Here is a 144,179-nt window from a genome sequence, read left to right as displayed (position 1 = left end):
AGAGAATTCCATCCTTCGGAGGTGAGCCCTAAGTCCAGTGTACAGAGAAGTCGCACCTGTACATGTATAGTTTAAAGCCAAGAATTTTCTGCTTTACAAATGCTAAATTCCGCTTTTCTCCGCTTTGTAATTTTAGCACATTTCTGACATAATAAAATTTCACAAGAATCTTGTGACGATCATTGCGATTTGCAAAGTTGGGATGGGTAATTGGGTATCATGGCTGCAATGGGGCGTTGTACGGTAAATTTATGACGGATTTTACTTTATTTTGATGAATTTTGAAGACCCATTTCATTTAGTATTTTATTTATTTCTTTTCAATTGTATTTTTTTCCTTTTTCTAGGTCATTTTTGATTATTTTTTTTATTTTTTTCTCAGAAATGCGTTTTCCGCTTTACCTCCGAATTCCGCGATTTTCGCGGAATTTCCGCAACGCGGAAAATTCTTGGCTTTAGTATAGTTGACAGCTAGTTGCGATCGAGAAGAGTAAGGTGTTAACCCCTGACTGTTCCAACCCGTCCTGGTGTTCAAATGGACCCCAATAAAAAAGCTTTCTTCTGGTTTATCAAGGGTCGTCAAACCCAAACATACAGGTAGCATATCAAATAAAATTGTTTTTCCCTAGGTTGGTTTCAACCAAGGAGATGGCGTGAGATATTTTTACCTACCGGGATCACGTGTGTCGAACGAAGTTATTAACTTAGATACATTAAGTAATATCGAGTACCAAAGACTTTTTGCGTATCGGATAGATACAGACCAAATCGTAGGTGGGTTTTAATTTTAAAATATATAAGAACTTATCAAATTTGCAATGTGTACGTTAAAAATAGATGGGTTTTTGTAAATCTGCATCTTTAATACTATGCATGGTAGCCATAGGCAACATAAAAGTCCAAGTTTTGAGATATTTTCTCAAAATATCAAGAACTATCCTAAGAACCACTGAACCAATACTAGGCTTGTTTGTACTCATTGTAATGCATTTGTCATGCTGGTCATGAAAATTTCTGACATTCAAAAAAGTTTAAAACTTTTTCTTATTTAAAATAGCTTTATTCTACACAATTCTTATTGTGTATGTGGCGCCTAGAAGCCGCTTTGTGTGCATTAGTGCGCTTTTAATATATTTCTTCTTCTCTTATTCTCTAAAATAAAATACCACCTTCTCCAAATTTGGTTTGCAGAGCCGGACACACATAAGCTAAGCGACAGCTACGGCAATCCTGTTGCTGAAGGTCAATTGTGTTTTGATGATAGCACAACCGCTCGAGTCATCTGCGAGGTCCAAGGATGCTTTTCAACCCTTCCCATTACCTGGAAAATGAACGGCGTGGATGCTCCTGCAATGGCAACGGACGTGATAGACTCTTCGTCTCTCTCCACCACAAGTACACTTGAGTTCATGTTTGATATCACATATGATGGTCACACATTGACTTGTTATGCCGACGAAGCCTCTATGTGTGAAAAAGACCAAATCTGTAACTGTTCAAGGTGAGAAAAAAAGTTCCTCGTGCTACTCACTGGAGCTTTTGAAAGATTTTTGATATGCGTGGCCGGTCATTTCTATCCATCAAGAATGATCTACATAAACATGCCGCTCCCTTGATCAATAAACAGCTATATTTATCATTTTTATGGTATAATATGTATATAACGATGGCTCTGATTTGAGCTGTTGAATATACACCAGGCACAAAGAAACTCGTCAGTTATATTCATCCTTGCTGTTCAATAACTTGATAATTTTGGATTATTCTGAAATATACATTTTGTTAATTGGACTTTTCTTTCTCATTTGACACCCTGTTCGTGAACATTGAGCAAGAATTGACCAAGATATGCGCCTCAAACTCTCAAACCCCAAAATGAAAAGTTGCAATTTTAACGATTCAATTGGGCCTGTTACACTGTGTGCTTTATTGATTGGCACGTGGTGCTTGTGTGCAATACAACGATGCGTTCCCATTGAAAATCGTTGAAATGCAACTTTTGATTTTGGGGTTTGAGGCTTTGGAGGCGCATATCTTGAGTCAATTTTGTTCGTTTTTCACGAACAAGGTGTCAAATGAGAAAGCAAAGTCCAATTAACAAAATTTATATTTCAGAATAATCCAAAAATTATCAAGTTATTGAACAAAGGAAGAATATAACTGACGAGTTTCTTTTTGTGCCTGGTGTAGTTTCATATCATTATAAAACAGATATTACCTGCCTATCTTTAGTATATCACTCTGTCAAATTTAGACTTTTCAATTTCATTCGGCTTCACTCGTGAAATGGTAAAGTCAAAATTTGACATCGTGCTATATTTTTATCATTGCACCCTCAGGCAATATTTATGTATCATTTTATAGCTATGGGTCTGCAAAATAAGTATTGTAAACATACCCCACGTAGTTTCGCTATGACATCATAAAATGAGCGCACCCTCGCCAAAATTTTGAATTTTTAACGTACAAAATTCGATGTACAAATTCTAAGCGGATTTTCTGCTACATGTTAAAGGAAATGTGTATTTTAAAGACCCATTCAGTGATCCCAGCGCAAGTGTAAAAAATTAAAATTGTTTATAAGTTGCCTAAAAGTGATGGATAAGTCATTCAAATTGTCATTTTGGTATTTTTGAAATGAAACATTTAGCTAAAAACGAAGAAAACAGCAGTATTGATGAAGTTGAAGCCCCTTTCAAATAGCTCATTTATATACTGACAGTATATAAATTACAGATCACATGTAAATGCCTTATTTTGTCTTAAATACATGGCTTTCGGCTGAACCACTAGCGTGCTATGTTAGCACATCTATGACAATGACTTGGGTACCAAAATCTAAATTGTGATGATTTTTTACGATCTTACGGATAAGCAAATCACCGAATGGGCCCAATTTAAAGTTCACACCCTTAGAATAATTTTGACAAGAGCAAACACAAAGCATGGTTTTAATGTATAGAAACCTATGGTAGGATACTCCACCCCAATGGTCAGCATTGATGGACTTAAGGGATCTAGAATGAGCGTTTATGGCGTTTCGACAGTATTTTTGTGGGACATGAGAGCACCTCAGACGTATCGAATTGCATTCTGAATACGAAGCAAGATTTATATAGCGCCTTTCCCAGCTAGATCTTGAAGAATTCGAAGCGCTGTAATTTCGCTGCCACGGTGAATCATCACGGTGAATCAATAGTGCAACACCAGCCGATGTAATTAAGGTGATGACCACCTTTAGCGGTAAGAGTTTAAAAATAATGAGCAAAGCGTCATAAGAAACTATTCGATTTTTTGCCGACAGATAGCTCTACTGCATTTGTAATGGTTGATACCAGTGGTACTCCTGTAACAAATACCAGGATTGATATTCCACAAGTCGATGTCACAGCAGGGCACACCATACAATTCATGTGTGTATTCAATACTATGGACTGTGGGTCGTATCAAAATGTGACTTGGGACGTAGCTGGGGCACCTCTAACAGATACCGAATATTCCGGCGCACTAGCTGGTGTATCAGGAGTCATCAGTACAATGCAGACTCTTGAGATAAGCGTGACAATGAATGGAGATCTAATTACTTGCCAATTTCCAGATGGATCAGTGAAAAGATCAGTCCAATTAAATTTTATAGGTGAGTAGTACCTCCAGATTTAAGTTCCTCTAATATGTCACAAGACCCTATCCGTAGCAGCATTCTGGATCAATTGCCTAGCCACCTTAATCATGTGACCGACTATGGCGGGATTTCTCAAGTAGTTTGTATGCAACACTTTTTAATAAAAAATTTATAATGAAACTCCACTATCCATGCGAGCGGTTCACGACAGGGGGTCCAGGACCAGGGCGAAGCCCGTCAGGGTGCAGAGGGCAGAGTCCTTGACAGTCCCGGAAGCTGCTGGATTTTTAAATGGCAGGAAAACCCTTTGATGTAATTCCGAAAGTCGAATGCAAAAGTGGGCCCACTTACATCAACCGCAACAATTTTGTCATTTTGCATGAGACGTAAAAGTCAGGAAATTAAGAAAAGGCGTGTCGGAACATTTCCTTCAAGTTGATATACACAAAAAAATATTAAGAATTAGAGATAGCGAACCTTAATTAAAATTAGTGATAGCGAATCTTATTTGAAATTAGTGATATCGAACCTTTGAACTAGCGATCCTTATTCTGATATCGAACTTTAGAAGTAGCGGACCTTTTTTAGGTATAGAAAAGCCCTTACTCTGTATAAGAGATAGCGGGATTTTATTCCAATGGCTTACACGTTAGGGATAGCGAACCTTAAGAGAGAGCCAACCTTAGGTATAGCGGTCCTTGGGGATAGCGAACCGGCGCCGCCGTCAACAGTTGACATCGTACAATGTGAGATTTATTACAACATTAAATTCGTACATTAAATTCGTTTGATATACTTTTTTTAGGGTTGGGCGATATGGGCGAGCCGGTGAAATCTCTCGAGTGCTTTATCTATATCATACAAGTTCATGCACTGAATATTATCATGTAAAATATGTTTATGCAATATTTAAAGACTTCCCGCGTTTTTTATTTTTTTGGATATGGTCTGGATATTTCTGGGGCATCTTTACTTTAATTTTGGATGTCTGTACATTCCTGGGCACCACATCCTCTGAGATAATCCCATGTCAAGGCTTAACAAAGTCTGGGCAGAAACATCTCTGGACATTGGCTGTTCTTAGTGATCGAAAATGATACAGTATGGTGCCAAGCAAAGCCAATTTAATAAAGTGTTTTATTAGTTTTAATTGTGTCGTGTTTTAGAGCACAAAAATACATAATTACATTTCATATAGAATACCTCAAAATCTATGTTTTATATAAAAGTTTCTGACTTATTTCATACATTTTTGTACAGATATTGATGATTGTATATTGAATACTGATAACTGTAATGCAAATGCTGCTTGCACCAATACCGTTGGTTCCTTCACATGTACATGTAATGCCGGTTACAGTGGAGATGGAGAAACATGCATAGGTTAGTCTATTTTGTACCATATCACCACTTATTCTAATAATTGTCACACCGTGGGGTCAGTGACACAAAGACGTAACTCCATTTTTTTGCGAAAATGAGATTTTGATATCAAAATTTTCAGAAACATGAGCACTTTCCAATAAACACATAGAAGTGAATCCATTAAGCACCAAATTGAAAGCAATGACCAGTGAAACATAGACTTAACTACAAGAGTCAATGTGGACTTTAAACTCTTTTTTCTCAGAATGATCAAAATGGAGTTACGTCTTTGTGTCACTGACCCCTCGACACATACACGAGTCAAACTACTTTTAGGAAATTATGCATTCCTATCGAAATATTCTACCATGATTGTTTTTGGCAAGTAAAAGTTTTCAAAACAAATTTGTTTCACTACCAATATCAACCGTTATAATACCTCAAAATCTGTGGAACCCGTTGGTTCCTTTACATGTGCATGCAATGCCGGTTACAATACAAAATACAGGAATCAAACTACTTTTAGGAAATTATTTTCAAGGCCTAAGGGTTCTTAAGTTTTATTAGTTGTGTCATATTTCAGAGTATATGAAACATGTTAATTTTTCTTTTAACAATACCTCAAAATCTGTGTTTTAACCCAATAATTTCTGACTTATTTTGTAAATTTTGTACAGATAATGATGAATGTGCTTCGATTACTGATAACTGTAATGCAAATGCTGCTTGCACCAATACCGTTGGTTCCTTCACATGTGCATGTAATGCCGGTTACAGTGGAGATGGAGTAAATTGCTCAGGTCAATTTATTTATAATAATTATCACATTATACGCGAGTCAAACTACCTTTTGGAAATGATAAATAAATGAGAAATATTATACTCTGATTGGTTTAGGTAATTTGAGTTTTCAAAACAAATTCGTTTCACTATGAATGAAAATGATACATCATGTTGCCAATAAAAGCCAATTTATTTAAGCGTTGTTTGGATTTAATTGTGTCATGTTGGATAGCACAGGACACAAAATTAACTTTTCTTTTGATTATACCTCAAAAGCTGTATTTTACTTTATAATATCTGACTTATTTCATACATTTTTGTACAGATATTGATGAATGTACTTTGAATACCAATAACTGTGACGCAAATGCTGTTTGCAACAATACCGTTGGTTCCTTCACATGTGCATGTAATGCCAGTTACAGTGGAGATGGTGTAACATGCACAGGTTAGTCTATTATATCACCATTCTAGTTATTTCCAATAATTGTCACATAGGCCTAAACGAAAGTCAACCTACTTTTTGGAAATGACCCATTCCTTTACAAATATTCGGCTATGAATGTAATTTGAGTACTGATTGGTTGGTAAAACAGAGCAACTGCAGTTGTCTGAGTTTGAAGTGTATGAATCAGAACCAGTTGAAGGTATTAGCCTTTATGTAGGGTAGGCGCCACCGGGGTCGATGCTCTCCGTATAGTTTTAAGAAAGGGAACAAAAGTTGCGGGCCCATAAAAAACAAAGAAAAGAGACGTGCATTTACAATACAAGATAGACTTTGACCCACACTTTCTAATAAATATTTCACTTGAATTATGTTACTGTCTGCTTTTGCAACAATGACTATCCTCGATAAAATGAAAACTTTGAGAAATCAGGGGAGTGCAGCTTAATCATGGGAACACAAATTGCAATTTTTTTCGCGCATTGTGCCCTTCATTATTTGATCATTTAGCTCAAACGTGGCAATTTTTCCCTGCTTTGCGCGCAGTGTGTCAATAAGTTAAATCTGGGAGCAATTTGTTCACTTTAACGGTTCATATGCATACTTGATCATTTTAGCTTCAAATTGGCATTGAAATTGGCCAATTGTCTGTGCTTCACGTGGAAGTTGTTCAAAGAAACTTAATTTGGGAGCAAAATGCCACTTTCAAATTGCAAATTGTGCGCGAGTCGCACGCATTCGTCTCCTTTAATGTTCAAACTTGATCATTGGCAGCTTCACTTCAACATGTGTTTAAGGATTTTACACCAACCTCCCTCCCAGTCACAAAGAAATTTACGCCACTAATGTTGCCCCCTCCCCACACACACACCCACACTATGAAGTCCTGCACCGTCATCGCTGATCAGAGGACCCTTTGCGTTCATTTTGTCCCCGGGCCCGTAATGGATCTCGGTGGCAATGACGGCACCACCTAAATGGGTGACTCCATTTGAAATCTGCACTCCCTGTTTGGGAGATTAAGGTCATGTCCTCCATAAGGGGGTGCATGGATTTCAGCTGGTCTGGTATAGTCCATTGTGATGTTGATTGAATGTATCATTAAACCATTATTATAACATAGTTTTGCAAATTATTGTAAAAAACCATTGCTGTTCCAGACATTCTTCAGAAAGTGTCGGGTAGCTTGTCTTCAGGAGCAATTGTCGGCATAGTGTGATTGCATGCATCTGCACCATCCTAGTCATCATCATTATTGTGTATTTGATGAAGCAGCAAGCTATATATGACCCAGATGAGGAGGACAAGAAGCAAGGACTTGAACTAGTGACCAGTGGGAATGGCGGAGGGAAAGATGGAGGAAGTGGAGGAGGGATAGTGAATATATCAAATGTACTGTGAAAATTTGTACATGGAAATTTTATTTGAATATTCTTTCAAGGTTGTTTCTAATTCTAAGCGTTTAGTGTGGTATAAAGTTAAAAGATAAATCATAAACAAAAAACTGAGGTTTTTTGTGTCTCCCTTATAAGCAGGATCTCTCGGAAAAGTCCAAGAGAGTATTAAAGAAGCACAGTTATCAAGCAAACTTTTAACCACATAAATCACATGTAAATTTTGCTTTTGCTTATAACTCAACAATGGTATATCGCAGGTAGGTCAAACTATATTTTTTTTGAATCCTTGCAATGAGAGGAAATGATTTGGTGTGCTTGTTAACCAGATTTGAGCAACTTTGAAATTTGACCACTGTGTTGACCATTAACTGTGATTATAACCGGAGTGCCGGGAATTATTTTTTGTTAACATCTTTAATGTGTTATAGGACCATAAAAGGAAGCTAAAAAGTTGGGTTGGTAGAGTCTTGTTGGGGTCATCATTAACTTTCCGTAGATACAGGACTAATAGAGAGATTGCGATTTCCAAACGTACGTATCGAACGTACATGGAATCTATTCAAAATCACTCTCCTCTGAAGGAATTTTGAATAGATTCCACGTACGTTCGATGCTACGTTTAGAAATCGCAATCTCCCTAATAGGTCTAAAAAGTCATGCACGAGCGGAGATACACCATAGTTGCAGGAACCTATTGACCGTCCTCGTACTTTGTACACAAATCTTCAATTTACACACCCATTTTTGAATTTACACAACTAAACCTTCAAATCCTACCTAAGATCTTGATATATCTGCAGTCTATCCTGAATGTAATTAATTAAAAACCGAAGCAGATTTACCAAGTTGCACATCTGTAGCTATCTGTAACAATATTCTTTGTATTTGGGCAATTCCAAGCGCATCATTCCGCAACACGAATTTTGCACATGAATTTCTTTTTGATGCAGTAGCTAAACATGTAGATGAATAGCACGATGGAAATTATTTTTGGTAAGTGAATGATTAAGGTACAAGAATCGTTTCCAAACCACCCTAATTTCCTGTAATTTGCATAAATTATGCAAGCTTTGCGGAATGATGCTTGAAATAATTGCCCATTTACTGTTTTGATTTACGCCAAAAGAGGAATACCGAGACCAAACATAAACTAACAAAATGAATCCAATAAATTAATGTCTTTGCAATATAATTTAATTCTTATTTCCAAATACTACAACTCAATTGATAATGTTTGAAATATACCAACAAATTAAAGAGGTGTTGACGACCAGCCATTGTGTACTTAGCTGACTCCTAGACTAAATCCGTCAGTCTCCTAACTTATACGCACGGATGCTACACTGCGGCCGAACAGGATTATGGGTAAAAACGAACATGATTGGGTAAAGTAGAAGGACGCCGCGATAAGGCCTGACGGAGTTAGGCTAGGGCAATCCTTGCAACGCTGGTTTAGTCAGTTGTCAATGCGCCGACTCATAGCTAATACATAATACACAAGGGTTAGGCTAATGATGTCATCGCCATAGCTCCATAATATTACTCACAATTGTATATTATTATTTAGAAAATTTCTGACAATTATATCAAAATAAAAATGACATTTTTATGGAAAATGGGTCATGGGAAATAAGCCATATTTTCATATACACGCTTTTGAAAAGTTTAGCACAGCCATTATGTTCAAGGTTTTATTGGCATTGTTGAAATATAGTTGACCCAATTAAAGCTTTTTTATCTTTTTACTAAAATAAAGGTCATACTCTTAAGATAGATTTAGCACTTTTAGAATATATATTGTAGAAAAATAGAGTTATAAAAACATTTATACGTAGGCTATAAAAGGCTATGTACACCATTGTACACTATCAATCAAGGAATTCTTTATTTCACTCACAGCTCTGTTATTTCTTGCGGTTCTTAAAGGATAACTTTCAGTGATTTGGACGATCGTAAAAATCAAAATTCAGATTTGGGTATCTTTGTCATTGTCATAAATGTGCCAACATAGCCTGCTAAGTGTTTCAGCCGAAAGCCGTGTATTTAAGACATTGACAAAATAAGCCATTTTACACGAATCTGTACTTTATACTGACAGTATATAAATTATATAAATTATAAGCTATATGTATTTGAATGGTGCTTCAACTTCTTCAATACTGCTGCTTTCTTCGTGTTTCATTTCAAAAATACTAAATAACAATTTGACTTATCCTTCACTTTTAAGCAATTTATAAACAATTAAAATTTTTTACACTTTCGCTGGGATCACTGAATGGGACTTTATCAATGATTTGTCGGATTATCAGTGATTTGGCAAACCAGAACGCTGTTGAAATTCATGAAAATTCAGATTTTTGCATATTTGGAACAAGTTGGTGATGTGTGAGCACCCGAATGCAAGTCAATGGAAGCGCGTATACCCGTTACGCATTAGCGCGTAAATTTGCCATGCCTAAAAACTTGTGTGTGCTACATGTTGTTTTCATTATTTTGGAAGAAGCAGCTAAACATTGCCATTTTATTGCTGATGATATCAACAGAAAAATCATTGATCTTCTTGTAATGTTGAGTGGCAATGACTAAACTGAACATTCCTCATGAATCATCCTTTGAATTATACGATGTTTAGGATCAAGGTAAGGCCGTATAAAATTAATGTTTTGGTTCTCGTCCAGAAGATTTTCATGAATTGATGAGGGAGTGAGGTTTTTTCCCCAATGTAAAATGACCACTGTCAGTACATGTAGTTTTTGGTCTTTTTCAACAGTGCCCAAGGAAAGGATGAGGCCTTTTTTTTCCAAATGCCCGGGGAGTCACTCCCATTGTGGCCTGTACACCATCCGCGATAATCAACTTTTGAAAAGCACCCTAAACACGAATTTAACCCTCGGCTAAAACGATATCCTAATGCTAAAACGATATCCTAAACAGGTAACACGCGCCTGTTTTCACACCCTAAACAGGAATTTTATTCCTTGCATACCCTACATTTCATTTCCGCGTATTAGCAATTGCAATTTTGTACCCTTTTTTTCCAATTTTTCATGTTTTTGACACCCTAAACATGATACGCGCGTATCGTGCCTACCCACGAAAAACTACCCTTTTTACGCGTTTTCATTATCGCGGATGGTGTACAGGCCACAATGGGAGTGACCGCCCCCCCCCGGGTTCAAATGTAAGATTCTGAGGGATACATCCGCTAGAGTACCTTATTCTCTAATAAACTTATTTATATGTATGAAGTTTTCATAAATCATTCCAATTTCCAAAGTCTAAACAAAATTGAAATAAGTTAGACTATCTTTTGAATAAAGTGCTCAATCCCAAAAGGGAGAGCGTATAAAAATTCACACCATGGAATGTATATTCTTTCACATTCCCAAGTGATGGTAGTCCACCCAAAGCATTTCATCGTGTCGTCTGACGATTGCCTTTTAGGCATGAAACTCAGAGTAACGACTACCTATTCTGGAAGGTCTGTTCTTTGAATTTTTATACGCTCTCCCTTTTGGGATTGAGCAAAACGTTGTTAATACGCTCCTGTTTTGCAGTTGAACACTTTCTGACTATCTCCGATAGACAGACTGACTCTGAATAGACTTTGGCTGTGTTGACACCATGGAATGTATATTCTTTCACATTCCCAATTGATGGTAGTCCACCCAAAGCATTTCATCGTGTCGTCTGACGATTGCCTTTTAGTAGGGATGACCAATGAACCATCAACTTGATTAGAACACTCCCATAGACATGCAGGGAGCTCAACTGTGCACTGCTTGCACAGACATTTCTAAATTGAGCTCATTCTTTTATTTTTCATAATTGTTCTGTAAAAATTGGAGATGTTAATGCCAATTATGTTTTGTAACTATCCTGCAAATTACAGCATCATAACTTATTTGGTTTTTCTGTAAGTGTGAGTCAAAATGGGTCCATCGCCACAGTGCGCTTAATTGCCAGTGGCCCAGTGCAGCACTGCTCAGAATGGCACAAAATATTCAGATGAAAAAGATCAGGTGAACACCTTGACCTACTGAGCTGTAATTTGGCAGAGTTGTTGTTATTACCTCTATCATACCCTCTGTAAAAAGGAAAAAAAACGGACAAGTAGATCTTTAGTTAAAAATTAAATCACCAGCTTCCCTTTGGAATTTCCAAACACCTTTCGAATCATGTTAAATAGACACCTTTCTGAATATAAATGTGAAGTTTCATGCTCATTTCGTCGGCCGTATCACATACTGACGTATTCGACATTTTTTACATTTTTGAGAAAATTGGTATATTAGTTTGTTATGTTCAACTCTATATATTCACCAAAAACCATGGCTCAAAGTGGCTTAATTATTAAGATATTAATTAATTTAATTTTGACGTATTTACAAAACCTTGAAATGTCTGTATCACATAACGACGTATTTGCCGATCACCTATACTGCGCAAGCCCAGTATGTCGTATCTGCAATTTGAAGGATTTGCCGTTTCACATACTGACGTATTTGCGCGACGTATTTGCGCGACTTTGTCATTACACGATAAAATCGCTGTTTTGTCCTTTTCACATACTGACGTATTTGCGCAACTGCTTCACATACTGACGTATTTGCGCGACGTATTTGTCATTTGAACAGCGAAATTGTCATTAGTCCTTTTCACATAGTGACGTATTTTATTTAATATTGTTTTTTTTGCAGAATAAGTTATGCTCTGATAGTAATAAGTGAATTATATTGAAAATATAGTATATTCGCGTTACTGCTAACCTGGTTTTAATCGACAATAATGTTTTAATCAAGATTATGAAGCAAATGAAAATCTCTAAATTTTCAACTTCGATTTTCTCGAAATGCGTATTTTGCAAATACGTCAGTATGTGATGCGGCCGACGATTTGTTGTATTATTCACCTGATCTCAACCCTAAACATTTTATTATATTTATACCATCTGCACTGACTTGCTGCTATACACGCACAGGAGCTGTACTTTTAAAATACGCGCCTAATCAATAATGAGTCTTTCACTCCATTGTTAAAGTACTGTGCTCCCTGCAGCATATGGAGTGACCAGGCCCTGGAGTGTGATGGTTTTGTAGCACATGACAGTATTCATTCAAGCCTATCAAGGTCTGTTATTAGCCACTTGCTGAATGGCTGGGCATTATCAGCTATCAAAGAGATACCTTATGCTGCTGCCAATCACAATAGAGGTTAAACATTTTGTTAAAACCCCAGAAGTGATATCAGGACAAAGCTGTGCATGTTGGTACTTGATTGTTTGGATTCCTATGTTGATAGTCCCTTGTAGTACATTAGTATTTTTCTTATGTGTAGTGTATATTGTTGTGGACAAAAAGTTCACCTGGATTTTTGATTTTGTGCCACTTTGGCCATTATGGATGATTTTTGGCAAATGTTTTCTAAAAGCATGATTTCAGTGCCTCGGTTTGAAGAAATACTTAATGCCATTGACTAGTAAAGTGCCATTTCATAAGAAACCCCTTTGATACTTTCACAATATGCTTGTTTCATGTTTGCATATATGTTAAAATAAAGAAATATATAAAGGTAAATATATGATTATGCCAATTTTGCTCCCAATTGCTATTTTTGGACCTTGTCATTTCATTTCGTTCCAATGACCGGTCAGAATGGGAAACTTTGAAAATTCATAATTCGAAAAGTTTTTGACCGATTTTGACCATTTAACCACCAAAATACTTCTATTGATGAGTTCTATCCAGAAAACGATATTTTGTAGCAATAGGGGCAACATGAAATTTTGATGGTTATCCCTACTTTTAGGCATGAAACTCAGAGTAACGACTACCTATTCTGGAAGGTCTGTTCGTTGAATTTTTATATCATGTATATATACATATACAAAAAAAAAAGAAAATCTGACAAATCCCAGAAATTGAAGCTAATTGAGGAGGGGACAAGAACCTATGCTATTGTGCTATGTCGAAGCTTTACCTTTTACAGAAATGTTTAGTCAGCAGAACACGGATGGTTAGGATAAGCAGTATACCAATTACTGCAATGGATATAGCTAGCCAAGGCATATTATCACCTAAAACAAAGATGACAAAACACATTAGAAGTGGAACTAGTGGCAAATGGTGGTCATAGACCACAAACCTAGCTGGGGCATGTTGGTGTTGTGGAGGTATCTGACCCCTACAAAATGTTCCAAAAATGCTCCCCTGGTCATGGGGTTTGTTTTCACCGAGTTTGAGTCCCGTACTCCTAACAGATGTCCAAAAAATTCAATTCTAAGATTTGACCCCAGATGACCTTTGACCTGACCTATGCATGATGTTCCATAATGTTCCCCTGGTCTTGAGGTTTGTTGTCACCATGTTTGAGCCCCGTACCTCTTACAGATATCCAGAAAATGAAATTCTACGATTTGACCCCAGATGACCTTTGACATGACCCTTGCACAGTGTTCCAAAATGTTCCCCAGGTCAGTAAGTTTGTTGTTGTGGAGTTTGAGCCCTGTACCCCTAACAGATGTCCAGAAAATGCATTTAGAAAGTTTGACCTCTACATGACCTTTGACCTGACCCCTGCAAAATGTTCCCCTGGTCATGAGATTTGTTGTCACTGAGTTTGAGCCCCATACCCCTTGCAGATATCCAGAAAATGAAGTTATAAAGATTTGACCCCAGATAACCTTTGACCTGACCCCTGCAAAGTGTTCCAACATGTTCCCCTGATCATTAAGTTTGTTGTCACCAAGTTTGAGCCCCGTACCCCTTACAGATGTCCAGGAAATGCGTTTCTAAAATTTGACCTCTGCATGACCTTTGACCTGACCCCCGCAAAAATGTCCCCTGGTCATGAGATTTATTGTATCGAGTTTGAGCCCCATACTCCTTACAGATGTCCAGATAATGCAATTGTGAGATTTTTCCCCCTTACTGGCCTTTGACCCCAATTCTGTGTGCAAGGTATGGGCACTGGGTAAAGCCGATGCACATGTGTAAGTGACGTCATTGTGCTATGTAATATGTGGCAGAAGAAGCATTTTGAAGATATTTGGTTATATACCGAATATGCCCCTTTAATGACCTTTGATCCCAATTCTGTTTGCACCATATAGGCACTGGATATAGGCGATACATATGTGCAAGTTACGTAATTGTAGGGTGTGACATGTAGGAGGAGAAGCATTTTGAAGTTTGTTGCCAGAAGAAGAAAGAAGAATCGGAGAGCATTACAGTACCTAGCTGGGGGTGTAAACCCCCCAGCTAGGTAATGAATATGAATCAATATGAACCATATAGGTTCATATATCAGTCAGGTAGTACCTAAGCCTCAGACACAACAAATTCCATTCTGAATATGATGAATGCCCTTCCGATATCAAATAATTTAGATTCCCCCCCCCCCCAAAAAAACACCTTAAAAAAAAAAAAAATTTAGGTCTTTTGGGGGAAAATGTATATCAGCAATACAAAAGGTCAAAATTTTCAATTAATGGATGGCTTTTCATTTCAGCTACATAAGCCTTAAGTACATATCATAAGATGTATACAATGTACTTTGAGGACTGAATTTTTATATCATGTATATATACATATAAAAAAAAAAAGAAAATCTGACAAATCCCAGAAATTGAAGCTAATTGAGGAGGGGACAAGAACCAAAACATTAATTTTATACGGCCTTAACTTGATCCTATACATGTACAAAGGAATACAATATCGCCCAACTTAGCTGAAGACAAGGTATACGTAACGGAACAAATGCATTTAGCCTAGTATTATTATCTAAAGATTGCTATCTTCTGAAAATAACTAGTACAGTATTATACTATTCTTATAAAATGCAGACATAATGGTATTTACTTCATTATTTGTTTTTATCTAGGTGATTATTCGCCATAGAAGTGACGTAATAATCGGATTAATTACCACAGCAATAGATGAATACAATTTTTGAATAAATCGCCCTGCACTACAAGTAGATTGTACTCTAACAGGTGCGAGTGATCAGCATATTCCTATTCTTTGACATCTATGGTTCAATGCATAGGTGAACGTTGTAGTGCAGGGCAATATATTCAAAATTGTATTCATCTATTGCTATGGTAATTAATCCGTCTTTTTCAACAGAGCTTTTTTGTTATTCTTGAATTGCAGCATAAAGAGCCTGGTAGGGTGGCAACTTGGTAGTACATAGTAGTATTAGGGATTTCATAGTCTCCATTGCTGCTCTGATGTACTGGGTTTGCATGAAGTTATTGGTGCTCAAATTCGACATTCCAATGTGTGTTGTATAATAATGGCTTCTGTCTTCTGAATGTGCATAGGTCTAAGAATTTGGGCTTGGTTGTCTATCATGCCTATTGAAAGGAAAATAGTGATATAATAATAATAATAATAATAATAATAATAATAATAATAATAATAATAATAATAATAATAATAGATTTATTGTTAGGGGTAAATTGAATTAATGAAATATGCTAATTAATGATATGCAAATTTATTCAGATTTTGAAGATAGGTTGCCTCTGTTATGCAAATTTATTCAAATTTTGATGATGGGTTGTCTCCTGTGTGCAAATTTACTCACACTTTTTAAATCAGCCTATTTATTAATTTTATTAAGCTAATAAGGCCTATATATGTTTTGCTATGACATCTGACCCTATCATCTACAGGATGTAATGACAACCAAACTATTTTTTTTTTTTTGCCTTGTTGTAATTGAAATTTACAAAAATGTAAAATATCCACATGGCATACCAAAAACTGCTTCCCCCACTCTTGGCATGCCAAAATTGCTTGCCTTCTACCTCGTGATCTCCCAAAAATTGCTTTCCCCAAGTTTCAGCTTGCCAAAAAATACTCCCCCCCCCTCCAAGTTTGTCCTCCACCCATGGCTCATAATTATTGCACAGTCCCTACTTGCCAAAACCATCACTTAAGCATACATTTATTTTCATAATTAAAATTCCAGCAACATTTCTGCTCTTCAAAGAATATCATGCTATTGTGCTATGTCGAAGCTTTACCTTTTACAGAAATGTTTAGTCAGCAGAACACGGATGGTTAGGATAAGCAGTATACCAATTACTGCAATGGATATAGCTAGCCAAGGCATATTATCACCTAAAACAAAGATGACAAAACACATTAGAAGTGGAATGAATATGAATCAATATGAACCATATAGGTTCATATATCAGTCAGGTAGTACCTAAGCCTCAGACACAACAAATTCCATTCTGAATATGATGAATGCCCTTCCGATATCAAATAATTTAGATTCCCCCCCCCCCCAAAAAACACCTTTAAAAAAAATTTAGGTCTTTTGGGGGAAAATGTATATCAGCAATACAAAAGGTCAAAATTTTCAATTAATGGATGGCTTTTCATTTCAGCTACATAAGCCTTAAGTACATATCATAAGATGTATACAATGTACTTTGAGGACTGGACTGTTAAATATCAAAAATAGCCATTTGTAATAATTTGCTATGTAAACGTCCATATTCGATTCCGTATCTGCATAGGAGTAAGTAGGAACGGCATAACAGCTCTTAACAGTGAAAGATAAGCAATAAATTGTCATTAGATGTTTTTACATACAAAAATATTGACAGAAAGGAAGAAAATAGCAGTGTCGAAGCTCAATTCAATTCCATACGGACAGACTCATCCAACATTGACTAAACTTTGGTATGTGTGACCCATAAGGTTGTGTTCAAGTTAATTTTGTATTACTTCGAAGACGGATTTACGCCCCTGACTTCCGTGGTCAGGGACGCGCTGGTAATCGGCGCGGCGATAGCGTAGAAGTGTCGAGGTCTCCTCCCGATATACACACCTATTGACCAATGGGTCAACCGTCTTGTTGTCAAGACTGTAGATCAGCCAATCAGTGTGAAATTATCACTTGTCTTATCACTTGCAGGTAGGTTAGCATACCTATGTATATAAAAATGCAAAAAGATTATTTGTTGATGATTTTTTCTAGATTTTCTGATTTAATAAATCATTAATAAACCTTGACCCACTTGTTTCATATCTTAGTCCAGTAAATCCAACTGGACACTGACAAGTAAATGTGTTGACTCCATCAACGCAGAATCCATCACTGACAGAGGGACTAGGTGAGCAGTATCTATAGCCTATAGCGAGGGGTCTCGGGTTCGAATCCCACCCACAGCAAACAACTTCTTTCCTTCTTTTCTCTCTTTATTCTTTCATTCTTTCCCTTCCCGTCGCCAAAAAGCCCTTCGGGGGTTAGGGTTAAGAGGTTACTTCCGGTGTAAAACCAAATACCTTCAAAATTGTATTGGAGAGTGACGGTATGTTCATACATAAATTGTGTTTACCACATAGAGGAAAGAGATAAACAGAGAAAGTACCACCTGTCAAAGTCCCCGCGTATTTGTATGCTACCAGTTCTCGCATATTCATGAGAGCCGATTATTCGATCGTGCCGTGTCAAACAATCACGCCAGCGCTGTGTGCCTTTGCGTATACGCGATGAGCGTTGCGTGTTTTCGCGATTACGCGATAGACCATAAAAATACGCGGTAATTGCGTAGCAGTCTCGCCTCTCGCATTTCATGGAACAATCGGCCCTCACTATCGGATGAGGCGGAGACATTGACTGGTGGTACGCGCTCTGTAGTCCTCTGTGGTTTACCACCAAAGTCAATTTAACATCGATGTTTACCCAATGTATATGTGTTAGTTTTATTTGGGCCAAAGGTCATTAAGGGGTCACTTCCGGTATAAAACGAAATACCTTCAAAATGCTACTTTTCCCAAAAATTACGATGTTGACGGCACATGCACAGAAGTTGCTATTACCCGGTGTCTATGAATTATACACATAATCTGATAGACAGATATTATACCGTTAGCAACGCATCACATACAGATCTATTCAGCGCTTATTTACGTTCATAACCAGCACACGCATCATATACAGCGTGTTTATAGTGAATATACCGCATTTTGAGTATACCGTATAGGATAATCCTTGCATAGGTCTATGTACCGATACTCTTGCTGTTTATAGTGAGAGACAGTTACCGCAACAAATTATATACCAACTAACATTATCGTACATTTGCAATGACCCTGACACGGGGATGTGTAAATATTGTGGCGCGAGCTATAAACAGCCCATTCAACATGATCATGGCGGCAAACATGTAGCTTCTGTTTTGATGGCTCTTGGGTGAGAATCGTTCCGAATGTCCTGTGCGCATTCTACGCATCATGAAGAAGCTCTTACTTCCGGTAATACCGCACCGCACACAATTTATAGTGCAAATATCTCGCGACAATATCCTTCAGTTTAGAAGGATATCGTTGTACCGTACACTACATAAACTGCTAGTGTTTATATTAGGCAAGTATCCGGATAATTTCTGACCGGATGGAAATTTATACCGCAATGTACCGCGCATCTGCTCCCACTATAAACACGCATATACAGAGCTACATATAAGTTTAAAACCATATTAAACAACTTTACTTGAAAGATGGATATGTCAATTTCACCCAAATGAAACTTCCAAGCCAAGTCTCTTCTTTACAAAAAAGTAATAAGTAAGTATGAAGCTAAATCCAGCAACAGAATTTCCAATCGAGATTTTCTCGAAAAGCGTGTTGCGTCGAATAGATCTTATTCAGTAGGTGATGCGACCGATGATAAGTTATTTAGATATTATATTTTGTTTCCTCTAGTGTATAATGTGGCTTGGAGTTAATTGCCAGTAATTACAATTTTCCTTACAATACAATACAATAGAAGTATTTTCCTTATAAGTTGGCCGTGTATTAATTCAAACCTTATAATTGTTGCAAGTTTCAAGTGTGAAAGCTTCTAGGGGGTTTTCACAGTCCGCTTGTAATCAATTCATCAGCAATTTGACACTCTCACATAATAAGACATGTAGTGATATCAATTTTTGTTTTCTGATTTCCATGTCCAAATCAAAATTCCAGTTTTTGAGTCAATAATACATTACTTTCATTATGGTTGTACTTACTGTTTTGGCAAAGAGTTCCATCGAATCCAGAGTTGGGGTATGGGAGTGCCGGTTGCCACACCCCAGCGATCCCTAAAAAGAAAAGACAGGGAAAGGAAAAGAGGGAGAGGGAGAGAGAGGGAGGGAAGGAGAGACAGAGGGAGGGAAGGAGAGAGAGGGGAGGGGTTGGAGATGGGGGGGGGAGGGGAGAGTGTGGAAGCCGGTACGGCGGTAGAGAGGTGAGAGTATGAGATGCGTCAGTCTCTCACATCGTGTGAGAGAGAGAGGGATGGAAACTACAATAAACCACAATATAGCATATAAGGCTATATATTCCCACCATGCACCTATTTGACCCTTGAGTTCACACTGCTTAATATTCTTTTTTCATACCGCGGAAACATGGCATGTTGCCTATGGGGTCGACGTTAAGTCAGGTTGCGTTTGCGAACTCAAAAATAGCGCAAGTAGCGTACACAAAAGAAACTTCGCGCATGAGATGAGCGTTGTAGCAAGGTCTGAACGCTGTACCGGCGTCAAGTACGCTTAGAGAGCACCCGAGAGAGCACAGGCATGGAATATTCCAATCTGTGTGTTATTAGCTTTTTGTTATCGTAGTTAAAGCAATGGGGAAGTTTATGACAAGTCTCGAACTCACGCTCTCTCCGCTCTTCTTAAATTGTACCAAAGTCCGGCGCTTTACCAACTGAGCTAATGTGTCCAAACCAAAATATCTTGCAACACACGCATTTGCAGGTTTACTTGTTCATATACCGTAAAACCTCGTCTACAAGCATATATACTATTGATGAAAGCTAGATTAATACGAAATATCCGTAAATATGTCAGTACGATAGATTGGTGTTACAATTACACTTGTTGTATATGTTTGTATCAGTAATTTATTTGCTCAAACTCCATAAACATTATAATTTTGTCGATGGATGGCGCCTGGATCAATTAAACTTTTGCCAGAAGCACTCTATATGCTTGTAGACGAGGTTTTACGGTATAACTGTTATGTGTGTCGATGATTTGCTGAAACGGTAAGTTACCTTTTGTGCATGGCGCTCTTCATGTTTGCATGTTGTCAAAAGCGATCGTTAATAGGTACAGTCATATGCTCATTAACGTATTTTTACGGTAAATATCCCTTCTTGTCTTTTTAAAGAGACTGTATCGTGTTTCTTGTTTCCTGGTGATTTATTTGACTCGCGGTTTTTTGTTTTCTTTTCTTTTCAAAGCTATAAACAATGCATCTCTCTGGAATCAAACATCCGGAATAAAACAACGAGTTTTTAATATTATTGTCAAAAAAAGTGACCCTATTAATTGCCAATGTAGAGTTTGTTGTTTGTCCTATCGACCTACATTTCTTATTATTAGTGTTCATTTTAAAGAACAAAACACAAGGAAATATTGTTTCATTGAATCAATTTGAGGTTTGTCTTAACGACCTTCATTTCTTATTATTAGTGTTCATTTTTAAAGAACAAAACACAGGGAAATATTGTTTCATTGAATCAATTTGAGGTTTGCCGTTTGTCTTATCGACCTACTTTTTTTTATTAATGATTAGGGTTTATTTTTATGGAACAAAACACAAGGAAATATTGTTCTCATATTTAAAGAACAAAACACAAGGAACTAATGTTCCATTAAAATAATTTGTCGTAAGTTTGCCGTTTGTCCGATCTACTTTTCTTGATATTTGTTCGGTTTTATGATTTTTTTATGACACATGATTATGTGTTTGTTGAATGAAGAACATTTGGTGAATAATTGAACAGCGTACCCACGGTGCCCGGTTCATAATTTGTATTGGACGTCGAATATTCGATGCAATACATATGTTCATTATTCAATCTATTTCTAGACATTTTAAGTTCTAAAGAATGTTTGTTGATGTAAAATCGATAATAAGAATAAATTCAGGATCGGTAGAATATCTTATTTCTGGTCCAATAAAATGCACTTACTGTGTGCGTTTCGATAGCAACTGTGTGCCTCTTCTTGCCCCCCCGTCAGTGGAATGCTGACCGCCGTGATATTTTAGATTGTTTTGCCCATTTTTATCAACAAATCTACAAAATCAGGGGTATGCCACTGCAATGCCCCTTACCTGTGCCTGTTAGCAGCGTAGTAAGTCCATTCGTTTCTTATGTGTTAACAAAGGGGGAAAACAAAACGTGGTGAGACAATGCAGGTAACATTACAATTTAATAATAGGCATGAGCCAATTAAGTTCGTAAGTATGAAATGCGGTCAACATGAATAAAACAATTAGGGTGGTGAATTAGTAGCTATTAGTGGTATTGGAATGTTGGAAAGCGTAGTAAGTCCATTCGTTTCTTCTGTGTTAACAAAGGGGGAAAACAAAACGTGGTGAGACAATGCAGGTAACATTACAATTTAATAATAGGCATGAGCCAATTAAGTTCGTAAGTATGAAATGAGGTCAGCATGAATAAAACAATTAGGGTGGTGAATTAGTGGTATTGGGATGTTGGTATTATATTTATTTACAGTAAGCACAAGTTAGCAGTACATCAATCATGACCTTATCATAGTACATCATTTTACCACAGTGGCGAAGCCAATGGGGTGGGGGCAGTTAGATGCCCTGTATACATCTTCCCGAACAACAACAACAACAACAACACTTGAAACTAGCCTCCCCGCTCTTCCCTCCAGAAAATTCCTGGCTATGCTACAGCAATGCCCCTTACCTTTGTTTGTTGGCAGCGTAGTAAGTGTAAGTCCATTCGTTTCTTCTGTGTTAACAAAGGGGGAAAACAAAACATGGTGAGACAATGCAGGTAACATTTATAGGTTAATGAACGCGTATTACTTGTTGGGAGAGAAATTAGACAAAATAATGCACGCGCGCTGATGTTGATGCGTCTAATGCACGAGCCCCGAAGGGGGGAGTGCGTTAGACGCATCAACATCAGAAAATAGTAACAAATATAAATGCATCAACCCGCCCGAAAAATGAATCAATCCAACGCGACGCGAACGCGCGCGAAACACTGCGCGTAGTACGCGGAGTGCACAATATACACAATCAATGCATGTTTCGTATTTTTCTAACCGCTTTTCTGATTGGCTGCTTTGATATAGGAGTGTATGAACACAATATAATAATAGGCATCTGCCAATTCAGTTCGTAAGTATGAAAGGCTGTCGTCAGCATGAATAAAATCTAATAAAACAATTAGTGTGGTGAATTAGTGGTATTGGGATGTTGATATTAATGTTGTTATACAGTCGACACAATAAACATGATAAACATATTGGTACAGTTGGGTAGAGGACGTAGGATTCCCTTTGGACATCTTGCCCCACCCCCATGGGATGCTGACCCACCGATATTTTAGATTGTTTTGTCCATTTTTATCAACAACAAAAACTTGCCCTTACCTGTGCTTGTTGGCAGCGTAGTTAGTTCATTCGTTTCTTCTGTGTTAACAGTACAAAGGGGGAAACAAAACGCGGTGAGACAAAGCAGATAAACATTACAATATAATAGTAAGCATGTTCCAATTAAGGAATGCTGGCCGCCGTGATATTTTTGAGATTGTTTTGCCCATTTTTATCAACAACAACAACAACAACTACTACTACTACTACTACTACTACTACTACTACTACTACTACTACTACTACTACTACTTGAAACTAGCCTCCACGCTTTGCTACTGCAATGTCCCTTACCTGTGCTTGGTGGCAGCGTAGTAAGTCCAGTCGTTTCTTCTGTGTTAACAAAGGGGGAAAACAAAACGCGGGTAAGATAATACAGTTGTTGTTATACAGTAAACATATTGGTACATTACCATACCACAGTGGCGTAGCCAATTGGGTAGGGGAAGTAGGATTCCCTTTGGACATCTTCCCCTACCCCCATGGAATGCTGACCGCCATGATATTTTAGATTGTTTAGTCCATTTTTATCAACAACAAAAATGCTCCTTACCTGTGCTTGTTGGCAGCGTAGTAAGTCCATTCGTTTCCTCTGTGTTAACAAAGGGGGAAAACATATATCATATCGCATATATCATTATTTGTGTCTCGCATTGTCTTACGCCCTGCTAGGGTGTAGCATATAGGCCACCTCCGCCTTCATTATTTGATTTTAGCAAAAAGTAAAAATAAAATTCTCCCAAAACGCAAAACCTGGTCGGTGGGGTCTCTGAAAAACAGGATGTGTTTTTTTCGGGACCGAAGGGATCATTTTAGTCCAGTTTAGAATTTTTCAGATCAGCACTCCTTACAATGCGCAAGTAAACTCAACCAAGATCTGAAATCCCCCGAATTTTTTAATTATTTTTAAGCATAAACGATGCAGCTGTTAGAAATCAAACTTACTTCTAAAATATACGTCAGATGCTGGGTAGACATAAGATGAAGCACATCGACCTCTGCAAATACCATAAACATAGACAAAAAATTGAGCATTCGGATTCGCATGTTCTACATAATGTTCTCCTGTATTGACGCCTTTCCTGATGCAACACATATCGTCAAAATCTGAAGAAAGTTGATCATCCCACACTGTTTCCTGATTGTCCAACAAAAGTCCATCTATGTATATGCACTCCATTACAACATTGATAAAATATTCCAAGAGATCTGAGATTGTTCCATCATGCATAAATACAGAAAATGTTACATTACTGGTGTATGATGTGGCTGGTGGAATAATGATCATTGATTCAAAATGTTGGGATCCTGCTCCAGTAATGTACTGCGATACCATGACAGGTTGGTCTGAGAGAAGTGTGAGAACTTCATTACTTGTTCCTTCGTAAAAATCTTCTGGAAGAATAGTCACCGTATCATTATCAGAGATGGACAGAGTTGTGAGCATAGTTCCTGCATAAACTCTGAAAAAATAGCCCAGATCCGATAAGAGAAACGGTGCTAAAACATAGGTATGTCCCCAGCTGCTTACAGGTGGGAGTTGCTCGAGTGCTCCGTCGCTGTTTCCAACCCAGGCATTTTCTCCTATTGCGGTTTCGCCCCCGGCTATCACAGCAACTGGCTTGTTACTTTCTATTCGTGTTCCAGACAGATCTTCGCCATTACTTCCATCAAACCTGTAACTCTCGTACTGCTTGAGATGAAAAATATTGTTTTCTTGGAGTGTTTTCTTGACTGAAACGACTGTGTCCGGATAAAGTGCGGAAACACAGAAGAATGAAGTCTGTGGCGTGTATGTTGCCACGTAATACACATTTCCTAAACGCGATGATGAGTAAACAGTAAATATATCACTTTCGATAAATCCAGTATCTATAACATGAACAGCCACCATTCCCGATGATCTTATTATACCGGTTACATTTTGCTTTCCATCGCCAAGATTAAGACGAAATTCAAACGGCAACGTGATATCGACGTGATGGTCACGGTCGATGGTATGATAACTCGCATTATTGAGCGAAGGAATACAGAGCGTTACATTAACAGGATCTCTGGAAGGTGTTGTGATAAATACGTGTGGGGAAAAATAAATAATCCCACCGTCTACGTCTCTATTATAAATAATTGTCGGGCCAAGTGTTGGGACAGTAAACACATATTCATTCGTCATTCCACTGTCGTCTATTCCTATACCATAAGAAAAAAAAAAACATAATAAAGATAACATGACAGTAAATTCAGTAACACGATGAACATTGTAAACATTAAAAAATTTAGGCAAAAGTCATTAATTACTGATCCAGCGCGATGATTGTCAGTGCGTATTATATCAACTGGGCTAAAAAATAAATTGTTTGCTTGTCCATAGATCACTTTCAGAAGTTGGGTCGGTCGGTCGGTCGGTCGGGAAAGGTGTTTTTTTGGGGGCGCCCTCTACGGAGGCGGCCCACAATATAGGCATGAGTTTGTGAGAAGCTTCTAATTTCACTCTTACTAGATTTACTCCGCAATTGTTTTGCTAAAATTATGCCCTTGCTCAGAAATAAAACCACAATATGCTTGGATTTTATTTTATTATTGTTTTCTGTTATGCAGAGGATAAAATGGTGTGCGTATATTCTTTGTTTAAAAGACAAAATTAATGGATTTGTAAAAACACCAAATAATTCGAGACCTTTGACCTTTGTAACCACTTTGACCTTTGTAACCAATTTACCGCCTCTTAGAACCCGATAGACGGTGACCAACACTATGGACTACAATAGCCTAATCTGAATGGCATAGTCCAATAACCTCAAATAAACAATCATAGTGCAAAATTTGACCTAACTTGCAGAGTATGAGTTTTTGTACCCAAAGTTTCAAAGCCAGGCATCTTATCAAGATCAAGATAGTGATAGTGAAATAACAATTAACATGCTTATCTTACCAAGGTCTTATCTATCTGCATGGGGTAATTGGAAATTATGGTGTAGCCTATTTGTTTTAAGGATGAAACAACTGGCTCCTTTTGCATGGAAATTAGAACAAATTACTATACAAGCTGTATCAAAAAGTTCGGTACCCAGCAGTTTTGATAGTAATTGAAAAGCCTGGTTCTTCCAAATGCAATATCGGGTCCCCCTTAAAATGATAAAATGATCAGACCATAAATCTTTTGTGACTGTTTATGACATTAATCAACAAATTATGCGGATCCTAGATGTGTCGAGGATGTTATGTTTATGAACAAATCGTTACGTTTGTATTTTCAACATTGTTAATCATTGCTACGTGTATGTTAACAAATGAAAGTTCTGTAATTATTTTAATTCTTCAATGCTAAGTTAGTAAGTATTCTTTTGGATATCATCAAATTGTAAATCTCTAGTCAGATTTTCAGTGTGTTAACAACTATGTATCAAAGATGTTACGTTCATGTACAAAACATTAACGTTCTTATCTTGTAAACATTTGTATACCCATATAGCTACTTTTATGAAGAATGAATGTTCTGTAATTGTCTTTTATCCTTCATCTCTATTAGATTTTCAGTGCATTAGCAAGTAGATGATGTATATGTATCACAGACGTTATGATGTATATGTATCACAGACGTTATACATTCATAAAAACTTTTCTTTTGGTCAACATAGGGGTAGATTCTCTTCTATACTATCCATCATATACCCCACTGCATAACGAAATTCAACAATATTCAATATCCAAAGCAATATCATCACTACAATATGCCCCAAAATTGAACTCCCCACTCCACATAATCGCAAATTGACACGACAGCTTCATTCCAATTCAATTTATTTCATCCAAAACGGTCCTGTGATACACCTTCCCCAATCAAACACATTTCTCTTGCATTTGATCATCTTCTACTCTTCCCTAGAAAAAATCATTATGATACCAAATCCCCGGGACCAAATCTAAACACCATGCCATGGAATTCACCATATCACGTCCAAGCTCACATAATTTGGGCGCCCCATTCCTTTTTTAAAGGAATTTTTATTTATTATTTATTTTATTCCAATAACACTTTCAAACATGTACGTCAAATGATGCGTCTGGCCACACGGATCTCAGAAATTATGTAATGTTTGTGCGTGTACGACCTATAGTTAAGAAGTTGGGGATGGGGGGAGGGAGGTCACATGTCAATTTGCTTGTTGTGTATGGGTCAAGAGTCAAAGTTGCTTCAATTTTCGTCAGAGGATGATTTAAGGAAGCCCCATCATGCACTGTAAAAGTGTTTTCACTAGAGTTTCAACAGCCACTTTACTTTTCAAATCCCATTGAACTCTGTGCAAAAGATGTTGTTTTAGAATTGCCCGTGTGTCATTATTAGTTGGTCGATTTCAGATCTAAAGTGATGTATGCACGAAGGATCATTCACACCTTCTGTACATAACATAAAATGTGAAATCGACCAACCTTTTAAAGGTGTTTTTACTGTAAATATATCTGTCCAAATTCAAATTTAACCATGCACGTGTGTATGCAGTGGGCGGGCAGTGGTGTCATGTTCACTCACACAGCTGTGCTAACCGCAAGACTTGCTGGGAAGTGCTTAAATCATCCTCTGAATTTTCGTCAAGGCAAATTGTTCGCCTAGCTTGGAGGTTTCCGAAATAGAATAGTTTGCACTATTTGCGATGTCCATAGTTAGCGTCTTACACAGCAAAGAGTCAAAAGATATATAGGATTCCATAGGATTCAGTGGAATATGGATTTATTTATCATCTATCTTCTGAACTTGACATCATAGATAATAAAACTATTTCCTAAATCCCTCGAACTTGAAGAACAGTTTAATTGCAGCCATTTTATAACATTAACATGCAATGCAAATTGACCTGTTGAGTCTCATAACGCGGTAACTACGTGCCCTACGCGTATGTTACATAATCATTAGACAAAACACGTTTTTTAGTGAATTTGGAGCATGTTTAATTTTTGCCCTGTATGACCTAGACTATGCCATAGTCTATTTTTGATAAATAAAAGCATGTTAATCATGATGAAAGCATTCAGTTGAACTCGAAATTATACTGATATTTAATACATCAAAATACTAGTATAAAATTGTTATGAAAAAGTTAATATAATTATATTAGTGACAGTAAAAGTAAAGTGGCTTATATTATTGAATGCAACATATCATAATGTCATAATTGTATTGGCACTTCAGTACTGAACAATTCTGATTTTAGAATCTGCCAGTTTATTAATCGCGAAATTCCAGGTTAAAAATACTTGGGAAGCTAACAAACAGAGGGAGTAGGGTGACTGAAAAGATCAGATGTGAAAATCTATCAATTGTGCACACATTAATTAAATCAGAGTTTTAAGCTTAAATACAATATCCAGAGTATGCACAATGGGCAAGTGGACTACGGGGTAGTCTATATATGACCATGTATTTCAATGTGGTTTCAATATAGCTTGGCAGAAGCAGATTCACTTGGCAGATTTTAGTGAAATGGACGTACTATATATTAATTTTCAAACCTTTTGCACAAATATTCAATAAATCTACCTTGCCAGAAAGCTACAAAAACGTGTGTTTCAAGCAACCGTATTAAACTGATATTTTCCATATCGTTAAGATATTATTGTCCAAATTATTTGACGGTTGTAGTGATTCTAATTATCTTTTACACAAATATTTAATAAATCTACTTTGACAGAACGCTTCACAGTAAGCATGACTTTCAACTTTCACCCGGACTTTCACCCAGTTACGAGACATACATTATGTGAACTTTAAACATGAAAATAAGTTGTTTTGACGCAAACAAAATTGATTAACACTTTGATGAGAAACCGATTTGTATTATTTGTGAACTTTAAACATGAAAAGAAGTTGTTTTGACGCAAGCAAAATTGATTAATACTTTGATGAGATACCGATTTGTATTATTTGTGAACTTTTAACATGAAAAGAAGTTGTTTTGACGCAAACAAAATTGATTAACACTTTGATGAGAAACCGATTTGTATTATTTGCTGTATATTCTTTGCCTCCTTTGAATAGATTTTAAGACCATGTGCTTCCTGCCATGGTATTAACGTTGAGACAAATTCAATCAAAATTCAATCAACAGTAACATAATTTAACACTAATATTTTGACGCATACAAAATTGATTAATACTTTGATGAAAAACCGATTTTTATTCTTTGCTGTATATTCTTTGTCTCCTTTGAACAGATTTTAGGACCATGTGCTAAAATTCAATCAGAATTCAATCAACAGTAACAATATAATTTAACACTAATATTTCACTGGGCTGTGTTTGGCAAACAAATTATTCAAGATCATGTTTTGACAGTTACATTAACAGTTTACATTATCAACACATTTCTATACATATATATTTAAAGCTAGTCTTACTAAGTATGGGACCACAAGCTCGTATTTTTCACCGGGTGCACTAAAACAAGTTACAGGTCGATAGCCCAAAAACCCAACAACTTAGCTAAAAATCCTAAGCAGGGCCCTAACCCTAACCCTAAACTTAATCCTATAAACCCTAACATATAGCCTAAGTAATACTCCTAACCCAACTCCAACCCTAAGCTTAATCCTGAGTCTAATCCCATCTCTGATCATGCTGACTCTAACCCTAGCCGAATCTTACCCCTAACCTTATCAAAATGTTACAATCCAAAAAAGTTGGTATACGAGGATCATTCAAAAGGTATACCTCCATCATCACCTCTCTGTTATCTTACGGGCCAGGCAATTGAAATTTAACATGATTATACTCTTAAATCTAAGCTACAAAATAAAATAATGTTATTTGACGAAAAAGTGGTTTTTGGTTGTTAACATGGTTAAGATATGTTGGATGTTGGTTAAAGCGAGTACAGATTTAGTACATCCGAAACGGTTAAATACTGAAGCCAAAAGTTTAGTAAGTATCGTATTGAAGCTTACTCAGGATAAATATATAAGCTCCCTGACATGCCTTGGGACTTCAAAACAAAATGAAATATGTTTTATATGAGGAGAAAATACCAAAGGAACAAACAAATGTTAGTGAAATTTGGCAGATCTGTATTCACTTTAACTCTCTTCACGCGGGTGTCGACTGCAGACGACATGTTTCAAAATGTTTTCAAAAATTCCTGAAATATAAATTTTCATCACCATATTTGGAATCAGCATGAAGAATGCATTAAAATGAGTACAAACAAGCTTAGTATTGGTTCAGTAGTTCTTAAGATAGCTCTTGATATTTTGAGAAAATATTTCAAAACTTCAACTTTTTCCGTTGAAGCGTGGCTAGCACCCAGAGCATTAACCAACACATCTTAACAAACAGAGAAAGAGGCTTACGCATCATACACTGACAACATGGAAACGTTAAGACATTACAAACTAGCGCACGAGATCAAATGCTTAATCGTTGTTCTTAATATCTGATATATCAATATACAGGGGAAAGAAGAATTACGCTAGCACATTTAAACATGAATATACAAATGGAAACATAACATGCATAGGCAGATATACCAGAGTAAAAATGTTTAAATGTGCTAGCGTGCGATGCGTAATTCTTCTTTCCCTTGTAATGATATTGAGCATCATTTATTTGATTGTATTAATGTTTGAATGTTTCCATGTTCCAGTGTATGATGCGTAAGCCTAGTTAACCATGTTAACCGGGACTTTGTAAATACGCTCAAATAATATAATGCCCGACTTGTATAAGGATGACATGATAGAAGAATATGGAAGGAATGGGGGTAAACCTAATAATGGTCAAAGAAAGACATTTCAAAAGTTGAAATTGGACTGGGAAAGCATGGGAAAAAAAGTATGAAAAGTGAAATTGAACGTAATTGATCATGTTGATTAGGTTCATGCCTAAAACTTGCAGTCCGGAAGTCGAACCCGTGTATGAAATCCACAAAAATATGCGGTTGGAAAATAAATAAATAACCAATAAGAGGTGAAAATGGTGCATCATCATTTTGAAAACAATTCCAAGTTCAGTGTAATTCAAGTTCAGTGTAATTTATTTTTCCATCAAGTCATACAAAATAACAATAATAAGCATATATAATGGAGGGATGGACTCTGAGGGCGGCACATCCCCCTCAGACACACCCCTGCGTCGCGCAAACGCGACGGGCCGCGCTGTCATGCCGCTTAACAATCTTTCCAAGTTTTTTTTAATTGCATCGCCCCCTTATCAAAATACACTGGCGACGCCCCTAATTGACCTTCACAATATTTTGTTATGTTTAAGATAAGGTAATAATAATATGTAACAATCATTCGACCGACGTATTTTACATTACATGAAGTACATTCTATGTATACGAGTGACTAAAATTATACGTAAATGAAAGGGTTCGGCGTCCAACAAAAAGTCAGTGTGTATTTAGAGGAGGTGGCAGCGAAACATAATAATAATAATAATAATAATAATAATAATAATAATAATAATAATAATAATAATAATAATAATAATAATAATAATAATAATAATAATAATAATAATAATAATAATAATAATAATAATAATAATAATAATAGTAGTAGTAGTAGTAGTAGTAGTAGTAGTAGTAGTAGTAGTAGTAGTAGTAATGAAATGATATTAATGAAAACGATATAATATCTATAATTGTTGTCCTACCTTCAGCGGTGTTCGTAGCGAAGGCCAAAAGAACCAGAAGATAAAGCAAGTCCATCTCCGTAACACCTCGACGACCTTCCCTGTAAGAACAAAACTTCTAGACTAGAATCACGACCACAAATATACGTTACCTATATACTTAATGGTATGGAAATTTCCACTGCAGTTTACGCCAATGTGAAATTGTTTCTAAAAGTGTTTTAGAATATAAAAAAAAATGTGCTTAATGCTAATTATTGCACAGGCTAAGGAAGCCTGATTACTTTTTTGAAATAGCCGAGTGGGAGGGTTTGCAATGAAATGTTTTTTGTGTAAAATCGGTACATCATAATAACGATTCGTGATACCCAATTGATCTGGTTTAGAATTTCCTTTTTAAAATTTAATAAAAATGAAAACTGAAAAGATGGTGAAACTTCTATGTAATAATTACATAAAATCCCTCTTCTAACCTTGAACAAGTTCATTTGGAATGTTAGATTCAACCGTTAACATGGCAAAAAATGGTTGTTGATTTATACTCACATTTTTTTCATCAGACTGGCAACTTATCACGCCTGACCGTTTCCTTTTATAGGCAACAGGAACCATCGTTGAGGGCGTGATGAGTTGGTCAAAGAAGCCCCCCTCGTCTTTATTCAGAGTGTCTTTTCCTTTTTGGCGTATCCAGATGGCTTCTTGCAGAGGCAATGTGGTCGGTGATAGACTTGTGAAGGTACATAGAACCTCGCTACAGATTACTGTTTCGTACTTATGGTAAACTAATCTTTCATTTTCTTAAATTATTTTAGGGCTATATGTGTGATTTTTGCATGTTAAAGTCAAAAATCCAGAGCGTGTTCACAAAGACACGAGAAAAATGGTATACCTTGCAATCTGGTCGCGGTGACCACGAGGCCAGACCACATGCACCGAAGTCATTGAATCAATATGCAGAAACAAACAATTATCAACAATAGTATAGCGCTATAATAAACACTTAAGTTTTCAAGCAGGTAAAATGCCAAAATATGGTACGTTTTCTGTCTTTTCTTATCATAATCAGTGATAATATTGTTAATTGTATTCCCGATATGTTGAAGTTGTGTATAGTTTCAAACTTCAAGATGGCTACTTATGAATCAGGTGGACGAGTGGTCTAGCGCATTGGTACTGGGCTATAGTTCTTCGATAGTCATGCGGCATTTATGGGTTCGATGCCCTCCTCTGCCAAACTAGATTCCATTTTTTGAAAATTTCAGTAAAATAAATGGGTCTAGTCGAATCTATGGCGTAGGGTGGTGTGGAAAACTGCATAACTATGACAAACATATAAAAATCACAAAGATAAATCGCGTGATTAAAGCGAGAGGCAATGATTTAGAACATTGACCTACATCATGTACATAAATGTTAGTCCAATAGATTGCCGTAACCATTTTGCAAATCATGTTAAATTTGCCAATTTTTGGCAGAGATACAGTACTTATAGAGCTAATCATTGTAGGCTATGGAGTCATTTCAACAGTACCCATATTTTGTGGGAAATGTCACTGAACTTTTACAAGGGGGTCAAGTTCAAAATTGCTCGGACTTGGGTAAAAACAACAATAACTACATTATAACCCTTACATCTACTTTTCCACGTGAATGTGGAGTTAATATTCAATGTTAGCTCACTCGACAAGGTGTTAGACTATGGTACGAGAGGTTGCGAGTTCGAACCCCGGCGGTGGTTAGTACGCTCTCGTGTAAAAATTGAGTTCCCTGGACAAGGAACTTACTGCTAATTGTCTCATTGTAACGCGTACGAAACTCGGGGATCCGATCCTGGCTGCGATGGTCAATTGTGAAAATAATGTCTAGGGTGTGCGCTCTTGAAGCTGCAAAGTCCCTGTGTTGTTGCTTGACGATTTATGGAATAGTATGGGGCCGTAGTGGTCAGCGACAGCCTGTTAAGTGTGCGGAGCCTTGTGGATCAACGTCTAGGCGTTGTGCCTCTGCGTAGCGCACTGTAAATCACTGTTTTTTTTGTGTTTTTTTAAATTTGTATAGGCCTAATTGTTACACACTAGGAAAATCTACTATCGTTGAAACTATTTCAGGAAGTTTTGCAAGAGTATTACAATTAAGGTGATTATGTGTAGGCCTATGTGGTTTGTGTTTATTATTGCCCAAACTTAGTGAAGTAAATTTGCTAAAGATATTTCTAGGAAGAGTGACATTTCCTGCTGAGTGACCTAGAAAATTAATCGGTCTTTTAGACGGGGAATTCCATGAGTCCCACCAATGTTGGAAGAAATCATTTGAAGCCAGTTAGGGGCATGGGAGTTACAAAAAAAAAAAAAAAACTTAGCCCACTAGTGAGACGGAAAAAAACTTTGCCCACTACTGAGACGAAAAAAAACATTGCTTCACTGATGAGTAAAAAAAATTCCCCCACCCAAGTTTGTATAAAAGTATACATTAAAATTGACCCGGCGTCGAAAAAAAATTCTGCCTTCGGAGGCGAAAAAAAAAAAAAAATTCGGCGGCGAAAAAGATTCTGCCTGAGTCAGCCTGACCCCCCCTCCCATGCCCCCCCCCCCCTGAGAATCTAAATGGTGCGTCCCATATTATAGTCGCCTCTTGCACCAACATTCTTGACCTTTCATGGGGCTATAAAGCAGGTGATCGGTTCCCCATCCCCTAAGGAGCACTATCTCTGAGGTTCGCTATCACTGAAGTGTAAAATTCAACAGGGATAAAATCCAGCTAGGCCTACCTCTAATAACAAGGGTTCGCTATACATAAAAAAAAGTCCACTACTATTACATTTATATTTTTAAATTCGCGATATAATACAAACTAATTATGGCAATTAAAATGTGATATTTCTGATATTCAATAGTCCTCGAAGTAAACTTTATACATCTAATGATATGTACTCAAAGTGTATGCAGCTGGGATAAAAATAGGGGAGACCGGGGAGTGTTCGCCCTATTTGTTTCAATCTCGCCTAGAGAGGGCAATTCTCATGTTAGAAGGCTATAGTTTTTGCACTTTAATTTGCTGTAGTAGCTAAATACTACCACATTTGTAAGAATATTGAGCTTTCAGTAACGGCAGGAAAAGGGAAAATAAAAATCACGATGCAAGGGCGGACTTGCCCCGTGCTGGAAAAAAGACCGCTCACATGGTGGGGTAAGTTCGCCCTAATAAAAAGAAAATGTTATAATATCAATCTAATAAAAGTTGTTGATTTGTCAAAACCAGTTTGAAGAAACTTACTTTCTTTACTTTTTCGAAGCTTGATGTTGTTGTGATGATCCAACAGCTGATGACTGGCGGGAAGTTATGTCACTTCCGGTAGCGATGTTAATCTTTCTAGCAGTCTCCAACAGTGGATCAAACACGTGACTTAGATTGTAGACCCCTCGTCTTTGTTCATAACTCCTCGCCCCCTTATCCTGATCTGAATTGATTCTTTGATCCATCTTGCTTTTCTATCACTTTCTCTCTCTAGGATTTTTTGCTTCCCCCAATTGATAATATGATTAGCCCTGACTAAGTGGTCACTAATAGCTGAGTTCTTGCATTTTCTGGACATTTGTAAGGGGTACGGGGCTGAACTCGTTGACAACAAACCTCATGACCAGGGGAACATTTTGCAGGGGCAAAGGACATCTGGGGTCAAATCTTAGAATTTCATTATCTGGACATCTGCAAGGGGTTAGGGCTCAAACTTGGTGACAACAAAACTAATAGCCAGGGGAAAATGTTGGAACATTTTCAGGCGTCAAGCTAAAGGTAGTGGGCTCCCTCTGGGTAGTAATACATCTGGCATTCAAAGGTTGCAAAGAATCCAGACTTGAGCATCCAAACTCATGTGCTGCATAACAAAACAGGATCATGCTACGCCTTGTTTACAAGAATTACATTGGCTTCGGATCAGAGAGATGATCATTTTCAAGATCATGATGATTATTTTCAACAGCCCCCTCTTATATGACTGATCTTCTCTCTCTGTATTGTCCAGCCAGATCTGGCCTCAGATCCGTCTCTGATACAACACGTCTTTCTGAGATCAACAGCGTCAAATTGCTGAAAACTGCTACAAACAGGTCTTTTGTTCATTCAGCACCACATCATGATTTGGAACAATCTGCCCACTACCATCAGGGAATCAAATACATTGTCTGGTTTCAAAAAGGGTCTAAAAACTTACTTATTTGCTGCTTAGGAATAGTTTGTTTCACAGTGGTCATAATTTGTATGTTCTTTGTATTTAATTAATCTGATTTCATCTTTTGCCATGTTATTTTGCCATTTTTGTCATATGCGCTGCGCTCTTTATGTATGTAGCGCTATATAAATGCCTCAAATGTAATGTAATGTAAAGGTCATCTGGGACCAAATCTTCGAATTGCATTATTTGGACATATGTAAGGGAACAAGCCAAAAGATCGATGATGTCCTTTAAATGAAACTAGTTAGGTAGAAATAACAATGACCCAGTTTTGGAAAGAGAAGGAACTTGAGTCCCGGCTGCTGTGGGCCATATCAAATGCACAAACCTTTCTCCCAGGACCTTACCACATGTAGATACCCAGGACCTCAGAGTAGGCCTAATGTAAAGAAAGGCCAACTCGCCAACTCAACTATATTCTCCGTCGTATAATATTTGTCTGTTCAGGGAAAGATGTACAACAAGGCTGTCCACTTTCTGCACTATTGTTCAGAGGCGGCAGAACGATTTTAAAAGTGGGGGACCAGTCAGGGTGATGTAAAATATCAAAATAATGGTCTCGAAGCGGCCATCGCGTCGCGCTTGCACGACGCAGGGGGCGTCTGAGGGGGGATGTGGCCCCCTCAGAAGTGAGAAACTTTTGCAAAATGAAGACCCAATTGAAACCATTTGATGGACTATTTTGGTACCATTATTGTGTACAATTTGACTTTGAACAAGAAGAGTCCTTAAAAAGGACAACGTTCCGCTATGGCCTACTGGTATTGAATAAATCAAAATCTACTCTTTCTTAACATTGATATAATTTAGCTGAACTACTTGCATGGGGGTGTAGAAACACACAATAAAGCAGTTGTTAAATAGCATGTTGTGGGACCGGTGCACTGGCGTAACAAACAAGTGGTAGAATCCATTAGTTGCTATGACAACGTACCTAGCCCAGTTCGGACAACGACCTTATGAACTTGAGGAGGTCTTTTTAGCTGAATGCATATCCAGTATAGAGAACCAGAGGGAGAACTGTCTATGCTGAATGCTGGCTTAGAATTAGTAGAATTAAATTTGATATATTCTGTGGAAGACTTGAAATCGTGTGTGGAACTTTCAAGAATTATCTTATAGTGAACGGTGTTAATGAAACACTTTTGATACATCATGGTTTAAATGATTTACAAACTAAGTATTTTAGAATATTTACTTCAATCTTCATTCATAAAAAATACTGTAGTGCATGTATGCAGTTTACTATGCCTAGATCCTTGAGCTCCCACCAAAGGGCAGTGCACTCACTGTTCATTTAGGGCAAGTTCGTGAAAGTAAATACACATAAATCATCACCAGTTTATAAATTTAGCCTAATCTCTGCAAGGTAAAGTTACAAAATTTAAATGGTAAAAAATATTAGTTGGCTTTGGGTATGAGAGTATTGTATTTCTGTCATTACTTTGCTGTCACATCCCAAGATCCAATAGCGTTAATACAGATTAAGAGTCAATGAACTGAGAACTCGGCCATTGTGATGTAAAACAGCAGAACCAATGAGATGCCTTCTTACATACTAAACTGAGGTGATTGTCTCTGCTACATCTCCTGGCCTCCATGCACTTTCATGACTATTAAACCAAGCAACTATTTGACAACCTAGTGTACGAGAGGCAGCATTTTACCTCTTTACAGTCTCTTTCTCATACATATAATTCACGCTTCAAGCAAGTTTTACAAACAGGATATGATGAGAACTGGTACTGGGTGTTTTGATCAATCTGAGCATATCGCATATCGTTCCTGCGGAACAAAAAGCCGAAAATTGGTGAATATACAAATACTGTCTATGAGTGTGATGGTCGAAATATAATCACTCAGTGAAAGATGGATTGTTCCATTCCACGAGCCGGAACGGCGAGTGGAATGGAACAATCCATCTTTCACTGAGTGATTATATTTCGACCATTACACGAATTTAAGAGAGTTAATATTTGTTTTATATCACTCATACATAAATCATATTACTCAAAAATACTATTTAAGATATGGAATACATTTTTTCATCAACTTAACACTATGTTTTGCCGTGACATAATTCACAATTTTACAGTCCACCCCATAACTAAATTGGCGAGTGTGAAAGTCAGCGCACGGCCTTGCACTATGATGGTAAAAACTATCACACGGAGAGGGTGATGGTAAAAGTGATAAATGGTAATCAACCAACGAACTGTCTAGAATTTATGTATGAGTGATATATGAAGCTATTAAAGCCATTCGTGGATAAGTTCTTACTATTATTAACTGTAGGCCTATAAATTAATACTGTAAACATTAGTGTCGGGTATCCAAAGCAGAAAAAAGGGCGAAAGCAAGGGGGTGTCTGGGGGGATGTAGTGAGAAACTTTTGCAAACTGAAGGCCCAATTGAAGCCATTTGGTGGACCATTCTGGCACTATTATTGTGTACCAATTTTAGTTTGAAAAATCCGAAAATAGGTTAAATGAAGGCCCAAATTGAAGCCATTTGTGGACAAGTTTTCACTATGATTGTATAAATTATTGCTTTTAGTGTTGGGTGTCCTAATACAGGGGAGTTGGAAAATTTTGCAAAATGAAGGTCCAATTGAAGCCATTTCGTGCATCATTTTTACACTTTCTTTAAGCATGTTAAGGGTCTAGAATAGGATTATTTATGTTCACACAGACATGTTACACACAGCACATTATGGGTTAAACGTGGGGGGGGCGGCGGTCCAAAAAGTGAAGGGCCACTGCCCCCCCCCAGGCTCCGCCGCCCTTGCTATTGTTTATAGGCCTATTATCAATTGAAACTTTGGCATGTAACATAAGAGAAGAAATGGTATAAAATTCCAGGCATTCTCTGACAAGAACATTGTTGTTTTGTAACTATTAGTTATTTTACTTATTAGTTATTTTTGACGAAGTAATATTAAATTATACCATGAAGAATTAAAATATATACAATTTTTTACTACGTTTTTAAGAAATGGCGGCCATCTTGAATTTGTATAACAAAACAGGAGAACCCTCGCCGCTCGGTAACGGAACAACACTTATTTCAATTTCAATATCATTTGCACTTGACCTGAATAAAAATATTATCCGGTTTTGCCAAATGAAACCGCTTAATCTGGCAATAATGTCCACTTTAATAGTTTTGAAATTTGATGGGAAATGGGCCCAATTAACTTATATATATGCTGCCCTCAATCTCCAAGCTCATGTATTTAGAATATGACATACAGAGCCAGCATAGGGGCGTTTGTGCGAGTCAGGTATGTGTGCTTTTTCTCATACGTTTAATCTGATTATTTATGGAATAGAATCTGCATATCAATTTGTAAGCACTCTTGAACGCAGTCACAGTTCATTGAATTTACAACCGTATGTCAAAACAGGTGAAACTAGTAGGCCTAACTTTTTGCACAAGATTTGCAATTTAAAGAGAATTTGGCCATTGCTCATTGAAATGAAGCTAGTATATATGGACAATATAAGTGTGCTCTTTCATTTGATGACATAAAATTTGAAAAATATTATAAGGAACACTTGAGGTTTTGACTATTAAAACCTACATCTTGGTTAAAAATTGTGCTTGAATAGGTCGTTTTCAACAGATTTTTCACATTCGCGTTTCTATAAACATCGAATTACGTCATCTGTTGACGGAATGAAAAACGGTGTTTTTAACAGGAAGGGTTAGCTTTCGTTTGATATAAAAACTTTTCTAATTGGATGAAACCAATCACAGATGCCATATTTTCCACTAGTCACCACACTCAACTGTGTAGTATAAACACAGACTGTGTAGAAGCTAGACGGGATGTGCTTGGAAAAATCTTTGTACTCGGGTGTATCGAGGTGGAAACTGTGCGTACATGACAGTAATGCATGTCGGGAGAAAATCTTATGTGGTCGGGGCAAAGTGGAACACCGGAAACAGACCCCACTCAAAACTATGCAATACAAATGTATAGTAGGTAGGCCCTAAATGGTATTGACAATGAAGACACACCTGAAGGGGATGTAGGCCCTATTTCTGTAAATATGCCCTCTCCACGTTTCACTTTATCCCAGCCTAAAAAACCTTGGGCAAAGCAGAACAACTTTGTCAAGTTCGCACCATTTAATAAAACCGCATTTATTAATGCCATTTGTCACTTACAGTAAGGTCAGATTTATATAAGCCTTGTTTTGCCTTCCCTTGTCTTACTTTGTAATCCTGTATGGGCTAATCAAAAATTCTTGGTCCACTTCGACCCGGTCTTCCTTATTATAGGCCTATATACAATATCTATTGGATGTTTTCTAACGATTTAAGTCACAAAATTCAAAGACTTGGCATAAGTTACAGCATTCAAAATTTGGAGTATAGACTGTGAGAAATGAGCTCATAAATTTTAATATTTTATGTTCCGTTTAAAAGATATTAGAAAATAATTCAAAAATTAGAATGCATAACCTAAAATTAGTTTTCATACAAGCATACAAAACATACCATACAAATACATTTTTGGCCCTGAATAATTCTAAAAATTGGCCAAATACTAAAATTTGACTTTAATTAGGATTTAGCTATATTTAATTTGGATATGTTTTTAATTCTAAAATTTAGTGCTGTACTAACTTTTTGTGGAATTGGGACTAGTTGTGATTCCTCCTACTAATAAATCCCAGGGTAATAACATTAGAAACTGCCAGTTTGTATAATAAACTGTCAGTTTGTATAATAAGCGATCAGTTTGTATAATAAACGGTCAGTTTGTATAATAAACTGTCAGTTTGTATAATAAACTGTCAGTGTGTATAACGGCCAGTTTGTATAATAAACGGTCAGTTTGTATAATAAACAGTTAGTTTGTATAATAAACTGTCAGTTTGTATAATAAACTGTCAGTTTGTATGATAAACTGTCAGTTTGTATAAAAAACCGTCAGTTTGTATGATAAGCGGTCAGTTTGTATAATAAACGGTCAGTTTGTAAAATAAACGGTCAGTTTGTATAATAAACTGTCAGTTTGAATAATAAACGGTCAGTTTGTATACGATCAGTTTGTATAATAAACTGTCAGTTTGTATAATAAACGGTCAGTATGTATAATAAACTGTCAGTTTGTATAATAAACTGTCAGTTTGTATAATAAACTGTCAGTTTGTATAATAAACTGTCAGTTTGTATAATAAACTGCCAGTTTGTATGATAAAATGTCAGTTTGTATAAAAAACCGTCAGTTTGTATAAAAAAAACGTCAGTTTGTATGACAAACTGTCAGTTTGTATAATAAACGGTCAGTTTGTAAACTATCAGTTGGTATAATAAACTGTCAATTTGTATAATAAACTGTCAGTTTGTATAATAAACTGTCAGTTTGTATAATAAACTGTCAGTTTGTATAATAAACTGTCAGTTTGTATAATAAACTGTCAGTTTGTATAATAAACTGTCAGTTTGTATGATAAACTGTCAGTTTGTATAAAAAACCGTCAGTTTGTATGATAAACGGTCAGTTTGTATAATAAACTCAGTTTGTATAAGCGGTCAGTTTGTATAATAAACGGTCAGTTTGTATAATAAACGGTCAGTTTGTATAATAAATGGTCAGTTTATATGATAAACTGTCAGTTTGTATAATAAACTCATTTTGTATAATAAACTGTCAGTTTGTATAATAAACTGACAGTTTGTATAATAAACTGTCAGTTTGTACAATAAACTGTCAATTTGTATAATAAACTGTCATTTAGTATAATAAACTGTCAGTTTGTATAATAAATGGTCAGTTTGTATCATAAATGGTCAGTTTGTATGAACAACTGTCAGTTTGTATAATAAACTGTCAGTTTGTACAATAAACTGTCAGTTTGTATAATAAACTGTCAGTTTGTATGAACAACTGTCAGTTTGTATAATAAACTGTCAGTTTGTATGATAAAATGTCAGTTTGTATAATAAGCTGTCAATTTGTATAATAAACTGTAATTTTAATAATAAAACTGTAATATAATAAACGGTCAGTTTGTAAAAAAAATTGTAAGTTTGTATAATTGTCAGTTTGTATAATAAACTGTCAGTTTGTATAATCAACTGTCAGTTTGTAAAATAAACTGTCAGTTTGTATAATAAATTATGATACTGTACGATCCTTTGATGTACCGTCCCACACGCCATGTACATACTGTGTTATGAACATCGCATATGTGTTCGACCAATATTTCCATTATAATAATAAACCGTCTTAATAACATGGTTTATTATAAATCTCGGGTTTTGATTTACTATTAAAAAAATAAAGTACATTAAAATCGTGTAAAAACCAGAATTAAAGAAAAAATATTGAGGCGTCCTCCTCAGCAAATGTTACAATATGACTTTCAATGCAAACAGACATAAAGGTCATGACAGGTGGGGTTCATTCTTTGGGTAGGTGCCTATTTGAAGGTTTACTTGTTTAAAAAAGAGATATGTCTCTAACATAATCAAAAAGTGTTTGGCTCATTCTTTATCAGCAACTTCATTATATTTTTTAGGCTTTTTCTGCAGCTGATGTCATCTCCATCAAGGTAATCATCTTTCACAATTGCACCAAACATGTGATGAACATTGAACCTGTGTTTTTTACATACAGAGGAAGATTATGCATGCACACATATCATTACAATTCACAGAATTAGAGAAGGAAAACCGGGACTCCCTATACCGCCACATACACACACGTTGTCAGCTATGGGATAAAAATTGGGGGTATTCGGGTCCTTGTGGACAGTGTGCGGAGACGAATGAAAACAGTTCTGCATCTCATCTGAAGCGTCTTGGTACTCGCGTGCAGGTCGCACCAAGTGTGTCTCTCAAATGTGTGTCGTGCTTGCATGACAACAAATTCCTCAAGTGCATTCAGAGGGAAACCAAATACCCCTAATTTTTGCTCCATGCCTGTATCAAGATGGAGGTCGAGTCCCGGTTCTCTTTCTCTAATTTTGTGTTACAATTCCATTTGACCAGTTTTAAGGTCAAAACAGGGCATTATCTGTCATCTTCATACATATCTGTCACAAAATTGTGACAGTGTGATGTGTTGTATATTTAAGAAATAAAGGGTAATGCATTATCCTTTATCACGAAAATAATGTGTCCGAGGCAGTACAACCGTAAATCGTGGCTGAGGCGCAGCCGGACCCATTATTTAAACGCTTTTACTGTCGAGGACACATTATTTGCGTGTAAAGGATAATGCTGCACCCTTTATTTCTATTCTATTACCACAAAATAGTGCGATTTAAAGAGAAAATGTCACATTTTTTGCCCAAATATTTCAAGTTGTTTACCTCAAGGTGGAGAGCCTACGCGTAAGTGATAGCTAGTATTGCAGAACGCGTAACCAAGCGTAATGCTTTGCGTGGAATGAGTAACGATGCTAATATACTGCATCGCACTTTAGTGTGCGCTGTGATGCCAGAAGAACATAAAGTTCGTTGCCCTGGCCACTTTATTGCTAATTAATGGGCTTTCACGTGACGTGTTTCAACAAATCACAGTACGCGATTTTGAATAATGGGTCGTGGAGGTAATAGAATATGAAATAAACAAACTTATGACATCAAAGGAGGTTAATAGAAATAAACTTACAACTGTTGTAATTTCGAAAAAAGTAAAATAAATAATACTAAAATTTTAGTGATCTGAAGCGTTTGGAGATGACGATTAAGAAAGGTACCAACCTGTATGAGTGAAGAAATTAATAGTTTTGATGAATTTATGGCACCAACATGAGGGCAAAATGTCCGAATGAATTGACAGCAGATTGGCTTGTTCTCTCCATGTCAAATATATGACTTAACAAATTTGGTCTTCTTCTCAGAGCACTTTCAATATTTGTGACCGTAAATGACACAAATTTCCGGACTAGAAATTTTAGACATGAAGGGTGAAATTAATTTCACTCCTTGCTATGAAAGATGTGTTACAATAACTTTTTACAAATAGACCATAAATAATTTGTGATTCCTGGTGTTTTTACGCTGCTGAAATTATCCACTAAAAGATATCAGCATCAAAGGTTTTGATCCCCAATTGGGACATGAGATTTTGGGGATTGTGACACAATATACAAGCAATTTTTTTCAAAAATAAGAACTTTTTCAAATATTTTAAGATATAAAATTAATGCCAATATTCAACAATTGAAAAAAAAAATGGGGGGTCAGCAGGACAGTGTGGAAATTTTGCCCCCTTTAGCTTGGTGACCTCAGTATGCCCCAGGGTCATGATTTTTTTGTAGCAACAAAATAATTAGGCTGTTCATTATTACTTGCCTCAATATTTGATACCACAATTCACTGATTTTAACCCTGTGGCCAATACCAACTAAATTACCAGCATTTAAAAGCCTATTTTGATTGGTTACAAAGAGGGTTCTATCATGCATTGAGCCAATCAGAGATGTCGTAAGAATATTCAGTGGGGCTAAAAGGGATTAAGTTGAAAAAGAACTCTATTTTGATTGGTTACTCAGAAGATTATATCATGTTATTAACCAATCAGAGGCACTTTAAGAAAGGCAGTAGTGGCTGTGGGGTTAAAGCTGCCAGCAAACTTTCATGACAACCTAGGGCTATGAGCATTAAGAAACTACAGTTTTGTGAAATCCAGGTCCCCACAGGCCTGACGTATCCTGTTGGCAGTTGCTGGAGTTTCCAGTGAGAGCATTTCTGACTTTCCCGCATCAGATCGGGCTGATCGGATGGCATCTTGGACAGCAAGATGCACAGAGGTTGCAAGAATGAAGGGTGGTTCACCAACGCCCTGTAAAAAAGAATATCAAAATATATCTAATAGCTAGGTTTATCAGTTGAAAATATATCAATTTTCATTTTTCATTAGACAGCAGTAAAGGCTATCTTCAGTAGATAGCAGAAAAAGGTATCCTCTGTAGATAGCAATAAATAAATATCTTCAGTAGATAGCAGTACAAAGCTATCTTCAGTAGATAGCATTAAAAAGATAAAGATCTTCAGTAGATAAAGTAAAAGCTATCTTCAGTAGCTAGCAGTAAAAGAATATCTTCAGTAGATATCAGTAAAAAGCTTTTTTCAGTAGATAGCAATCTTCCGTAGATAGCAATAAAAGCTATCTTCAATATATACCTTCAGCAGATAGCATTAAACAGCAATCATCATTAGATAGCAATACAGATATTAGTAGTTAACAGTAAAAATTATTTTCAGAAGATTGCAATAAAAAGATATCTTCAGTGGACAGCAATAAACAGCATTCTTCAGAAGACATCAATAAAAATATCTCTTCAGTAGACAGCAACACAGGCTATTTTAGATAGCAATCAAAAGCTATCTGCAGTAGACTTTCACTGGATAGCAATAAATCTTCAGTAGATAGAGAAAATTATATCTTCAGCAGATAGCAGTAAACAGCTATCTGCAGTACAGCAGCAACAACAACAATAATAAAAATGTATAAAGTGCCAATATTCAAAAAAGTCAATTGTTCAAAGGCACTGAAAGTCAAACACACAAAATTAAGTCTGATAGGCTTATTGGAACAGATGGCATTTTAGCAGCTTCTTGAAAATGCCAACAGTCTGAGATATGGATGGAAAATTTGTTCCATTCTTTTAGACACCAATAAAGACTATTTTCAGTAGATAACAGTGCAAAGTTATAGCTTCAGTAGATAGCAGTAAAGGGCTAGCTACAGTAGATAGCAATTAAAAGCTATCTTCAGTAGATAGTAAAGCTATCTTCAGTAGATAGCATGTAGCAATAAAGAGATCTTCAGTACATAGCCGTAAAAGGCTATATTAAGTAGATAGCAGTAAAACAAACATCTTCAGTAGATAGTGTAAGGCAGCAAAAGCTATCTATTCAGTAAACATTAATAAAAAGCTATCTTCAGTAATAATAATAAAAATAACAACAACAACAACAACAACAACAACAACAACAACAACAACAACAACAACAACAACGATATTAATAATAATAATAATAATAACAACAATAATAAATTGGTTTCCCGACATCAACAGTAAACAAATTCTCTTATCCTTACCTTAGACGAATAAACCCCTCTAACATTTGGACAGTTTCTGAGTAAGGTGATGTTGAACTCAGCAGGTATGTCTCGCACAAATGGAATCCTGTAGTTATGAGGTCCATTGGTGATGTGTCCCATCTTTGTCACACAGGAGTTCCTCAAGCATGAAATACCCATATCCCATCATGAAACCACCTTCAATCTGAAAAAAAAACACACACCAATAATTGACAATAAATAAATCCTGTCCAGACATGGTGTCGACTGCAATGTCAAGTTTCAAATTTACTTATAATTTCATAATGTAAATTTCATGACCATATTCACACCAATAATTGACAATAAATAAACCCTGTCGAAAGTGGTGTCGACTGCAGACATCAAGTTTCAAATTTTCTTATAAATTCAGAATGTAAATTTCATGACCATATTTGGCATCATCAAGATTAGAAGGCTATTAGATGTCAATATCAAAGATTAATTTCACAAAATTAATTCGATTAATTAATTTCACCAAAAATAATTTGACAAAAATAATTATTAGTTAAATTAATCATCACCTGTCCAATATCTAAAGCAGGATTTAGACTCTTGCCCACGTCCATAACAATATCTGTACGTAGCAGCACATGATTGCCTGTGAGACAGTCTATCTGCACCTCACTACATGCTGCTCCAAATGTGGAGTAAGGATACGGTCTGCCGGTTTTAGTACTCCAGTCCCATGTGATACGGGGAGTCCTGTAATTAAAAGGAAAAGTATTACGGTTACGCCAACAAAAACATGTTTGTTTCCTCTAGCAGGTCTAAAAAGCCAAATGCAAATTGCATTTTTTTTAAATCCATGTCTTGAAATTTTACACCCACTACACGCTACTGGAAACAAACTTGTTTTTTTGCTTTTTTGCCTCATCAGCAATAATTATACCAAAGTTTGACATCTGAAGTGCATATTTTTCTTATAGTCCGTCCCAGTAAAAATTCATGCCTGAGATATGTTTCCTTTTGATGGTAAGAACAAACTAGAATTACGCAGTTCATAATTAAGGTGGCCCCCACAACAAAGAGTTGTAAAAAAAACCCAGGGTTTTAAATATAAAATAATATGCAACTAGTCATTAATAGGTACATAAATGTGCAAATAACATGACACAAATTATGCAACACAAGTGATCACACTCAATCACCCTACCAAGTTTGAAGATGATCAGAGTGGATTAATGGAATTTCAGGCAAAATATGCAAATAAGCTTATTAATATTCATAAATTTGCTAGGGAGTTACATACTACTGCCTTTTCTGATGTAAGTGTCACCAGCACTGGACCATTTTGACACTGACCATTAGCAGTGGTTCCCGTCCTGTGGGTCGCCACCCAACTTGGGGTCATAAACTTAAAATGAAGGGTTGTAAATTTACCAAGGTATAAGATGAACCATGCAAAACAATATTCTGACAACAGGTTGCAAATGGTCCCGATTAAAAACAAGAGCACCAATGGCGCTGTGGCTCTGTGCTTTATGGTGACAGTGAAAGTCGAATGTGCAACAGGTGAAATCATTTGAGTATATGTGACATATTACATTCAATGGGTACATCTGGTCGGTTGGTAGCTATCTCATTTGCAGAGCATACAATGATAGGCCTACATCAATCAATTTTGGGAATTACTATTTAGCCACATGGATCGAAACGGGTGGAATTGGATGGAAAAGGGTCCAAATGGGTCTAAACTAATCAAAATGTATCAAAATAGGCCTATGTCAAGAATAGTGTTAGTCTGAATAAGGATTTGGCTCTAATTGGTGACTACCCACCAAGTTTCAGACTAAATACAACAGTCAGAGATGTCATAAGCTGATCGACCCAAAAAAATCCTGAACTTGCTAAGCATAGCGAAGCGGAACTCTTGCCCAGCACGGCCGGGGTTCCTTAAGGGTCCCGGTGGGGTCCAGATGGTTTTGCACATTTAGCACCACAGGAAAGGCCATTTCAGAGGGTAACAAGGCGGTTCTCGAACCACTAGTCTCGCCTGCTTTTGTGACCGCCTGCTTTTGCGATAACTTTTGGTAGAGAGGTAAATGAATTTGGCGGTTATCGGCTGGGCACGATTATCTGGCTGATGGTAACTGTACCCACCAAGTTTCATGCCCATGCAACAGTTTTTACTAATATGACCTCAGATGACCCCTGGTGGCCCTGAAATGACCTTCTAAAAATTTGGCTCTAAATGTTGACTGTACCCCCCCGTGCTAAGTTTCAATTACTAATTTGACCTCAGATGACCCCTGGTGGCCTCAAAAATGACCTTCCAAAAATTTGACTTTAAATGTTGACTGTACCCACCAAGTTTCATGTCCATACGACAGTTTTTACTAATTTGACCTCAGATGACCCCTGGTGACTCCGAAATGACCTTCCAAATATTTGGTTTTAAATGTTGACTGTACCCACCAAGTTTCATGCATATATGACAGTTTTTACTAATTTGACCTCAGATGACCCCTGGTAACCTCAAAATGACCTTCCAAAAATTTGGCTTTAAATGTTGACTGTACCCACCAAGTTTCATGCCCATCCGCAGTTTTTACTAATTTGACCTCAGATGACCCCGAAATTACCTTCCAAAAATTTGGCTTGAAATGTTGATTGTACCCACCAAGTTTCATGCCCATACGACAGTTTTTACTAATTTGACCTCAGATGATTTGCTTGATATGCATCAAATACGCATTTAAAATTATGCAAATTAGGTACTTAATTAGCATATTTTGCGCTTAAAATCTAATCAGGTCGAGAACATCTGGCCACGCTACTCCCCACCAAGTTACGTCACTGTACCCCATACGGATCTCCAGATAAGCTGTTCACAAGGGTTTTTTGCTTGATACGCATCAAATACGCATAAATTATGCAAATTAGGTACTTAATTAGCATATTTTGCGCTGATAATCTAATCAGGTCGAGAACATCTGGCCACGCTACTCCCCACCAAGTAACGTCACTGTACCCCATACGGATCTCCAGATAATCTGTTCACAAGGTATTTTGCTTATTACGCATAAATTATGCAAATTAGGTACTTAATTACCATATTTTGCGCTGACTGAACCTACCAAGTTTCATGCCCATATGACAGTTTTTACTAATTTGACCTCAGATGACCCCGAAATGACTCCAATGTCGACTGTAACCACCAAGTTTCACGCCCATCCAGTAGTTTTTACTAATTTGACCTCAGATGACCTCTGATGACCCCGAAATGACCTTCCGAAAATTTGGCTATAAATGTTGACTGTACCTACCAAATTTCATGCCCATAGGCTAGTACTAGTTGTTATTTCATGCCCATAGGCTAGTAGGCCTACTAGTTGTTATTAGTTTCCAAAAGCAGCCATCGGTTCAAATAATTGATCTTTGTAACTTTTTTCTGATCAGGAAATACTAAAAAAAAAAAGTGATTTCCCCACCCCTGCTGTCATTGATTGCTTGCCATTCCTTTTGATTTCTCTCAAAATTTAGCTCATGATTAATATTGCACAGCCTATAGTAAAAACTAAAAGATGAAACTTTGCAACTTGCAATCAATAATTTCTGAAACCACTAATTTCAGTCACATTTGAATTCAATTATTATTATTATTATGTACATTATTATGTTCATTATCCAACATTATTTTGACCTTTTCTATTACTGCCACCCCCTGTAATGACCTTGTGAATTATTCATTCATAACTGTGACGACCTTGAGACCATCCAATCAGAACAGATCAGAATCGATCAATACGCCATAGGTCATGACCTCCTGATTGTAAACATAAAACAAGCCAGCTGCAGTCCAAAATCATGGCGAGATCGGGGACCATCGACGTAAACATCGATCAAATAAACCTTGGTCTTGAATTTCTTAAGAAGTCCTGGCCTAAAAACCATGTTGTTTTTCAAGAGAAAACATATCAATCTTTGATATTCTGAAGTATAAAATTGTTGTGCAAAATGGAACATCGTTTATTTAGACTGTTTTTGCTATGGAAAAATACGGAAATTGTTCAATATTGCGAAGTGGGTTAAAGTAAAATCTCATTGAAAATATGAGATAATCATGATTAAATTGACTTTTTAAAACTATATTCTAACACACCTACCATGAGTGTGATGAAATACGAACATTTTTCATGACTTTCGGTCCGTGTTTTGCACAAAAATTGAGGTCACAAAAATGTGTGCACTAATTGCGCATGGAAAAATAGTCCACTAGGAAATTCATTTGCCCGATTCATTAGTTCAGATTTATTCAAGATTCAGACATGTTCTTGACCATTTTTTGACATTCCTCAACTATTTCTTTATTTAAATTGTAAAGAAATAGTTCAGAAAAGTTATGAAATAGTAAATAACTTCTGAATCTGAACTGAATCTTAAGAAATTACCCTCCGTTGCTTTCCGTCACTTTTACGCAACTTAAATTATACAGACCAAAATAATCTCTAGCACACACGGGGTACCACAAAACAACTCGTTCATCGTGGCTTTTTACCAAAAAATCATATTTTATCGACAGTATTTGAAATCTACCTGGAGTGCAATCGATTAAATAATAAATAAGCAAAATTTAGAAACAAATTTCAAGACCAAATATCAAACAGACAAACATCCTTAGCATAAAAACCAACGCCCGAATTGGTTCTCTAATTGTTAGGATCAGTTAGGCCCTTTTAGCTTCGCTCAGAGCCAAAAATGGGGCCACATTTAACAGAAAATTTGGAAACTTATTAGGACAGGTAGGCCTAATTGCAAGAAGAACTGAATATATGAATACAAAACCCACCCAAGTCCATGCGTTGGCCAAATTGAGTTAAGCATGGGTAATTGTTGCTATACATAGGCATGCCATATGTATGAAAGAACAACTCAAATTCATCATCTGTGTCTATTGAGCATATGAGAAATAGCATGTATGAAGGAACCACCCAATTCCGTGATTTGGGTCTTGTAACACATTGATTGAAATCCAGTATGTATAAAAGTCCACTTGTAACACATTCATTGCTGGAGAGTGACTTTTGAAAAAAATGGGTTTAATAAAGGAAAGTGTGTGGTTTATATTACATGGCAGAAAAGCATTATGCTTATCAACATTATACATACCTGTGTGCTTTATTTTGTATTATCTTACTAGTGGTAATCTCATTCAAACATTGTTGTCTTTGTATATGATTCAAAAAACCACCCAAGTCCAAAATTTAAAATGAACCCTACAAAGTCCCTGAAATGCTAATCGTCATACTTTATACAGTTTAATCCACTCATTTGCATGTAAAACTTACCATATTGACCAGGTAAATCTAACTTAAGGAATTAAAATGATACACAGGTTTTTCTCTCAAAATCACTTCCCATGGACTTGGGTGGGTTTTGTATTCATGTATTCAATTGTATGTAATGATCATATTGGTAGGCCTATGTCTATGGTAGAATGCCGAACAGTAATTCATGTTCTTGAATTTGAGGACAAAGATCAGACGGCATGGCACTGCACTGTTAACTAGCCCAGTATGCAATATAGGTAGAATTAGGTATAACATGAGTGCTATATCCCAGTATGCAACCCTCGAAAGTCGCTTCATCATCATCATCATCAGTTGGCTTTCTCCAACTATTGCGACCTTGGGCAAGCAAAACAATTTTGCTTTGCTGCAGCATCCCTTCAGTATCTCCAAGGAGGTGGTGGACATACTGTCACAAATAGATAATCGGGACTGTCCCTATTTAACATAAACAACTTCTTGACAATACTGGAAGTACAATGTGCGCTGCCATCCCGGTTTCCTCTTCCCATGTGGTGGAATATAAAGGGCATATTGCTTGCTGTGGTATTTAATCCAATTATGACATCACTTCTACAGTGAATAAGAGGCTATTCGCTGTCATAGTGCATGTTAGAATATGACCGTTGCTAGGTCAACTGGATCACACTTCCTTTGGTACGAACCACTGATCAAAATGATCACAACACAAAGCCTATGCAGGGCCGTTCCGACCATTAGGCCAGGTAAGGCGGTCGCCTAGGGTGGCAAACGCAGAGGGCGCAAAAAGGGCGAAAAACAAAACAAAACACAAAAAACGGGAATGGAGAAAGAAAAGGGAAGAACAAATGAGGGCAGATAAAAAGACAAAATGGGAGGGATAAAAATACAGAAAAGAAGGAAAACGGTCGTGGGCAGCTGTGGCGACGAGGGAGGGGGCAGGTGGGCCCGTGCCTGGGCGCCATCCTTAGGGGCGCCGAATTGACCAATTCAGCATCGATACTGCGCCCCTCCAAGCGATTAAAGTCAAAATTTTCGCGCGCATTTCACTACTAAATCATTTTTAAAATCAATTTATAATTCATTATACCCAAAATTTATTAGTGGTAGGCCCTATTTGTGGAAATTTTCGTAATAGTTTCAAGAATGGGGTGAAGGGGGGCATCATTATGTATCCTAGCCCTGGGCGCCACAAGCCCTAGCTATATGCACTGGTGGACAGTATACAAATAGGTCAAAACTGACAAGTTTTCAAGGGGTACCCCCCCCCCCCCAAACACTTTTTTGGTATGCTTTGGTAGGGCGGCAGGGAGAGGTTTTGCCTAGGGTGGCAAAATCCCTAGGAACGGCCCTGAGCCTATGGCATATCAAAATTCAGAACAGGTGTATGAGCCCAGGCTTGGAGCAGTAACCAATGGTTACTAACGTGCACTTATGACAGCAAATTACAATACTTGAAATGAAAATACTCACTGATAAAATCCAATCACAGAGAGATTGACCCTAGAAAAGTATGCTGCATTGACCTATGGTGAGAGACATAGAAGGTAAATGAATGTAAAAGTTCATGCATGTTTATAATCTTACCCAGGCGTAAACGTGCAGCATTTCAGGTTTGGGAGGTAACACTCTAAGATGAACACACCACTTTAAATTAGCATTAAAAGAGATTTTTAGCAGACAGTTTAGGCTAAACTTTACTCATAAACTAAGCTTAATTAAATTAATCAGCACCCTTAATAATATCTCATTTTGCAAATTGAAACTTTGATGGGTGCGGCTTTAGGTGGCTGTGTGGTATGTATGTCTCTGTGTTTTCTATTCATATGAATTAGTGGTATTCATTTACCCAATCAGTAAAGTTTCCATCAGGTTTGGCACTCTTGAATGGTGCTAGTCTTTCAACCAATGTATCACATGCATTCTGTAAATGAGAAAAGAAATAATTGGTCAAAGTATAACAGGGAATGCTATATCATTCACAGTATCTAAGCATAAAATTATTACAAAACTGGGTACTTCCTCTTTACCTTGGAGACAAGTGTTTTTGAATAAGTCTGCTCTTCTATATGTGTGTATAAGTTAATACCCTCTGGGGCAACCCAAAAATCCAAAATAACCCAGACCGAAAGCTGATCGGATTGAAAACTTTTCAATTAATGGATCGGGCATATATTATCGGGTTTGGCCGGACCAAGGGGAGTTCTTGCCGAGTTGAAATGGGGTTTGTTCAGGCAGGTTTGTTCCAAATTTTTCGGGATGTGTCGGGTTGGTATTATTCGGGGAATGCCAGGATGGAAAAAATCTTACCTTGCAGGGCATTAGTATACATACGCCCCGCAGGATAAAGTATGTGTCCACGATTCTAATCTGTCACTGCAAAATCCAACATTGGGTTACTGTCAACTTGAGACAAGACACACGATAGGTATATGTTTTTGTTTTTCCAATAGAATTGGCTAGAGTTAATTATTTTAAAACCCATACTCCCCCTGCATATGGGGTAGGTTTTTCAAATGGAAGTTGTCTAATCTGTTTGAAACCCATCTGTGGAACACCATACCTAAAAATTCAAAAATTTCAGCAATGTAAATTTTTATGACCATATTTGCAATCAGCATAAAAATGCATTAAAATGAGTACAAACAAGCCTAGTATTGGTTCAGTAGTTCTTAAGATAGCTCTTGATATTTTGAGAAAATATTTCAAAACTTGAACTTTTTTTCGTTGAAGTGCATGGCTATAGCATGCAGAGCATTAAAGCTCCCCGACCGAGTGACCGACCATAATTTTGTCAGCCTTGGTTTTTACTTGCCTTAACTGCCATGCCAAACAGATCTGTACCGTGACTCGCAGCAGTATCGGTAGAATTGGGTATAACATGAGTGCTATACTCTCCGATGTGAATCTTGTCCACAGGTATGCCTAATATGCGACTGGCTATCTGGATCAGTTTGGTGTGTATTCCTTGTCCAACTTCTGCACCGCCGTGACGTATGAGAACAGATCCATCTAAGTAGATGTTGACCATTGCTGCTGCCTATACAAACCACAAGAAAAGGGTTTTAACTTACATATATCAGAAAAATACAGCAGTAAATTTTATAAATCAAATGTAACCTTTAGACCCTATCGAATATGAGTTATTCCTTGGAGTTCCTTGAATTTCCATCTGATGTTCTAATACCACTATACAAATGTCTACCCCTTATAAAGATGCAAACAAGATTTAAGATAAACAGCGCCATCATTGTATGTTCACCTTTATTTTTGGTCAGTTTTATATGCTGCCATCATACAACCGCATCTTATCATGACCATTTTCTGTTGTTTGTTTGTTTATTTTTATTTCTGCTTACATTTCAGATCAGATTATGTCACATATAGCAGTCATAATTAATAGGTAAATTTTCACGGGAAAATTTTCTGGACATGTGACACCCATGGGCGCAGACATATTAGCATTATGGAATGTGACCCCGAGCACAGCGGGTGGTCTTCCAATGTATTTGAATAGGAAGAATAAGTAACTTGTCGCAAGTTTATGGTAAGAGTTTCCGTAGACAAATATTTTTTTCCGTAGGTAGATATATTTGAAATTACGTTTTGATGATATTGTGAAGAAATTAAGATTGCGTGATATTCAATAAATTTGCAATACACCAATCGATACATTGGTATACATCTATCGAAATACATCTATCGAAATTGCGGTCAAGAATACTATTCCAATTCAAAATTACTAAGACTTACTAGCGAGGTCACCGCCGGGGGTCAGAGATCAGGCTCGAGATTACACTTACATTGATATGCATTGGTCACGTGTCCAGAAAATTTTCCCGTGAAAATATACCCATTAATGTTGACTGTATAGATAAATAAAATAGAGCCTGCAATATTTATTCCACTTGCCTGGTGCAGAAAGCGTGGGTAACCACCAATGTTGAATTTCACAGGCACTACTGCTATGCCACGCTTGCTCCACCTGTTTTTGCTATAAAAAAAACCACATCAACACAAACCTGAAAGAGTTTAGACTGAAGATGTCGGTGAGAGCATGGGCTGATTGATTCAAAGATCTATTTTAAGCACAGTCTTATATGCCCGGTGGGGTCACTCAACTTGCAATACTGACCGCACGATCGTTACCAAAATCAAGGAAAAAGGGGTCATTGTTAGGGCATGTCCGCGGACAAAATTGTCTGTGAAATTGGAAAAATAGGGTGTTTTATTGCACAAATGTTCAAGAAATTGAAAAAGGGGTTCTTATTATTTTCTCCTGATCCGTGGCCAGATAAAAAATCACAGGAATAAATTTGGTTTCCTACTTTGTACTCATCCCGTGATCAATATTGTTCTCGGTTCTGATTTATATGCAAGGGGTACTACTTGAATTCTGTTATGCCCTTGTTAATAAAAAAAAAAAAAAAACATTCATAGGCCTAAAAATCCCTTCCTTGAAATGTTGAAATAGGGTCAAAATTGCAAATGTGTCCTCGGAATCTAAAAAATAGGGGTGTTTCAGAGTACCATTTTGTCCTTGTTTTGGAGTAAAAAAGGGGTAAAATTTCATGATTTGTCCTTGAAATCGACTGCAAAAGGGGGTAATTTGTACTTGTGGTAACGGTCCTATGCGTCCCCCCTGCCAGGGAGTGACCCCACCGGGCTTATATGTGGAAGATGAAGGCTGGATTACATGAAGGAGTCTTTCCCAGTGTTCGAAATATGCCTCAAAAAGTTACAGGCCAGCCGAGCCTGACCTTAAAAAGTTACCGGCCAGCCAGGCCGGCAACTAGATGCCAGTCAGAAAAGTTACTGGCCAGGCCGAAAAGTTACAAGCCAATGGCCGGCTGACCGGCCCTATTTCGAACGCTGGTCTTTCCACTCAGAGGTTGTGCTGTTACAAAACCAAATTTGTGAATGCCGCTGTGTTTGTATGCTCATGCTGCACTGCTGAAATCGCAGCCTACACTCTCCCATTCTCCACCCCCCCCCCCCACTTTTAAATGTTGGGAGACAGTAATGCAGAAATGATGATGATGTTGTCCAAATCAACATTTGTAATGGGGGGGAGCGGGGAAGGATGTCGGCCAATTAACGCTTTGGTGTGGCAAGTTTTTACTCCAGGATTGTACCTGTGTCAGGTTTAAGACTTCCAATGTTAATGCTCTGCGTGCTAGCCATGCGCTTCAATGGAAAAAGTTCAAGTTTTGAAATATTTTCTCAAAATATCAAGAGCTATCTTAAGAACTACAGAATCAATACTAGGCTTGTTTGTACTCATTTTAATGCATTTTTCATGCTGATTCCAAATATGGTGATGAAAATTTACATTTCTGACATTTTTAATTTTTTTTTTGAAACATGACGTCTGCAGTCGACACCCCAGGTCAAAATTCCAGTTGATCCCAGTTGAACTGGTATCAACTGGTTTCATTTGATACCAGTTCAACTGTGTTTACAACTGGGCGATGAAATTCCATCACGGAAATTGGAACGTTCCAGTTGACTCCAGTTCAACTGGTAACTGGGTTCAACTGTTTTGAGAACACCAGCTGATCCCAGTTGAACCAGTTGGAAAATGAAATGCTCTAGTTGAACTGGGGTAAACTTGGTTCAACCGTTTTGAGAACACCAGTTGATCCCAGTTGAACTGGTTTCATTTGATCCCAGTTGAACTGGTTTCATTTGATACCAGTTCAACTGGTTTCAAATGATACCAGTTGAACTGGTTTCATTTGATACCAGTTGAACAGGTTTCAAATGATTCCAGTTGAACTGGTTTTATTTGATTCCAGTTGAACTGGTTTCATTTGACTCAACTGGGATTAATTGTGTACATACCAGTTCAACTGGGATTTGAGATGGAACCAGTTCAACTGGGAGCAATTGGAATTCCTTACTAGGTTTTTTTTTAAAGTCATATTTAGTTCGCCAACTGGAATTTAACTGAGCTTTTTTTAATGGGTTTTCATACTGTTTGGAACTGGATTTATTCATGGATGGTTTAATTTCAACTGGACAACTTCTAAATGTTTGAAATTAATGTATTTGATTTACAAGTATGTAGAGTATGTATTATTTCTCTTTATTTATATATAATATTGCAGTAGTTGAAATTGTAAAGGATCAACCCCTCCCCCTGTCCAATTTAAATCGTAACTGGGAATATATGAAACACAGTTAAACATAAATGGCATCCCAGTTCAACCAAGTTGAACCTAGTACATCCCAGTTGGAACTTTCAACTGGAATTTTGACCTTCAAACTAGGTTTAAAAGTCTCAAGTGGAAAACAAATGCATTTGAAAAGTTCAATTGTGTTTAACTGGGGTTGTAAATAGTATATAACTGGTCTTGGTCTAGACATGCTTTTTCAACTAGGTTTAGAAAGTCCAATTGGATGTTACTGGGATACAAGCCCAGTTGATAACACAGTTAAAATAGAACAGACATTAATGCACATATCAAATGCAACCCCGGCCCCTGGGGACCCGGGGATGGTCCGGGACTTGACATCATGTGACCCGGGATTGACTCAAAATGTGTCCCGGGGTGAGCGGGTGTTGGCGGGACTTGACGTCGTCAAACCCCGGAAATTGGGCCGGACTTTACCAGGCGAGGGCCGGGATTATGTCTAACTTACCCGGGTTTTCCAACCAGTAAAATGGGCCGTGAACATGCCCGTGGGTTGCTAGTAAGGATGCCCGCATTTACGGGCGGGAATCCTATCACTTGGCGTACTTGAGCCGTGGATGTATATTAATAATCCACATTAATGTTTACTGTTCATATAAATCCATTCCAAAAACAAATCTTGGCTGTTGTTTCCAAATTTTGCAGTAGGCCATGTATCTGCTATTTAGCGGGGCTCTAAAGTTAGCACGTTTAACAAGACCACACTGGCTTCTTGACATGCATGTGCAAACGAGAGCCTGCTTTTTTTATGTTACTTTTGTTAAAGTTTTAACCACCCGCCGAGAGCAAAGTTTTAAATTATTAGGCCTACACTAAAAACAAAACTGACCGTGATAATAAAAGAATCCATGATACTTTTGTGACATCTGCGATCGACTCCTACATGGCCATAATACTTAATAGAAGACTATAGTGTAGGTAGTGTATACATGTCCTTTATAAATTCTCGAGCTGTATTTTTCTTCTTTAAAAAAATAATTATAGGTGTATGATATAAAAATTGAATTCAATGTCTTGATTTAATATACAGATTTTCAAAACTACATTATATTTTCATGATGGAGCGTTTAACAATATTAAAATCACAAATCTTTGAAAGGATGTTTTAAACAATATCCAAAATGGCAACCTCGTGAAACAAAATATTAATAACTTGTGCGCCAAAAGTTTGATAGATGGTTATCATTGATTTTAAACAATATACAAGGTAGGCCTATATTTGGATGGGGTATGGGCCTTTACAGAATAGCCTAATTATAATTGAAGTAATGTTGCATTTTGGATTGATATCAAACAAATTCATATATAGGCCTATAATATTATGTGCTTAAAATGTTTATGCAAAGATCGAACATTCGACATTCCCGTATTCTGGACAGATGTAAATGTAGTGATCTGTTTCTTTCATATCTTTGATGTTTTAATCGTATAGACCTACATGTCGGCCCTATATCAATACGGTATTCCTGGTTTATTCCCTGCATTTTCCGACCCGCCATTGGAAATTTCACTTCTGAATGTTAGACACACTCTTAACTTCAATAATTATAGTCCGAATCCGAAACATGGATCTAGTTTCCTTCTAACTAACTATACGTGTGTTCATAATCGGCATATGGGTAAACTGTGCACGTTGAAGCCTGTGCATTGATACTCAAACAGTAAAGCAAGTAGGCCTACACCTAATACATTATATAGGAAGGGAAGGAAAGAATTACGCTTCTCTGCGCTATTGACGAGAATCTAGGTAGCCTATTTCGTTTATCGTTTTTAGATGTTCCGCAACAAGGTGGGTAACTGACGTATTTGCAATGGAACACACATGTAGGTCTATATTTGAAGCGTGTGAATCCACCAGAATCATATCCAGAGCTCGGTAGTCCATTGAAGACATACCTGCCAAATTTTGAGCCCACATGACCAGTGTGATGACAAGATTGCCGCGATATTAAAACCATATTAAGATCCAGGACTATATGCGATGCTCAGGGCCGGGAACTTGGGCCGAGGAATACCCGGGGTTTGCATCGGATATTTGCCCCGGGGGGCCGGGGAGTGGCTGCGAGTTTTGCCCGGGTGGGTCCGGGACTGGCCAGGTGTTTACCCGGGACTTGAACTTTAAAACCCCAAATCCACGGCCCACGACCCGGCCATGCCCCGGTCCCCAGGGGCCGGGATTGCATTTGATATGTGCATAACTGTGCTTTCAATTCCCAGTTAATGTATGTTCTATTTTAACTGTGTTATCAACTGGATGTAACTGGGATACAAGCCCAGTTGATAACACAGTTAAAATAGAACAGACATTAACTGTGTTTTCAATTGGGAATTGGGATTGGCCTTTCGCTGTGAGAAAGCAGTTGGACCTAGTTGTCAACCTAGTTAGACCTAGTTGACAACCTAGTTCACCCAGTTGCACATAGTTCAACCTAGTTAACTCCAGTTGAAACCAGTTGCCTATTTCAACTGGTTTCAACTGGAATTTCGACCTGGGACCCGCGTGAAGAGAGTTAAGCAAAACTAGCACAGCAGATAAACAAATTATTAAAGAAATATTTACCTGTTATAGCTATTGACTTGCATTTGTCTGTTGTGATAGTCGCTCTTTTCCAGACATTCTTTCCAGCATCTCTTAAATACATCATAGCCCTCAATGGGAACACCAAAATAGGTTTTAGGGATGTCAGCCTTGTGCATGTTGACTTCACGAACCTGTCGAAAATATTCAACATAACCAGAGATATTAGTCTGAACTCTGTCATGCTTGTGTGTCGCTATTTGAATGCAAAATACTACCTCTGTATTGTGTCATCATGTGAAAATGTTGATTTATTTAAAGTGCATTTAAAGGCCTTCTTTCGCTATCTACCCCTAAGAGTGCTTTAACCCCATGAGCACTACCAGCCAAATTATTGGCCTCTAAGAACTATTATGATTGTTTACAAAGAGAGTTAGGCCCTATGTCATGCACTGAGCCAATCACAGATAGGCCTATGGTAAGAATAGACTAATTCCAATCAGCCGTCTACACTTCGCATGTACAGTGTATGCTTCGTAGTGACGACTGATTATCTTACAGGCTATATCATGACGGACTTCTGAAAACTATCCAATGCGACTTTGGTTGTGCGCTGTAGCGCGACTGACTAGCGGCGCCGGTGTACCGCGTCGCCGAAACGCGCCGCTGTGACAAGATCGCGCTCTGAACTTCTAAAAACAACAAACTCGGTCAAAAGGTCAATTTGGACACAACTGCGCACGCTCTATGCCACAGGAATCCTGTTGCAAAATCCGTCACTTTTTTTCCATGTAGTTTTCTCAGTCGTCAATCCAGACGGTTGACGACTGAGGGCAGCAGTCTATGGTAAGAACAGGTAGTTGGACTGAAGGGGTTAAGATTAAAATTACTGAGAAATCTAAGCTCTTTTGATTGGTTACTCAGATGATTGCATCATGTAATTAACCAATCATGGGCTCTGTAAGAAAGGTAGCAACCTCACCTGCAATGCTTGTAGGCCACACTTCCATGCAACATCATTGATTATAGACTCCATGATGAATGAAGCCTGAATAATACCAAATGTACGCATAGGTTTGCCAGTAGGGATATTGGTGACACAAGTCTTCACAGTAGCCCGCATGTTTTCCATCATGTATACACCATCAATGGCATGCAGTATATTTCCAACGAGCTGAAACATTTCAAGAGAAGTTGGTGTTAAAGTGCTGGTAATGTTGTGTGCGTGAAAGATCAGAAGATCACAACCCTGTAGCGTCCTAGTTCATAGGGTAGCCATTTCATTTATTAACCTAATCTAGCCGACAATAATTTTGAAAACTTAAAAAAAAAGTTTTTCTTGTGCAAAAAACTTTGAAAAGGTGATTTGTGTTTTCAGAGATTTTGCCATCCAAAGAGCGCAAACATTTTTAAACAGTTCACACTTCTTTTTTTAAAAATTATTATTACGCTAATAGGCCTATGTATGTTTTGGTCATGATCTAAAAATATTAAAAAAAAAACCTGACCAACTCTATCTTTTGGAAGAGGCTCTATGAACAAGCAAAACAGGCAGGAAAACTTTGGGGAAAACTTCCTATGTGCTTGTGGCCCAAGAACATGTTTAAAACAAAACTGCCAACAGGTTACACATACAAGGTTTTCTTTAAACATGCTCAAAATACACATAGGTTTTTCCTGCCACTGTAGTTTTTCTTGATACTTATTACTTACAGCTACATGGATGCCTATATGAGATCCCCAGTTATTGTACACAGTAACATCCAGAGAGTTAATTTTTCCTGTCTTATCGTCAAAACCCACTTTGTATTTCGTCATGGAGCCTTCTCTGTTGCCAGTTATCTGTATATCGGTACCACGTGGTAGGACCATCCTAACTGCCTTGCCAGTTCTAAAAGAGTGTGATTAAGAGAGAATCACCAGTGTTGACATAGGAGAATAAGAGCGGGCAACTTAAAACCAAAAGTAATACAGTATTACAATGTTCCCCTTCTTGGCTAAACCCATTGGGATACAAAAATGGCAGAACATTGCTGTAAAAGTGGAAATTTTCATGTGTATAATTCTTTGCTTTTTGCGCAATTAATTACGATTCTAGGTTTCCTTACATTGACCCACACACAAAGAGAACATATAAAATTTTGACTGTTGTTCTTTTTGCGGTAGCAGCTTGGAAAATGAAAAGTGCAAAAATAAATGTGTGTGAAAATTTCCACTTTACAGTACTCAATTTGAGAACAATATTATTAATTATATGTAATTTGTGTTTTTTCTGCTGATACAATTCGTCAGGTATATCACATATACCGGTCTATTTGACAATTTATTTATAATATTTTAGCACATAATCAAATTGAATTTTGGTGCAAAACAGGTCAAAAAGAGCTGCAATATTGGTTTGGTCCTATTTCTGCCGGGTAGATATAATTGAGCTGGCCAGCCCAGGCCCGATTTTACTTTTCAAATTCCCAGCCCCTTGTATTGTGCATCCCTGGCTACGTCACTGCCTGATGGTGTGATATCCTAAAATTAGTACACTGCTAATCAATGCGGCAACATTAGAATAACATCTGATAATGCAATGCACTGGCAACACCACTTACTTACCTACCGGAGCACACACGATGCATTCTGACCGTGAATAAACTAAATAGCTTGTTGTTATATAATATCATTTGTCCAGTTGTATCATTGGTTTAACTCTAGGATTTCATAGATGGCACCAGCAACTGCCCTTGTTTTCTATTATTTTGAACAATAGGACATGGTTCAACCAAAGGATCTGCCATGCTGCCAGCTGTTGACCAGTGATTGAGTTTTGAAACAATCCCTTAAAGCTTACTTTTATACCGGTAGGCCTACGTCTTAAAATATCAAACAGGAAATAGGTTTTGCCATGTTCAGATTATGTTGCATGTTACAATACTGGTGTACATTATAACTTTAGTGTAAGGCCTTACTTTTGTGCTGCCAATGCGCAGACGGCTACATAGTTACACTGGTTAGCTTTCCCTCCAAAACTTCCACCAGCACGCTTGGATTTCACATTGATCTTATTAGCATCAACCCCCAATGCCTTGGCAACTGTCATCTGTAAACGGCATAAAAAGGCTAGTGCTGGCCATAGGCTTCAACATAACTAGAATTATGTAGTTCGTAATTAATACAGCCTGACCCACAACAAATGTTAGTCAATACAAATAATAATATGCAAATGAAGTGCAAATACCACAACAAAAAATATACAACACAAGACGTGATCATACTCTATCACCCTACCAAGTTAGAAGTTCATTGGTAATTGCATGTAAGCTTCAGAGTGGAGTAATGGCATTTAAGGCAAAATGTGCAAATAAGGTAATTAATATTCAGAAATATGCAAAAAATGACACAAAACTATACAGCACATCAGGCCACCATACGTTTACGTTTACGTTTACGTCGATACTCAGCAGGATCCTTTCCGGACGTCATGCCAAGGGTGCAGAAATGTTGATCACGTGCAGACTAGACATACAGGTGCAGCCAACAAAAAACTTGAAAATTGAGGGTGCTGGAGTTGAAGACAACTGGAAAACTCAAATGGTGCGATGAACTGGATGAAGTGCGAGTAAAAACCAAGCAGCATGATTACAGGCTGGATGAAACTCCTCCCTGAAGACTTCCAGGGTTGGTGCAGTTAGTACCACAACTGGGAGGGAGTTCCATAGGCAAACTGTCCTCGGGAAGAATGAGTTCCCATAGAGCTGAGTGCGGCTGGTGATTTTCTTTAGCTTGCTTGGGTGATAGTTTCTGGTGCTGCTGGTGATCATTGGTGCGAGGTAGTCGGATGCATTGATGGCAACCATGTTGTGTTGGATTTTGTACAGCATGGCCAAGCTGGCAGCATGTCTCCTCCATTCCAGGGATTTCCACTGAAGTTCTTGTAACATGGAGGTCACGCTGTCTCTACGCTGGTATCTTTGCAGGACGAACCTGGCAGCTTGGCGTTGGATGCTTTCCACTTTGGTGATATCTTTTTTTTACTGTGAGGGCTCCAGATTGTGCTGCAGTATTCCAAATGAGGTCTGACAAGACTGATGTATGCCTGCTCACGGATCCTCACAGGACAGCTCCTTAGGTTCGGCCGCAAGAGGCCTAACATCCTGTTGGCTTTGGTGGTGATTTTACCAATGTGTTTCTGCCAGGACATATCGGTGGAAAATGATAGACCAAGATAGGGATATTCGTTGACAGAAGAGAGTTGGCTGCCTCCAAGATGGTAGTGGGCATCAATAACCTTCTGTCTGCGTGTAAACCTTATCAGATGGCATTTATCTGTATTAAACTGCATTTGCCAGTTAGCTGACCATTGATGGAGGAGGTTCAGATCCTGTTGCAGTTTGGTGCTGTCATCGATGGAGGAAATTGACTGATACAGAAGGCAATCATCGGCAAACAGTCTCAACTTTGATGTGATGCCATTAGGAATGTCGTTGATAAATGTGAGAAAGAGGAGGGGACCTAGCACCGGTCCCTGGGGAACTCCTGATGTAACACGTTCCCAGTCAGAGGCTTGGCCGTCGATGACTACTCGTTGCTGGCGTTGAGTCAGGAAGTGATCTGTCCACTGGAGTAGGGGTCCTCTTATGCCATGTTAATGTTTGGTGGGGCACTCTGTCGAAGGCCTTGGAGAAATCTAAGACTATTGCGTCTACCTGCTCGCGGTCATCAATGGATCTGGCTAGGTCTTCGGCTGTAAGTATCAACTGTGTCTCGCAAGAGCGGCCTGAACGAAAACCGTGCTGAACTTCGGTAAGAATGTTGTGCTTATTGTAGTGGTCCATGATGTTACTAAAAATAATGTGCTCTAGGAGTTTGCAGCAAATAGATGTGATGGACACTGGCGGTAATTTGACGGTGTGCTTCTGTCTCCTTCTTGAAGATCGGTGAAATATTAGCAACTCGCCAGTCAGATGGAACAAAGCCGGTGTCCAGGGACTTTTGGAAGATATAGGTGAGAATGGGTGCAATTTCTGTGGCAAATTCTTTCAACAGTCTGGCTGGAAGGGTGTCAGGCCCAGTAGCTTTCGTAACATTGAGAGATGTCAGAAGTTTTACTACTCCATCACAAGTAACAGTAATGTGCTTCATCGTAGGAAGAGATGATTCGCCAAGGTCGGGAATGTTGGTGGTGTCTTCACTGGTGAATACAGAACTGAACTGCGTGTTGAAAGCCGATGCTTTGCTCTTACTGTCAAAGATGACCCTATTTCCAGCTTTTAAAGATGTAATATTAGCAGGTTCTTGTTTTTGGAGTTAATGAATTTCCAGAAAGACTTATGCGACTTATCATCAGGGTCACTGAACATGCTGTTCTGGAATTCCCAGTAGTTTTTCCTACAACTCTTCTGCAGCTGTTTCTGGTATTGGTGGAATTCAGACCAGTCTGAAGCTTTACCGGTGGTTTTAGCTTTGTTATACAGTTTCTGCTTCTTCTTAGATTGCCGCCTTATGTCTCTAGTTATCCAAGGTTTTGATGAGTTGGGTCTAGACATTTTAGATGGTATGTGTCTATCCATTAAACCAGTGACTTTCGATTTAAACAAGTCCCAGTCTTCTTGGACGGTTTGTTGATCAGGGTTGGCAGAAAAGAATGCACTCTGAAAAGCATTCAAATCAGAACGTAGACTGGTCATGTCACCTCTGCCATACATGAAAATCTTCCTAGGCTGTTTCTTGCTGATCTTAGGCTTGAAATTTAGAGAAAAGCATACCATAAGGTGGTCACTTAAACCGCCACTCACTTTGCAGTTTTCAATGAAATTTGGGTGTGAAGTCAAAACCAAATCAAGAATGTTTTTAGTTGCACCTGATATTCTTGTAGGTTCGTGGTTCATCTGGTCCAGAAAATTGTCATTACAAATGTCAAGCAATAAAGCACATTTTGATGACTCATTTGCATACGGCTTGACCACTCTCTCAGGCCAATCTATGTCGGCTAAGTTGAAATCTCCCGCAATTACCAGGACAGCATTTTTATATTTCTGATGGATCTCTCCGATGCTGTCAGCAAGTTGGTTCAGGTTGGATGGAGCAGACATCGGGGGTCGATAAAAGGAGCCAATAATTAAAGGCTTGTGACCCTGAATATGGATTTCAATAAACATGAGTTCGGCATCGGTAACAGTTACATTACATTCAGTAGCAATGAGGCTATCACGGGTCATGATAAAGATTCCACCTTTTCTACTAGTGAGCCGGTCTTTCCTGTAGGTTGTAAAGCCAGGAGGGGTAATTTCGGCCGTAAACATATGACTTTTCAGGTGCGACTCAGTCCCGACAATTATGTCAGGTTTCTGTTCCTGGATGATTGTTTCAAGCAGTGGAATTTTGTTGTACAAGCCATCACAATTAACAACGACAGCTTTCAGTTTGTGACTGCGCTGAACTGGAGGAACCCTCCGACTAGGATTGTTGGTTCCTGTCGGTGATGATGCAGCGATAGGTTCACCTATTTCTTCATCAGTTAGCAAAGTGTCCTCAAGCTGGCTGAAGGAGTTGGATAGGAGATTGGGCGAAATATCGAAAATGGAAGGCAAGTTGCTATTATTTGGCTGGCCACAATCAGAGCAAAACCAAGTGACACTGCTCTGGGCATAGGACTGATATGTATCCAATGGCATACCCATGCAGTCTGTGTGAAACCAGCCCTCACACTCTTCGCATTGAAGGCAATGCTGGCCCCATTTAGCCGGTTTTTTGCATACCAGACACGGGTACTTTATGGGACGGGGACCTGGGTTGACTTCGGTATCCCCCGCAAGTAACAATAACATCAAAAAGCGAGTGGAGTTGCTTTTGCGTTTGAATGTTGGTTTCAGGGGTTGGAGCTTAAAAGTACAGTAAATGCATGGAGTACAGTTCTTATCCTCGATGATCACTGAAGAAAGTGTAGATGAAGGGTCATCAAATTTTAGACCCATCACTTCAATCCAATATGTAACAAAGTTGGGTGATGGTGGGGTATTGAGACAATCAGAAGGTGGGCGTGGCTGAGAGGTACTGGTGTAGACATCACTAAGAGAAGTTACTCTCAGAACGCATAAAAATAGTATGTAGAATGTCAGCGTACTATGCAATGGCATCATGGTGGCATTAGTTGATATAACAAAATAAAGTTTCATACATACAGTTCATCATCTGGTGCTGGGTAAAGAAGGCTATGGAGACAATGTAGAACAATGGGCAGGCTGAGAGCCGCGGGAAAAAGGGTTCCGAATTCGGCAGTATGATTACAGCTGCTGCACTTGGTGGTAGAAACAAGTCCAAAAAGCACAAATTTGATGCTCCAAAGATCCAAACTTGGGTCAGTAGTCCGTAGTTACCAAAGCAAGTTTACCAGTGATGGTAATTGACTGATTGGATAGGCATATGGAAAACTAAAAGGGAAAACAAGTGGTTTTTGCCAGAGCGGAGCAAAAGTACGTCCGATCTGTATGAGATCAACATCAACCATACCCTGTCACCATTCCAAGTTTGATTTAAAATTGGACGGATGACAAAGTCAAGCACGATATATTTTGAAAACTCAAACAAGAATACTAAATTCATGTATCATGTTAAAATTCCATCCAGTTTTAGCATTATTATATTTTCAGAATAAATAGCCTTATATGCAAATCCAACTACTGCCCGAGCGGTGACTTAATCGGACAGCAATATTATGAACAAAGGTATAGGATGCAAGATTCTAGAAACATAATAATGAAGATTGGCAGTTATTGACCTGAAGCTGCAGAGTGGATTAATGATTTGCTCTGAAACAGACAGACAGACAGACAGCCAACCATAATATAAGCTCCATACAGTTGTGGGTGTCAAAAAGTTTTCTCAAAATGTCAAGAACTATCTCAAGAACCACTGAACCAATAGTGGGCTTGTTTGTATTCATTTTAATGCAATTTTCATGCTCATTCCAAATATTGACAACATTTTTGAATGTTTAAAGAAAAAATGGAAAATTAACATTTGCAGTCAACATCTGTGGGGAGAGGTTTAAGGAAGGTAACCCTAACAAACTACTGGATGGCTACAAAATATGAGACATCTTTTAGTGCATCTTTTGGACATGTAATTTAGCAACACATCCAAAGTAGCCCGTCTCAGGTAAGAATGTCAATGTTAGATTCAACTGCCCATTCAATAGTATTTAATATATTTGAAAGGTTACACTTAGTCCCCCACTCAATTATAAGCTTTTGAAGAACCCAAACTAAAAATTTGATTATTTTTAAGGGTGGGATGCTCTCATCAAGTTGAAAACATAATAATTGTTGTGAGTGGTTCGGGTGGGTTTTTTTTGCCAGCAGATATTAATTTGTTTAAAACCTACCTGCGCTGGATGGTGCTCTTGAAAGCAAGCTGCTATCTCCATCTCGCCAGCTTCTCCTGATGGGATGGCTATACATGTAGTAGGCTCCATGTAAAAGTGCTCTTGTGCTGCTGTACGTATGGACCCTTCTAGAATGACTAATGACTCACTGAAACCTTTGTCTATGTCTCCCTTCTCCAAAGTTTCAAAAGGCTGAGGATGGAAGGCCTCTTCTTCGATTGCTTCCTGGATTTGGATAAAAGTTATATTTTTAAACTTCTGAAGAAAACAATTAAAATTGTTTTCTTCAGAAGTTGCAGTAAACAGAAAAGGGAGCTCACACAAACTGGCATATAATCAATTGACCTTTTCGGTAAATCCTGTAAGCCTTTTCCTGAGATGTCGTCATTTGACGTCACATCGACTTGCAATGCTTAGTAGCGAAGTTTGATAAACGATGTGCGCATATTGGCATGTCAGATGATGACATCTCAGGCGTACTCTCAAAGGCTTATGGGATTTACCGAAAAGGTCAATTAAAAGAGCAATAAAAATAAATTAGAACAGGATAAGGATCGAACCAGCGCACTCAATATGCCCAGTCCAAAGCGCATCTAAATGCATCACATGGTGGAATACTAATAAATTTTCACTACACTATGTTGCACCTAGAGTTCGATGCCAATGTGTTACATCACTACTAAAAACTTATGAGGAAGTTCCAAAAAGTGGACCTTTTTCCTACATAATCATGATAACTTCGCTCACATGCAAAAAATGGATTTAACCACCTAATTTACCTTTTCTGGCTAATTTGAATTGTTTAACATGAAAAAGTGATCCTTCTGTTAATTTGTTTGGTACATTTTTAAAAAATTCCTGAAAGTAACCCTTTTTATCAATGGGGTTGCATCATGACCCCCCCCCACACACACACCCCCACCCACCCAAATCCCTGGCTATGTCCCCTGGGTGAAATAATTAATAGTCACTTCACCTCTCAAGACAATTTAATAGTTAAAAAGTAACACTGTTTGTTGACCTGAAGCGAACATGGGGAAACTTTTCTTGGGAGTATTGCACCCTATGAGATGTAAGAACTAACCTCTATCGTGGTGATAGCTGGCAACTCCTCATATGACACATGGACTAGCTTGGCAGCCTTGTGTGCAGCCTCTGGAGATGTTGCAACAACACCACCGATGATTGCTCCGGTAGAGTATACCTGTCAGGAAATAATTATATCTCTATGAGATTTTAATGTTATACTGGTCCACATATCTGTGACACTTTAAAGCAGTAATTTGCTCACAAGGACGCCCTTAATTGTATGGGCGGAGCCATAGGCGGAGAGCCATACTTTAATTTTGTTTTGCAATATTTGTTCGCACGTTTAAGGGTTTATCTAGCTACTGTATAGATTGAAAGTTGCAGGGTATATAGTATGTAATCGAATGAAGAAGTAGATAGATTTTCTATAATAATATGTGTTCAGGAGAGGAGATATTTAACAAAAACAAAAACACCCAAGTCCGTCAAATGCACGAATAAGAATACGTGTATAGTAAAGGCCTATCCACCATTGGGGAATTGCGCAGCTGATTAGAGTCGTTCATTTAAATGCGGTACATGATTAGAGTCGTTCATTTAAATGACGGTAAATAGCGGGCAATGGGTGTATTTTTTGTTTGCTTTTGTGTTGCTTTTGGAAACACTCTACCGCTTATAAAGTCGTTAATTTGTTTGCACAAACCTAGTCTCCTACACAGCCAATTTGTGTCGGGCGATCCGAACAAACATCGTGATAGTTACATACAGTCTGGCCCGAGGCACAGACTATCAAGTGCTTGTTTACCAGTGACCTTCAATAAAATCGATACTGTAGTACAAACATGCTATATACAGGGTGTCCCAGAAAGAACTGTTTAAGTCAGAAACTTAATTGTTTGGGTATTTTAATACAACTAAACAAAACTAAATACTTTTTGAATTTTGACAAAAAGACGAAATATTAAGATTAGAAATTTAATAACGTGGCATAATCACTGCGCATCATAATTTTTACTTCATTTACTGTATAAAACACATCTTTTGACTCATTATGACCCCAGATTTTTTTTCTTTTTTGAGAAACAAAAATTCTTCCAAACTTTACATAGAGCCAAAAATTTACAAGATTATTTTTTTTATTTTGGCATAACAATTCAGGGAATTTTGTTTTTGTTTGTTAACGTTTGTTTTAATACGCAATCACTCGGGCACACCCTTCCAACGAAAATTGAAAACTTTAATCTCAACATTTAATTTTGAGCATGGAGAAAGGAAATCATAATTTCCCTCCCGTTTCTCCTCATTTTCCCCTTCTGTTTTTCTTCTCTTTTTTTTCATTTTGCTTTTCACCTTTCCACATTTTTTTCTTCTCAGACAACCCTTGTTTACCAAAAGTAATAAATTTTATTTAATTTATGACGACACAGCATTCTGTCATCCCTGTCTAGCCCCGCTCCAAAGGTCTGACCTGGTTGTTAAACCGGCGCAGGCCAGATGTCAGAACTGCAAATCAAATGCAGCATGGTAGAGGTTGTAATATCGTGCACATAGCTACCTACACCTTGCTGTGTATAGTGAACAGAGCACGTGTATTTTGCTCACTGGCAATTGATACAAACAGAAGGTATCAATAAATGGGACAGTATGAATGGATCGTTTTCGAAGTTTATGTTGTGATGAAGTTTGGTAGTCAACATGTGCGATGATGCCGAGTATTAGGAAACAAACCAAAAGATCAATGACGTCCTATAAAGCGAAACTAGTTTAGTTTAGTTTAGGGGTGAGGGGTAAAAATACTCGATTACGTTTGTACAAAACCATCGGTCTGAAGAATGTGTCATTATTATTATTATGTCAAAATTTTCAACATTTCATTATTACGTTTCTGGCAGGGAGGGAGGGGGTCGGCTGAGAAATGAAATAGGACGTCATCGATCTTTTGGTTTGTTCCCTTATAGGGTCTACAGGGGTTTTAACAACATGGTGTATCGCCTAAACTTGGTCAGTTGTATTTGTAGAGCTGAATAGATTTCGGGGTCATCCAAGGTCACCCAGGGTTCATCTGAGGTCAAATGACTTAAAAAACTGTCATAATGGCACGAAACTTGGTGGGTATAGTCAACACTTAGAGTAAAATTTTTGGAAGGTCATTTCGGGGTCATCCGAGGTCACTTAGGGGCATTTCAGGTCAAATTACTAAAAACTGTTATATGGGCTCGAAACTTGGTGGGTATAGTCAACATTTAGATTCAAATTATTGGAAGGTCATTTCGGTGTCATCCGAGGTCACCCAGGGGTCATCTGATGTCAAATTACTAAAAACTGACATAACATCATGAAATTTGGTGAGTACAGTCAACATTAAGAGTCAAATGTTTGGAAGGTCATTTTGGGGGTAATCCAAGGTCACTTAGGGGTCATCTGAGGTCAAATGACTAACATCTGTCGTATGGGCATGAAACTTGGTGGGTACAGTCAATATTGCTAGGAAACTGTCTATACATACAAACTGAACTTCCACCACACGGCTCGGGTTGTTTTGGTAAAGCAATATCAACACCTGTTGTGAACTCGACACCACGATCGAGGGGATATCCCATATCCCAACCCGTGCTCTGGGCATCTTGTAAAACATAAACATTACACAGCCGTGCGGCCTATTACATTTCCATATTATTTCCTTCTTTAATCACCCCACACTCCCCATCCACCATCCAGGCTTCGCCCATACAGGGTTCTGAAAAGAAACTCACATCTAAACACAACCACTACCATACCATCACCCAACAACCTTACACACCAACCGCGTATGCCGAAAACCGCGCAACCCGAGAACCGCTCTAGTTTGTAATAAGATTGTAATACCCAATGCTGTACCCTGTGAAAGACTAAGTGCTTTAATTACAGTCAAATCTAAGAGTGTTTGATTAAATCAAGGATCCCTTGTTTTATTCACCAATTCCCCCATAGAGCTTTTAAGTGGTTTTCTTCATTTTACCTCATTATTTCGGCTTAAAATGATCAGAAAACCTCCTTGACAGTTGTTACTAATGTCATGTAATAATTTATTGCATAAAATAACAAAATTAGAATATATTAAAAAACAAGAAATCCTATAATTTATTGTTTACCATGGTATTTTGTGGTGAACTTGCATTTCCTGATATTGTAACCCAGCAAACACAAAAACGTTTTAAAAACGTTTTAATTAAGTTATATTTTGGCTTTTGGTTTAGGTAAAAACGTTTTAATAACATTAAAATGTCGGGTTATATAAAGGTCATGATAATGTTTTAAAATGTTTTGTATGAAAACACACTACAACAATATTTTTAAATGTTTTCAAAAAATGTTATTGTAAACTATTCTTGCAAACATTTTTGCCAAATATTGTGTCAATACTTAAATAACATTATGTTAAAATATTTGAACCCAGCAAACACAGAAATGTTCTTAAAATGTTTTTTCAAAACCTTTTAATAACATTTAAATGTCGGGTTATATAAAGGTCATGAAAACGTTTTTAAAACGTTATTGAAAATATCTTGGGCAAACATTTTTCGCAAAATATTTTTCAACCCCAAAATAACATTCTGTTTAGAATGTTTTGTATCAAGTTTTCAAGAATGTTTTTGGAATGTTATTAAAACGTTTTTATACCCTTTATATAACCCGACATTTAAGCGTTTTCTGTAAAACATTTTGTTTGCTGAGCAGTAGATTATCAAAAATGTTTTTAAGTTTATGAAAACGTTTTATACTCTTAATATACCCTTTATATAACCCGACATTTAAATGTTTTCTGACAACCTTTTATAACCTTTTGCGAATGATGTCGAAAACGTTTTGTGTTTGCTGGGAAGTTGGAAAAAAATAATGACCAACCAATCCTGACTTTGTAGCTTATGGGGCAATATTTTTTTCAGGCCTCATCAGCATCTATTCATGATGATGATAACAACAAAAACAAACCCTAATAACAACAACTCCCATAACCCCAACAACAATAACCCCAATAATAACAACAATGCCCACAACCCCTGCAGAACCCCCACAACAACAACCCCCACATCAACAACAATAACCCCCAACAACAACCCCTACAACCTTAATAACAACAACCCCTATAATCCCAACAAAAACCCTAACAATAACCCACAACAAACATTATGCTCATACCTCTTTGGTAACCAAGATTTCATCATCATCAATACTTGACTCATTAACACCGGTAACATCCTCAGCACTAACATATGTCACAAATCCTTCTACATCTTTGGCTGCTACCAGACTGGTAGACCTGTAAAATGCATCATTTGAAATAAGTGACAAATTTTTTGTGTTGGGTATTCGTCTTTAGTATCTAATTATGGTGATGATGATGATGAAGATGCTGATGATTTTAGATATCATTGAAGATGCTGTTAAACGGCGACGACGTCGACAATGGGTGCTACAATGGCTGTAATATTTATTTATCTCGGCAAATGCCAGGCAAAAATATGGGTGTGGAAATGCAACCAAAGGATGATGATGGTGATGGTGATGGTGATGATGGTGATGGTGATGGTGATGGTGATGGTGATGATGATGATGATGATGATGATGGTGATGGTGATGGTGATGATGATGGTGATGGTGATGATGATGATGATGGTGATGATGATGATGATGATGATGATGGTGATGATGATGATGATGATGATGATGATGATGATGGTGATGATGATGATGATGATGGTGATGGTGATGATGATGGTGATGGTGATGATGATGATGATGATGGTGATGGTGATGATGATGATGATGATGGTGATGGTGATGATGGTGATGATGATGATGATGGTGATGGTGATGGTGATGATGATGGTATTGATGATGATGATGATGATTTAAAGAAGTAGGTAAAATTGTGTCAAAAATGTTTTTTCAATTTTTTAATAGGACTCATAGGACTTCTGTATCAGAAGTCCTATGAGTCAAATTTGGTTGCATTTCCACACATAACTGAAGGGAAGCTGCACTTTTTTGCATTCACATAATACACTCAACATTGGTGGGGGCAATTGGCCTCACTTGTCATAATATCCCCCAAGATTTTAACATGTCTATGTATTATAGGCTTACAAAAATATTGACTAGTACAATCATTCAATTGATTGAAACAATAACTTCAATAGAAGTAGACTTACAAAACTCTAGCTCGTCCTTGTGGCGGAAGAACAAATGCTATGTACAGCTCACCTGCCAAACATTAAGGAAAATAGATCAAATTAAATGAAATCTAGAGATTTTTTTCTTTCCGACCATGTAAGACTGCAACCATGGATTGTGCCTTAAAGCCATATTGTAGCATTGCTGGGGAGGATGCACTCAATATTTTCCAAAATTCAGTTCTTTAGTAAACATGTAAACTAACATGCTCTGCAAATATCAAGACTTTAGGTGCTGTAGCTTTGTCAAAATGAAAGATTTTGAATAGACCACAGTTTATTATTACGATGGACAGCTGACAATGGACCTCCAGCATTAACTAAACTGGCCTAAAAAAGAAACTTATAATTTTTCACAAGGTCATATCTTGAAATCCTGTCCATCAAATTGAACCAAAATTACACACAGGTTTACTTCAATACTCTACTCTTAAACACATGTCAGTAACCAAGCAGTTATCCAACTGACACAACAGCACAATGCACTGACATGGAACAGCTTCCTGGACCACATTCACAGCCCAGCCCTGTTTCATAAAAAAGTGTATGAAAAGCAGAAAGCAGCACCGTTTTATCATCTGTGCAAGGATCTTGTGTGCATTCTCACAGATTTTTTTTGTGCTGGGTGCCAAATGTTGGGCTGTGAAAGTGGAAGAAGTCCAGGAAGCTGTCCCATGACAGTGCATTTTGCTGTTGTGTCAGTTGGACAACTGCTTGGTTACTGACATGTGTTTTGAGTAGAGTATTAAAGTAATCCTTTATGTAATTTTGGTTCATTTTGATTGACACTATTTTAGGATATGACCTTGTGATTCACAAGTTGTAAAAAATTATAAGTTTCTTTTTGAGCTCAGTTTATTTTGTTAAATTGTGTTCTTATAAGAATGCTTTTGGCAAGCCAGGTTAGTTAGTACCCCTGCTTCTAATGAAAATATAGATTTTTTAATAGATTTTCTGATACAAGGAATCACTGATACATGATTTAATAGGCCTGGCTTTCCCAATAATGCGTAGCCCTACTATAGGGCTTAACACACTACCATATTCACTCCATAGTTAGCATACCGTATTCACTCGATAGTTAGCACATGTGCCTACTATCGAGGGCTTTTGAAAACGTGCAAAAACGAAAAAAAATGAACAGCGCCATCCACAAAAGTGACAAAAGTGTAAAGGGTTTTGAGCAAATCATCGATACACATAGCTATATACGAACAATTAAACCTTCAAATTTTTGTGTTAACTACATTAGCTCAGTTGGTAAAGCGACAGACTTTGAATCATCTTAATAAGAGTGAACTGAGCAGGAGTTCGAGGCTCGTTGTAAACTTTTCTGTTGCTTTATTTTTATTTTTGGGTTTGAGCTTTTCTTGATAAATTTAATCTTTGTTTTTCATTTTGTTTCTTTATTGTTTCTTATTTGCTTTATTTTGTTTTGTTTTTTCTTTTCTTTTCTTTTTCTTCTTTCTTTTTGTTCTATTCATACTGGGGTCAAAACATACCTATATACGAATAATTCAACCTGCAAATGTATGTCTGAACCCCATTAGCTCAGTTTGGAAAACGCCGGACTTCGAGACTCGATGAAGTTCAAACCTGTTCAGTATTTCACTATTTAGATTTTTTTCTCTGCCATGTTTGTTTTACAGGTCTTTTTTTAACTACGAATATAGGCCTACATTTGACAATTCTTGAAGGTTTTTTTGTGGGCTTTTTATTAATTTTGTTTATTTATTTTTACCAAAGGAACAATTAGAGATCAGTTGGATTAAAAGTGGAGTGGTTACATAACTCCTTGGTAACTGGATCACGCACCTTTTTGAAGGCAAATAAATACGCTCATTTCGTGTCTAATAGACAAAGTGATAATCGGATTACACGTAACACTTCCCTGGCGAATAATTGGATCAACTTTAAAATTTCACCCCTACATCCAATTTCATGCATTCCTACACCCATGCTACACCTCAATGGCAGACATAGCTGATGGGACACAATAGAACAATAAATGGCGTTGAATGCCATAGACTTTGTGTTGTGATCATATCGATCGTGGTGCAGAACTCAAAAGCGTGATCCAGCTGACAGTGATAATCGGATTACACGTAACATTTCCCTTGCGAATTGTTACGCATAGTCGTGCTAAAAGTCGGTCGATACATGTTGAACTCACCACAATTCAGAAATACGCCTTTTTGCTTTGAAAATTCTCGGTCAAATAAAAAACTTTTTTTTCAGTAATGTTGAATAAAAAATGTTGGATAAAAACATAGTTCTTGGATATACATTATCTGTGTAGCATGGAAAATCATTTACATAAGATTTTGAAGACAAAATGTGATAATTTTGTGGAGATACAGAACACACCGACACAGCCTGGCTAATAATTATTTGGTGCAGCAGAGACACTAAAATGAATACACGGGATCGATACACGTGAATTGCTATGCACGATTTTGATATCAGACGAAAATCTTCGGATACCGGGTTAGAAAATGATGAATACTAAGTATCTCCCGTAAATGAATTTTTCTCAAGAAACCAGATCTCATGCACTTGAAAATACGTGTTGAACAGATATGATGGTCGCTAGAATGCGCTTTGAAAATTGGCCGTGCGCTTTGAACTCAAAATCGGACCAAAACTCTAATTTTATATTTCGTTGGTCCTGTATGGACTACATCGTGTAGTACAGCTGCACTCACTACTAGGCAGTATAAAAGTCGATGACCATTGACCTCAATGGGGTATACAAGCTTATTCACGCACAACCAAGATCAATTACCCGGCTATTGTGAGTAGCCTTAGTCATGTCCCTCGACTAATTATTCGTCTCAAAGAGCTTCAATGGTCTGAACCAAATGGCCAATCGTGGCTGTGGATTCAACCTACTATGGCGATTTCTGCCATGAAGATATAGGGTCGATGACACTGTGCAGAATGCTATTTTCTGGAATGTGTACACCGTACGCTTGGTATTCCTACTGATTTCGATACTGAAATAATTCTTAAGAATTTCGTGAATGTACAAGACAAGCCCGCGCGCTGTGTTGTAACTGTGCTTGGATTCGTACCAGGGTCTATTGATCAACGTATTATTCATGCTTGCTCAACTGAGGATAATTTGTAAACCAGCAACTTGCATGGTACAATGGGTGGAAGCCGTTTCCAGTCCCTCCATAGAGGCCTTGCATGTGACGTATCATCCCGTAAATATGGCGGACTACTCAAATGCATTCAACAAAAGCATGATTGCAATCTACTGTGACAGTTAGTCTCACACACATAACCCTGCACTACGATCAAATAGGTTGATGACAACATTTGATTGAATGGACTGCACTCCGCTATAACTATGGTGAAGGACACCGGTTCAAATCCTTTGTCTGGAGCCAATCGATAATTTCATGCAGGGCCTCTATACAAGGTCCCTGATTCAATAAAGCACACAATGTAACAGGCACAATTGAATCGGAGCGGGATTTTACATGTTACACAATGAGCGTGTTTATAGTGAGACAATCTTTCCGTTATTTATCTAAACTACCACGTAGTCTAGATTTGCAATGGTTAGTAAAACATAAACAAATATAGACTGCGTGGCAGTCCAGCTAAATACCGCATAATCTGGCTCACTATAAACACGCTCTTTGTTTTTTTATTTTTCGTATTGCACAAAATCATAAAAGTATAATGGATAAGGTTAAAATTATAAAATGCAAAAGACTTCTTTGCGGTTAAAAAGCATGTCCATATCGCGTTTAAGTCGCAGTTATTGTGTCCTTCTTGATGTAAAACGAAGTCAGTATTTTGAAATAGACTGCGAAACTCAGTCTTCAATGATAGTTATTTGATAGAAGGGAACCATCATCAGAGCCTTTGAAAAATATGGAATTTCTGTAACGTGTTATGGCAAAGAGGACCATGACCACCTCATTAACATTGAGGGCATACCCAACTACATTGTTGAATAAATAGTCCATGACCCCAGATGAATAGAACAAAAAAGAAAGAAAGAGGAAAAAGAAAAGAAAAGAAAAAACAAAACAAAATAAAGCAAATAAGAAACAATAAGGAAAAAAATGAAAAACAAAGCAAAAAAAGATTAAATTTATCAAGAAAAGCTCAAAACCCCAGAATAAAAATTAAACAACGGAAAAGTTTATAACGAGCCTCGAACTCCTGCTCAGTTCGCTCTTCTTAAGATGATTCAAATTCTGTCGCTTTACCAACTGAGCTAATGTAGTTAACACACAAATTTGTAGGTTTAATTGTTTGTATATAGCTATGTGTATCGATGATTTGCTCAAAACCCTTTACACTTTTGTCACTTTTGTGGATGGCGCTGTTCATTTTTTTTTTTTTCGTTTTTGCACGTTTTCAAAAGCCCTCGATAGTAGGCACATGTGCTAACTATCGAGGGCTTTTGAAAACGTGCAAAAACGAAAAAAAATGAACAGCGCCATCCACAAAAGTGACAAAAGTGTAAAGGGTTTTGAGCAAATCATCGATACACATAGCTATGTATGAACAATTAAACCTACAAATTGGTGTGTTAACCACATTAGCTCAGTTGGTAAAGCGACAGACTTTGAATCATTTTAAGAAGAGCGAACTGAGCAGGATTTCGAGGCTCATTATAAACTTTTTCATTTTTGCACATTTTCAAAAGCCCTCGATAGAAGGCACATATGCTAACTATCGAGTGAATACGGTATATCCGAGAACAGCTAAAACCCACTAATCGCTCCACTGCGAAAATAGCAGTCACTCGGTTTAGCAGTTCTCTGGATATAGACCACTTAACATGTGACGTCATTGCCCGGCAGTATTCGCGCAAATTATGGCAATTTCCATTGTTCTTTGCCCTGCAGTGTGCGTGCGTACGCATCATAGTTTGCTCAGGGCACGTGCATTTTTAATCGCCCACCACATTTCATATAGTACAAGAAAGCCATTGAACAGTGTAGCGGTTCGTTCCAACATATCGATAGACGAGTCCCTCGCTTTTGTTGATAAACAATGATGTCAAGTGGTCTATGATATAGCATGGTTTTGGATCACCACAGTCAAAAGGCCCTATACTAGTAGGGCTAAATTATGGGTGGGTTTCATTTCAATTATTGGTCACATACCTTGTACAGGTGGCAAGTCATCCACAAATACAGCTTCACCAGATGTCTGTTGCAATGCAGAGCGATGAACAATGGGGCGTCCAATTGGGTCAATATCAGGCTGATCTTTTGGTACGGGCTGTACATCAAATATTATGATAAATATATTTTTGGTTACAAACAGTTGTACATACTTTTTATTTTTAATATCGTATTGTAAAGCTTCTTTTTTCAAATACAATTGAATACCTGAGTGGAAGGAGGGCCCAACTCCAGTTTTTTACAAAAATGAGTTAGACTCAGCATTTTATTGCCAGCAGATTGTTCTTCCTTGTGTGTGAAAGATGAGCCACAATCCACTCTCTAAATAGTCTTTCATGTACACTTAATCATGGTTTTCATGGAAGAAAGGCCCAACCCTATAGAGTTGGGCCCTTCTTCCACAAATATTGGGTTAAAGAGGAATTTCGTTCATCCATGAAATCTGCTTTTCACTGCAATAAACTTTCGTGCTAACATATTACATGCTTCTACTTGTGCAATTAATGGATATAATTACCAACTTTCTGTAGCTATTTATAACACATCTGCTTACTTAAACTGGCACTTGCATTATATTAGTGGAAGAAGGGCCCAACTCCAGCCCGTATTAAGACCTGTACCGTTGCCATGGAAACATCATTATATAATTTCGAATGTATGTAATACCGTAAAACCCCGTCTACAAGCATATAGTGTGCTTCTGATGAAAGCTACATTAATCCAGTCGCCGTTATGGAGTTTGAGCAAATAAATTACGGATCCAAGCATATACAAACAAGTATTATTTTAAGATCTATTGTATTGGTATATTAACGCTTGCTTCGAATTAATTAAGCTTTTATGGTATTGTATGTTCATGTATTAAAGGTCTCCTGAAGATGAAAACATTCTGTCTATAAAACTTTTCCAAATATTAAGTTTTTTCTTAAAAGGGCATTTCGTGATCCACAGCCTCATCCCCCCCCACTTTTCTCAAAAAAAGTTGAGATTTTTATATCACTGGAAACCTCTGGCTACATAATGTTTATGTACAAAATATTTCTTGCAGATTAATTTGTTTAGCAAAGATATCGTGAAATTTTAATTTCGTTCTGGTGCACCAGAACGAAATTACAACGCATTGTCTATGGAGCAGTGTAATACACATAATCATGCATAACTCATGAACGCATAAAATCGGAATCAACTGAAATTTTGGGAATAGGTTTTTTTTTTGTGGATATCTAATGAAAAATTACATAAATAGAGGATGCTAGGATCACGAAATACTTCTTTAATATCTCAAAAACAGTTTTGGTATTCAATTTAAACTTAGAATGATGTATACTCATACCTAGCGGTAATTAAACTGATTAATCTAATTAAAATGATTGCAAACAGGGCTTTGCTCATGCCTCTGAAGCTTGAAACTCATGAACTGTCAGGGGTTCTGACAATTAAAAGTCAGTAGCGGGGTCTAAAGAAAAAATAATGTCCAGTGAGCATTAGTTTGGCCAAAAACTACCAGTTTCAGGGGGGGGGGAAGGGTGCGTTGCACCCCTGCACCCCCTGGCTACGGGCCTGCCTATGGCCAGCAGAGTATTAATTTTCCATGAACATTTTGTTTCTCTCACCTGATAGACAGTGGATCCATGTGGAACCTTCCTGGGTATGGACGTAAACTCTGGAGTTGACAGCAAAGGAGTCGAACTCATCACCTGTTAAATATTGGGAGTAAATGATTAATATTATTAATTACACTTACACTGCCACACAGTGTTTAAAATAAGCCAAAACCTTCAAGAGAAATTTGGGCCCTTGGGGTTTGAAATCTACAGCCTCTTATCAATTTTCAAGAGCCTGAACTCAAATTGTAACATTTCAATGTTACACTGGTCCACTTTTTGTGACACTTTATAAGACTACCAAATCAACAACAGGCAATGCCATGGACTGATGTTGAAGTCAGCATTGAGTATGTTTTGGTGCCAAAATTTCACAGGCCAGTGGTGCATCGACAAGCTGCGCTGATTTTCACAGGCTCTTGGAATGGGCTTACCTTATTACGAACACTGCTGCCACATACAAAAAAGTTGCAAATTCAAAACACATCATAGGTACTCTTTATTGGGTATACAAAACACACCTTGCACAATTACCATCTTCAAAACTGAAAAGTCAAGCACTGGCTGTTACTGATCAATAGGTGTGTTTCAATTGGGGAAATACCGGGTAATAAAGCGCAGGGGTGCAAGTTCAGTATAAACATGTTGAATAACACTTGTACAAATAAACTTGTATCAGTTTTAACCTAAAAACTCTTGGACCTGTGAACAGAAGTAAGATCATTGTTACCAATGTCAAACCCAGACAGAATACTTTCCAGGTTCAGCACACACACCCTAGGGTTTTCAGTAAATGTATGCATATTCAAACTATAATCAGCATGTGAGTGAATGTTCTTCGTCATCCAGTAGTTTCAAACAGACTTTTGGAATTAAATCTAATACTGGAACTTACTTTTTGCAACTATTGCGACATTGCGTCTGGAACCACCAGACTTCATCAGGCAACTGACCCGTTGGACTGGTCACGTGATAGACGGCTAGGTATTGACCCGATGGCCCGCATGTTTCAGCATGTTTCAGTCCATAGTGCTCCTTTGCCCCTAGGTCAAAGCCTACCTTTCTTTCTCCTCAAGTACCCCCTGATTACCTGGTTTTCTTGAAGTCTCTGAAGGACATGAAAGAAGAACTTGAAGAAGCTTCCAGCCACCAGATCACTGCAGTACTCCGCATCCTTTCCTGTGGCATTTACAGCAGGTTGGAGCTCCTCTTTCAAGGAGGTGCAGGTTGATGACAGCAATTCACTATTCCATGACCTAAATGTTGAATAAGACATTAACAACAAAACTATATACAATCTCAATTCTCAATGCAAAGTGTCGACCAGAATGCCTCCATATAAAAGATGTAACGTCTTGTGCAAGGCAATGCATTCATAAATAGTGCCCACCCATTGCTATGGTAATTGATCTGGTTACGTAAATACTTCTACAGCGAATAGCTATTTGAAATGAACCCCCAGAAGGGACAGAGGTGTGATTTATGTTTGCGGGGTCAAATTTTAGACAGGCAGTTTTGGAGATAATGATGAGCAGTTGTCAAAATTCTCACTAAGACTCTGCACAGGGGCGTAGCCAGTGGTCCCAAATAATTTGCCAACAGTTACCAAAAGGGCCACTTTGCAACTGAAGTGGGTGAGCCTGTGTGTTGATACCTTGCCCAATGAAAAGTGGTTATCTAATATCTCATAATTTTGAAGAAATTGAAGAAACTCTTCATAATTTACCTCACCATAATGATTAAAATGCAATTATCATGATATGAAAATCAAACTCAAAAGCTTGCATCACACCTACAGAACAAGTTACACAATTTGAAAATATTTGAAAATGAAGGATTTTACCTCCTTGTAAACATTATTTTTAAATAACATAAGATGGTAATTCAAAAAGTTCTACTTTTATCATCACATCTCAGGGTTAGTCTTTCACATAGTGCATTTTTTACACCATTGGGTATTACAATCATGCAAATATTAAAATTCAAGAAAACTTGAGGTTTTTGGAGCAAATCAAACATTATGAAAAAAAATGTATACCTTCCACAAAGTTTCTTCATTGTTTCATTTGCAAATACTGGCAGATTACGCAGTCCACCATACACCAAACATCCATCTCTGACAACATCACTGTCTGGTTCAAAGGTCATGCCGAAAGCAGCATTAACAATGGCAGTGTCATTGTAGTAGCGTCTCTGTGACATCTTGTAGAATTGTGCATGTTCATTCTGAAATAAAATGAATAAATATGCAGACAAAAGTTTTGTTTCAGAAGACCATGCTGGTAGAAAACTTTGAATGTTGGCACAATTTGTTTTCCCCACGTTTCAAGTATAAGTATGTCTGTTGTTGTTTTGGTTTTAAGTTGTCAGTAGAAATCAGAAAATTTGATTGCATTTACTGATTTAATTTTTTTTTAAATTGTGTACCGCTTTGGGTTTTTATTCAGACTATTTTTGGCCTAAAATAGTGTGCTCCAATTTCAACCAGGCACATTTAAACCCAAATTTTACCAAATTACATAAAAATAGTCTTGATACTGTCTGTGACTTGAATTTTATATCACAGTCAAAATTAACTTACCGCATTGTTAAATGGTATTTCAATGTAATGTAGTATTTCGTTGGATTTAACCAATTTGTCATCAGACAAGTAGGAGTTTCCATTCAAATTACTATCGCGTACATTACCTGGAGTAAAAAAGTTGTATTTTAATACATAAATTAATTATGCATTTATTGCAACACCAAAATTTAATTATTCCTTCATTAAGGGATCTGCAATGAAGCGTTTGACAGTATTTTTTGTGGGACATGAGAGCACATCAGACATGTCAATTGCATTCTGAATACGAAGAATGTCTTTCTGATATCAAATAATTTTCATTTTTGAAATTCACGATATAATACAAATTTTATGACAAATTATTAAAATTTGATATTTTTCACATTTTTGATATATAACAGTCCTCGAAGTAAATTTTCAAAATCTAATGACATATTCTTAAAGTGTATGTAGCTGGGAGGAAAAGCCGACGATCAATTGAAAATTTTGATCTTTCATATTGAAGATATGGATTTTCTTTCCCAAAAGACCTAATTTTTTTTTGTGTGTTTTGGGAAAAAAAATCCATATCTCCAAAATGAAAGGTCAAAATTTTCACTTGATCCTCGGCTTTTCATCCCACCTACATACACTTTAAGTATAAATCATCAGATTTATAAAGTTTACTTCGAGTACTGTTAAATATCAATTTTTAATAATTTGCCATAAAATGTGTATTACATTGCGAATTTCAAAAAATCAAAATTATTTGATATCAGAAGGACATTCTTTGTATTCAGAATGCAATTTGATATGTCTGGTGTGCTCTAATGTCCCACAATAAATACTGTCCAAACGTTCATACCCCACCCCTTAAAGGAGTATTTCGTGATCCTAGCATCCTTTTTTTATGACATTTTTCAGTAGATATCCACAAAAAAAAATTATTCCCAAAATTTCAGTCAATTCCAATTTTGCATTTGCGAATTATGCATGATTATGTGTATTACACTGCTCCATAGACAATGTGTTGTAATTTCGTTCTGGTATACCAGAACGAAATTCAAATTTCATGATATATTGCTAAACGAATTAATCTGCAAGAAATTTTTTGTATGTAAACATTATGTAGCCAGAGTATTCCAGTGATATAAAAATCTCAACTTTTTTTGAGAAAAGTGGGGGGGGGGATGATGCTGTGGATCATGAAACGAAAATAATATTATTTCCAGATATGAGGAGGTGGGTGGTTGAGTGGGGTTGGCAGGTGGTTGGATGGGTTTTGTGGGTGGGGTGGTTGGGTGGTTGCAATTGGTAGACAGGTGGGTGGGTGGTTGGTGTGACCTGACATGACATGATGTTAGAGAATAAGCGGACATGCCATGATGTATTTATTGATTGATCAGTCCAGGTGATGCAATATCATGTGATGTATAATTGATATATATTGGCATAATTGCAGAATATGGAGCATCACTCTGAAATTAGGGTTAGGGTTTAGGGTAAGAGTTTAGGGTAAGGGTTAGTGTAAGAGTTTAGGGCTGTAATATATTTCACCCTGATGTGGCGGTGACGTCAACTTTTAAGGCAGCTGTTTCGCTTGCAAATATATGCATCTTTAAGCGTGTGCGTGCGTATCTCAGCACTTTGAGCATCTGTTAGCTACTTGAAGCTGCGCCTAATAAAATGCACACTGATGTCACTGCCACACCAGGGTGAAAAATTATATAGGGTTAGGATGTTAGGGTTAGTATAAGAGTAGTGCCGCGTATTCTTCAATTATCCCAATATATTGATTAACTGACTGGTCGATGGATGGAAAAAAGGTCTGTAAATCACTCATATCATCAACCTACCATCGGTGTCAACAATGGAGACTTTCGCACCAACGGCCATAAGTAGAGGAATAAGATCATAGTCTGATGAGGCTGCTACTAAGTGTCCACCTATGGTCTGTGATATTAGGCCATCTTAATATAATAGTTTGTCTCAAAGCCTCTGCACACATTAGTAACATTGCCCTCTTTTTGCCTGTTATACCCACAGGAATTGAGTAAATTTCATTTTTCCCACTGTTTTTTTCACCAAAATTCACCACACAAAAAATCACTTTTGACATTGTCAGATGTAAATATAGCCTTAAATCATATATCTCAATTAATCAAAAATCAATATCTTTATTTTGAGTACAGTGAAACTTTGCATGGGTATTGCTTGGCGTGTTCTTGTCAAAAAGCTTGATTCACAGCTTGATAATACAAATTAAATGTAAAAATAAAAACAAACAAAAAAATGCATTCTGCACTTGGGAAGGGCTTTGAGACAAACTATCAAATTAACTAAACTATTAATGAAAGAAAAATTATGAAAACTATATAAATAAGAATGTGATGCAACTATCTTTCCCCTAATTATTGTGCCTCTGTATTTTTCTAAGCTCCCCATTTCCATGCACAATTTGACTCAGTGGCATAGCCAGGTTTTTGAAACCTTTTCCCCATTTGTCATTTAGCCTATACTGTAATAGTGGCATATGTCACATATTTACGACAAAGTAGTATATATGCAAAACATGGAAATGTTGAATACAATTTTCCCATTGAATGAGATACGCCAAACCTAATTAGTGATAATATCTATATTAATTAATGACAAGTGTGTCTAGAAAGTAAGTAAAAAATACATAGATTATGAAACTTAACTTATCTCATTTTGTCAAAAATGGCTGATACACCGGTATGTCATCCAAGCGACAAATAGCTACAAATTGTGGACTACATAATGGATTTTACAATGCACATTTTTATACTTACAGCAACATTTCGTATTTGGCAAGCGGCATATTGCTGCAAAGCCTGTTGAATTACTCCAAGAAACACTGCCTTATCACCTGTTTGTTAAAAAGACAAAAGTTTTCAAACAGTTTTATAAAGTTTCTAACAATTTTCATGAAGTTTTTAAACATGTAATATAGACCCATTGATGACCTCATCCCCTCATGGAAGTTATAGTAGCAAGGAAAATTTGTATTACTCTCATTAAGCCACTGATCAATTTAATTGTTTGTCTCAAAGCTCTAACTCATGTTAATAAAATCATGCATATTACACAAAAACTCAAAATTCAATTTTTATTTCCCGTTTTAAATTTATGCAGTCCACCAAACACCAACTTTCTATTAAATGCCCACCAAAATGGGAATACTATGAATGCCTGTCTTCTAAGCCGGGTTGCTAAGCCCCAGCACTTTTCTGAGTATTTTAATTCAGTAAAAGCAGCTTGTCTCCTCTTCATCTCCAATATCCAATTGACCCACACACTGCCACTATAGTCAAAATTATTGAAAATATTATAAAGCAAAACAAAACTTCATTCTGCATTAACATTTCTGATGAGCAAATAAATATGGCCTTAGCAAATGGATTTATAACTACTCCCATTCCAGAAAAATACAGAACTTTTTTTTTTTTGGATTACAAAAATATTATCCTGTTTTGCCAAATGAAACATGGCTATTTAAATCCTACTCCTTTAGTTAGTCCTAACTGGCAATGAAAGTAATTTTTTATTATTTGGTCAATTTTTGGAAATAAAGGCCAAAAACATGCATTTTTGGGGCGCTTTTCGACCTTTTTCTTATTCTGTGACAATCAAGGCCAAAGATTTGAACAAAGATTAATTTCAAGTTATGCATTCTTATTTTTGGAAAACAAATTTTCCAATCTTTTTCATAACCATTAGCAAAAATAACATATATTATTAAAATTATGAGCTAATCCGTACCCTATACTCAAGATTTTGAATGCTTAGACTTGTGCCAAGTCTTACAATTTTGTGACTACAATTGTAAGAAAACAAGCAAAATTGCATGTTCTTGGACCATTTCCCCTCAAAGTGCAAAAATATTAAAATTGTACTTTTATTGCCAGTTAGGACTAACTAAAGGATTAGGATTTGGCTATGTTTTATTTGGCAAAACAGGATGATATTTTTAATCCAAAAAAACTAGTTCTGTATTATTCTGGAATGGGGAGTAGAATGAACTGATAAAGAATGGAATCACAACTTACTTGACAAAGTTTTACAATGCTCTCTGATTGCATTCTGTAATGCTGACATCGTGACACCAGCTCCAACCTTTAGTCCTGTGTCTGTGAGCTCAATCATGTTGAGTTCCGTAACATAGCCAGTGTAGATTACAACTCCAAAATGATCTTGTAAGGCACCTGCATTAGGAAAATACATATAATATGTGACCATCATTATCATCATCCTTCGACAAGATTTCTCCATGAACATTGCACCCTTGCACACATTGGATGTAGGTTACATGTACATAAGAGGTGCATGGGCATCCGGTTCAGTCTCCTTTATCCATGAGCATGATGAGGTGGTATGTAGAAGCCATACCTTCTAGCAGGCTCTTCCTCAGGCAGACGAAGTTGGCAATGCCTTACACAGTTGATAAGAGGCTCAAGACATGAGACATGATCTGCCTATATTTTAAAGGCTTATTATTCAGCAATCTGCTCATTTGGAAAATTGTAAAAATCATCAAAATAAATTCCCAGTTCTTTGCACCTTTGTTAGCAGCATAGATGTGCTAAGATAGCTTGCTAGTGGTTAAGGTGGTATATGAGGATATTTCTGGAAATTAGGAAATGGAGTATGTTTTTGTTCACGGCAGTGAACATTTCCCCCACTTGAACCCATATCTCATATGCACAGTTTATCCCTTACATACACTGTGTCTTGAATAACTATTGTAGCCCATCAACCTTGTGATTATGAGGCTAGGAAATAATTCCTAATGCCTCATACCCAGGTTTGTATCCCTTTATCTAATCCGGCCCCACATGACAAGGACTTTTTAGCACATCTTATCTTGTATTGAGACAATGGCAGCCAGGACTATTTTTTTGCCTTTTTGCTAAGCATGTTTACTATTGGTTTGAGCCATCACATGATTAGGCTTTACTGATTGGTGGGTAAGGTCAATGCTATTGTTTATTTTGTGATAAGGCTGAGCATATTACTGCATATATGAAAAATACACTGCTATTTTGATACAGGCGATTTACTCAATTCCTTCCAACTGACAAAACTTAATTCCTGTTATCTACCCAGTAATGTTTGCTTATCTTAATTGGATCCCAAATAATTATTGGGCCAAGGTTATTATCTGCATGGTATATTAATTGAATTTCAATAAGCCTATGATAGTGTTAATGAGTTTCTTGCTGGATGGAGAGTTATATAGCCAGAGGATGTAGGAGTCATTTTTTAATGCCTCAAATCACTAATTTATTGTAAGATCAGTGCAGAGCAGGTTAGATATGAAAATGGAAGAACAAATTTCTATACACCTGATCCGTGAACTGTGTCTTTTAGAAAGACTCTTCTTGTCAATAAATTAATTGAGTTGGGCAAAGTACACTGATCAATATGCCTTTTGTTTGAAGCAAATCGGACATACTTTTTTCATAATACATGAATTTGTATTAATTTTTCTTTGTATCTTCCCAGCAAACACAAAAACGTTTTAAAAACGTTTTAAATAAGTTATATTTTGGCTTTTGGTTTAAGTAAAAACGTTTTAATAACATTAAAATGTCGGGTTATATAAAGGTCACGATAACGTTTTAAAACGTTTTGTATGATAGCACACGCACAATAATATTTTTAAATGTTTTCAAAAATGTTATTGTAAACTATTTTTGCAAAACTTTTTGCCAAATATTGTGTCAATACTTAAATAACATTATGTTAAAATATTTGAACCCAGCAAACACAGAAATGTTCTTAAAATGTTTTTTTTCAAAACCTTTTAATAACATTTAAATGTCGGGTTATATAAAGGTCATGAAAACGTTTTTAAAACGTTATTGAAAATATTTTGGGCAAACATTTTTAGCAAAATATTTTTTCAACCCCAAAATAACATTTTGTTTAGAATGTTTTGTATAAAGTTTTCAAGAATGTTTTTGGAATTTTATTAAAACGTTTTTATACCCTTTATATAACCCGACATTTAAACGTTTTCTGTAAAACATTTTTGTTTGCTGAGCAGTATATTATCACAAAATGTTTCTTAAGGTTATAAAAACGTTTTATACTCTTAATATACCCTTTATATAACCCGACATTTAAACGTTTTCTGACAACCTTCTATAACCTTTTGCGTATGATGTCGAAAACGTTTTGTGTTTGCTGGGTTATTGTTTTTATCAATAATTAATGTAGTTAATAAGCTTAAATGATGTAATTTTTGCCAATATTTTGCTAAAAATCCATGCATAAATGTACAGGGTACTTTTATTTTGCAAACTTTTGCCTTGAAACTTTAAAGTGTTAATTATGTTCTAATGTATTATATCATCTATACACCCTCTCATTTGCATAATTGCGTGATTAATGAGCCAATTTGCAAACATGCTAATTTTACCTTCAAATAGCCAGTAGGGGGGGGTAATAAATTGGTATGTGAAACAGTGGTATGTGAAAATAAGATCATGGGAAAGAACATTTATTACCCCTGATACTGGCTATTTGGGGTAAAGTTTTTTAGGATATGTCCAAAATATTAAATCACACGAAAACAATGAGGGCATCAAGTGCCATTGACTGCGCAAATTTTTTATTTATTTTATGCTTCAATTTCCAATTGATGCATTATTTTTCGTGGACTATGCCTATACTTTGCAATTCATAAAGTGCTTAGTAAATACCGTAACCACTCGGGTATAAGCCCACCCCCCCTAGATTGGCAATTTCACTTCAAAAATGGGGGTGGGCTTATAACCGGGGAGGGGCTAGTAGTTGAATTTTATAATAATGTATCAGTAATTTCTATTATCTTTTTTAAATTATTTTTTATAAATTTTAAGTATGGAATGTTAATTTTTAACTGATATTTTTTAAATATTTGTTCTAAAATGTAAAAGAAAGCATTGATATGATTTGAAAACTTAGCCAAAATGACTACTGGGCTTATACCGAGTGCACCCTTGTTCCCGAATGGTTTGAAAAATAGGGGTGGGCTTATAGCTGAAGGTGGGCTTATACCCGAGCACCAATGACTTACTTAAGGAGGTAGTATAATCAGGTTGAAAATGATACCATGTGAAAATATGTCATATTACAATGTTCATTACAGGAAATTCTGTGATGTGATGTCAGAGTATTCAAAGCATATACCTGAAGCTGTATTCCCTGCAATGATCACTGCATTTGGGTTATTTGCCTTCAAACTCAGGATATCTTTAACACTACTGGCATTAATCCATGTAAGTTGGTCACCAATAAATTGTGTGGATTGCTTGCAAGTGCTACCATCATTTGCCTGAAAAAAAGATTACCATCTCACTTCATTAATAGAACATCAACAAAGTTGTACCAGGAACACATCCATTCCATGAGAATCTACCAGCACTTGGCCAGCTGGCTGAGGGCTTGTGTGTGGCATAGGTCTGGGGAACAGCTATATAAGCCACAAATAGGGAAGGGGTTTCACCCCCTTAAAAATGTTGAAATTCTTGCTTTCTTTGACAATTGGCATCATAAAATAAAAAACAATAAGTGTCCTATTTCTGAATAACCCTATTTCCACAAATCCAGAAATTTACAGAAAAGTTGCATGCTTTTACTTCAGCTGAAAAGCTTCTTTAATGTGCATCAAATCTGGAGGGTCTCATTTTATTTGTATATTGTATCGTTTTCATTCTGTTGACTCAGGTTTTTGTGTTGAAAACTCTTAAATTCTGGATAATTTTCAAAATAAGCCAGGGGCGGATCCAGGAATTTTGGATAGAGGGGGCGCCTTTTGGTCGATGACGAAAAAATGGTGTTAAGGGGGTTACCCCCTAGAAAACTCAACGGTTTTGGCCCATTGTTTGCTGTTCATGGTCGAATTTGTTAATTTTTAAAAATTTCTTTCATATTTTGTATTTTTAAGTTAGGCCGGGCGCCTTTTGCTAGTCAAAAATAGAGGGGCGGCTGGCTGCGCCCCTAAATCCGCCCTGTAAGCTCCACAATATAGGGCACCAGATGTGATTTAAATCTATAGGTTCCTGCACCCCCCTCCAGCAAGTTAAAATTAAATAGAAATTACATAATAATTATATTCGTTGTTGCTGTAGACGAAAGTGTTTAAACTTGCTTGATGTATACATTTAGGTATTTTGGGAAACTGAAAAGGGAGCAAATTTTGAAAGATTAATAATAGTAGGTCAAGATTTTTGTACATAGTTTTAGAGAGCTTTTTAGTGGCACTTTAAAAGTTATGTAATAGAATGACTTGGAAATTGATATTACAACAAGGAATAAGCAAAATGGTGTTAAAACACTCAAATAATTATGCAAAATCATCTACCAACTGAGTTTGCTTCAACTATTTCAGGTCTTGGATCACCTACTTTTTTGTGCATTCAGTTCTAGATCATACATTTTGTTTTCACATCCATAGGGAAGAACAAGGGTTTTTGGGCACACCAAGAGGAAAGGTCAAGCAATTTGTTTAAATATGCTATTCTGAAATTTTACCCTCTCCCAGGCACACAAACATAGTACATTCCATTTATGTATAAATTATTTAAAACAAAATACCTTTTTTGTGAAAATATTTTATAAACTATGGCGAGAACATTTTTGTTAGACCATGACTTGCCTTATTTTCGGCCCGGGATTTTCGGAACTTACCAGTAATTCTGGAGGAAATATGATATCTTGTGAAGGGTCATATTCAGTGAATGTAGTAGTATCATAGAGCTCATCAAGCTGGAAAGGAACAAAATTATGATAGAGAGAACCACACAGTGGGCAACATGTTAAATTGAGGTCTTGGGTCTAGCATCACCGATGGAAGCAAAACTTTGGCATCATATATCATATTTTGATTCGATGTTGTAATAATATGTTAGCATTATCATAACATTTGCATATCAGGCAAATCTCATAGGAGAGCTCTTATCAAATTATATCTAACTATACAATAGTTTGTCTCTTGATTTGAATGCTTTGAGAATATCTGTTCATGCCCTTACCATTTCATTGTTACCATCTCTGCAACATTTCTCTTCAGTTTTGCCATTGCAACAACCACCCTGGTATGTAATTGAATTATAAAAACAATAAAATAAACATTTTATCATAATACTAATCATGGCGTGTCCGTCCGTCCGTCCCTCTGTCCGCGCGCTATCGGCGTGCGCGTGGCTCGCTATCGCGGGCTAGCGGTGTGTATCGCGTAGTGCACGGTGTACCGGAAAGCATTACAGTGTGGCTATAAATCGTGCAGGTGCATCTCATCGGATCAATAGGCCTATTTTCAACACATATTTCAATACGGCACACGTGCAGAGGCCTATTTAATACAGCAGAACATGTCTATTTCGGGGTGCAATATAATGCGGAGAAACTTAAACCCTAACCCTAACCTATTACCCGTTATATTAGGCCTAATTGCGTTCACATTTATCACGATTGATTTTATTACTTTAGCATGTTTTGTAACGGCCTACATCCAGATACTAATTTAGGCTCAGAATTTAGGGGAATCAACCCGAGAACCACAAAATCTAGTACAGTATAAATATGAAATCACCGATGTGAAAAGCTGGAAAAAAACAAATTTTCTGAAGGAGGGAATAGAAGATATAATAAATAAGGTCCAAGATTTTTCTCACACCATAGGCCTACTATTATAATAGACATGAAGTGCTGGTGACAAAATTTCTAAGTTCCCTTGCTGTCTTTTACCACATAATTGAGCTCCTGGGTTTTCTGTGCAATCAAGCAAATCAGCCCAATTTGGGTTATTTTGGACAATTAACAGTCCCTCATCTGCCATCATATATCCTGGGTACCCACCCCCTGTTGCCATCTATGTCCTTATTATTGCCTTACTGAAAGGTTGATGACTCTATCTTACCTGAGTAAAAGTTTTGAATGCATCAAGTATTGGTCTATAGCCAGTACACCTGCACAGGTTTCCCTCCATTGCATGCAGCACCTCATCACTGGTTGGTTTCGGTTTGTTTCTTAGTAATGTGTAAATAGACATTACCATACCTGGGCTACAAAAACCACACTGGGAACCATGGGCCTTAGCTAGTCGTTCCTGTAATAAAGTATTTTAATGGAAATAAGTAGATGGAAAATAAAATAACCAACTTGATATTTTGCTAAATATTTTTATTGGGTAATCAAGCCCCAGGAGTATCGTAGTTGTGTATAGGGTTACATCCCAGGGAAACAGTTTTTATTTTGTTTTATTTCTTCTTTAACCTAGGTTTTTTTTCATTCAGTGGATAATAGTATACAAATAATCTTCTGTACTTCCACAAGGCCCTGGGATCACAGCAATAAAAACACCAAAATCATATGTGATGCGATCAAGGTAAATGAGTCTGATGTCGATCAAAATCAAAATTCATTTCTCAATTTTATTACATGAGCTAGGCTCAGAGCTTTATTTTGCTGAAAACTCCATCATAATTAGGCTCAGTTTCAGAGATATGGCCATTTTATAGTTGCTCAGAACAATAAAATACAAAGGAAATTGAATAATATTATTGATCTATCTCAAAGTCAATATTCCCGACACCCGACTCATTTTGCTTGATCCCATCACATATTTTCAGGCTACCACCCATCTCTAAATGGATATTATGTTACAGACCATACCTGAATTGCATGTAGTTTTGTCTTGGTGCTCCCAATCCCTTCTATGGTTGTGACAGCTTTGCCATGGATGGCACACAGTGGATACAGACATGCATTCACAGCAACATGACTGATGGGTGAACAACAAAAAAGTATAATTGATGTTAGGAGACAAACCAAAAGGTGTCATGTTGGAACAAGTGAGGCAAAGGTTGTCAGGGTGGGTCAAGGGGTGTCAGGGTGTATAAAGTGGTGTCAGGATGGATTAAGGAGTGTCAAGTGGGTCAAGCAGTGTCAGGGTGGGTCAAGTGGAGTCTTGGTGAGTCATGTGGTGTCAAGGTGGGTCAAGTGTTTGAGTGGGTCAAGGGGTGTCAGGGTGGGTCAGTGATATCAGGGTGGCTAAGTGGTATCAGGGTGTGTCAAGTGGTATCAGAAGAGATGTCAGAGTAGATAAAGTGGTATCAAAGTGGGGCAAGTGGTGCCATGGTGGGTCAAGGGATATGAGGGTGGATCAAGTGGTGTCAGGGTGGGTCAAGGGGTTTATGGTGGGTCAAATGGTGAAGGCTGTCATGGTAGGACAGTGATGTCGGGGAGGGGGTCAAGTGGTATCATGTTCGGTCAAATGGTGTCAAAGTGGATCAAGTGGTGTCAGAGTGGGTCTAATGGTGTCAGGCTGGGTCAAGTGGTCTCAGAATGGGTCAAGTGATGTCATATTTGAGTAAAGTTGTGTCAGGGTGGGGCGAATGGTGTCAGGGTGGCTCAAGTGGTGTCATGTTGAGTCAAGGGGTGTCAGGATGGGTCAAGGGGTGTCAGGATGGATCAGGTGGTGTCAGGGTGGGTCAAATGGTGTCAAGTTGTGTCAGAGTGGATCAAGTGGTGTCAGAGTGGGTCAAGTGGTGTCATGTTGAGCCAGGGTGGGACAAGGGGTGTCCATGAGGTTAAGTGGTGACAGTATGGGTCAAGTGGTGTCAAGGTGAGTCAAATGGTGTCAGGGTTGGTCAAGTGGTGTCAGAGTGGGGCAAGGTGGGTTAAGGAGTGTCAGGATGGAGTTAGGGTGGGTCAAATGGTACCAGGTGGGTCAAATGGTGTAAGAGTGGGTCACGTGGTGTAGAGGTGGGGTGGGTCTTGTCAATTTTTTGGCTTCAGAACTATTTTTGTTTCTATTTCGCAGGTGTTTTTCATACTATATATAACACAAAAAGGGGGTATTTTCTATTCCTTTCCACAAGCTTGTGTATCTGATTGAATGACAATTAGATGTACCAACCTGATATCCCTGGTTGACTGATCCACCGTTGACACCATGACAGTGCAGGCACCACAGCCACCTACTCCACAACCAATCTTGCATCCTGTTAGTTGTACTAAATCATGTTAAAAAAAAAAAGTAACAGCACTGAGTGCCATGCATATTTGATTATGTTTCTCTGAATAGGTCTTTAAGCCCATGCAAGATTAGGCTCTCCATCAGTCCAGAGATCCATATTCAGGGCTCATGCTCCAGTTCTTCAGCTTCGATTCACTTTGAGTAAAACTCTCATAGAATTCATAAAGGCCAGACAAACCCAATTCAACAGAGCCGTCAAGCAAGGTTGGAAACTTTGGGATGGCCATCAAAATGTAGGACAGCCAAAATACAGTGCACCAAAAATGAAACAAATTTCGTAAAAAGTGGGCGGCTGCTTGCTACAGTCCTGCAATACAATTTTATGTTATAATAAGCTTAATCCTATATATCTGTTGCATACAAACTCTCTGATATTGCATGTTGCATACTAAGTATACCAGAGTATATTATACAGTAAGCAAAAGAATTAAGGTAGCAGTTGTGTTCACCCCTGTATATCCCAAATAAAGACAAATGTGTCAAGCAGCCGATGCCTGTACTCTTTAGCTCTGATTTAAGACCTTATTTGTTGAAATTGGTTGAGAATTAAAGAAACGGTGATCCAAAACCTAATGAAGATACAAAATAAAAAGTTGCACTTTTGTGTTCTAATTAATGAAAGCACAACGCTAGTTGTTCGTGCTAATCAATGCAAGCATGTCGCTAGTTCTCTTGTTCGCGAACGCTTTGTGTACAAATCAATAGTGCATGCAATGTGGCAAACTGCAACTTTTAAATTGGCATCTTCCTTGTGTTTTTGGATCATTATGTCTTTATTTCTTGAACAATTTCAACGAATGAGGTCTTAAATTTGAGCTAAAAGATGCAGCTATTGGCTGTTGGTTCCAATTATGACATATCTGCCTTTGTTTAGGATATACAGGGGGTGAACGTAACTGGTACTTTAATTATTTGGCTTACTGAATTTATCCATTGTACATATAAAGGATACATTTGGAGCGGATGTACCGTGCAAGATTCCAACAAGGATCTGGTTGCTTCTCTGCTATCTGCAAAAATAAAAAACTGTCATTAGAATCGTCATTTCATCCTGTGGCACCGCATGGATTGGGGGGGAATTGCCACAAAAGAAGGGTTTTTACTGGGGGGGGCATGCATCTTGGGGGCAAAAGTTCTGACATTTTCCCCATGCCCCTGTGGCACAACCACTGACCTTATCTGAATATCAGTGGCAATTTTAAACAGATGTCTCTCGAGTAAATAGTAATAACAATGACATCACCAACAACAAAAACTGTTTAAAGTCTTTTTTCAGAATTTACCTTTATTTTTTTTAAACCCGATTTTTTGGCATATTTGTAATACTTGCACATGTTCTAACTTAAATCTATGAGCAAACTGTCGAATGCGTCCTATTTGTAGTAAAGCGGGATGATTTTCTGTTGGTCCGACATAAAATCATAATTTTTTAGATTATGATTTTATGTCGGCCACGATCGCAAACCGTAGTCTCCTACAAAACTAGTTTGGTTACGCTCCCTCCGCGTAGGAGACTTAAACTCTGAGGCCGCACTCGCTGTCCTAATCCAAATAGTGCGAGATGTTTCGAGAGATAGAGGTGAAGTTTATTGTTTCTTTGCAAATTCCCAATGTTTTACATGTCCAAATGTATTGGGAACTTTCATAATGATTGCATATGTGACACGATCTGGTTCATGGGGGCCAAAGGAGGCATTTTTGAAAATTGAGTTACTGTAATTATTACATTTTACATACAATAGGCTATCATTTACTGAAAACACCAAAGGTCTAGCATACTTGGTTCTAAAGTTATGAAGTTTTTAATGCCCATTTTCTTATGTATTTTATTGTTTTTTTAATCCATATTTTTACCTTTATCTCAGTTTCAAGTTTGCCGCCTTTGGCCCCCATGGACCAGATCGTGTCATCATTTTGGAAGAAAAAAAGAAAAATCTAAAAATTTAAAAAGATCGTACATTAAGGCTTTAAATTCTTGGTTTGTCAACAACAATTTAAGGCTAAAGTTTTCACCAAAAGACCTAGACCTGCACACACAAAATTGTTTGATTAACCCACTAAAATTGTATTTCAAAGTCCATATGTACATATGGTAAATAATAGAATGTCATGCTCTGCAGCAACTCCCAAGTTTTTGGGTTTTTTTATAGTTTTGTTGGGTTTTTTTTAATCAAGACATTTCCTGAACGGATGTAACATGCAGATATTATTTTTCCTTTGACATGTAGTGTTGCAAGAAAATTGAAAATATATTTAGCTAATAGGCTAAAAACCTACTAAAATTTTTCACCAAGTGCTTTAAACAGCTCGGGATACCATGGGTGCCATATGAAAGCTCAGTGTAAGCATATGCATGCTATGCATTTATGAATTTTCCTCCTAATTATTATATGCATCTGTACTCGTTTGCATATAGGTAGAACTGGTTCCATGCAATTCTTCACAGTCAGCGTGCGCACGAAGCAGCCTTTGAGTGTACTTGTGCTTGAGGGCTTGCCATGGTCCCCTACACACTGAACAAGTGCTAGCATAGAGGCTCATTGCAAGCTGTAACAAGCTTTCAAATCAGACCATGCAAACAAAAGTAGGTAAATGTGCATCCTGAATCAGGCCCGTAGCCAGGAGGTGCGGGGGGTGCCAAAGGCCCAAAAAGTCCTCTTTTTTGACCCAAAAAGTCCCATTTGCGAGCGTAGTGAGTGAAAAAATGAGGTTTTTTTGTGCTTTTTTGGTCCAAAAATGTTCAACCCCCATTCCAAAAAGGTCCAAATTTGGAAAAAAGGTCCACTTTTTCAAAATCAGCACCCCTCAAAATAAATCCTGGCTACAGGCCTGTCCTGAATGCTTGCAAGGTCCCAAACTGGCCCTCTATGACCTATTATAAAGTTGACTGTAGCTCGGGCAGGGGGCCACTGTATTCCAAGGTGGATATCATCATATTTCGACTGCTCAGTGCCAGAAGTGGGTAAGTGCAATAGCTGCCCTGTGAACATTTGACAATTTACACACAGTATATTGTACTCATCTACACATGGCAGCTATTGCGCTTACCCACTTTTGGCAATGAGCATTAGACTTGTGTGTACCTGTCTGGACCTATCAATAATACCCTAAAAAATTGTGTCAAGTGGCTATATTTGGCTTTTTTTTAAATACCGTATTCATTCCAATAAGCGCCCAGGGCGCTTAACAAAGTCATTTTGGGAGGGCGCTTATTTTTTGCCTGGTTTATCTAATTTTTTCGTAAGGGGCATTTATTAGAGACAAATTGACGTAGGTTATAAAAGGGTCCGGAGATGGTCTAGTAGCTTTTCTGATGTAGAAAATGTATTGCAAGTTTACACAGGACTTGTAGTCCTCGAGCGTTTTCACTGTATCAACGTCTATCTGTCACTTCAACATTAATTGTACCCTTTAGCAAATTGAAAATACCCTGGGTGGGCGCTTATTGGGACATGGGCGCTTATTGGAATGAATACGGTACATCTAATGTTTGAGGTCCTGTCAAACATCCATTTTTTTAATTCAAATTTTTGAAGTTTTGACACCCTTACCTATCAAAATCTACTCTTTTTACGCACCTTTATATCTACTCTGGAAAGTCTACTTGTAACATATGCTATCTGCAAGGTAGTAACTTGCTTGTTATTATTACCATGTAAACTGATATTTGTGACACGATCAAGGGAAATGAGTCGGATGTCGCTAATATTGATTTTGAGATATTGGCAAAGAAAGTGTCAAAATTATTTTGTTTTATATTGTTTTCAGCAATTGATAAATTGATGTAACTTTGCAAAGAAAAGTCGTATCAACATGGGGTTTTCAGTTTCAGAAAGCTCTCAATGTCCTCTTTAGAAACATGTGTAAAACTCATTTTCGACCAGGGTCGACATGTGACTCATTCCCTTGCATCGTGTCACATTTGTAATTTCATACAACTAGTCCAAATATTTCCACTTACTTGCAGACGTTTAAACTCACAGTTTCCTTTATCGATGCTATTGTTGCAGTGACGATCTGCAAGTAAGTGGAAATATTTGGACTATGAAATTACAAATATCAGTTTACCATGAACAGTCCTGATTAATATCTTCAAGAATATTACCATGTAAAATGGGTCATCATTTTGATATTGGACTTACCTTCTGTCCATTACAGAAGAACACCAGCATACCATCTGCAGGAGCTTCACTCATCTTGTCTGGCAAAGTTGAATTGTATGATGACATGGGAGACACACCTGTAGTAAAATTTGGGGAAAATGTTATTCTGGAATTGATTCAGCTTAAAATCTGACTCCAAACCCTTCTTATTTGCTTCAGATTTGTTATCAGCACACATGTAAATACCATAGGCCTAAAATATAACTATATTCCAAAGTTCATTTCTTTTTTAGTTTTTATGAATCATTGCATACAAAACCTTTCCTACGTAAATGTGTGTATAAAAACTTTTTGTTGATTTCATAACAACAGACTGGCATGCCATAAACATTTTAAAACAAACAACATATAAAAATAATAAGAAACCAATTAGGCCCTATATTTTAAAAGAGCCTGGGCCACTGTAAATTCTGAAGTAAAAGCTAGAGCAAAAATATAACTAGAAATATATGGCCAAGTAAAAAAAAATGAGTTTCTCGTCCCTCATCCTTTTTGAAAAAAGGAGGATGAGGGCACTTTTTTTTTTCCAAAATGGCCGATCCAAAATGACGGATGACAGATTTTTTTCTTCTTCAAAATGGCGGATCCAAAATGGCAGATGAACTTTTTTTAAAAAAACTATCATCGCTTTCTTGTGCGGTAGACCCCTGCATGCTACACTTTGAAAGTCGGTATAGAGTCGCGATCGGGAGACAAGTGGAATGCAACAAGAATAGTCTTTAAAAGGTCTGGGATTTTTTTTCATTGTTTTTTTTTTTTAAATTTCAAAAAAAAAAAAATTTATTTAGTTTTAGTTTTTATGAATCATTGCATAAAAAACTTTCCTAGACGCTAACACCCTGCCGCCAACGGCTAATACGCGCAGCGAGCAAGAAACAAAGACGGTAAATTCTGATGATATTTCATTGGCCTTGTAAAGAGAAATTTGTTGGAGGATTTTGTCACCAAATAACAAGATAACGGGAGGTTCATTATCCCAAATAACCGGTTATACAGGAAGATAGATTATTAAACTCATACTTATATGGTTTCAAGAACTATTTATTACCAACACTATTAAACATATATTAAACTATAACAAGGAAATGAGAAATACGACAAGTGGTCATGGGGTGCTATTACCCCTAAAGTTGGGGTAATATGGCACCTTGTGTAAATTCAATGTAAAGTTTTATGCAAATTAATATGCAAATTAATTGACATTTCATTAAAGCCATATTATAACATTTGCTGAGGAGAATGCCCTCAAAAAATTTAAATTCAGGTTTTTACACGATTGTAATGTACTTTAGTAAACAAAGATTCTCTGCAAAAATCAAGACTTTAGGTGCTGTAGTTTTGTCAAAATCCGAGATTTTGAATAAACCGCCGGAACCATCGTTTTACAATATTTGATTACATATTACAACCGCCGGAGTACGTAGCATGCATTGGTGCTAGTAGTAAATTCCAATTTTCTTTGCTTTACCTCACTTTATCGGCTCAAAATTAAAAGGGAACATATCTGACAGTAAATGCTAACATTTATTGAAAATGAATACTAATCTATTTTTAAAGAAATGCTATAATATGGCTTTAACTTTGAATGTAAACCACTTGCTTTTTAAAATTTGGTAGGTATTATATGACGTGCGATCGCTGCCATAAATGGACAAATTGACATATGTCAATTTCTTTCAGTGAAATCGACATATGTTGATTTCATCCAATAGCAGAACTTGTAATCGACATAAGTAAGCTAATTTACGTAAAATGTACATATGTCAATTACCTTGCGAGAAATCGCCATATACTCATTATTTGAAAACTAGTGTCAAATTTATTACTGTTTATTGGTTGCTGCAACCGGCCTTCCACCTCATTGGCTGAAATTACCGCCAGAAAAATTCAAAATGTAATCGACATATGCCAATTTAGAAATTTACATATGTCAATTTCCAAATCACTACGCTACGAATGCATCAAAAATACACCTCGGAGTACGAGCGAGCTCTATCACGGTTTATGACCCTCATCAATCATTATATGTTTAATACAACCGGTCGCTTGTTACATTTTCTTATAATATTATTACAACTATTTCAACGTGTATTCCGTTCTAAAATGAGTAAATATCGTTTCTATATTGAGTATTAGCTGGTATTGTTAGAAAGTAGGGTACCTGCAGGTAATATGGGACCATTAAGGACGTTTAGCTTATTTGCATAAAAACTAAAGAAGATATGCCCACAAGAGATTGTTATGATGAACAACCTGTCCTTTAAGATTAATAAAACAGGCAATGTTACCTTGTTTTTATGTTTGTTTGGACGCTATGACGTCAAAATGACGTCATCGTCAAGTGTCCCATATTACCTGCATGTGCAGGTAATATGGGACACTGTGTTATCTCTATGGTGAAAATCAAAAAGTTCAGAAAATCACTCTTTTGTTCTAAAAACATTTTTGTTACATGATTTTGAATGTTAAATGCAAATTTCTACAAGAAAATTCAATTTTCTAAATAGTTTTGCTTTTCGCATTGACAATGCACACAATTTCCTATGTGTCCCATATTACCTGCACCCATTCAGTTGAAAATCAGAGAAAATAATCATTTATAAAAGGAAAGTGCCACTTGTCAGTGGAATTTTAACTGCTGATAAGCTTAACCCATCACCTAAAATTCATAAAAAATGACAAATGCCCCCTCAGTACCAGAGTTTTTGGATACACAATCATAAAATGTGACGTCATTGATTTTATATCAGGCCAAAAAAACGACATAATTTTTTTGGGCAATTTCACTCTTTTTGGCATTGATTTCCAAGAGTTTGATACACAGACTCCAAAACTGCATTTCTAGAAGCACAATTGATGTCTCTAAACACTTAACAAATCAACTTAAAGTGTTTACCTTCTCTAAGCTACTTTTTGTTAAAATGAAAACAGGTGTCCCATATTACCTGCTGTCCCATATTACCTGCACCTACCCTAAATGGCTTAAATAAGAAGACCTGTTTTTAAAAATACAGTGTACGACATAACATGATGTACATAGTGTAAGAGTCTACATGAATGGAAGCTTATTTCCTGTGCAGGTCTTGGGGTGGTACAATAATGATGTGTACTTGGAGGGGGAGGGATTTATAGGGGTGGCAAAGATTTTTGGGTAGGCCAAAAGCGGTCAACGTACGTATATCGACAGCTCGTAGCATTATGCATCAACTTCTGTTGGGCGCATTGGATGTCGTTTTGGGAGTATTCTTTTCTGCAACCAATCACATGTCTTGAAATTGACATATGTCGATTTATACCTCAAAATGGTTGAGAACAATTGTAACCATCAGGTATAGGGAAGCAGTCACGCAGCCAATTACACAACATAAAATTGATGCAAACAGCACAAGTGGTTTTAAATAATAGACATATGTCAATTTCCACCCTTTGAAATGACATATGTCGATTTTATGTAAATTAGCTTACTTATGGCAATTACAAGTTCTCCTATTGGACAAAATCAACATATGTCAATTTCTTTCAGCGAAATTGACATATGTCAATTTGCCTATTTATGGCAGCGATCGCACGTCATAGTATTATACCACAGTGCTCAAACATGAAAACACTTCCTCTTCAAAAAGATAAAAGCACTTTAATATAGGAATTCAGACAGAATGTGCTGTGCTGTTCAGTGTACATTTTCTGCATGTTAACCAATGGTGCCATGTTACAATGTACGGTACTTGCAAGTTGCAATGCACTGTGTCTGATTGAATAGGGTGCAGGAGGTCATTCACACACTCCAGCTCACATGGCTCGCCCTACAATTCCCAGTTTAATAGCTTTTAATACACACCTATGACGTCGCGCTATTGTTTTACCGCTCCATTATTTTCCACGAATGCAGCGATGATCACAATAACACGCCATTCGTAAATGCCTTTCTCTTTTTTCTGAAAAGCAAATACTTTTCAGGGAAAAAGTACTGGCATTTACGAATGTAGTGTTAATAACAATTGCATTTTTGAAAAGCAAGCATTTGCGAAAAGTGCAGTATTGTTATCATCACTTCATTCATGCAAAACATTGATATGAAAAACAAGAAAATGATTTTCATTAATACAATAAATAAGCGGATAGCAACATTTGAACAGTATTGTTATGGGACCTGAGAGCACATCAGACATATCGAATTGCATGCTGTATGAGAGCACATTAGACATATCGAATTGCATGCTGTATGTACGAGGATGGTCCCTATATCCAATAATAAGAATAATTTTGATTTTGTGAAATTCGCGATATAATACAAATTATTAAAATGTCATATTTTTTATATTTTTCCAAATTTAACAGTCCTCGAAGTAAACTTTATAAATCTAATGATATGTAATTAAACTATAGGCCTATGTAGCTGTGAAAAGCCGACTCAATTGAAAATTTGACCTTTCTGTGACATAGTATGATCCCTAATTGAGGCAAATAACTATATATGTTACTTATATCTTGTTAACTCTTTATAACGTGTTCATGTTTAAAGTAGAGTTTTGTTTCAATTATAAATATATAATATATAAGGATTCAAAGAGAAAGTTAAAAAGCTCACCCTTGTACAGAGTTAAAATTCGGGGGTGAGAAAGTGAAACTTCTCACACATAAAAGTGAGGAGATACATTCCTAAAATGACCATGTCCGCCACGACAGATGGTATGTTCAAAAGTAATGGTCATTTCGATCCTGAATTCTGGCTAATCTGACTAAATAATCATAAATGTGGTTTTGGCCAAGGAAATCTTCCTCTTCTTGGCCAAGCCTCCTCCTTTCCAGGATTAGACCATCTCAAGGGACACCACCCACTTCATTGGTGATCTGAATCATACCAGCCATATGATTGGTTGAAAGTTGATATCTAAACCTACTTGGAAGTTTGTGATTGGTCAGGAAAGTTTAGTACCAATCACTGTTAAGAAGCTTCCGATTGGATAATATTAATTATCTGATTATTCCTTCATTTGTATGTATATGGAGAGATATTCCTCTTCTCTTCAGTCTAATCTACAACTTGACTCAGAGAACACCTAACTGAGGTGTTCGAAGAAGATTTTAAAACGCCATCGAAATGTGAAAAGCTTATCAATAGAAATAAAATAGTTATGCTTTGAGATATAAACATCAATAAGTGTACTTGTGTGTTAATGGCAACGCTATTCCTTCGTCACACTTTCATATTGAACTTAAACATTTTTTTCTAAAAAGACCTACATTTTTTAGTGTTTTGAGGAAAAAATCTATATCTTTAATAATGAAGGTCAAAATTTTCATATGATTGACGGCTGTTCAACCCAACTTCATACTCTTTACTGCATATCGTTAGATTTATACAATTTACTTTGAGGACTGTTAAATTTCAAAAATATAAATTTTTAATAATTTGCCATAAAATGTGTATTGTATCGCGAATTTAATAAAAATCTAAATTATTTGATATCAGAAGGATGTGTCTGATTTGCTCTCAGGTGCCACAAAAAAATACGTAAAAACGTCGCTATCCGAGCCCTTACAATGCAATCTGTGAAAAGCAAGGCAAGATCAAAACGGGCAGGTTAAATTGTTGGCTAAGTTGTACTTATTATGCAAGATGTGTTTTACCCTCACTTTGGAAAATGCTTATTTAGGCTTTACTTAGTTACTTTTAATTATTTGGACCTTTCTTTCTACGCTTACTGTTTTTTATAACATTTTTTTTCTTCTTTATATTTTTATACGTTTTCAGTGTGTTAGGTCCTACGTATAATTTGTCATATTTTGGGCAACATTGCTACATATGGTCGAATCCAACCAAAAGTGTCCACGGGCCAAAAATAAAAGTCCGAAATAAAAATGCCTCCACAATTTTTTTCCTTTTGCCCATTGATTGATGACATATTGGCCTTATAGGAACCAAAAGTGCCATTACTAATCTTGAAAAATAAATTCAGGACGTGTGATAGTAAATGTGATATCAAAACCCAATGTTACCTACGAATACCACTAGGATGCTTTCACTATCGCAATACTAATCAACCTAAAACAAATGGAATATTCCCATTAACGCTTTTTTCGTGTAATGTAGACCACAGGGTGTCAGGAAAATGCTAGCTCAACCAGAAAATATATTTGTTTTTATTTTTATAACGCGATCAATATGATCTTTGTCAATTTATGCTAGTTTATTTTTGAAAATGAAGTTTAGGTCAGTTTCTGTATTTTATTTATCAAATGAGTATGAATCAATTTACACATTGTATAAGAACGAGTAGGATATATGTTTTCAAGAATATTAGGAATTATACGCATACACCTAACGCTTTATACAATGAAAAGGTGAAGAAACCCGGGTATTCGTAGGTAACATGAGCGATTTAACAATATCTATATTGAGTTTAGAGGTTTAAATTTTGCTATTATGGTAATGAATTAATAAAATGGTAGTTTTTTGATTTCTTTTAGATGGTACGTCCAAATGAATATATGCTATTACCTTAGATCAAAATTTTTTTATGCTTTTAGCAAGATTTTGACCACTTCATTTTTATATACAAGTAGTTAATCAGCAATTTTACATAATAAATAATTGTTGAATGAATCCGTATATGGGTAATAATAGTGTCCTGGGGTACCGCTTAAAGTTTTTGACAATTAATTTCCATTGGTAGGGACACTTCATTACACATGTCATGTATTATGCTGTATTCGTAAGTAACATTTCAATTTCAGTATTTGTAGGTAAGAATTAGACTTTTGGTGGATATCGCAATCAAAACTTCATTTTATAAAGCACTTTGAATGTATTATTTTCTTTATGTGCGTTTATTGATACTTAAGACCCTATCATGTATTAATAATGTCGGTTCACAGCGGTTGAAAGGGATTGAAGTAAGAAACAAAGGCACTAAAGTGACTTTAATTTGATTAATTGCACACAAATCGCTTAAAACCGTTATTGCAGACTTTGAAGTCCATCTTGGAGTCAGTTACGTCTTGTGGCCTTTCTTTTGAGGGCAACTACAATTAGCTTTATACCAGGGTCCATCACTGTGTTGTCTAGATCATGAGACAATGAGAACAGTCGTTTTTCCATGGTATTCGTAGGTAACCTTAGCGAAAACGTCAAAAGTTACCTTCGAATAAATGAATTTGGACACAAATTACTCAGAAACCAGAAGTTCGGTAAACATTTAAAATGAAGCACACATGACAGTTGACAACTCCAAGTATTTATCCCTTCTAATCTTCTTTGAATCTGATTTTTCTTTCAAATGAGCAGACCGTCGTCTATTTCAGTACATATTTTTCAACAATTAAGCCGTATTCAGTTTTTCATGGTGGGCATGTATGTGAATTCGCAACTTTCATTGACATATGATTTGATAGCAAACATACAGGCCTTCGTTATGTACCAATATGGGCATTGGCATGAATGGCGGTGTTTCACAATACTGTCATGATGTCAAATTGTATTCGTAGGTAACATTCGGTTACCGAAATTTACCTACGAATACTTGCTTTTTATTATTGACATCTCAGAAATATTTAAACGCAGGCCATTGAAACTTGGTAGAAATAAAGAGTGTATTACCCTGCACATATGGCTTAACTATTGTTTACTATTCTCTAACTTTGTGGAAATAACACAGCTTTTAACATGTATTCGGAGGTAATGCATATTTTTTACCAAACCTACCTTTGTGCCATTTAGAATTTCTGGCAGCTAAACAGAATAATAAAGATGTCCGAATGCAATGCATTTCAGTATTGGACATATCAAAGCTTGTATCAATTGCGCATTTATTAGTGATTTCCATTTTTTAAAGATATATCTAGTGCTATGAAAAATTGTATTCGTAGGTAATGTAAAAAAATACCACTCAAAATATTATCACAAAAAATTCATAATTATGTACAAATATGTGAAAAATTGAACAGGCAATCTTTGAATACACACCTTTCAGGAAATCAATTTAGATTCAATCCAATGACTTCTTTTCATAACTGATTTAGATGTTTTTAAAAATACCTTAAGAAATATTTTGAAAAAATGGGTAAAAATAGCATGTTTTGGGGTCTCTGTGTCTAAATTTTTCACAGAAGGGGGTCTTATTATATATGGCGCGAAGCGTATGATCAAGGCGAATAAACACAATATAAAAACGAATGCCAATTGATTAATACTTTTAAGTTATGGCCCTGAACATGCCGTGTACACTTTTCGTTGGATTCGACCATATACGTAATAGTAATACACATTCTGTATCAATGTATTTAGGCCTATGAATCTATTTATTTTTAAATCGTTCTCTTTGGGCATGTTTAATAATGATTAAAGCCACAGTAGGTCTATTTTCTGTCTAATTTTTATTTGTCATTAGTATATCTGATGTTTCATCTGATGGTATTTTGGGATGCTTGAATATTTACTTACATCGATCAGTAGGCCTATCCGTTACCGTAAAATGGGGTAACTTTGGGCACTGTTTTTAAACCACTGCTTCCAAACAAAACCAAATATATTTCTAATTATCTCTTTTTTATGACATAAGGGTTCCCTTCTACACCTTGAAGTTGAAAAAGATGTTTGAATAATTTTGAAAGGGTGCCCTAGGGGTTAAAAACAGCCTGACCAAAGTTACCCCGCATTTGGGGCAACTTTGGTCAGAGTATTACATTCCATGAAGAAAAAAAAATACAAAAAAAATTGATCTTCGCTGTATATGGGCAAGGTTGTGTTTTTTGTGACATTTGACCCCTTGCAAAATTAAGCAAGCACACATCCTTGCTCACAAATATCGATTTTTATTTTGTCTGAAAAAAATGTAAAAAAATGCTAATTTTTGGTCCAAAATGCCAATATTTTCGTAACTTTCAAAGAAATTGGACATGAGCGACTTTTATTTCTGTCCCATATATATTTCTTAACAAATTGAGACCAAATATGACTAAAAACAATATTGCTGTACGGAAATATGACCATTTAAAAATATATATTTGACCGACCAAAGTTACCCCCGCTGACCGAAGTTACCCCCATTTTAAGGTAATTAAATATTACAATGTTAGGGACGCTCCATTTGATTTCGGAAGGGGGACTGGAAGTTGAGGTGGCTTTTATTTCGCGTCGAAGGCGGCGAAGTTTGTTTTGTTTTTTGCCGCCGAAGTTCAGGGACATATAGGCCTAGGTAAAATGGGTTGTAATACATTTAAAATTTTCGTACCTTTTCGTACCTGATTTTGGTCCTTCTGCTGCGAATCAACGATATATATCCTCGGAATGATTCCATCACAAAATTATCCAAGATAAAAAATAGTATCCATAATCCAAAATTGTTCCAAAATCGAACACTCGATTGACAGAGAAGAGTATCATTGCTCAGGTATAGCGATAAGTCTAGCTTTCTTGAGGTGCACAACTGTAATGACCATTTCATATGAACTTATTGACCTTTTTGCCAATTTTCCTTATTATGCAAAATAGAGACCTAAACGCAATCACCTGACGCAATTAACTACTTCAATAGTTAACGCATTAGAAGTGGGCATAAAGAACTATTGATTGTCTAATCACTTGGATGATTTTACGAATCTACGTTTATTCAATTTGTGTTTTAAATCTTTATAATTCAAGAAGGTGGTTACGGATGATTTGAACTAAACACCTGGATCGTGATATGATGGGTATTTCTATAGAAATTTTACATAAAGCTGAGTCGGACTATTTTTGCACTCGCACAGTACGATCATTATATTAGTGTATTTGATAGCGTATTGTCCGGCATCAATGAGTAATTGATCAATTTGTGAAGAGCAACCTATTTCAATAACACTCCATTCGTGGAAAATAATGGAGCGGTAAAACAATAGCGCGACGTCATAGGTGTGTATTAAGTCGGTTAATGGCCACGGATTAGAACATGAGTGGAAAAGAATGGCTTCGTCGCTCCGCGACTCAGCCATTCTTATCCACTCATGTTTTAATCCTTGGCCATTATCCTATACTTAATATACAATGCGATCCATATTCACACTTATTATGATAAAATCGTTATTTGATTACTTCAGTTCAATTTAACATGGTAATATCTACATTTACAACCTTATAATAAGTACAAAATTGACACAAAAATATCTTGCCTTTTCGCATTAAATTGTTGATTTTCTGATGGATAATCAGGCTGCTGCAGCACTGTATTTCTGTGTTTAGAACTAAAAGGGCATTCATAAGGTCACATTTATAGACCCAATATGATTCAACAGAAGCTAACAGAAGGGGCTGTAAATTTTCTCTACAAGCAGATTTTTGTGTAGGGAGCCATATATCACCCAGGCAGGCATGCTAGAGTGGTTCTGCTTTTGCTTAAAAAAAGCTGAAGTAGGCTACTAGTACTAAGAGCAAAAAAAAGCTGAAAAACAGAGTGAAATTGGCAAAATAGATCCAAACTGGCCTGAAAATAAATAAAAATGTGTAGGGGGCCTATATTTGAATAGTCAAAAAAAGCTTAATTCAGCTGAATAGCTGAAAAATCTCATGCCTGCCCAGGGTGCCAAATCAGTGAACCCCAGGGGGGGCACTCAGAATTATACTTGTAAGCATCTGTGTGAGAGAAAAGGACTGGACTGACCAATATTTAATACAAATTTGGTGGTCGAAACTAAAAGAAAAATGAAGGGCTTTTTGTAAATTATTGATAAAAAATCCCCGGTGGGTTCAGTTTGTATTTAAAGGTAGGACGTATGACCATTCTAGGATTTGAAAATGACCCCCTATTTCACTGGGAATCGAGGACATTTGCAGCAATTTTACCCCCTATTTTGCGCAAAATCAAGGAAAATTTGCCCCCAAATAGGGCCTAGGGGGAAGTGGGGCAAATTGGTCCACCTAATGTCCCATTTTGCCCCACCAGATTTTACTCGGCTATAATACTAATACCCGGCAACTTGCGACAAGTGACCACTACAAAACAAAATGTACATCGCCAAGAGTCTAGTAGACTTACGTTTCAAAAAAATTGGTGCCGGTCGGCTTCCGGCTTCATTATTTTATTAAGGTGTCTTTAAGGCGTCCCATTTTACCCCACTGCAAGATTTTTCTGTAACAGAGGCTGGGGTAAAATGGGACGCCATTGATTACTATGGGACTTTTTTTGTTGGGGCAAAATGGGACAGTTTGAGTTAGCACACAGTAAATCAATGGCGTCCCATTTTACCCCAATTTGGCATATTTCTAAAAGAAAGCTTTTCTTATAATTTTCGAAGAAAAAAGTTACAATTTCTGTCTTATTTAATTGAAAGGGTAGCTTAGAAGTTATTTTTTTTTTTGAGAAACACTAATCCGGACCATTGATTCAGATATTGAGCCACAAGTCGTGACCTCTGCTTAGACATGACAAAAAAATGGAATAACTTATTTTGATGTGTTAAGCTTACGGCCCTCAGAAGTTCCTGTTTAATGAAGAATGGTACTTTTAAACGGTTTGAAATATAAATAGACATTATATCAAAGTTATTTTGTTGCAAAAATGGGCAAAATGTGACTATTTTAAGGTATAAAAGTATTTCCGAAATCACTGTCCCAAATTACCCTGTGTCCCAATTTGCCCCAAGTTACCCTACCTCCCCTATTTTTATCATTTTGAGGACGTATTTTTATTTCACCCCCTTATCACGAGGAATCAAGGACATTTTTCCGAAATGAATACCCATATTTTTACAATTTCAAGGACGCTATTGAATTTTTCCCCTATTTCACGGGGAAATGAGGACAATTTTATTCAGAAAAAATACCCTATCAATTTTTGTGTGGAACTACTAAAAAAACGGACAGAAAAAATACAAAAAACGAAAATTTTGGTTTGTGTCTCAATGATACGCATTCCAAAACAAACCAATCATTCATATTTACCATGATATTGATTACGTAAAAATTAAATTTTGATCGAGTTTGTTTTAACCAACGGCACTGAAGAATTTTTTGCCTTGACGTCATTTTTTTTTTTCTTCAAAAATTTCTTCTTTTTTTTGGAAGAATAATAGGCCTAAAGAAGGAAACATGAGTTGCATTTTGCATCTCATTAACAGAAAGGGGCGGGTCTAAAAAGTTTCCAGCATGATATAGCCAATCATGATGGCGCTACGAGCTGTCATTGCTGTTGGCATCCGGGCTATCAGTAGCGTCTTTTTCTTGCTGAACAACCGTGTGCTGAACAACCGGGCTTGTCTGAAATGTTGGGTTTTACACAAAACTTTACCGGACGAGTTGTATTTCATCAAATGAGAGCTGTTACAGCATGAATTAATAACCATGTCGTTAGTATAAACAGAGCCTGTGGATCCTTGGAGCTGGAATAGCTTGGAATTGGCCATTCCATTCTGATTGAAAATATGAAGATGATAGAGCTTACCTACATTACAAAAAAATTTCATTTTCAAAATATTCTCTACACACACTGACACTGAGCAAGGCCCAATACTTGTGCTGAAAGCCAAGTTGGTCACTTATCGCTCACTGTTCAAAATGTGACATCTACACCAATTACAGTCCCCGAAATGGTCTACTTTTTAGTCGACCTCAATTCCGAAACGTAGGTATGCCAGGCAAACTTTAGTTAACACATTTGCGAGTCAGCCAAATTCGCCTAGAACACAATGCATATTTACATAGAAATTTAAAAGAACTTGCCGGTGAAGGAAACCTACATAATGTTTTCTATACATCACTTGACCCAAATATATGATTTTTTATGGTGATAAGACACTCGCACATGGAATTTTAGAGGGATTATGATAGCAGTTCCATTAAAAATAGCTGCTAACATTCTTGGTTCTTGGTTGCGTAATCCTTAAAAGCTGATCTCAGCTATACTAGGATAAAAAGCCCGTGGACGTACAAAAAATAACATAGGGTGCGAAGCATATCCAAATAAGCCAACGAAAAACAAAATGGTGCACTATATACAAGGTGCGAATTCATTTAAAGGATATGTAGTCCATGAAGAGGCTGCATCTCCCTTATTATTGGCGCTGCAACACTCTTGAAAACGGGCACAGATGGTGCGATGTGTAGAACTGCTGCTGGTGGTAGCCTAGCTGTTCCAAACTGCAATGGCTCTTGGGTAGAATGCATATTTGTATGCATTTATAGTAGGAATGAGCAAGTTGACAAATTTCAATGGGTGATCAGTTCTTGCTGATATGTGACTCCTCGCCACAACTGAGCCCGGATGTCGCCAATCATCATTTTTGAGATATTCAACCAAAATATTCTGCTTGAAATTAGCTTTAAAATGATGTATATCATGTCTATAGTACTTGACATTTAAGTAGTGAAAAATCAATAAAACAGTCAATAAATCCTTTCTTTCCTATTGTTTAGGCCGTGTAAAATTAAAATTTTGGTTCTCGCCCCTCCCTCCTCAATTTCTGGGATTTGTCAGATTTTTTTTTTTTTTTTTTTTTTTTAGATTTTTCAATTTTTTAGACTTTGGAATGATTTATGAAATCTTCATACATATAAATAAGTTTATTAGAGAACAAGCATCACTTCCAAGTCTTTTTGTGGTACTCTAGGGGCAGTGTTCGATTTACCACCTGCATACCTGCACCAGTGCATGTAACATTCCCTCTGTGCATGCAGCTTTTCACTACCTGCCTGCACGCGTGCATGTACGATTTTAGCGCCTGCGATATGACAAGGCAATATACAAAAGTAAACAAGCAGTCAGTCCGATTTGGAAAAACCCAATCTATTTTTAGCGCAATATCCTGACTTCATTAGAACTTAGAAGGGCTTTAAATCGCGCAATTGACAATTCCCGATACCCCTATCACGTGAGAACTGTCACTTTTTTTCATTGACTTCCCTAGTCTCCTACACAGCCAGTTTGCGTCGGTCTGATACTTGTCAATCCTAACGAACATTCGAGATAGCCACATACAGTCTGGTCCAAGACTATGACTTCCCTTAGAGGAGCTAGCGTAATGTGACGTCATCCACCAATTCCCGATACCCTCGCACATATAGAAGCTGTCATTTTCATTTCATTGAAAAAAAAAGAACCGGAATTTAAACCGTGGGAAATATTTGTTTACATACGGAAAATAATCATAATAATGTTCAGCAAAAAAGGAAATAGCTCAAAAAACACTTGCATCATTCTGGAAATCGTGCACCTTGTCGGCCACTAGTTCTAGAACAGATGAAGCCACAGCATCCAGTGTTTTGGCTAAGAAAGCGGCGAGTGATCGGCATAAAAATGACAATGACAGTGGAGCCGGGAATATTATTACAAGCTTAACTGACAATGATCGTGATTCAATGTGATTTTATGTTTGCTTTAATTTTGGTGCATGCACACTTTTTGCTGTGCATGTAGAAATTTTGGGCTACATGCACCAGTGCAGGTAGGAAAAAATTTGTAAATCGGACACTGTCTAGGGGTTTATCCCTCAGAATCTCACATTTGAAAAAAAAAAGAGGGCCTCAATCGTTTCCTCTAACACTGATAGAAAAAAAAGAAAAATACTGACAATGCTAATATTACATTGAAAAAAAAAAAAAAAAACAAAAAAAACACCTCCCTCCCTCATCAATTCATGAAAATCCTCTGGACGAGAACCAAAACATTAATTTTATACGGCCTTATTGTTAAGTTCGATGGAGCATATCTCAATAGTGGCACTGGCAACATCCGGGCTCAGTTGTGGCGAGGAGTCACATATGTGAGTTGCCCTTTGAATACAAGATGGGGGAGTTATGTACACTAGTCCATACTGGATCCTGTAGAACATGCAAGACTGTTGGATTAGTCGTCTAACATGTAGTGAGTCCCAGTTGAGTTTAAAGAGGTGATCGACACATGTGTTTCTCTGCGGTAATCAGAGAAAACAAATCTGGCTGCATTTCTTTGAGTTTGTTTACAAGAGGTGACACGTGTGTTTCTCTGCCGTAATCAGAGAAAACAAATCTGGCTGCATTTCTTTGAACCTGTTCCAGTCTATTGATTTCGGTGGTTGTACACGGGTTCCAAACTTCACTTATGCACTCGATTTGTGGTCTCACAAGTGTTTGATATAATTTGTCTTTGACATCAGTTGAACAGGGGGACAAAGTTCTCCGCAGGAGACCTAGTGTACGGCTGGCTTTATTGATGACTTTAGTACAGTAGTCGTTCTAGTTCAGGTTATGCGAAATAGTAACACCTAAATAGTCATGTTGTTGGACTAGATTCAAGTTTTCCCCAAGGAGATTGTATTGACATAATACAGGGTTTCTTTTGCGTGTGATGTTTAACACTGCACACTTCTTGACATTGAATTGCATTAACCACTTGCCAGACCATTCAGCAAGTCAAGATCTTTCTGTAAGATTTCTTGGTCATCTGAGTTCTTTATCTCTCTGTACAATATGCTGTCATCAGCAAAAAACTTGATTTTTGACTGTATTTGATCGTTAATATCATTGATGTATAATAGAAGGATTAAACGAAAACTTACCTGTTTGAAGTTTGATCCTTATTTAGAAACGCTGACGCATGCGCAGGTCAATCTTAAAAGCCAAAAGAGGCTAGAGTGGAAAAATACACACCACTAGCCCAAAGGCCTTCAGTATAAACACGGAATGAAAGAAATGGGTAGGGAGGGTGGGCATTTTATTTCTCCACTCACCATTTCTTCATAAAATAAGGATCAAACTTAAACAGGTAAGTTTTCGTTTAATCCTTCTATTTTATTTCGAAATATGCGTCGAAATAAAAGGAGACTTTAAAGCCGCTCTAGACTCTTGTGTTCTCTTTAATACAGAACTTTCATAAAACAACACACTAAATGTTTCTTGAGCACTACAACTCACTTGAAGAACTTGTACACTAGTATCAAGCTAGAGCTATTTATGTTTTAAGTACACTAGCAGCAAATTTATTGCTGTTATCCACAGGTTTGTTATACCACGCCTGAAAGGTTTTTGCAGATGCCCATCCAGCTGCTGCCATAATCTTCTCAACTGGGACATCACTATTGTTGGCTGCAACTGTTGCAGCACTTCTTGTTGAATGTGGTTTAAAAATACTGACATCCACCCCTGCTGTTTTCATAACAGTTTTTATCCATCTGGCGATGGTATCTTTTGATACACAACTGTATGGTTTCCTGTGACTGATCAATAATTGTTTTTCATTACCTCTGATTTCTGCTGTTACCTTAAGATACATTTTCATTACACTATACACACACAATCTTTTGTCCAAATCATATGCTTGAAACTTTATCCTCATACCAGCTCTGCCTGGTTTAAAATGTTTCAATAAATCAGTAATGACAAATTCCACACAATCAGTGGTATGCATCAGTGTTTACTCAGAGGCCGTATGTCTCAATTTTGGCCCAGTGAAAATTATTTTTGTCTCACAAAAATTTGTAATGCTGTATTACAATTAGTGAATTTGGGGAATTACTGGGCCAAAATTGGGCCAATTTGGGAAGAAAATGTTTCATTTGGCGCACCCAATTTCCAGAGAGAGTAAACACTGGTATGCATCATATTATCTAATCTCAGCTTGTGCAAAGTTCATTACTGGTCGAATACGATAGGATTTCAGTCTTAGGCGCCTTAACACGGCTACCCAATAGGCCCGGGGTTTGAACTTAGTCTCCGGTCGAGGCAGGTAGTTGAATTCGACAGGCGATCATGCAAGGAGACTTATAGACTTGAAACAGCCACTGTCATTGATTGGTTAGGCTTAGTTTAAGGTTAGGATGAGGGTTAGAGTTAGGGTTAGGATTAGGGTTATGAATAGGCTTATGGTTAGCTTACACAAAATAATTACTTGAAGGTTGTACACCGCCAAAAAAAAAAAAAAAAAAGTAACTTGTTGAATCAAAAGCTAGAGGGCTGCAGACAGGTTCAAAGACCTATGAGAGCGCTTATCAGAAAACCGTCTATTTATTATTAACCGAAATCCTATCGTGTTCGACCAGTAATGATATACAGAGAAGATCATGCTAGGCCCACATAGCGGGCCCTTTCTCTCCTCTTTTGTTTCATTTTGATCGTTTTAATTACTAATCATGTGTTCATAGGATTCTAATGTAACAAATTATCCGCTTGTCAAAGCTCTATTTTCTTTCCTTTTTTTTAAATTTTTTTTTTTTAAAGTTAAGAACCACATATTACGCTTTCAAAAAATAAATTTAACAAAAATTCATTGCTTGTTGTTGACACAGTTTTGGAGATAATCGCAATTTTATGAAAGAAATCCCTATTCAATGCTGTATTATATGCAAACTTCAATTTGATGTTTCTCCTAAACCGAATGTATTTCACCCTTGAAAATCTGCGATCACGTGGGTGTTGTCATGGAGATTGATATAATTGAAACTGGCATTGACCCTTTTTCAACACTGGAATGTGCTCCATACAAGCCCTGCAATTTTCGAGTTCAGAACAAATATTTGAACAAAATTGTGCACAAAATGTTCATTTTATACTCATGAAGGTGAAAATGGGAATTTTAGAAATTTTAAAAAAATTCAAATTTTTTTCAATATTTTTTAAAAAATTATTTCTTTAGCATTCTGAAAATTGAGATTATCTTGATTGATAATCGAGTACTGATAATCGATTATTGATAATCGATAATCGATTATTGATTTTCGATAATCAATTATTGATTGACACCTCCATACAAATAGCCAGTAGGCCTACGTAAGGAAAAGGCATGATTTGAAAATCACCCCAATCATTTTTAATGCTATTTGAATAGCGGGCCCAATCATGATTGATATTGATAATTGATTATTGATAATCGATTATTGATTATCGATTATTGATTATCGATTATCGATTGTTGATTGACACCTCCATACAAATAGACAGTACGTAAGGAAAAAGCCTGATTTGAAAATCACCCCCCACATCATTTTTAATGCTATTTGAATAGCGGGCCCAATCATGATTGATATTGATAATTGATTATTGATAATCGATTATTGATGATCGATTATTGATTATCGATTATCGATTGTTGATTGACACCTCCATACAAATAGACAGTACGTAAGGAAAAAGCCTGATTTGAAAATCACCCCCTCCCTCCACATCATTTTTAATGCTATTTGAATAGTAGACCTAATCTTGATTGATATTGATTATATTGACTGAATATTGATTATCGATTATCAATCGATCCATCATCGATAACAGATAAACACTGGTTGCCAAAATGCAAACAAGATCATGCTGACCGGCATAGCCATCTTCTTCCATTCCTGGCGCCGCCGCATTACTGGGCGAATACGATAGGATTTCAGTCTTAGGCGCCTTAACACGGCTACCCAATAGGCCCGGGTTTTGAACTTAGTCTCCGGTCGAGGCAGGTAGTTGAATTCGACAGGCGATCATGCAAGGAGACTTATAGACTTGAAACAGCCACTGTCATTGATTGGTTAGGCTTAGTTTAGGGTTAGGATGAGGGTTAGAGTTAGGGTTAGGATTAGGGTTATGAATAGGCTTATGGTTAGCTTACACAAAATAATTACTTGAAGGTTGTACACCGCCCCCCCCCCCCAAAAAAAGTAACTTGTTGAATTAAAAGCTAGAGGGCTGCAGACAGGTTCAAAGACCTATGAGAGCGCTATCAGAAAACCGTCTATTTATTATTAACCAAAATCCTATCGTGTTCGACCAGTAATGTTGTAGTCCCTGTGCTGAAGTTAAAGCTAATAACATAGTCAATTTGTAAGTTAAATCTCTAAGACCCAACACTCATTTGGAGATAATGTTGTCAAATAATTCAACACAATTTTCACATCCCATGTGACAGTATATCTGGGGAGAGCTGGACGCAACTGAAATTATACCACTTTCATAAATCTTGTTATAAGTGGGTGTGTTCCAACTGTATGACCTCCATTTAATACTAAAAAAGAAGATAAAGCACTTCTGGCTGTGTTGAGGGAACTATAGCCCAAGTCAAATGTTTCATATTGTTCAGTTAAGAACTGCAACACATGCCCTATATCCGCCTGCAATGGATTTTCATCCCTGCTGCTGCAAAATTCAATCCATCTAGATATACATGGTACTGTTTTGAAGTGGATTCTCGCCATGAGCTGCAAATGATACGCATTGCCGCCTCCGGAACTCCACGCATTTCAAGGGATTGCCTGATAACCTGCAACAAATCAAGCGTAAACTATCATTTAGTGGATGCCTAATGCCAGATACTGGCTGAGAGAGCACACCCTGAGGCAAAAGAACAGGATCATCCACAAGCATATGCAATAACTTGGCAAACAATAACAATGCCCTCTGCTCGGTCCGTTTCAATTTTCTGAATACACTTTGGCATAAGACAAAAAGGAGGAAATGCATAAAATTGCAATTTCTCCCAATTTACAGAAAATGCATCAATATTTTCTGCCTCAGGGTCTGGTCTCGATGAAATGTATCTAGGCAATTGTTTGTTCAATCTTGATGCAAACAAATCAATTTCTGGTGTCCCAAATAATTTGCATATTTTTTGGAAAACCATCTTATGCAGCATCCACTCGATATTATCATCAAATTTTCTGGATTTCCTGTCTGCAGTGACATTTTCCACACCCGGTAGATAAGATGCAGAGAGCCATATATTTCTAGAAATGCACCACTGCCAGATTTCTTTGACCAATTTGTTACATGCCCGTGATCTTGTACCACCCATGTGGTTTACATATGTCATGGCTGTCTTGTTATCAACCTTAACATGAACATGAACATTACTGCAGTGTTTGCAAAATGCCTTCAAATTGTAGAAAACTGTGAGTAATTCTAGATAGTTAATCTCGTTTCTGCTAGCAATACTCAACTCCTCTGCATTCCATCTACCGCCGATTTCTGTATCCCCATTTGTACCACCCCATCCCTGACCACTTGCATCACTTTCAATATAAATGCTAGGCTTGGGCTGCTGTATCGGTGAACATGTACTATCTGCTAAAATATTTGCAAGCCACCAATTTAAGTCATTTCTGGCTGAATTATTCAATTCAGTCTTGGCATCAAAATTGCCTCTGTTTCTAGAAAGAGCTTCAATCTTTGTGGTTTCTAGTCCCCTGTAATACAAGGGCCCATGTTGTACGCCTGGAAAGGCTGCTACAACTTTCCCAATTACTGTTGCAACTTGTCGGATTGTGGGTTTGATTTTTCTACTTAACTCTACACATTTCTGATAGATGTTTTGCCGTTTCTCAGGCGCTAATGAGATTGTCATAGCATGGGAATTTATAACGAAACCCAAGTAAGTGATTTCTTGTGTTGGTAGAAAAATCGATTTTTCTGGATGAATTACAAACCCCAATTCTGATAGCAATTGTGCGGTATATTTAACTGCATTTTCCGCTTCCACTTTTGAGGGGGCTACCAGCAGTGAATCATCAATGTATCCCACAACACAGAAACCCAAGCTTCTAATATGAGCAAATGGTGGTTTTAATAGTTTGGTAAACACCCGTGGGGCCAGGGCGGCGCCACAGGGGGGGCAAGGGGGGCAATTGCCCCCCCTATGATTTTCAAAAAAAGAGGTAAAAGGAAGGGAAAAGAGAAAGAGAAGAGAAAAGAGAGGGGAGAGAAAGAGAGGAGGGAGAAGAAGAAAAGGAGCCATTCCCCTCGCTGGCCATGGTTAGAAGGAGGAAACTCCCCCCGGGGAAACTCCCCCTTCGGACATCTTGCCCCTTGTGAAATGCTGACCTACGCGGTTTTAAAGTTGTTGGTTTTTATATTTTGGGCCCATTTTCGCACATTTTCCCCATAAAAGTCACATGGCTTCTCTTGCCTTTTCTCCCAACTCATAAAGAACCTAGTTTTTAGCTTCGCTACACTCGCGAATGGGCAATTTTTGTCCTTTTCTAACTGAAAAAGCATACAAAACAGCGTTTTTTTACGCTCGCTACGCTCGCAAAGTGGAGTTTTGGGCTTTTAGTGATCATAGGGGGCGACTATACCACCCGTCTACGCTCCTGAATACGGCTTTCAGTTTATTCCAACCTTAAGACCCCCCCTTCATATAATTTGATCGTGCCAATTTATAATAAAAAAACCCGGCATATCATATACAATGCAACTGACTTAACATACACCGCGTTGAGACCAGAGGCGAGAGATCCGACCGGTGTGGGGCATAAATCCCCCAATATTTTGATAGGGTAGATGGTCCATACAATCATTCCCTAATGTTGATGCCTGTATGTGGGTTTCTGACCAAAGTAACCTCATATTTGGCCATTTTAGCCTAAAAGTGTTAATTTTTCAAGGCTTCATAGCGACTTTTGTTTAACATTTCCACCATATTTCACTTCGTGCACATTTGTACAATGAACTTATTTTGTTGCCAAAAGGTGCTGGATTTACTAATTGAGTAGGTCCATGCCTAATGAATGAAATCCATAAAAATATGCGGTTGGAAAATAAATAAATAACCCGAAAAAGGTGCATCAAATGGCTTCATTTGTGCTTTCATTTAAAAAAATTTTAAAATTCTGAGGGGGCACATCCCCTCAGACATTTCTCATGTCAGCAAGAAGCGCTGACGGAGGCGCTGTCGCGCCACAGTAATAAATTTCAAAAATTGTTTTGCCCCCCCCTATCAAAATACCCTGGCGCCGCCCCTGCGTGGGGCTGGTGACAAACCATTTGGTAACACCTTGAATTGATACAGTTTGTTTCTCCATGCAAACTTTAAGTACTTTCTAGATTTCTGTGCAATAGGCACCGAGTAATAAGCATCTCGGAGGTCTATTGAAGTCATGTAGCAATCTTTGGTAATTAGCTTGATGGCTACATCCAATGTATCCATCTTAAAATGAGCATACTCCAGATGCTTATTTAGTTTGGATAAGTCCAAAATAATGCGCAATTTACCATTTTTCTTTGGCCTAGAAAAAATGTTCGACCAAAAATCACCTTCTTCTGGGAATTCTTTCAATAATTTGCTTTTCCAGCAATGTCGTAATTTCAGCATCAATGGCCTCCAACTCAGTTCCAGACAATTTATATTGTGCTGGTTTGAATAATTGTTCAGGGGGTTCAACAGCAAATTCTAAATTATATCCCATTACTGCCTGAATAACTGTAGGGTCCGTGGTCAACTTTTTCCACTGATTTACATATGACTTCAAATGACCTCCAATTGCATCTGTTACATTGTCCTGTATACCTACCTCTGCAGGTGGTTTTACTGGCTTGGCCTGGTTGCTGTTGATGGTTTCTTGTAACCCTGTGTCTGCTGTCTCTGTGGCAGCTGTCTCTGATACCCGCCCTGCTGGAAATGGGGGCGTGAACCCAAAAAAGGGTTCTGTCCTTGAAAACCAGAGTTCTGTTGATGATGAAACCCTCGGTTATGCCCACCCCTGTTCTGTCCAGCATAAGGGTGATATCGGGGGTTGGTTTTGGTATAATCTTGATACGGTTTTTTGAAACCCTTCTTCGGTTTTGTACACACAGCCGCAGCTTTCCTCTCCTCTGCAGCATCCTTAACTATCTTTGATAGATCGTCCCCAAACAACCATTCTACACCTGATGGTTTTTATAGGCTGGATTTAGTTCTGGCTTGATAAGGGTCTTTCTGGTGTGATTCATTTCATAACTAGCTACCGATATCAACATCATAGCATCTCTGAGATGTTCATTTTCATTCAAACTCTCTTTTGTTTGAGTAAGTGACAAGGCTGTTAGGCCTCTTTGCAGGAGGTTTTGGATTCTCTGCATGTGCACATCTTTGCCTCTTGCTAGCGGTGACATGTTCTGCCAGATAACCTGATTTACCCTTTGTGGTCTTAATGCAGGCATATTTTCTGGTCTAGGGTATTTGTCCAAAGTCTCTGTAACTTTCTTATCCATTAACTTTGTCCCGATCATGTAATTGATGCTATGTGCAACATAAGAGTCAGCTGGTTCTCCAACTTCCTCTGCCATAGCATAAGAATGGGCAAAACCCTTGTCTACATTGCTAGTACTAGATTTAGTAAACTGAGCGTCAATACTAGTTCCAGCTGGTTGGGGTACCCCCACCGAAGCTGAATCGGAGTATACACTTGCATCTCCTGTCATTACGTCACCACTGGTTCCCATATTAAAATAGTCCGAACCAGCATCATATTGATACTCTGATCCAGCATCACTGGCACTCGATAAGCTTACTGCTGATCCCTGCAGAGCAGGTTGCATATTACCATCGTAATCTTGCTCATAATCACTGCTATTGTGAGCTTGTGTAGCAAAATTTTCGAGTTTCTCAAGTCGAGCTGTCATTTCTGCTCTAGAATCTTTATTCTCTCTGTTAATTTGCAAAAGCAACCGCGTCATTGCATCAAATTTCTCATTCAAGTCAGGAGTTTTAGTACCCCCGGCAGCGCCGGTAGGAGTTCCTGCCATGTGCCCAGATTCACCCGACTTCGTCGTGGTATCATTAGGGCCACGGTTGCGAGATTTATTATTTGCGGAACCTTGTTTTGTTCCTGTATCCTTAGTTTTTGCTCCCACTTTCATGGGTGCTTTAGGCCCATCATTTTTACGGCCATTCTTACTTCCCTCTGATTCGTCCATTGCCGAATTCGGAAGGCTTACACTCGACATTCACGAGGTAAAATTTTTTCCGTCTTGACCTGACAACGAAAGCAATTTCTCTGACCTGCGCATGCGTCAGCGTTTCTATTCTCCTTTTATTTCGACACATATTTCGAAATAAAATAGAAATAAGACCGGTCCAAGGACCGACCCTTGTGGGACACCTGAGGTAACATCAACCCAGTTGGAATGAGTTCCATTAACTGAGACAGCTTGTTTCCTGTTTGAAAGGAAACTATTTATCCATGCAAGGGTGCTGTTTCTGATGCCATAGTGTACGCCGGCCCCCAATGAGGTATAATGGTTACCACATAGGGTTCCGGTCGTCACAGTCCCAGGTATTAACTAAAACACACAGAGTCGAAATAGCTGCATTTGGTACTGGATCTCGTGGTATCCTTCTTTTCTGGTATAAGTGTTACAGAGTAGATGTATCGATGACTTGGATGTTCACTCAATGGTGGCATACACACAACTGACTACTCTCTCCTCTTGTGCCCATCTTATAAGCTTAAAACTGGCATTTAGGGAATCTGGTCAGGTGACGGCTACTGTCCAATCAGAGAACCAGGCTTGTGGGCAAGACTGGGCATGGTGGATCTTCTGGTAGTCTTAGAGAACAAAGGTAGACCTACATCTGAGGGGCCATCTGTGTTTACGTCATCCCAGGCAGGTCTCTCTTTGTCCTCCTCACCATCCAGATAAAACCCTTAGGCCTACTCCTCGGTAGCCATTACCACCACCTATGTACCAGACTCCCATAACACCAGTGTTATGACAAGTTGATATGACACTGATACCAATGCCATTACCATCACCATTTAGTTATGGTCAATTAGGTAAGATCAACTTGCCAATATACAGAGACTGATGGGGCAGAGAAGAGAGAGAAATATCAGTTGTGTTTATCTTTACCATTTGTACAATGCAATAAATTATTATTATCAATATCATATTTATACTTATCATATAATATGGACCATGAATTTGGGACCTCTTACATCATTCCCCCTCTTCGATTGAGGTGCTCCGCACCTCTCAAGCTCGAGGGTACACAAAGAAGCAGGCCGTTTTTGTGATGTCTTTACTGAGGTGGACTGTGAGGGGAGGGGTAGTGATAGAGAAGTCCCAATCATGATCCTATCTAAAACTAAATAAAATAAGAAAAACACAGCAAAGATATTGTTGAATGGTAACATAATAATACTGAAATGAAATAAAAGTTGCATAGCACAAGAAATGATAATTCCAACAAAATAATTTGTGGGACAAAGTTGTCAATGTCCTACTATTGTGCCAATTTGTTATTGGCAATAACACCAAGGACATGAAATGCTAGATAGCAAGATTTTTTTTTTTTTTTTTTTTTTTTTTTTTTTGATCTGTTTTTGGATGAAAAAAAAATTTAGTTTGAAAACAGCAAAGAGTGATGTATACTTGTTGCAGTTCTGATGAGGAACTGAAACAAAAGAAGAACTTGAAGTGACACCAAAACAACATTGACAAATTTGTCTGTATCATGAATAAACATTATTAACAAAAAATTCTGGCACACAGAGCAATGGATGGCCAGTCACCCTAAAGCAATTATCACAGTGTTCAGTTTATACAGATAGTGAAATATCTGTGTATTAAGTTCATATGAAGAACTGCCATGGTGTTTCCAATGAGTTGACCTATGTGGTGTGTAGTGAAATCCTCTGCATCGTCCAATGTTAGAGATTGTTATTTGTATACGAAAATAAAGATCATGTCACCTGACATACCCATTAGTCTTACATGTAGTTGCTACCTGTAGCTATATGTATTCCTGTGAAGTAGATGCGAAAAGTGCAGTGGGCAAGGATATGGCCCCCCTGCATCAATTGTGCGCTGTAGGACTTAACATTGACATGTCATATGTTCATGTGAAAGTTCCCTTTTGAGGCGCATTATGTTTTTATAAATTTGTGCCTGTCAAAGTTTAACCACTATGCTGCCGCAATATCAACTGTCCAATGCATGGCAGAGTTTTTCCAAATGTTTATCATTCGACTTTTGGATCAAGTTCGATATTAATGTATGTTTATTATTGGACTTCTTGGCGAAAGTTCGATGTTGGCATATATGATAGCGGAGTAGACACAGGTGTCAGAGTTTTGCTCTGCAACAAAATTAAGGCACATAAGAATTTGGCAGATTTTTGGCCACATGATGATGGGTATGACTGCTGCATTACAGTTGCATGTATCCTCCAGTCCCTGGAGGTGAATTAGGCTACAGCCTTTTATGAAGCAATTTTTCCTCTTGATTCCTATTCCATGTAGAAAGTCACATTGGGATTCATGTACACAATTTTATGAGGCATTGAGGAAAGAGAGGCATACATTAGTTTGTACATCAAGTAAAGGCACATGTCTCATCCTATTTAGAACACAGTAACATGATAATTGGATTAATCTAAGAGCTAAGGGTAATTATAATAATATGTGGAAATATCTTGGAAAAGCACACCTTAGTACTACATGTATAATATTGATTTGCAAACTTAAACTAGCTACATAAAACGCAACATACAATATAATATAATTATAAGATCAATACAGTTAAAAAGTATTGCCGTTGTCCTAGTACACACACATATGCCATAGCCAATAGGGCTGTTGTGACATTTAAATTGTAAAACTATACTTATGCATAAGGTGGAAATTCACACACCATGTATATTCTTCTCTATTTGAGAACCACACACATCTTAAAATATAGGCGTCTAAATTTGAAAAACATAGCCTATCTACTATAATTCCCTGAATTTGTCCAACACGCACATAATATATTATTGCATCATTTCTTTTTGTAAATACACACCCACCTCCATTTCTGTGGTAAATATCATGGTACTTAGCATTTAGCGGTTTATTAAGCATTTGACGTTAAAGCTACTTTCTTAATATGCTAACTCATCAGGTACGTGTGTCCGTTATATGTAAGAACTAGCCTAGGTCATTTGGATTCTGACCAGCGAAAGGACCTAAAACTTTATAAAAACATGAAAGACTGAAGATGCCTAAATTAAGGCCTGTTGTTATGGTACGAGCTCATATGGTAGGAGTCTGTCTGCTGTTTGTAATACCACCTCAATTTCGTCGTTCCCCATAACGTCGTAAGCTATTGAATTGAGGAAGTTATCATAGAAATATTCCTCCTCGCAAAAACCCTCGTCTTCAATGTCCCAGGGGCAATCATGATTTGCCCCTAGGTAGGGTATCTCTGCATTGCAGTGATTGCATTCATATATTATCCTGAGCTGTGATGTCCTCATGTGATACACCGTCGTTGTCAAGGAGCCCGCAATTGATATCAGATATTGATAAAATTGACCAAGATAGCTAGGGGACTCCACATACCCCATGTCATCATGATGACACCCGTGGGATGAGCCTGGGTAAGGTAGGGTGCGCCCGCACTCTGGGCAACTGAAAACGACGAGGCAGTCCGGACTGTTGGCCATATTTGTATCTGAAAAAAGTAACATGAAAATAGGGACACCAATGTTGTTATGTTTCAGTGGGTTTCATGCAATCATGGAAATGGAGATTCTAAATGTTGTAGTCTGTTTGATGATGTGTGCTAGTCATTGTTATGCTAAGAGCTAATCCAATAAAAAAAATCAGTAGTAGAATGTTACCAAGTAGAATATATGTATGACCCCTACAACTATGCATTTTCCAACCTGATCGAGTGTCAATTGTTCCGAGCAAGATATAACTTTCCCATCCGGGGGCACAATGTAGGAGCCTAACCCAATTACTGAGCTCCCTTGCTGCATTATTGTAGTCTGTTTATTGACCAGACTACGCCTAATTATGACTGTTTTGAAAAGTAGTTACAAACAATATTTACCTCCTAAGCTACTAAGGCATTACATAGCGCAAATGAAATCCCTTCGAGATAGAATATTTAGTCCTACAACAGGGGTCTAGCCGCGGTTCCAGCCCCTGTTCCAACCTTGCAGAGCTACTCCCTTATCTTATCCTATGCTATAGGGTACAATCTGTGTCATGTAGCAGGTGAATTCCATCACAATTGGTTTTTGCTCCCATTGATGCACCCCAAGACCAAAAAAAATTCATTTCTCGCTCTGACCTGTTTGGCAACTCAACCTATTCAATAAATGCCTTATTTACAGAATCACACTAATACCTACACCTGTGATGTTGAAAACAATGAAAATAATGACACACCAGTAGTAAAACTATAAATGCTATATATAATTGGCAAATAGATGTATAAAATGTAGGCCTATATGGACATTAGAATTGTAGGCACCGCCAGACGTACTTAATTGGGGTGATTACTAATTATCTGTGATAAAATCGCTTAGTTTTGCTGGTCGAAAGCGACGTCGACCTGAGCTTGTGCTTGGGAGTTCTCGCGACAAAGGTTCCCCATGATCTACTGGCGTGGGGCTTGAGACCTGAGGCGGGGGTGTAGTGTTGACTGCTGTGGAGGTGTTACGCCCAATCTTGGGCGTAGGTTGTTTGACGATAGGCCATACCGGCGATAATGGTTGGGTTGGTGATGGAGGGGGCTGGGGGAAAAGTGGAGGAGGGATCTGTGAGAGGATTGGAATACTCGGGGCTATGTTGGGAAGAGTTGGGTCCCCGGACATATCGGTGAAAGGGGGCACACATGGTTTGAGTTTGTTATGATGAACTGTGATAGTGGCAGATCTGCATTTAGATTTATCCATGAGTTGGTAAGTTCTACCATCCGCTGTATGGCGTACCACCACAAAGGGGCCAAGATACTTCTTGTCGATTTTGCTAGTCCTACGTGGGTTCAGCATGAGGACTAAATCACCTGGATTGTAGGAGGTGAAACGTGTTCGTTTGTCATAATAGTGAGCTTGTGTGTCCTGTGCCTTTTTGCAATTTTGTCGCACCATCTCGTAGGCCTTTGTAAAGCGCTGCTGTAGTTCATCTGAAAAAGACTGGACACTGGTAAAGTGTGGAGATGGGCTATGCCCTATCATCAAATGGACAGGTAACATGGGTTCCTTGCCATAAATGAGGTAGTACGGGCTATAGCCTGTGGTTGAGTGTACAGTAGCATTGTAGCAAAACTGCACTTGGTGAATGACTGAGTCCCACGCTTGGCCATGGGCGTGGAGACGTTTGGCAATTTGCTCCTTAATGGTGCGGTGGACCCGTTCGACAGCTCCATCTCCTTGCGGCCAGTATGGGGTCGTACGGGACCTCTGAACTCCCATTAATGCACAAAGTTCTTTGAACAAATTACCTTGGAATTGTCCTCCCTGGTCAGAATGAAAAGATTCAGGCACACCATGTTCACAGATATACTTGTCAAACAAACAGGTTGCCACTGTTTTCGCCGTTTGATTAGGCACTGGGTACAGGTTGATATATTTCGTAAATAAATCACAACATGTGATGACATACCTGTTACCTGTGCTCGACAAAGGTAGTTCTGTGATGTCCACAGCCACCTTTTGAAATGGGCGTGTGACTTGAATGGGGCGAAGTGGTGCCTTGTACCCTGGCACTGGGATTGATTGATATTGACAAGGGAGACATCGGCGACAGTGATCTTCTATGTCTCGTGCCATATAAGGCCAGAAACATAGTTTCTTTGCCTTTGCTATAGCCACATCCTTTGAAGTATGCCCAGCTAGGGGTGCACCATGAAAATGGTGTAACATAGTAGGCACAAAAGCCTGAGGGATGACCAAACGGCGTATGGGTGTTTCCAATTGTGACTCCGGGGAAGTGTAATACAACAAACCATTATCAGCCAAGTGCAAGTTTGGTAATTCTTTCTTGAATTTGGTAAGCCATGGGGCTGCACCTGGTTGTACTTGTGGGCACTCCTCGTTGTCTGTGAGCCAAGTTCGCACAGTAGAAATAACAGGGTCTGATTGTTGCCCTCTATGAAAATCCAGTCTATAGTCATCAAATTCACTTGAGTCGGGTATGGAAGAAAGGTTTTGTGAGGTGATCATACCGATATCACCAGTGTTCCCGACCTGTGCCTCCGCATCCGTGTTGGACCAGTCAGTGGTATCGTATTCACTCGTCTCTGACATGGAGTCGTCCTCTGAAAATAAGGTCTCAGTGAATTCTGATGCATTGGATACCAAGTCGAAATCGTCCTCTGTAGCCGAGAGACATATATTTGGAACTTTGTGCCCTGGTTTTAATGATAAAGGGGTGAGGTCATCACCAGTGTCCTCAATACCACATGCTGCACCAGCACACATACTTGTATAGTGTGGAAATTGACAAGGTTCAAGGCCAATGGGCTCAGGTGGGGGAGAAGTGAGTGAGTCCTCAGTCTCCTCTGGTATTGACAGGAGAGAACCTTGTTTGTTGTGAACTGTGTGCACCGACCCAGAAGCTGAATCAGGATGTCTGCTGAGAGCATCAGCATTGTTATGTGTCTGTCCTGCCTTATATACTACCTCGAAATCATAGGGATCCAGCTCCAGTATCCATCGGGTTCGCCTACCAGAGGGATCAGAGTCTATTGGCATCTTTCTCAGCGCCAATAGAGGCTTGTGATCTGTAATAACAGTGAATTTGGAACCCAATAGGTAATGTTTGAAGTGTCTGACAGAAAATAGAATTGCACAAAGTTCCCTGTCAAAAGTTGAGTACTTTTGTTCTGTGGGAGTCAGTGACCGTGAATAATAAGCAATTACCTTCTCAATGCCTGTTTGAATTTGACTAAGTACAGCTCCTATGGATACATTGCATGCATCAGTTGCTAAGATAAAGGGCTCATTAAACACTGGGTATGATACCAATGGGGGTGATGCCAGTAGTGCTCTCAAGGTTTGAAATGCTGTCTCACAGGGTTCAGTCCAAACAAATGGTTCATCTTGCTTAGTAAGGCCATGAAGCGGACGAGCTATTCGAGCAAATTGATATATATGCCGCCGATAGAAAGAGCACAATGACACAAACCCACGTACCTGTGTTGCATTCCGGGGGCGGGGCCATTCCTTCACCTTTTTCAAGTTGTCAGGATCTGCTGCAATGCCGTCTTCTGACACGACATGTCCAAGAAATTTGATCTTTTTGCCAAAGAACGTACACTTTTGAGGCTGGAGTTTCAACCCAGCGGACCGTAGCCGAGAAAAGACCTCCTTAAGATTTGACAGTTTTTCTTCAAATGTTTTGCCGAAGACAAGTACATCATCCAAATAATTGACTACCTTAGACCATCGGATACCTTGGAGTACTATTTCCATGAGTCTGCTGAAAGTGCTGGGCGAATTTGATAACCCCATTGGCATAACATTGAACTCGTAGAGTTCCGTACCTGTTGTAAACGCTGTTTTATGCCTATCATCTGGGTGGAGTTCAACTTGATAGTACCCACTGGCTAAATCCATACTAGAGAAATATTTGTTACCAGCTAAACTATCTAAACTATCATCAAGCCGGGGGAGAGGGTGACTGTCACGCACGGTATTTTTGTTCAAGCCGCGAAAATCTTGGACTCCGCGCCAGGAACCATCTTTCTTGCGCACCATAATCAAAGGGCTAGCATAAGGTGATGCAGAGTAACTGATAAGACCTTGTTTTAACATTTCTTGGCAGTAATTGTGCATCACTTCTCTCATCTTTGGGGAAGTTCTATATGCTGTCTGCCTATGAGGAGGGGCATCCCCTGTGTGTATTTCATGTACCACCAGACTAGTCCTACCATATTTCTGTTTGTCAGTGGAAAATATATCAGAAAATTCACTAAGTAGTTCCTCAACTTGCTTGACCTGAGCTGAGGTCAGAGCTGTATGATCAATACAAACATCTGGTAATTGTTTATTATTATCTGAATTAACAGACTTGTGGTTTGGACTAGCTGAGGTCATGTTTACAGTTCTAGGCTGAGGTGAAACCATGTTAGACAGTTCATGATGACATAATAGAGGTAGTGATTTTGAACTAGTTGGAAAGTCAACTACACCAAGATCAAAATTGATCTGTAACCCATGAGCTACCAGGAAGTCTATGCCCAACAACATTGGTCCAGTCCGTACTGGGGTAGGAACCACAGTAAAGTCATGTGTAAAGCCAGTATCATTGAAGTCTACAGTTAGTGTTAACTTTCCAAGAATAGGGATTTTATCACCAGTTACCCCTACCAATTCATTGTCAGTATCCCTGATTTGGAGGGCCCTGCCAATCCGTTGCAATGTATCTAAGCGAATTAAAGAATCTGTGGAGCCTGAATCAATTTGAGTAAGTACCTGATAACCATCTATTGTGGTGTTTATGCATTGAGAAATAGAACAAACCCTTGAGTGTGACACATCATACAGTGGGCAAGGTGTTCGAGGTTTAGGCGGGGTATTGGTACCAATTACAGCATTAACTTGTTGTACCCTAGAAGTAGCCGGCAATTTCCCCTCATTGGCGGCTATTGATCGTTTCCCGCATCCCTGGGCATTTGAAAAGAAACACGCCTAGGTGAGGCGGAATTTGAGCGTGGGTAATTCACCCGGGTTTCTGGCCCAGGGGATCGCCCTGATTGAGGTTGGTTGGAATATCTGTCATTAGTACCCTGATCTCGTGGTTGTGAATAATTTTGGCCCCAATATCTATCTCTATTACGATCATCCCTAGGTTGATTCCCCCTATATGGCGAGGGACTGAACCGACGGCCCTGCCCATTTGGTCGATTGAATGGGCTGGGAGATCGTGGTGTATGTGGGCTCTGAGGTCGAAAATACGATGATCGGCGATTATTGTATTCTCTAGGGTGGGGACTATTTGGCCTATTTCTTGGCCTGTCCCTATACCATGAGCTTGACCGAGAGTCGGACCGGTCATCTCTAGGCCGTTGTTGATATCTGTCGGCCTGGTTGTGCCTAGAATGATCATTGTCATACCTATCACGGCGTCTGTCTGGGGCTCTACCCCGATCAGTGTGTGTGTCCTGATTGTATGACTGAGCCTTTTGAAATTCTTTTTCAAGTTTAGCAAGTTTTTCTACCACCTCAGCCAAAATCTTATCTGTCTGTGAGGTCGGAGGAACAGGGTCTTCCTGTATAGTGGCGACCGTACCTGATGTGTTTGATGAATCAGGAAAAGAGTGAGTGAAAAGTGTGGGTTGCAGGGCTTTTGCAGCTCGGTAATCAATTTGGGCCCTTTCCACATTTTTACACAACTCTACGGCTCCAGCTAAGGTGTCCACGTCGGTTTCTTTGCACCTGCCCCTTAGCAAAGGATCAATGCCTGCCAAAAAGCGACGGAACACCTCCGCTGTCCGTTGTTCCTCTGTATAGGTAGGGAACGCTTTGCTAACTAAATTGCTTAAATCAGCCACATACACATCTATGTTCTCCCCATTGATTCGGGGTCTTGCTGTTAAGGAATCCTTAAACGTGCGTAGAAATTCCTTGTTGTGGAATACATCGCACAGTTGCTGGCGCACTGTGGGATAATCCTCTTTTACATCTTGGTCAAATGACCGATACACCTTGTAGGCAGCCCCGGTTAACCGTTGTGGTAGCAGGGCTGCGAGGTGTTCATGTAAATCATCCTCTTCTTGTACTAATAGTTTGACACTGTTTTCAAGGCGTTCTAAGTACTCCCCTATTTCCTCTCCTGGTTGCCCTGAGAAAACTTCAGGTAGAGTTAGGCCAAAGTGATAATTTGGTATAGCCATATTGTCTCCCTACTGTACTACCCAAGTTCAAAAATTAGGCCAGAGAATACAGAGTGAGCTGAGCACAGTGATATCTATTTCGATAATATATATGGCAAAGTAGGCCTAACTGGTTATAGATATATGTAATGTTCCTATGTTATTTTACTGACACTAATATATATGTATGGCAAAGTAGGCCTAACTGACTATGGACACATAGGATAAGGCTCCTATACTATTTTTATGACAATAATATATATGGCAAAGTAGGCCTAACTTGTTATAGACCTAATAATGCTCCTATGTAATCACCTCATTACTAGTTAATTTGAATCAGTTGTTATATTAATTTGCATGACTACCTGTAGGCCTATATCCAGTGAAATATATATGTTAGTTGTATATAAATGTGATTGTAAAAAAATTTGTTTATTAATTAGTGAGAGGGGCCCCTGCTATAGGTGGAACCGCCTCCTCTGGTTGGGGAGTATTATATGTACCCGGTGCTTCGTAAATGATTCTTAAATTGAACTGTCCTGGAGTGCGGGTCGCTGTCATGCTACTATCTATCAATTTTGAGGTGCCATCCTGGCACAAGTCCCGAATGATATTTAAACAATTTTCACTGTCTAAGTTTTCAAACACTACTGCCACAACAGTGTTTACTCTATTACTATCTGGATTTGGGACAGTAATAGTGGCATACAGAAGTTTTGGTGAATAATTAGCAGCCCAGGGCCTAGGAAAGAAAATTGCACTCATTTAGGTTAAAGTGGTGGTGGAGATTGTCTCGGTGAATGATTAGGGGGTGGAATTGAAGCCACCAATTGGTCTAAAGCAGATAACACTGAAGGATTTTGCGAGTGCGGATAAGCCGGTGGGGGAGCCCGTGGGGCAATATGTCTAAACTGAGTTTGAGGCGCAGAATTAGCTGCCGGAATAGAAATTGGCGCTGGTGCCTGTACGTTTTGTTCAAGTGACACATACACTGGAGTGTAAAAAGCTACCCGGAGTATGTGCTCTCCTGTTGCGTCAATTAAGGTGCTACAATTATGATACAGTATCGTACACAATGGTTCCTGTTGCATGTGAGTCAACAGTATCTGACAATGTAAATGAGATGGCAGGTAATGAAAAATTACATTCACTACTGCCTCACTACTATTACCCTGTATACGTGTGCTAATCCAAGAGTATGTTGGCAGATATTGATGGGGCCAATAGCTCGGGTATGTTACTCTAAGCATTTGAGTTGAGTGTGTCTGAATGAAATTTGTCGATCAGAGAGAAGACAAGAAAAAAAAAATATATATATATATTTAAATGGTAAATTGACTTTCTGGAAAATCAAAATGGTAGGTACAGTAAAACGAACAACTGTATAGACCGTCAGGGGTTTCAAAAATATGGCTAGATTGATTGTATGCCTTTCTCCTCAGGTGGTACGCAAAAACCAGGCATTGGGTACGACTGGTTCTTTCTAAAATACCGTTAAGACACACTCTAAACCCAGTTGGATGCCTTAAGCTGATAGTGAAATAACCGATATTTGGACGATATGCTGATGGCCACAACATTATCTGCCTATAAACATACTAATTATTTTATGAAAAGAAGGGAGTTGTGCCTAAATCATGTTAAATGGATGGTTTTGACATGTATAGGTGCCTTACTGAGTACAACTGAGAGTTTACATGTATGCCTCACCTCTTGTTTTCAGCTTTCTTCAGTTCTTCTAGAGAGTTTTGAATTCTTCAATCTTGGTACAATTCTTCAGTCCCGCACAAAACACATAAGTCGTAATCACTGCAGCCAGTTCTTTCTCCAACACAAAAAAAACAGAATCCTGGTCACGGCACCAATGTACGCCGGCCCCCAATGAGGTATAATGGTTACCACATAGGGTTCCGGTCGTCACAGTCCCAGGTATTAACTAAAACACACAGAGTCGAAATAGCTGCATTTGGTACTGGATCTCGTGGTATCCTTCTTTTCTGGTATAAGTGTTACAGAGTAGATGTATCGATGACTTGGATGTTCACTCAATGGTGGCATACACACACAACTGACTACTCTCTCCTCTTGTGCCCATCTTATAAGCTTAAAACTGGCATTTAGGGAATCTGGTCAGGTGACGGCTACTGTCCAATCAGAGAACCAGGCTTGTGGGCAAGACTGGGCATGGTGGATCTTCTGGTAGTCTTAGAGAACAAAGGTAGACCTACATCTGAGGGGCCATCTGTGTTTACGTCATCCCAGGCAGGTCTCTCTTTGTCCTCCTCACCATCCAGATAAAACCCTTAGGCCTACTCCTCGGTAGCCATTACCACCACCTATGTACCAGACTCCCATAACACCAGTGTTATGACAAGTTGATATGACACTGATACCAATGCCATTACCATCACCATTTAGTTATGGTCAATTAGGTAAGATCAACTTGCCAATATACAGAGACTGATGGGGCAGAGAGAAGAGAGAGAAATATCAGTTGTGTTTATCTTTACCATTTGTACAATGCAATAAATTATTATTATCAATATCATATTTATACTTATCATATAATATGGACCATGAATTTGGGACCTCTTACAATAGTACTCTAATTTTGAAGACAGATGTTGGTGCGAAACTTTATCAAAAGCTTTACTAAAATCGAGTAGGATGACATCAGTTTGGCCTTTCCGATTGATTGTTTCTGTCCAGTCATTAACGGAGGTAATGAGCTGTGTCACAGTTGATAAGTGATCACGAAATCCATGTTGTTCATCAATTAATATTTTATGCGAGCTGAGATGTTTAGCAACATGACTTAGTACCACATGTTCCATAATCTTGCGACACACGCAGGTCAAGGATATAGGACGTACGGTAATTCGAAGGTTCTGATTTTGTACCACCTTTGTGAATCCCCGTAACTAATGCCTGACGCCACTGTGTAGGTGTAATTCCTTTGTCATACGATTGTTGAAACATGAAAGCTAATGCTGGAGCCAGTTTGATGGCAACAATTTTGAGAAATCTATTATTATTATTATTACAAGAATTTATTGAGCGCATTTCCACAAAGTCCAATGCGCTTTACATAATAAAAATACATATAAAGTACAACTACGAGAGACATAAATACATATCAAAAGCCTTATATAAAAATGGCAATATTACCAACTTCAACAACAAAAATATACATAAACATATCTGCATGGAAATTCAAAAGAATAAATTATTGTAATATTAAAACCATTGTATTTATATGAAACATCATTAAAAACCAACATGCATAAAAGTAGCCAAAAATTAAAACAAATGACTACGGCTTAAACCTTTGGGAAAAGAAACGTTTTTAAAAACTTCTTAAAACATTGCACATTCTGAGCGGCGCGTAAGTGCACAGGCAAGTTGTTCCATATAGTCTGGGCCCTAAAACAGAAAAAGACTTGTCCCCAAAGGAACGTTTAGTACGGGGTATGGCAAGACGAGTATGATCTTGGTTAGATCTGAGCCCTTGACGGCCTGAGTTGTATTTAGTTAAGACATCTTGTAAATAAGTAGTTGCATGCAGAACCATAAACACAATTGTACACATGCACTAAGATCTTGAATTCAATTCTAGGTGACATCTCGTCAGGGCCACATTATGAGACTAAGATCTAGAAACACCACCGAAATGCTGTTTTGGGGAATTTTGCTAGCTGAATCTTTTTGATGAAAGTCAATCTTTGACAAGATGTAACTTTGCTACGGAAAGTGCTATGAAAAAAGGTTTTCAGTTTTGGCTTTCTTTACTCATGGGCTTTAATTTGATATATAAAATGATGCAGTTTGATAGCTTGGATACTTGACCCCAAAACCCGGTCGAACACTCTGGGTATATAACTTGTATCGGCCCCCGTCGCGGTACTTTGAAAGGGGTGTGAAGAAGTCAATTTACATCAGAGTCAACCAACCATCTCTCAACCGCGACGGGGGCCGATACAAGTTACCCAGAGTGTACGACCGGGTTTTGGGTTCAAGTGTCCAAAAGGTCACTGATCCCAAACTTGGGTTGCCAGTCTCCAGATGAAGGTCAAAGTTGTGACCGAAAATTTGAGGTACGTCTTAATTTTGTGTTGAGATCATAAGTTTAAATTTCCAATTATATTAAACTGTTTGAGAATTACAATTATATAAAGGAACATGTGTATAGAATATTAAAGCACAAGTCTATACAATGTACTATATCAACACACTAACCACTTTCTTTATCTGCGTCAATAATAGAATATTGATTTCAATCGAATTGAATACATCTCTCCATTTTGAGTTTGTACTCCACCACTGAGCGATCGATTTCTAGCCAATCAGATGGGACTCCTTTTCTTGCGTTCGGTGAAATACCAATCGCCCGTCGCTCACCAACGGAGTATTAAGTTTATATTTATAATATAGGGTGTCGACACTGTGCGGAGTCATACTTCAGCGAATCCGACTAGATTTTGAATGCAACGGTCTCTAGCCTAGAATGTGAAGCTATGAGCAAATTCTTGGCTAGCTAGAGTTCTCGAGCAAATTACTGTGTGACTCAGCTAAGATTGTAAACCTATCGCCCGCCTGTAGCTGCTTCTAGATCTATGCTATCATACTGGCCAATCGCGTAAAATCATGACTGTGTCACGTGATGCTACGCTTGTAGCTGCTTGTCCTCTGAGACCTAGTAATTAGCAGATAATGCCCACTGTAAATGACAATGTTGTCAGTCAGGTCTCAGTAAAGGACTAAATCTACAGTAGGAATTCCAATTGAATGAACGCAGCTTTCAACAGCTGTACTCGATCCAACCACGATCGTATATCGCGTATTTCAAACTACAACGTGGACGCACAACCTTGGATACAATGCTAATCAATCACGAGTGCGTTGGCATGGTTGGATTCACTTCCTCGTTACTCACGCACAGTTGCACACGCTGGCGTACATCGCGCAGTGTACGCAAAAAATCATCAATGTATTGAAAGCTGCGTTCATTCAATTGGAATTCCCACTGTAGTTAAAGCCATATTATAACATTTGCTGAGGAGAATGCCCTCAAAAAAATTCAGGTTTTTAATTGTAATGTACTTTAGTAAACAAAGATTCTCTGCAAAAATCAAGACTTAAAGTGCTGTAGTTGAATAAACCGCCGGAACCGTCGTTACGATAGAAATATTAGTTGAACACGTATGCGATGTTCATAACACATACATGTACTACGTACATGGCGTGCGGGACACACACACACACACACCCGCCAGTATTACAACCGCCGGAGTAACATATAATAGCGCTAGTAGTAAGTTCCAATTTTCTTTGTTCTCACTTGTTCAGCTCAAAATTAAAAGGGGATATATCTGACAGTAAAAGCTAACATTTTATGGAAAATAAATACAAATCTATTTTTAAAGAAATGTTATAATATGGCTTTAACAAGTCAACGCAAACTTAAATTGGGTAAAACAGATTTTGATTTAGCGGTATGATATTTTCGTATGTTCATTCAGAGTAACTACGGTATAAGTTCCCTGTACTAGGACAAATCAGAACCAGACTTCATGTTTATGCTATAAACTGCACCAAAATAAAAACTGCAAAGGAATTTTGCAAAAAATAATAGGGTCATTCTTTGGTAAGTGCCTATTTATGTTTGGAAAATAAACATTTCAAATAATTTTTCTATTTATATGCAGCTGACGTCATCTCTAGTCCGAGGTTGCTCAGACTGATATTTTCCAATATATTGGGACGTCAATATCAGGTCTGAGGACACATACACATAAAAATGTGGAGTTTTTGGAGCCCACACTATTGCACGTTTTAATCAATGTTTTCCATGACTTTATCTTTCAAATATTTTCGGTCTGTCATTATCACAAATTAACAAGAAAAAGATTCCCAACACGTAACGCTGAAGTGAAGACAAGATGGCGACTTTTTCGTTCCAGTCAGCTGATCAAATGATCCTCGGCTTTTCCTCGCAGCTACATACACTTTTTAAAAGCAAATATCATTAGATTTATAAATTTTACTTTGAGGACTGTTAAATGTCAAAAATATCAATTTTTAATAATTTGCCATAAATTTGTATTATATCGCATATTTCAAAAAAATAGATTTCAAAGTTAAAAATCAGAAGGATATTCTTCATACATGTAATTCTATATGTCTGATGTGCTCTCATGTCCCACAAAAAATACTGTGCAAACATTCATACCCCAGCCCTTAAAATTAAAATGAAAGTTGATAATTTATATTTAGCATAAACATACAAAATACAACTGGATCTGAAGACAAGCAGACTGCAAAATATTTTTCACCCCCGAGATTTAATTTTCACCCCATGTATTTGGATTTTCTGCAAGCTCGGGAGTGAAAAACACGGGAAAACAACCCCAGACTTTCGGGCCTTATAATGCTACCCCTGCAAACAGTTGATGGAATTTGTACAGGTGCATGGAAAATTAGGTGCTTAGACAGTAAGCTGTCACTCAAAGTATTTTGTACAGTACTAATAAGGGGAGAGGCACAAATTACATGTACATTGAATATGCTACAGACCATCCACATCAACCTTCTACCTAAGTAGAGGTTGTACTTTAGTTTAATGATAGTGCCAGGGTTGTTGATTTTTTTATTTAAAAATTTTTTTTATTTTTTTTATTTCAAGAACTGCTATACCCCATAATAAGTTCAAAAGAGACCAGTGGAATGCTAAACATATGCACAATACTATCAGGTATTTACAAAAATTCAAAACGTGTTTTTACATGTGAAAATTTCAAAGAAAAAATTTGGCAAAAACCATGAGGAAAAACCTGTTGAATTCGGCACCTTGGAGATGAATTTTTATCAAAAGATAAAGTGACATCATAAAGGTATTTTGATTGTATGCAAAGGTTGTAGAAACATCAGGAATGATGTAAAACAGTCAAATTAAGAAAGAAATTAAGTTATATTTATCAAAAATGGTAAAAAAGTTGATTTAAATCAGTGATTTAAAAAAAAAAATCCAGTGATTTAAATCGCGATTTAAATCACTGATTTAAATTGACGTGATTTAAATCAAACAACCCTGGATAGTGCTACTGTTTATTGTATTTTGGTTTTGGTTTGTTTTGTTTCAGGAAAGAAAGAAAAGCAGCAACAAGCAATCATGAAACATATGTGTCCAAGATGTTTGGTTCCAACTGCACATTTGATACTGGGTGAGCATTAATGTCGACTTGAATTATACTCCAACATTTTTCAGGGAAAGGGCTACATTATTCAATTATACAATGTTGTGGGTGCACAATAGTAATAAATTTCCCTATACTTTGTGTACAAAATGGCCTCTATTCAAATGGCTCTACCTACCTTACGAAGCAACTCAATTTTTCAAAGTGATGTTTTCCTGACAGACAAACAAACAAGCAAGTAAACAAACTAAATTAAATATATTGGTGACCATTGAATTTTCGAGCTACCGGACCACGAATGCAATACACTTTTTTCACCCAATTTTCAAAATAGAAGCACTTGTGATTTTACCTAGAAGCAGCCTGTTTAAGAAATACATGAAAAATCTGAATAAAAGCCCAGAATATTTTCCAATCTTGGCAGATGCTTAGATTCAAGCCTACATTTATTACCTGGCACAAATTTTTCCCAAAATCGGCACAATTTTTTTGGTTTTTAATATTGATTCATAGTTGGTTAACTTTTACCGAAATGTAAAAACACCGCAGATCAGGACGGAATCCCACAAGAGACATTATTTGGTGATGTGAAATCTTCACGGACCTCAAGATGTTTGATTTTATAATTTCCTGAGAGTTTTAATACTAATTAACATTATATAACTTCACTTTGAGTGACCGATCACAAGTTGACATTTTTGGGGCCAAATTCAACTTGGCGCCAAATTCAAATAATGTGCTATCTACTGTAGATAGCACATGTAATGGAACAAATTAAAATCAATTTATTTTGGCAATGTTGATCCCAATCTGTAGGCCTATAATGTCTGAGACATGAAGTTAATTTGGTAATGCACGCAAACAAACAAACATAAAGGCTGCTGGAGCTCATGACACGGGCCTTGGATCAGGTAAACTTCCCTTTTGTGTGTGTAGAAGGGGGGGGGGTAGGCAGGCTAAACTTATGACAGACAGCAAGACAGACACACAGATATGACAGAAGCAGCAGGGAAAACATGACCACAAAGGCAAATGCATGAATTAAAATTAGTGTTGAATTACATGGGTCTTTGATCATGTTGGTGAAATCATAAGCTTGGCCTAGGCACCACCCCCCCCCCCCCCACCCCCCAATCCAGGCAGTTACATAACAGTGCCACCATACCGATGTTTTCTCCATTTCCAATTTGGCTGCCTGTCATAATTAAGCTTAGCCTACCCTACACACACACCCACAAAAGGTAAGCTTACCTGTTCATGCATTGACCTAACAGTGCCTCTATACTGATATTTCTCCAAGTCTCCAATTTTGGGCCATAACTCACCTTAGCACTGGTAGCCTAGTAAAAGTTGCTTTTTTCTGCAATTTTAGCTATAAATTATATGAATTACAATCAAAAACACCTCATCAGTCAATATGCAAATGCTAATCAAAACTTGTTTGGCACAGGTCTAACTTGCTGAATCAAAACGTCTTCCGTATAGGCTCACACACATACTCTCCCTTGAGGGTGCACAATAGTAATAAATTTCCCTATACTTTGTGTACAAAATGGCCTCTATTCAAATGGCTCTACCTACCTTACGAAGCAACTCAATTTTTCAAAGTGATGTTTTCCTGACTGACAAACAAACAAGCGAGTAAACAAACTAAATTAAATATATTGGTGACCATTGAATTTTCGAGCTACCGGACCACGAATGCAATACACTTTTTTCACCCAATTTTCAAAATAGAAGCACTTGTGATTTTACCTAGAAGCAGCCTGTTTAAGAAATACATGAAAAATCTGAATAAAAGCCCAGAATATTTTCCAATCTTGGCAGATGCTTAGATTCAAGCCTACATTTATTACCTGGCACAAATTTTTCCCAAAATCGGCACAATTTTTTTGGTTTTTAATATTGATTTATAGTTGGTTAACTTTTACCGAAATGTAAAAACACCGCAGATCAGGACGGAATCCCACAAGAGACATTATTTGGTGATGTGAAATCTTGTGTTGAAAATCTCTACACTTGGGTTTGTATTTAGAGAAAAGGCCTACACTTTTGAAAATGGGTATATATAGTATATACAGTAAGCCAAAAAATTAGAGTACCAGTTGTGTTCACCCCTGTATATCCTAAATAAAGACAAATGTGTAAGATTAAAACAAGCTGCCAACACCTGTACTCTTAAGCTCTGATTTAAGACCTTGTTTGTTGAAATTGGTTGAGAATTAAAGAAACAGTTATCTAAAACTTAATGAAGAAACATTTTGTGTTCTAATTAATGAAAGCACAATGCTAGTTTTAACGTGCTAATCAATGGAAGCATGGCGCTGGTTCGCTTGTTCACGAACGCGTTGTGTACAAATCAATAGGGTAGCATATGGAGCAAACTGCAACTTTTAAATTGGCATCTTCCTTGAGTTTTTGGATCATTGTGTGTTTATTTCTTGAACAATTTCAACAAATGAGGTCTTAAATTCGAGCTAAAAGATGTAGCTATTGGCTGCTGGTTCCAATTATGACATATCTGCCTTTGTTTAGGATATACAAGGGGTGAACATAACTGGTACCTTAATTATTTGGCTTACTGTATATAGTTCGAGCAGTCTAATGTTTAGTATTTATTTTTAAATTTGTGGATAAATGACTGTCTTTGTATTAATTTACTGCCTACAAGGGCTATTTTGAACAGATAAAGTAGTCCTTGTGTGTGTACATTTTGCTGAAGGGGTTCTTGATTCTTATTTTGGATTGGATGGGTATGTGCAGAGGGATTCAAAAAACATATCCCAAATATATACAAATTCAACAAAAAAAGATACCAAATAGTAAGTTTCTATTATTTTTTTTCTTCAAAATTACAGTAAATTAATTTGACCAATTCTCGACAATGTTCACAGATTTTGCTATTTCAAAAAACTCTCTAACCCATTAAAAAACTTGGGGAAAATTGTTGGTTGAGTGAGGAAAACTGTGTTCTAATTGATCAACATAATTTGTTTTTCCAGCATTGTTGCATTTGATTGCAAATGACATGGAATTTTCATTTTGCAAGGTGTGAGCTTTTGACTGCATTTTCACATTATGTCATAAATCGCCAACTGAAATGGATTAAAAACCTTGTTGCTTATGATTAAACCCATGGGTGATCATGTTATTTTTGAATTTTTAATTGATAGTAACATGATAAACACATACAATTTATCTTTGCTTTATAAGTTCTGAGCTTTTTGCAGCCGATGCACATTTAATTTTATTGGGCAATATCAAAGACCCTTACATGTAGATACAAATTCTACCATTGTGCACTATTAATGACCCCCTGTACAATGAACAATGGTAGATTATCTAGGGTCTTTGATATTGCCCCATAAAATTAAATATGTGTCGGATGGGCTATACCATTTAAAATCCACACTACCTCTGTGGATGGAAGATTTTGGAAATTCCTGACACAGAGGGAATGTAAATTTTAAATGGAATGAGTACATTAGACAGCTCCATTTGAATTTAATACACCCTCTGAGAAAGATTCAGGGAAAGTGAATTTCAAATGTGTTAATTCCATTTGAAATTCATACTCCCTCTGTAGAAGATATTTCAAAAATCTACCACAGGGGT

The 144,179-nt window shown here is 37.5% G+C and overlaps 4 protein-coding genes and 1 long non-coding RNA gene across 7 annotated transcripts in view; 1 reads left to right on the top strand and 4 right to left on the bottom strand.

The window, feature by feature from the left end:
* LOC140168405 (sushi, nidogen and EGF-like domain-containing protein 1) overlaps positions 1-3,434 on the top strand; it is a 139,583-nt gene extending 136,149 nt beyond the window's left edge. The window contains exons 7-9 of the mRNA XM_072191794.1: positions 630-774; positions 1,192-1,501; positions 3,305-3,434. Coding sequence (XP_072047895.1) covers positions 630-774; positions 1,192-1,501; positions 3,305-3,308 — 459 coding nt within the window. The 3' untranslated portion in view covers positions 3,309-3,434. The remainder of the gene's footprint in view (positions 1-629; positions 775-1,191; positions 1,502-3,304) is intronic.
* An 11,738-nt stretch (positions 3,435-15,172) lies between these two features.
* On the bottom strand, positions 15,173-21,617 carry LOC140168406 (uncharacterized). Its single transcript, XR_011861201.1, has 3 exons — positions 17,459-21,617; positions 16,644-16,740; positions 15,173-15,968 (listed from the first exon to the last, which is right to left on the bottom strand). It is a non-coding gene; the product is annotated as an uncharacterized lncRNA (long non-coding RNA).
* Positions 21,618-21,661: 44 nt separating this feature from the next.
* LOC140167304 (uncharacterized) lies at positions 21,662-31,812 on the bottom strand. Of its 3 annotated transcripts, XM_072190632.1 has the most exons (6): positions 31,693-31,812; positions 23,991-25,235; positions 23,599-23,637; positions 23,340-23,378; positions 23,046-23,084; positions 21,662-22,396 (listed from the first exon to the last, which is right to left on the bottom strand). In XM_072190632.1, the coding sequence occupies exons 1-6, from the start codon at positions 31,745-31,747 to the stop codon at positions 22,197-22,199; spliced, it is 1,617 nt and encodes a 538-aa protein (XP_072046733.1). In that variant the 5' UTR covers positions 31,748-31,812; the 3' UTR covers positions 21,662-22,196. The 3 variants fall into 3 exon arrangements, with proteins under 3 accessions (XP_072046733.1, XP_072046734.1, XP_072046735.1); XM_072190633.1 differs by lacking the exon at positions 23,599-23,637; XM_072190634.1 differs by lacking the exons at positions 23,046-23,084; positions 23,340-23,378 and having other exon boundaries at positions 21,662-22,351.
* Positions 31,813-43,086: 11,274 nt separating this feature from the next.
* Positions 43,087-100,151, bottom strand: LOC140167706 (xanthine dehydrogenase/oxidase-like). Its single transcript, XM_072191002.1, is given in 30 exon segments — positions 43,087-44,707; positions 45,971-46,085; positions 46,087-46,157; positions 46,516-46,696; positions 52,735-52,787; positions 53,111-53,185; positions 54,077-54,297; positions 55,170-55,255; positions 60,019-60,170; positions 60,959-61,150; positions 61,690-61,867; positions 62,937-63,067; positions 68,351-68,575; positions 69,435-69,554; positions 73,559-73,679; positions 74,572-74,623; positions 79,728-79,845; positions 81,362-81,445; positions 82,443-82,608; positions 83,391-83,578; positions 83,934-84,040; positions 85,751-85,847; positions 86,708-86,784; positions 87,965-88,120; positions 92,950-92,995; positions 93,823-94,011; positions 94,578-94,686; positions 95,824-95,920; positions 96,896-96,953; positions 100,086-100,151. Coding segments are annotated over 30 exon segments (3,693 nt in total). The 5' UTR covers positions 100,140-100,151; the 3' UTR covers positions 43,087-44,533.
* A 19,226-nt stretch (positions 100,152-119,377) lies between these two features.
* On the bottom strand, positions 119,378-120,367 carry LOC140167705 (uncharacterized). The gene has a single exon (XM_072191001.1). It carries the CDS (start codon positions 120,365-120,367, stop codon positions 119,378-119,380), a length of 990 nt encoding a protein of 329 aa, XP_072047102.1.
* Positions 120,368-144,179: the final 23,812 nt, after the last annotated feature.

Source organism: Amphiura filiformis, chromosome 13 (genome assembly GCF_039555335.1).
Source record: "Amphiura filiformis chromosome 13, Afil_fr2py, whole genome shotgun sequence".
NCBI lineage: Eukaryota > Metazoa > Echinodermata > Ophiuroidea > Amphilepidida > Amphiuridae > Amphiura > Amphiura filiformis.
Note: the sequence above shows the minus strand (reverse complement) of the source record. Positions and strands in the feature narration are given on the sequence as shown.

What these genes read in the sequence shown, in the direction of transcription:
- LOC140167304 (XM_072190632.1), bottom strand. Translation starts at nt 31,747, where the DNA reads ATGGACTTGCTTTATCTTCTGGTTCTTTTGGCCTTCGCTACGAACACC. An exon ending in TACGCTGCCACCAAGCACAG is followed by an intron (nt 23,085 to 23,339) that starts GTAAGGGACATT and finishes CTGTTAACACAG; the next exon opens with AAGAAACGAATGAACTAACT. An exon ending in TACGCTGCCAACAAGCACAG is followed by an intron (nt 22,397 to 23,045) that starts GTAAGGGCAAGT and finishes TTGTTAACACAG; the next exon opens with AAGAAACGAATGGACTTACA.
- LOC140167705 (XM_072191001.1), bottom strand. Translation starts at nt 120,367, where the DNA reads ATGACAATCTCATTAGCGCCTGAGAAACGGCAAAACATCTATCAGAAA.